The 144,179-nt window shown below is 40.3% G+C and overlaps 1 protein-coding gene, 2 long non-coding RNA genes, 1 other non-coding gene and 3 pseudogenes across 6 annotated transcripts; 3 read left to right on the top strand and 4 right to left on the bottom strand.

Moving 5' to 3' along the window:
- Positions 1-18,628: 18,628 nt before the first annotated feature.
- On the bottom strand, positions 18,629-24,066 carry LOC103557948 (uncharacterized). Its single transcript, XR_546600.2, has 3 exons — positions 23,947-24,066; positions 22,413-22,500; positions 18,629-18,761 (listed from the first exon to the last, which is right to left on the bottom strand). It is a non-coding gene; the product is annotated as an uncharacterized lncRNA (long non-coding RNA).
- Positions 24,067-26,407: 2,341 nt separating this feature from the next.
- Positions 26,408-95,464, bottom strand: TMEM170B (transmembrane protein 170B). Of its 3 annotated transcripts, none has more exons than XM_008530702.2 (3): positions 94,802-95,191; positions 73,731-73,901; positions 26,408-26,764 (listed from the first exon to the last, which is right to left on the bottom strand). In XM_008530702.2, the coding sequence occupies exons 1-3, from the start codon at positions 95,112-95,114 to the stop codon at positions 26,553-26,555; spliced, it is 696 nt and encodes a 231-aa protein (XP_008528924.2). In that variant the 5' UTR covers positions 95,115-95,191; the 3' UTR covers positions 26,408-26,552. The 3 variants fall into 3 exon arrangements, with proteins under 3 accessions (XP_008528924.2, XP_008528926.2, XP_070440169.1); XM_008530704.2 differs by lacking the exon at positions 26,408-26,764 and adding an exon at positions 49,140-56,830 and having other exon boundaries at positions 94,802-95,464; XM_070584068.1 differs by lacking the exon at positions 26,408-26,764 and adding an exon at positions 49,140-56,853 and having other exon boundaries at positions 94,802-95,265.
- Positions 61,165-64,068, top strand: LOC103557951 (S-adenosylmethionine decarboxylase proenzyme-like; annotated as a pseudogene).
- Positions 95,465-100,794: 5,330 nt separating the features above from the next.
- LOC139077251 (uncharacterized) lies at positions 100,795-123,410 on the top strand. Its single transcript, XR_011529602.1, has 4 exons — positions 100,795-100,845; positions 102,848-102,916; positions 122,642-122,737; positions 123,209-123,410. It is a non-coding gene; the product is annotated as an uncharacterized lncRNA (long non-coding RNA).
- Positions 123,411-124,027: 617 nt separating this feature from the next.
- Positions 124,028-125,235, bottom strand: LOC139077419 (52 kDa repressor of the inhibitor of the protein kinase-like; annotated as a pseudogene).
- Positions 125,236-125,378: 143 nt separating this feature from the next.
- Positions 125,379-126,190, bottom strand: LOC139077250 (52 kDa repressor of the inhibitor of the protein kinase pseudogene; annotated as a pseudogene).
- An 8,603-nt stretch (positions 126,191-134,793) lies between these two features.
- On the top strand, positions 134,794-134,957 carry LOC139077562 (U1 spliceosomal RNA). The gene has a single exon (XR_011530184.1). It is a non-coding gene; the product is annotated as a U1 spliceosomal RNA (small nuclear RNA).
- Positions 134,958-144,179: the final 9,222 nt, after the last annotated feature.

The raw sequence follows: 144,179 nt of genomic DNA, 5'->3' as shown, positions 1-144,179 counted from the left end.
AGACAGAGCTGTCAATTGTCTGATGATTTCTCCCAAGCTGGGCTGTTAGCTGATTAACAAAGCTACAACTGTCACTCTGTTCCTACATCCCCTGACTTCCCAGCACAGCTCTGAAATGTCTCTGCACAGAAAAATGCAACTCAGTGAAAATGTCCCTGATCTTTTCACTACATCACGAGTCTAACGAAGGCCGAAGAGTGAGCTATAAAGTAGTTAGCTGCAGAAATGTGGCCTGCTGCCTGGACATTATTTGGCCTTTTCTCTCCCCTTATTCCCTGGATACTGTGTCTCTGTCACTTTTCTGTTCCTTTGGGGTCTTATTCAAACCCGCAGGCTGTACTTGTATGAACGAGTACTAAACGGAGATCTAAGATGTCAGTCTCAGGCACTACTCAAAGGAAACGGCCAATCCTAGCCCTATCTTCTTACAGAGTTACAGTCATATAGGAATATTTTCGGCACACAGTTCAGTTCTCAACTTCCACTCCTGCATATATCTCTTTTCTAAGGAAAAACAATCAAAAACAAACCAAAAAAACCCACACACAACTAGCTGCATCTTCATTTTGCTTGTTGTTTTCTGTGAACAAAAACATAGCTTTTCAGGGCCAGCCTGGTGGCATAGCATTTAAGTTCACACGTTCTGCTTTGGCAGCCTGGGGTTCGCCAGTTTGGATCCTGGGCATGGACCTAAGCACTACTTATCAAGCCATGCTATGTCAGGTGTCCCACGTATAAAATAGAGGAAGGTGGGCACAGATGTTAGCTCAGGGCTGGTCTTCCTCAAAAAAATATATATATATACCTTTTCATTTCTTCCCATTAAGCATATGGTTGTGTGTAGGAGGAAAGGCTGTATTTTGTTTAAGATTTAATATTTTTTTAAAAAAATTTGCTGTCAGAATTTAGAATTCTTTCTACCAACTAAGAGTTCAAAGGAGTTAGAAAAAAATTTACTGCCAATGATTCAGTTTATAAAGGTTTAGAGAAACATTCCATATGGGGAAAAATAAGGCATAGCGAAGAGGAAAAACGAAGCTTCCAGTACCAGGAATAAGAAATGGGCCCCAGAAGAAACCATGTGACAAGAGTATCTCAAAAGAAAAGCATTCCCAGTGAGCAAAAGGAATGCATACATGCGTACACGCACACACACACACACACACACACACCATCCATACACACACGTATATGTGGAAATATAGACACACACATATACACACACAGATCTGGACCCAACGGGCTGGTACAACCATGCTCTTGTTCTTGTTTCCTGGGCTCCTTTTGTGCTTTGTCCGTGATAAACCAGTAATCTCTAAATTCTGCTACAGAAGCAAAGTTCTGTAAAGGTCAAACATGATTCCACAGCTGTTGTTTCTTTTAAACATAGAAATTCCTGACTGTATCTCTTTTGGATTCCTACCAGAGATGACTATTCATTTATTCCACAAATACGTGTTTTGGTGAGTATCTCCTACAGTCTAGGCACTGTGGATACAGCATCATAGCACACTGGCCTTGACTTATGGCACTCCTGTCTGGTGAGTGAGATGGCATAGAAAAAGATAATTACAATAAAAACATTTGGTATGAAGGAGTATGTACACCATATGTGGAAACACAGATAAAGGAATGACTAAGTCTGCTTGGAAAAACATTTGTGCTCAGTCTAGAAGGATGAGGAGGGGCTCACTAAGGAAGCAGGAAGGGCACAATGAGCAAGGGGAAGAGCGTGGGTAACAACAGAGGAGAGAAAGAACGTGGGGTGCTCAGTAGAGAGGAGATCCCATGTGGCTGGAGTTTAGGAACTGAGTCGAATTTTGAAAGTCCTGACTTGGGGACGAAGAATAGAAAGGAAGATTCACAGACACAGGCCAGGAATGACCCAGATCATTGTTGTGTGCTTGATCTCCTAAATTATCCCTATTGGGGTCATCTGTCTCCTTCGAGGCCCAGTGAACACAGCACACTCTGTGACTCTTCTGGAACCGCTGCCAAGCCCCATTTCAGAGGGCTGAAAACACTCCACTCTTCATTTCCCTCGGGCCTCCTGCCTGGGAGTCTGTGGGCCTAACCTTGTAGGACCAGAACTCCTTCCAAGATTCAAGTGTGGAGAACTCAAGTGTCCTTCTCAGAAACAACCTCCAATCTCGCTCATTCTGAGGGTAAAGCTGGCAGTTTGACTCACCTTTGAAATCAGTTTTCAAAATAAAAAATCAATTTCCTTGTTCATCAGAAGCAACTTGGTACGGGGGATGAAAGGTGAACAGACATTTTCACGGTTCTGCATCACACATCAGGATCACCCTCGCCTTGAATGTTAACTGTCGATTCGCGGTTTCCAACAAGGCAAGCCAGCTATGAACAGATGAGAAAATACCCAGACAGATCATCCCACAATTAGAAACGGGATGGCAGCAGGGACAAAGGAACCTTTGTGAGAATGGGCATGAGGGAGGGTTGAGGTTCAACATCCCTCTGAAGGTAACAGGCAAAACAATCAGCCAGGGGGCCGGCGCACTGACGTAGTGGTTGAGTTCATGTGTTCTGCTTCAGTGGCCCGGGGTTCACAGGTTTGGATCCCAGGCACAGAGCAAAACACTCCGCATCAAGCCATGCTGTAGTGGCATCCCACATACAAAATAGAGGAAGATGGGCACAGAAGTTAGCTCATGGCTAATCTTCCTCAACAAAAAGAGGAAGATGGGCAATGGATGTCAGCTCAGGGACCATCTTCCTCACCAAAAAAGAAGACAGAAAGAAATCAGCCAGTTTTAGCAAAGGAAGGTGGATGGTACAAACCATTTGCTCCCCACCTTCATCCATGGGAAGCCACCACCATGTGAAGCAACTGCCAACTATGGATGCACAGTTAAAGCAGACATCAACAAGGATGGCTGCCTTTCCATATTTATTTTTTCTTGTGGGTACTCAATAAATGCTTTTCGAATGAATGAGAGGGTTGGACTACACTAGTGGTTTTGCAAGTGGGAATTCCCGAGGCCAAGGGCTTTCCGAGAGAAGCCCTGGGACCCGCTGTGGGGGAAATGTGTGCTGGAGCCCAGCAGAGCTGCTTTATCTGTGTTCCTGTGACTGTCCTTATCTTCTTTTGTTTTAAGAAAAGTTTCCACAAGTAGGACTAGGTAATTGCTAAAATCCTTCCATCCTAAAATATCCTTTGGATCCTCTGCAGCAGTAAGACATCAGTGAACAGCTTTCCAATGCTCAACGTGCTCTAGCAAGTTGTATTTAACATATTTTTAATTCACTGATAACAAATTAAAACCAGCTTTCTTCCCTTATATTTGGGGAAAAGAGAATTCTAGAAGTGGCCTGGTTTAGGAGGAATGAGGCTGCCGCCATGGGGTTTGCCCAGCTTGCCTTCTAAATATTGTTCCACCCTGGTCTCCAGTTCTTCAAACAGTCGGTGATACCACTGTGGCTTAAAGTGACAAACTCTTGGCTGCTCTCTGACCCTCGAAAGAAACCCCCAAACCTCTCTAGGGAAACTGGACTTCCAACCAGAATGACCTCCTCACCCAGCAAGCCTGGCTTTTTCTTTTTTTAGGGTATCTTTCTAACTTGTTATTTCCATAATCAGCTTTAATCACTCTCCTCCTCCTCACTTTCTTTTCAAACAACACACTATTTTCATTCTTTGTGGGGGCGGCAGACCTCCAAGCTTTTGGCAACTCTCCCTTTGACTGAGGTCCCAGGTAAGAATTTCAGACAGTCAGTTGAGGGCATCTGGGACAGCTGCATAATATGAGGCTTAGATGATGAGAAGGGCGGTGGGGGGGGCGGTGGGGGGGGCGGGGGGAGGGGTGCGTGTAGAGGGGAGAAAAGAACTTTACAGTAGAAAAGGGACTCAAAGAGCCTCAAAGAAACGGGTCTTATTGCAAGCACAGATGAGGAAGCTAACACCTAATGAGGTGAAGCAACTTACCCAAGGCTGCCACTGTGGGATCTTGGAGGACATCAAACTATCAAAGCTTGGGGCAGGGTTAAAACTGAGACTGTCCTTTGTTGGCTTAGGGGGTAACCTGAACTTGTTCCTTTCCAAGTAATATGTGGTAGCAGCACGGTCGGATTTTTCTGGAAACTCCAGTTCATGTCTTACCATTAAAGGCATCTAGCCAGCGCGGCCTTTTTTGTAGATGCGGCCACATCTTCCCGCTGGCCGCTCCTCGGCTCTCTCTGCCAGGATACTCAGGGACTCCAAGGCCCCGGGTCCAGGGCAAAAGGAGATGAGGAGTCTCCTGGCGGAGGGCGGGGGATTCACCAGTACGGCAGCCAGCGCCATATTCTCCTCCCGCGGAAGCCTCTCTCCCACGTGCCTAAGCCTACCACGTTTCACACGTGTGTTTTTGAACATGATCTCTCACTCCCTCATTTGCGATCTAAATTCCTGGGACGTATGAGCGCCGTCCCCTGTGCAGTGCCACGGGGCCCTGATCCCCCACAGCCTCCCCAGTCCGGAACTGCTCTCTGCCTCGGCTGGCAGAAGGAAAGCGACAGGATTCACGACTCAACCTCCAGGAGCTGAAACTGGGGCCCCCACAGGGCCGAGCAGGAAAGATGGAGGAGGCAGGTAAGTGGGAAGAGAGTGTCTAGGGGAGGAGAGGGGAGGGTTTTGTCGTGCAGGCTTAGTAGACACAGTAAGTAGCTTCCTCACTGGGTAAGGAAGAGATGGAAGCAAGGAGGTCCTGTAAGATTTCTCTGCAGAATAGAAAGGTTAGTTGAGGTCTGTAAATTTAGAAAGAAGAATTTAGAAAGCATGACTCCATGACACCAAAGATAGGGGAAGGGAAGGAATAAAGCAGTTTGTCTGCTGGGAGCAAATGGTCTCGACGAGGACACTGGAGGGGATGGAGTCCAGGGAGACCGGGAGCTCAGCACCAAGACCCCCCTACCCTGCCTCACGGCGGGGTGACTGCCCGGTGCAGCCCAGACCCAGAAAGAGGTGTTCTTAACTTTTTCCTCAGCAAAGGCTGCCATCCACTCCTCAGACAACACTGGAGTACATGCAACACAGAAGAAAGAATGACATGGGAAGATGTTCCCAGTATGTTGTTTAAAGTAATAAATACAGTATGTTTCAAAGTAGTAAATACAACATGAGCTCATTTCGTTAAAAGCAGACACGCACACACACACATATGCACACAAAATGCCCATGTTTCCCTAAACCGCCTCCAGCCTCTGGGAAGAAATGGAATCATATTAACCATAGTTACTAACATCTGGTCTTGCACCGCCTTTGCTAATACGGGACTCCCAGCCCTCTGAAGGACTCCAAGTAGTTCTGGCACCCCTGGGGATGTCCTTCCTCTGGCTCATGGCTGAGTCTCGGATGCTAGTTCTACCCTGCTCCAGTGGGTCTAAGGAGTTTAAGAGTGAGGAAAAGAGTGAGAAGCAATCCCAAGCTGGGTGGACCCAGGCCCAGTAGCACCCCCTCAGCCCATCTCCTGCTCCTACAGTGGGTCAGATGCATGCCCAGGCCTGTCCTCCTTGGGGCAAGTTCTCGGTCCACACCTATTCTGTTCCTTGTGCAACAGGAAGCTGCAAACCTCTCTCTCCCAGTTCAGCCAATTCTTCTTAAACTCAGCCTGAGACACAAGAAAAATGTGCACATAGACACCCAGGCCTGGGCACAAACACACACGCACGCAGACATCACAGAGAAACCCGGAAAACAGCAAGGAAGGATGCTTTACGGGGCGTTTATTTTCTTCTCTTTGTTTATCTCTCCTACATTTTTCTTGAGTTCATTTAAATGACCAATTCAATTTGGATATTTAATAACAAAAATAAATATGTTATTTTCAAAGTATCTATGAAAAATGAGTTAAACAGGCCCATCCTCTCCTTCATGTATGCTTCATTCATTCACTCAGCAAATGTTTGTTTTCACCTCACTGCCACGCCCTGTACTGAATGGATACAAAGATGATTGATAGACTTTTGTTCTCAATCTATCACTTATCAACGAAAAAAGAATACAGCAAAGACATCTGTTAAATACATTAAGTGTAAACCCAGTCTTGATATTAAAATATGATTACAAAAGATTTCTTAGCACTGGTTAATGATCAGTGTGCTTCAGACTGAAATATTACCCCACGAAAGAAGTCTCCAGTCCAACCAAAGAGGCCCTCAGGGCACACGGGAATGGAGTCTGTCCTGTGCAAGGCGGGGCTGACGAGGTAGTGAGGCTCAGCTTTCATTTGGTTTATTTCCAAACGCACCAGAACTCCTGTCTCCAAATCAATGCGGTCCTCCACTGTTGACACCACCGAAGGCTGTGCACTCATTCAAACCACATTGTCGTGGCTCGAATGATTTTTGGAGCTCTTCTTTTGAAAGTTTACTTATCACCAGTTTATCAACCACATGGGAAAATCAGTCAATTTTTGAATAGTCTTCCTCAGAATTCATACTTAAAAGAAAGGGGAGAGACAAGGTATTGGGAGGGTCACTGGGGGATCAGGACACACAAGATGCCAAGTGTAATGGTGACAACTGAATGCAGACCGTGAGCTCTCTGAGGACAGCCACAGCGCCTGGCATCCCCTGGCGCCTAACACAGTACCAGGCATACAGTTGGCAATTAACAGATACCAGTTGCAAGAAAAAATAATTACAGGAAGAAGGAAACGAGGCAACATTGTGATCAAGTTGATAATCCCAATATGCCATGCTCACAAGTTGTCTGGACCAACCAGCTAGGACCCTTCGGAGATGGGCTGTCGTTGAAATTCAAAGGAAAAGGGGGTTTCACTGCCCCTTTCTTCTCAAATTTTTATCTTCCTTTCTAATGAAGGCACAGGGTTAGGTTTTAAGTAAAAATATCGTCAGTCTCAATGTTCATTACCATGTGTTTGACACAGGCAAAGAGCTGTCAGAATCATCATAATAGCGAAAGGCAGACAGGTTCAAAGCCAAATGTTTCACACTCGGGCCAAAGCCCTCAAGTTAGGGCAGGCTCTCGTGGTGGCTGGAGGCCTTCCTGACCCTTCCTTTCACCCCTTGCATGGGGTCAGGACTCTAAGAGGGTGTCAGCCAGTGACAGACAGGTCACCCTGTACTGGCCCTGCCCTCCAGGCAAAGCAGACACTGTCAGTGGAGGGGGCCTGTTTTACTCCTGCCTGAACCCGAGGAGCCTGAAATTCTTAGATTTAGCCAAGACCCACGGAATCCCTCCTTGGCACCCCATCTGCCAGGGACTCTGGTATAGACTGCTCCCCAGGCAGGGGGCTACCAGCCAGGGCTGGCAGGGGACAATAGCTCTCTCCAACTTTTTCTCTAAAAGAAAAGGGATTTCAGAAGTTATCCTCCCTGGGGTGGGGTCAAGAGTGTTGGGAATGGATAAGAGGGTGAGTTTTGTTCAGATAATCAAACTCTGCTGCAATATTTCAGTTTTCCGGGAACATGAGAAAGAACTGCTTTCCCCTGCCATTCGCACACACGTTAAGAGAAAACAATGGCCTGCCAGCTTGTCATTCAGTAGCTGGCTGATATTCATGCTCCTGGAAATCCCTGAAATGGGCAAGCAGGTCATATCTGGCCCCATCAAGAAACTCTTACATCAGTTCAGAAATTCCCCGAGTGTCCTCTCCTTCACTGTGCCCTCCCTTGGGCATATTACCATCTTTATTACTAATCAGATCAAATAAAATTATTAACTGTATTACTGACTACATTCTATTAAGGGCTTACAATATGCTGAACCTAGTGCTTAAAGTCAATTATCCCATCTAATCCTCATGAAAATGCTGTGGAATAGAGTTTATTCTAATTTTACAGAAATAAAAATAAGCTATGTAGGCGGCACCCCAAACAGTGCAGCAAATCCATAATATATGGCGTTATGATGTAACTGATGCATATAGGTTATTTTTCAGAGTTCCCTGGGAATCGTTTTTCTCTGTGTTGTGATAGTTGAAAGACAACAATGCCATGTGAGCAGAAAATAAGACTGTGCAGGCGCAGAGTATAGAGTTGTGATCAAATAAACTTCAGGTCAATCTGATGCCTGAAGCCGGTCACAGCCAGCGCTTGGTTGCAAGGTAATTGTGTGGACTGTGTAGGAGCTGAGTGGCCGCCTATAGACATCCTCTGCTTAAACTTTAGCCCCTTCTGACCTCCAGCTTCCCATTTCCCAATGCTGGCTTATCTGTGTCTGGCCTCCCTCAGGCTGACTCTGAGGCATCCTGTGATCTAGGAAGCTGCAAGACCCAAAGAAAGTGATATTTACAGTCCGATTCACTAGGACCTGGTATATGCCTCACATATAATACTCAACAAATACCTGCTGAGTTACTGAGACTCTCATCGGGCAAGTGAGAGCAGCCCCACTCCACTCCCCTGTGTTCCTGAGTTGGGCTTTCTCAAAGAGCCCCAGGGTGCTGTGGATGTCCAATGGCCGCAAAGCTGTCATCTCCAGCTGGGCCCACCAGAAAAGCCAAACATGGTGCACACAGGTGTTGACCTCCACTGGCTTTTCCCTGCCCAGGCCCGATCTTGGGCAGGCAGCACTGAAGGCTGCTTCTGCCAGGTCTGGAGGCTTTAAGGGTGTGAACCTGGGACTCCCAAAGCTGAGAAGCCCCTCAGGACTGATCCTGGACACTCACGGAGCAAGCATGTGTCTTTGCTGCTGCCCCCCCTCCTCTCTGTCCCCAGTCTTCTTGGTGTCCATTGTCTTGTTCCTTTAAATACCCTGCTAAGGCATTAATTGATAACTAAGGTAGAACATTTATATTTGAAAGGCAGGACTCAAATCTGGAAAACTCTCATACCCAAATGGAGACAGCTCTGATGGGGAGATAATAATTGAGGTCAGGAATCCTTGCCTGACTCCCCTGAAAAATCACACATTGGCAATAGTTACTTGGAGCAACTACTCAAAAGGCTGGTGCCGCCCCACACTCTGTGAGGGACTGAAGGACTGTGTGCAAGAAGGTCCTCATTATAACAGCCTCACCAGAGAGATGCCAGAGTGTGTCAGCATCCTTTTGTATAAACCACTGGTTTGAGGAAAAGGAGGAGAGGTGGAGAAAGAGAGGAAGAGAGAGAGAGAAGGAGAGAGAACGTGTGCGTGTGAAAGAGAGAGAGAGAGAGAGACAGAGACAGATGGACACACAGAGAGAGAGAGAAGAGTTTAGCGAATAGTTTCAGGATCTACTATTTACCAGCCACTCTGCTGAGCCATGGTCCTGGGTATAGAGACGATAAAAGATAAATGCCCTCAAAGAGCTCACCGGCTAGCATAGGAGATGAAACATGCAAGCAGATACTATCAACATAATGTACCAGGTCTTACAAAACCAACAGGATCAGGGGAAACGTGGACTAGAAGGATAATCCATCTCTAGCCTGAGGTTTCAAAGAAGTTTCCCCAAAGACACTTTACTCACATTGAAAGATATATATTTGGCCTGGTTTCCGATAATTTAGTGGTAAAGATTTCCTCCACCTGGCTTTCCTCCATCAACACTCTCCATTGAGCAGCTGTCTGTGCATGCTCCTCTAGCTGGAAAGCACCCCATTTCAATCCTGGCTAACTGACTGCCTATCCTGCCTGGCCAACGAGGTTCAGGCCCATTCAGAGCAATGCCATGTGCTGGGGGTGGGGGCTGACGTAAGGCAGAGAAAAGGCAAATGTTTGCTGAATCTCAGGAAATGTTTGTCAACGATGTCATCCCAGAGGCAAGGGCAGATCCAGGTTTTGCGGACTCTGAAGTTTAGACAATTTGGGGAACCCTCTTTAAGAAAAGGAATTTGCAAAGGTTCCTTCTACAAATTGTCAAAAACATATGACTTACAAACACACTGGTAGGAGCCTTCGCAGAAAGAGGGCTCCTGCAAGTGAGGGGCCCTAAAGCTTAAGTTTCATGGACTTTCTGGCAAACCCACCTTCACTCAGAGGCCAAGAAATGGTCTTTCTCCGAAGGAAAGAATTGGAATCCACCCCACCTCCCATAACGTAATCATCCTTGAACCGCAAAGGCAGAATGGCAGGTTGTCACTGACAGAGAGAGGTACACGTGCCCAAACAGGGCTTCCTCTGCCTGTCCCTATGGGTCTCCAGAAAGAGGCGATGTTATTTGTGGGGCACAAAGTTTTTTCGCCGTTTGGCCTCTGAAATTTTCACAGCAAAGCAAATTACGGTACTGGGTGGAAACAAAATAGCTTCATGTTGCTTTTTGTTGTTGTTATTCCAATGAGCCAAGGACAGAAGATATTAATTTTTAAACAACATATCAAAAATATTTGCCCTTAATACTTTTTTCTATCTTTTTTTTTTTGAGATTAAAAAGTTCAGAGGTTCAAACATCTCACATTGATGGCAACAACATATCTATTGCCTCTCTTTCCATCTAACAGACAATGTTGACAAAGATCAGGAAAAAGAGTCCAATGTCAGAGAGACATTGATAACCATTTATCATCCTGGTTATTGCTGTTACTGTGACTATTACTAATGCTAATTAACAATATAATAACCAGTTCTCTCTAAGACTTAACAAGTGAAATGAAAAATGAATGAATTCATCAAGTACCAGTCTAAAGCAGAGTTCAGAAACAAAGAGCCCTGGAAATGCTGGCCCCGCTGAGTTTTCACCCCAGATCCCCACCATGAGGCCCCCCCGATATTCCAGGCCATGAGGCACTTACTCTTATACATTCAGCGATCCTTGGAATAGGGCTAAGGCAGCGTGGCTAAATATTTAGCAAAATCTATCCCTCCCTCCCCAACTTTCCTCATTAGGGAAGCCATCTGCCACGTGACACCATCGTGGATGGTGACATGCAGGCAGAAGCCATTGGAGAGGAGGCGCCTTCTAAAACCACAAGGCAGAGCCGTGCTAAGAGGCTCTTCACTCTGCGGCCACCTCACCTTCTCTTCTTCTCCCTTCCCATCTCTCGACTGTAATGCCTGGAGGTGTAGCTGCCATACTGGCAAACAAGGAAGGGCAAGTGTGGAGAAGGGCCCTCTGTGCCTAGCTTGACACAGTAGAAAGACAGAAGGTCCCGGTCCCTGGGGCACGGGTGGGCCACTCATCAGGCCTGGCCTGGCCCCCTCAGACTACCATTTTGTGAGATGAACAAATCCTTATTTCTTGAAGCCACCGTCAGTCAATATTTTTGATACTTTACACCAAATGCATTCCTAACTGATGCCAGAGAAAAAAATAACCTGTTCCCCTCTGATTCCATCATAAATGTATTAGCAAGGAATGGAACAAGTATAGAAGTTCTATGTTCTCCAAGCTTCAATTTTCCTCTAGGTAAAATAGGTCACTGTCCTTGGCGTCCCTCCTCATTGAGTTACTCTGATGATAAAATAACATGTGAGAACATTTTGAAAACTATAAATTGTACATTATTAACTGTAGCAGGCACCATGCTAGGAGCTTCATCTGAGAGCTCACTTACCCTGAGGTATTAGAGTTAAGATCTATAGACACTAGGAATAAATATCGGACTGGCGGTCATAGTGCTCCCTGTTAACTGCTCCAGAAGAAACACAGGCAGTGGACGAACAGGTACAACCCTGCCTTAGTTTCCAGGGATTTCTGCACCCAAAGGACCAAGCTGGGCAGCTTAAACCAACAGAAATGTATTTCTCTCAGAGTTCTGGAGGCCAGGGATCCAACATCAAAGTGTCTGGCCTGGTCGGTTGCTTCCAGAGCCTCTGAGGGAGAATCTGTTCATGCCTCTCTCTCACTTTGCAAAGTGCCTAGCTAAAATTATTGCATTTCCTAACCTCTCTCACAGCCACTCAGTGGCCGTTCGACATAGTGCTGGTCAATGAGCTGTGAGTGGAAGTCCCCAAGAAGGATGTCCCTTCTGAAAATAAAAAGAGCAACACCTAGCCTAAAGAAAGCCTTTTGCCCTTTGCTCTTTACCTTTCCCTCACTCCTGCTTAGAAGGAAGCAGCCATCATGCAGCCATGAGGCGAAAAGCCCAACGGTTAGGTAGCTGGAGCATGGTAATGTGGAAAGGTAAGTAGAGCCCATGTCCCTGATGCTGCATGTGCCCTATTGGATCATTCTTGCACACCTACCTGTGGACTTCTTATTGCATAACACAAAAAAAGCCTCTCTGTTTCATCTGCTGTAGTCAGGTTTTCCATTACCTGTGTTCCTGATATCGTCCATTATTTTAATAGTAGTATTCCTTTTTATATCTTTTTTTTTCATCTTAAATTTCCTCAATAATCTTCCACAAGGCATAAGGAAATGTCGTGGATACTGTGCTAATGCACAGATCCCCTCTTCAAGACTGGACAATTTACTGCCCAATGCAGTCAGTCCCTTTTGGGAATTACATTTGCTAAAGAGAGACACTCACCAGAGGTCACTCCCTCTCCTGGGGCAGCACACATTCCATAAGCGGCTGATGCGGGGTATAAATGTCTGGCCCCTCTCCTCAGCTCAGGATATCTCTGAAGTGCCATCCCTCCTCTGAGTCCCTCCCATCCTGGGAGTCAGCTGAGACCTGGCGTGACTGCATTCAGGCCCACATCTCCCTCTGCGCCCCGAGACGTTGATCCTGAGAGCGCACCCCTGTCAGACCCCTGCAGGCAGATCTCCATCTCAGCATCCGCCTCCAGGGAAGCCAACCTGGAAAGAGTTGTCCTAATTACAAAATGTGAAAAAGAGGAATATCATCCTGCACTTAAGACAGTCTAAAGTGCTCACATTAAGGCATTTTCAATTTTACAAGAAAATTACTTTTTTTTCCTTTTAAACAATCAAGTTATACAATAGTTTTGTAAAAATAGCATTAACACCAAGCCAGGTTTTATGCGGCATCCCATACTGGCTTGACAACAAGGGCCTGAAGTGACTTCTTAGCCTACCATGGGTTCTTTCAACTTTTTACCACTTGGCTTAAATATTAACAACATATTGTCTGATTTTTATGGACTTTTAAACACTGTTGCAAACTCTCTTGGAAAAGATCTGTTTTGTCAGCAATTCATGCATGAATATTGGAATTTGAAACAAATAAAAAAGATCTAGTAAGTTCATGGGACTTACCCTTCCAGAGGAAAATAGTTCCCACATTTATATCCCCTTTTATAAGCGTTGTGCCCACCTTCTGCAATCATAGGTGTATTCACGACCAGATGCATTCTGTTTAGGGCTGCAGTAATCAGGTGTAATTTAGACGAAATGATTCTGTGCCAATATTTGTCTGAGTCATAGAGCCGTGAATTTGAATTCCTTGCTGCCCAGGTGGGCTGGGAACTCTGGGTAGTCCTAGGAAAAAATTGTAAAGATATTTCAGAATTTTACAAAGAACACTGAGCTCAAGAAAAAAAAATGAAAAAACGTTATAATGAGTTCAGTACAGAGAACTTGAGCATAAAAAAGTGATCAGAGGAGAGTGAGTTTGAGGCAGGGAAATCCCGTGAGCTGAGTCCCAAGAAGTCACTGTTTTCGTTTGGATAATGGCAACACGGAGAAGACATTTTACAAGAAGACTCTTGGTCTCAGAATGGAGTCTGGAAGGGTTCTCAGAGAAAGATTTGTTGTCATGCGAAATAGAACTGGAAACAGCTGTAAAAGTCGGATCTTTGAGTGGATCTTGAGATTTCTCTCATGTTATATTGAATAGCAGAGACTCTTGGCTTAAGAGGACAAAATGGGCAAGTGGTATATCAGTGACAGATGGGAAAAGGGCAGTGCTCCAGGGACTGGTCAGAAATTGAGGAACCCTCACGACCCTACCAGAGGTGGGAAGAGCTCCTCCAAGTGTCCCCTGAGTTGGAGAGGGGGCCAGAGGGTAGGTGTCCTGTCCTACTCGATGTCAGGGCTTCTTCCCTTTCACACACATTATCCCATCACACCAATCACTTCATTTGTGTGAACCAAAAGCCCATTTCTGTCCACAAACATCAAAAGACAAGGGGCATAGATTCCCTATGCAGAGGGACAGGCCTGTCCATGCTACAGATGGGTTCTGTTTTTGGTCAGAGGATCTTTACACCTGGCTCAGACATGCTGGCTTCCCCATGCCCATGAGATGGACTTCCCCAGGATTGGCAGGTGGGATGGGGCTGTTGGTTACACAGAATCTCACAGAATAATCCCTGGCAAGGTGGGCGGTCACAGAAAAACCTCTTATGGGCTGAATCGCATACCCCTAAAATTCATATGTTGAAGTCCTCATTCCCAGGACATCAGAATGTGACTGTACTTGGAGACAGGGCCTTTAAAAGGGGTATTTAAGGTAAAATGAGGTCATGTGGGTGAGCCCTAATTGACTATGACTGGTATCCTTATAAGAAGAGGCATTTAAGACATAGAAACACACACAGGGAGAAGAGGATGTGAGGACACGAGGAGAAGATAGCCGTCTTCAAGCCAAGGAGCAAGGCCTCAGAAGAAACTAACACTGACAACACCCTGATCTTGGACTTCCAACCTCCAGAACTATGAAGAAATAAATCTGTGGTACTTGGTTATGGCAGCCCTGGCAGACTGACACACCTTCCATTGAGACCAAAGCCTTAAGAGACTTCTGAGCGAGCTCTTGGTGAAGGGCGCCTGTCTGCTTCATTTACCCTGTCACCCCAGGGCCAAGCCCAATGCCTGGCCTACAGGATGCTCAATCAGTATTTGTGAAATAAGTGAATGACTCAGGAAAAACCTTTCTGGGATTGAAACTTTCCAGGTGGTCTCACTTGGCTAGAGAATCTTATCTGGGTGGCTGCCAGGAATCTTTCTGTCCCAAGAGGCTACAAATGCATAGCAGTAGTAACCTGTCAATGACAACAAGCCTCTGGGGTAAGGGGAGGGGGGAACAAACTCGTTAGTTTCCTCTCTTCAGCCCTAAGCACAATTGCCTTGAGCAGGCCAATGCTTAATTAGCATTTCTTTTCATGAAAGTAACTATAGCATTGTCCCGCGGGGTGGTACTACAAAATCCATGTTTAGTAACACCAGTGCTATACAAAAAATTTTCCTGTCTACACTCCTTGCTCCAGAACTGATCCCGTTTTATTCCTCCTCACTTCTGTCAGTGGTACCCCGGTTCTCCCACGGCTCAGGCTCAAGCCCTTGGAATCGTGGTTGATTCTCTCTTATGCTTGAATCCCTAAATCTGCCCAGTAACAAAATCCTTTCCATTTTTTCTTCGCTTGCCTCTCCTCTCTCCCCCTCTCCAGGCCCATCCCCATCATAACCCAGCCCCTGCCTCAGGACATGGCAATTTTGGCTGGTCTCCCTCTAACCTTCCACTCCACTGCATGATGTGTTCTGCTGCAGACTCACCTGTGTCGAGCCTCAAAAACTCTTTTTAGGGGCCCTGGATAGATAGCAAAGAAGGTTAGTCTTAGTCATGTCATGCCTGGGAGCAATGGTAAGAAGTTTGCAGAAGGAGCAGGAGTGGGAGGCTAGTAAAGTTGCTGGCAATATCTGCTACACTAATCTACAACCATTGCTGTGGGGTCTTCTGGAACCTACTACTATATAAAATACAAATAACCAGCTTCACCTTAGGTTGTTGGACGCAAGAACTCAGCTTTTACAACATACCAGAGTTCATGTGTAAACTATTAATTACCCAATCTTTCTCGTTTGTTTATTTTTGCAAGGATTGTTATAAGATGCGGCGGGTTTAGGGGGCGGGAGATGACATGTGGAGGCCAGAGGGACATGGGGAGAGAAGACTGCTCCCAGGAACATAAAGTAATCGCCAAGAACTATAATTCCAACCTTCGCCCTACATGGTTCAGTGGCTTGTGGGCTGGAAGAAGGAAAGTGACATCTGTGATTTAGTCCATATGAGATTCTGGACCTCCCCGGCTTCATGCTTCAACAGGCTCAGCGTGGGGCTGAGGCCAGCAAACAGAGCGGGACGTGCAGAGCAGGGGAATGTTGACAGAAGAAACATTCATATGTTCTTCTCTGGATGCTAATTACAAAAAGCCTGCCCCCCTACAGGCTGTTTTATGGTAGATTTTCTGCTTATGTAAATTTTTAAAACAAATTAATTCTTTTGGTTTAGTTGGCCATGGAAGGATGATTTCCTGAACAACACTGCCGCAATAAAAACACCTTGCTCGGCCATGGATTTTCCTGAAACCGTGTCCATGCACGTGTCGTAGGAGATTCTGTAGCTGAGAGTCCCGTAATGGCCAGCGGCTGACCCCAGCTCTGGGCCTACAATCTCCATGCCTGACATGCAAAGGTGGTTTGGAATTAATAAAGGACTTGTAAAAAACAGAAACTGTTTTTCTTGTTAATCGTCACAAGTCTAGGCAGAAGCGAACTGTGCCTGACACGTCTACCCAAACCCCCGATCCTAGATTTATTCCCTTACTCTGCCCCTCCTGACGCCCAGTACAATGAAGCCTTGACTGCCCTGTTCCTGCAGATACCCACTAACTTTGAATCCCAAGAGCTGAAACTTTGGGGAAAAGCACAGAGAAACATGTCCAAGAGGCTCTGGCTTGGAACATCCAAGAAGGACAGAAAGCTCTCACACAGGGTCAATTCTGCTTCCTCATCTGGCAGAATGGAAAATATCCTGGCTGATCTCTAGCATCTCTTCCAGCACACAGATCTATGATTTTAAAATATTGCTCTTTTAAGCATTATTAAGTGATTATGGCTAACAAATATTAACATTTCTTTAATTAATTGATTACCTATCTTAATTGACTATGGCTAACTCTCACACAAAATGTCTGTGTTGGTGACAGCTGGGAAAATGGCTCTTCAGGAAAAAAAAAAAAAAGAAAGCCCTGATTTGTAGCATTTGCAGATTTTCATGGTGTAAATAGCCCTACCATGGCCAATTTCAAGCTAAGAGCCTGACATTAGTGAACCACGGAACAGGGACTTGAGGAGACATGCACACCAGCTGGCTCTCAAGAGTCAGCTTGAGCTGTCTCCAGCACACCATGAGTTGGGTATAACCTAAGAAATGTTAAGGTTGACTGAAATTAGTTTAAATTCTTATATTATGGGTTTTTTAAAAATTTTCTCCTTAGGATACATAAAAATTTGTGACAGGTGTGTCTAGCCCGACACAGACAGACACATAGTTTGAAAGTGAACTTGCACGGGCCTAGAGAATAAGAGGTGAAAATACTGAAGCCAAGTTGGAGTCTAGTCATCTGGCTCTTCTTCCGCAGGTAAGAGGATAATGGAAGTAGTCGGACCATGAAGTTCTCCTTATCACTTCATCACTTAACTTCGTAACTACTGGAGTAGCATATGTTGGCAGCAGCCCCATTTCCATCAAACTCTTATTGAGCTATGTGCCAGGAAACCAGCCCAACCCACAGCCCATGATAGGTATTCGATAAATATTAATCAAATATGAATGTATTCTATAACAGGGTCTTGAATTGCACCCATTAGGGCATTCTACAGTTTCCGTTCTGATCGAAGTCAGGCAGATCCAACAGGCTGTTGGCCACTGGGTGGGGAAGGAAAGTAATGAGTGACACACCAGAAAGCAAGATGAACGCTGTCCTCTCTAATGATGGCTAGACTCATTCTGCGGACGCTCTAGGGTTAGATCAAGTTTACCAACAGCAAAGAATTTCTGGGAAGTGTATAAATGTACTTTCTTCAGGGAAGGTAAGTCTAGTTATTAGAAACCACATTTAAAAACATCATCTCTATTGACAAGTAATGGTCCTGGGGCACCTACCTAGGATGAAAGCTGTACATAGCGCCCATAATAATTGTACAACTCTTTCTTCATCTTTCAAACAAAGACATCCATGCCTGCTTTTCTGGCTGGTTGTGCAGATTAAATGAGATACTGTGTGCAGAGTACCCAGCACCGTGCCTGGAATATAGTAGAAATTCAGTAAATAGTAGATGTTGTAATGATTATTACATTCCTTTAAGCCTCTACATCCATTTTTCATTTCTTCTCACTTCTACATCCATTTTTTGTTTCTTCTGACTTCTTCATACTGACTGTATTCTAGTAAAAACACATCTCTAAGGTCTATCAAAGGTATGGCTCTTCCTCTCTCTCTCTGAGGCGTCTGAGAATTCTTATATGGCTCACATAAGAATAGCTCAAGCTACAGGCAATAAGTAAAATTCTACCGTAGCTGGTAGAACATGTTAAAGGCTCACAATTTCAGTATTTTTGCCTTTTAGGCTGTGGTTGGCCCCCTAAAGATGCCCACATCCTAATCTTAGAATGCATGACTATGTTATTTTACATGGCAAAAGGACTTTGCAGATGTGATTAAGAATCTTTAGTTGGGTAAATTATCTTGAATTATCTGGTGAGCCCAATGCACTCACCAGGGTCCTTGTGAGGGGGAGACAGGAGGGTCAGAATCAGGAGATGTGATGATGGAGGCAGAGGTTGGAATGATGCAGCTATGAGCCAAGGAATGCTGGCAGCCTCTAGAAGCCACATGAGGCAAGGAATGGATTCTCCCCTGGACTCCAGGAGGAACGGCCCTGCTGACATTTTGACTTTAGCCCAGAGAGACAGATTTTTGGACTTCTGACCTCTGGAACTATAAGAGCTCAAACTGTTTGTTTGAAGCCACTAGATTTGTAGTAACTTGTTATGGCAGCAACAGGAAACAATACATAGACCAACAATGAAACATGGATCACGAGTCCCAGAGGGGGCAATCCTTTCCCTCTAAACCCCACATGTGAGAAGAAAGGATACGGGGTCCTTGGCCTATGACTGTGTCACTTCTTCAGATGTCATTTCTTCAGAGTAGAAATGGACTGGTCACCAACAGGGCCCCAAACCTTTGAAGGATATAAAAGGAAAATAACTTCAGTTGGGGAATATAAAAGAAAGGACAGCAAGCAGGTGGAGGTTTAATGTATATAAAAGTTGTAAGTCACCAGGATTTTTAAATATATATATATATGTATATATACATATTTAATTTTAGAAAGGTTCAGAGCGATGACCTTGTAAGTGGATCAAGGACACTAAGTAAAGAGTTTTTCAAATAAATACTAGAGAGGAATTGGAAAATGGTGACTTCAACTGAATTATGACCTAGTCTTCCAAGAAGGAATAAAAGCTCCAGCTTAGAACACATTAAGGATGTTTTAAGGCCATTAAGAAACAATCCCTCCACAACTAGAAGGACCTGCAACTAAGATATACAACTATGTACAGGGGAGTTGGGGGAGATAAAGCAGGAAAAAAAAAAAGAGAAACAATCCCTTCCTTGTGGCAGCCCCAGAGCTCTCTCGTGACCTCACGAGGAGTGTGGCCTGAGTCTAGGCTGGCCCTGCCCACCGTGTGTGAGCCACATTCGTCAACTCCAGAAGGACGTGGTCATTTGAGAGTGTCCGAGGTGTTCTATCGAGCTGGCAGAGAGACCTGAAGAAAGCAGAAAGGAAGGCAGAGGTTGCTGGCCATCCAGCTGACACCCTGGACTCCTATTTGGTTCATGTTGTCCCACTTTACAAAAGGCCCCCTGCTCTCCTCTCTTTAAGCAAAGTGCTTTTCAGCCAGAGCTGCTGATAGACGGAAGAAGGCCTTTCAGCTTGCTCCATCTAATATTTTTTAATCGTGCTAGCTCAGAAAACATGTAGAAAAACAATCATTAAGAATGATTTTCTAATGTGTATGTGTATATATATACATAAATATGTACGCAAACCTACAAGCACAGGATATCTTAGGTGGGATTCAAGTGAAATTGGTTCACAGTGGGTACTTTTGTGGGTGGCTTGGAAAAGCAGCAGGGGGACTGACTTTATTTATTCATAAGTTTTTAAGTGGTGCTATTAAGGGTGCTTTTTCTTTTTTTTTTGCACAGTTTCAGGGTTTTTTTTTTTCCCAAATACATCTCTTTTTTGACAGAAAAGAAGTCTTTCCTTTTGGCTGAAAAAGTGGTAACACCACACAGCAGAAAACAGATCGAGTTCTGACTGATTGCGCCCATTGAAGTCTCCTGAATTAAGTCCTTTCTTCTTACAACCATATTATCCTGGACCAGTGAATGGCTAATCTGTCTCATAGAAATGCAGAATGGCACGCCTCTATTTCAGGTGTTCTAGCACGGGACTTCTCAATCTGAAATGTGCAAATGAATCACCCCAGGATCTTGTTAAAATGCAGCTTCTGATTCAGTACGTCCAGAATGGGGCTGAAATTCTGCATTTCTAACCAGCTCCCAGGCGATGCGGATGCTGTTGGTCCATGGACCAGCTGTGAGTTGCCAGGGCCCAAATCATTGTCAGACAAGGTATCAAGTCACACGTTCTGATTTAGGCATCAGAACACAGAGGCCGGCAACTGTGTGGACCTCAAACCAGCAAATCAGAAGCTTCCCAAAGCTAGGACCAAGGTCTGCCGACGATCAGACAGCTGACTCCAAAACTGGATCAGATAACTGATGCTCAAGTTCCCAGGGCCCCCAAGGCTGAAGGCAGTTCTTTGAGGCCCACTGATCTCAGTGCTGGAACATTTAAACAGTGCTGCCACAAGCACAAACTGTCTAGGTTTAAACATCAGCTCTCACTTCTTTACTGCCTTTTACCATAAACGGAAAGGCTTCCCCTGGGAGATCCCTGGGGACTTTACACTGCAGCGTGGCCACTGCCATTAGCACTGATATTACAGTAAGGGCCGTGATGCCAACGAGCTGGAATGTTTGTTCCGAACACCAGGATGTCCAATTCTTTGTGATTACCCTTCAACGAGAACCTCGGATATTTTGAAACTGACACACTTATTTAAAAAATTAAATACTAGATATCAGCCAAAATCTGAGGGAATTTCCCACCCTGAATTGCGCATGCCAAAAGTAACCAAACCACTGGTTGTGTTTCCCTTTTTTATTGCTGGCATGCAAACAATGCAAGCATCGTAGCTTATGCTGGAGATACGGTATCACCCCTAACCAAGACAAAAGATCAAAACAGGCATTGTTCTAGAACTCTCTGTTCTATGGCCAGAGAGTTCTTGAAGGATTTCTGCTTGCAGGTCCTTGGAGTACAAATTGGATTCCTTTCAGTCCTCAGTGCACTTGTTCCTGTAACCAACACAATTGATAAGGTCTTGGCCACCCAGTGTTGTCTGTGACATTTCTTCTCTGCAATTCCAGCCATAAAAAGGCATTACCGGGGGCCGGCCCTGTGGCCAAATGGTTAAGTTCACGCGCTGGCCGAGGTTTCATGGGTTCGGATCCTGGGCGTGGACATAGCCACGCTGAGACAGTGTCCCACGTAGCACAACCAGAAGGACCTACAACTAGAATATACAACTATGTACTGGGGGGATCTGGGGAGAAGATGAAGAAAAAAAAAAAAGAAGATTGGCAACAGATGTTAGGTGCCAATCTTTAAAAAAAAAAGTATTGCCCATGCTGAGGTTTCCCTTCTTGATGAGATGACAGGGGGCAAATCTCTGCCTCCATAGATCTCTGGGCTTCTTGCCAGTCTCTTTAGGGCCATTTAGAGATTCAGAATCACAGAAGCAGATTTTTAACGAATTTTGGAAATCAACAAGCACGATCTCTTCAATTTTCTGATGAAAAACTCATGGCCAAGAGGAGTGACGTGCCCATGGTCATCCAGTCAGTTCAGGCAAAGCCAGAACTAGAACTCTGTCTTCTGAGCCCAAACCCATACTAGGTCCACTGCCCTCAGATCATGGCTGACGCTGGGGGGTCTCCCATCCCACACAGGAAAAGCGACATTCCAAAATCTCCTTCAAAGTCAAATCCACCCACAGGGCGCGGACACCATCTTGAGAGTCACTTGCTGAGAATCTGAATATCTGAACACTATCTAAGTATCTAATTATTAGATTAATAGCCAAAAGAACTTCACAGAGTTCAAGAGCTGACTTTACTTCTAACATTGAGTATGTAAATGAATGACTCAGGAGTTCCTGGGTGATATTTCCTAATACATAAAATGATGTTAACAATAGATGATCTCCTGCTTCCCAAGGTTATTAGGAAGGTCTTTGGGAGGAGGTGTTATTCTACCAGTCCCTGCACAGATGGGTTTGGTGTCCACACACGTGGGTTTGATTCTTGCTGACTGGCAGCAGGGTTTGGGCATTCCTTTAACCACTCTGGCCATCAATTTTCACGTCTTTAAAAATGAGGCAAAGACTTCTATGTCGTAACTTTGCGGAGGAATAAAATTAGATAGACGTTAAATTGAGCGTATAACACAGGGCTGGGCACATAGTTTGCTTTCAAAGATGCGCCCCTGCATTCTTCCCTCATCATTTTCTTTGTGCTTCCCTAACTAGACTTCACCTTCCCCACGGGTTTGGTTTCTTGAATGAAAGGCTGACACACAGGAGACACTCAATAAATGCTTCCGGTTTATTTCAAGAGCAGAAGAGAACATGATGCTGGCCTGTGAGCTTTTACTGCCTGCAGAAAAACAAGAAGATGGGCTAACATGTCAAGCACCTACCATGTGCTAAGCACTTCGCGTGTGTTCTCTCATTCAATCTTGATGGCATCTCTATACCACACACGGGATCACGAAGCTCATCTCACACCTGGGGATGCAGAAGCACCAACAGATTAACTTAGCCCAGGTCACAAGTCTACTAAGGGGCAGAGCTGCCCTTCAGAACTCTTCCCACCTTGAGCCACGTTTACAGACTTGCCACCTTTTTGTGCTCTCAGGCTCTGATCCCACATCACTTCTTCCAGAGTCCACTCTAGCAAGGAACTGTGTTTCTAGTTTCCTTATGGAATTTTTTTCTCACCATGTGTATTCATTTGCTAGGGTTGCCATAACAAAGTACCACAGATTGAGTGACTGAAACAACAGAAATTTATTTCTTCACGGTTCTGGAGGCTGGAAGTCCCAGATCAAGATGTCAGCAGGTTTGGTTTCTCCTGAGGCGTCTCTTCTTGGCTTGTAGATGGCTGTCTTCTCCCTGTGTCCTCATAGGGTCATCCTTCAGTCTAAGTTGTCCGTGTGCTAATCTCCTCTTCTTATAAGGGCACCAGTTATATTGGGTTAGAGCCCACCGTGATGACCTCATTTTAATTTAATTCCCTTTTTAAAGACGCTGTCTCCAAATAGTCACATTCTGAGATACTATGGGTTAGGACTTCAATATAGTAATTCCGGGTGGACATAATTCAGCCTATAACACCATAAGTAGCATCACAAATGTGTGTCTCCTCCTAAACAATTTCTAAAATCCACAGGTGTAGAAATAGTAGATAGGGGCCGGCCTGGTGGCACAGCAGTTAAGTTCACACATTCCGCTTTGGTGGCCTGGGGTTCACCAGTTCAGACCCCAGGTGTGGATCTATGCACTGCTTGTCAAGCCATGCTGTGGCCAGCATCCCACACATAAAGTGGAGGAAGATGGGCACGGATGTTAGCTCAGGGCCAGTTTTCCTCAGCAAAAAGAGGGGGATTGGCAGCAGACGTTAGCTCAGGGCCAATCTTCCTCAAAAAAAAAAAAAAAGAAATGATAGACAAAGCTTGGGGGAAGGGTTGAGGGCATAGTCTCTGCCTAGAAAGATGCACAGATTTCTCTTGGAGCACCTTTCCGTGACCCCTTCTGCCCCCTTGAATGATTTTACTATTTGGCCATTCCATGCACCATTTATATTCTTCAACAGGCCCTTTCTACTCTTTGTTCCTGCTCCGAATCACCACACACCTGCTCCATAGGTTGTGTTCTGCCCAAAGATGCTTGGATTAGGGATGAATTAAGTGCTGAATCCAGCTCTGAGTCCACTTGCCAAGTCACGGGGCACAGGACTGCATCTGCCTAAGAATGGGCTGTCTTTATCTTGACACAAAGAAGCATATCTTTCTAATTGGTTTTCCCAAATGGGTGTTTTTTCTAATTTGCCCAAAGTCACCATCTAGGCTGACATGGCGCTGCCTCTGCCTTCTCCCCACCCACCTCTTTCTCAGCCCTCTGAAATTCGGCTTTCTCCCCAGACTGCTGTCTCACAGCCCCCATTTCACTCACCCAGTCCGGTGGCTTGCTCTCAGTCTCCATCCTGCTCACCAAGCCATGCTGTGGCAGCATCTCACATAGAAAAACTAGAAGGACTTACAACTAGGATATACAGCTATGTACTGGGACTTGGGGGAAGAAAAAAATAAAACTGGTATTGCACAATGTAAATATGAATGGTAAAGTTTATGCTAAGAATGAAACATTTTCATTTTCTTTACTTAGAATGACGTCAAATAGCAAATAAAAAAATACCACAAGTTGAGAGAAGTCTCACTGGACAGAGCAAAAATTCATCACTGTTTTACGTGTTATTTAGGATCTCATAGGATCACATAGGATCTCACTAGTCATTTTAACAGGTATCTTCAATCTGTACAGAATCTTTTGTTGCTTGACTAGTGAGGGAGATGCTCCTGGTAGCCTGCCCATGCCTGCAATGCTGTTCCTAGGGCTATTTTTCTGGCCGTGGCAGCCACGAGCAGAACAAGCCAGAAATGATAGAGAATTAATAGCCTAATGATAGCCTTCCACCAATGATAGATGGGGAGTCGGGAAACAAATACTCCAGCCTAGTTGGTCTTCATTTGGGGTCACTCTGGGATAACACTCTCCCAGGGGTCTCCAGCAGGATGGAGCTCCACTTCCTATAGTGGTAACTAGTTTGACAGCATATTAATTGGCTTCCTTCCCGTCCTCACCTATCTCTCTCTCTCTTCTCCCTATTGGTGTTTTCAGGGATCATCTTCCAAATAAACCACTTCCACTCAAATTTTTATCTCAGGGTATTCTTCTAGGGGAATCCAAAGACAATCACTAAAATGAAATCCTAACTAAATGTGATGTGAACACTAGTAGGTCTGAACTATACAAATCTGTTCTCAGGATTGAGCCTAACAACCATGCTAGGTGTGTCTGCACACATGGCTATTTTCACCGGCTACATATTTTGTGGGGCCCCAGGCAAAATGAAAATTGTTTAAAAGCAGGTGGAAAAGTGTGGTTAAACATACTATATTATAAAGCTTTTTCCTTTCTTCTGCAGTCTCTCTACTTGTCGTGGTACTTTTTTATTTGCTATTTGACATCATTCGAAGTAAATAAAAATGAAAATGTTTCATTATCAGCATAAATTTTACCATTCATATCTACATTGTACAATGCCAGTTTTATTTTTTTCCTTCCCAAAGCCCCAGTATATTGTTGTATATCCTAGTTGTAAGTCCTTCTTGTTCTTCTGCATGAGACGCCATTGCAGCATGGCTCATGAGCCGTGCGTAGGTCCGCACCCAGGATTCGAAGCTGTGAAGCCCAGGCTGCCAAAGTGGAGCATGGGAACTTAACCACCACACCACTGGGCCGGCCCCTGTGCAACGCCAGTTTTAAATGCAAATATGAGAGCATGTAACTCATACGCAGAATCACCAAAATGCCATAGTTCATATTTTGCAGCCCACGCATGTGTACATATTTTGTTCTTACCAAAACAGTAGGAGTGCTGCACAACACTAACTCGACCGTTTTTATTTCACTTCTTGATATAAACACATTTCACCAACAGTCCCTACCTTTGGCTTACTGAAGAGTGAAGAAGGACTGAAAAGAAAAAGAACTATCATTTGCCATGTCTTTCTGTTTCTTTCTGTGTTTCCATTTTCAGCATAAGTATTTGGCTAATACAGGGAAGTAACAAGAATGAGAAAGGCCGTGATAGGGTTCCTTGGTCACCTGTGTTTCCTAGAAAACCACTGCCTTCTTTCTGCATTGGAAGCAAGATCTGGTTCAAATGGAAAGTGTGTCCTCTTGGGACGGGCAGTTTCCTTCCTCTTTCCCGCCCCCACTTGCTCAGTCACAGACATGCTTACCTTGTGTTTGCCTTGACTCTTCCCTGGACTCCCACACTTCATGGGTCCTGTGGAACTCTGTGCTCCTGGGGCATCACAAATGCTACATATGAATGGGCAGCAAGGACCAATGGACACCCGTATTGCATGTAAATACTCAGCTCACATGTGTGCTCCACTGTCCCGTTGGACTTCCCTCACAAAACACAAGTTCAAGGATAGCATCATTAAGGATTTTAACATGGTGACAGCCAACTGTTAAACCAGGTGTGGGTGCCTTCTGAGAGGGGGGCCTGTAACTGCACAGACCACCTGCCCACGACAATGGCCCTCATCACCAGGCCCAAGAGAGGGGAACGCGGCACGCTGAACACCCCGAGGTGGGAATCACGATTCTGTATCATAACCATGCTTCACTCGACGGGATGACCAGGGACAAGGCACTGAACTTGTGGTCATCAGAGTCCTTATAAAATGAGGGTCTTACATATGATATTTACAAAGGTCTTATTTCTAAAATTGAACAGGGCTCCTTAAAGTTCTTTCTCATGTTCAGGCAGGTGTTTTTTAAGACCTAGAATGAATTTGAAGAACACACCAGCCCCTTTCTTTGGGGTTCCTCTGCTCTCTGGTGCTACTTAGAAAAGTGAAAAAAATCTGACAGCTTTAGAACATATTTGGCAAAAGCAAAATCCTTTCTAGATGTTAAGATAAATTTCACTGTTATTTTTCTCTGAAATGCCTAGGGTTTGCAGGCTGTCCACTGAACAGTTTTTAAGCCCGAGTGCACCCACGAACACACACACACACAGACACACGCATGCCCTTGGCTTCGCCTCGGGCCCACATCCGCTTGGCGTTGTCCCTGACACTGCTGTGCCCCTGGACATGCAGCTTGTTGTGTTCTCTGGTTTCCAGCTGGCTCCCTGCACCTGCCTTCACCTCTTGTCGGTTGCCGGACTGTCTGCTGGTTTTCCGTAGCAGGCCTGTGGAGGAACACAAACATTTTGCCTTTTCTGAAAAAGACTTCCAGCGTGTGTGTGTCTAACTTCCTAGAAACCAGGGCTGTTTTCTCTTGCCAGGCGCCACAGCGGGCCTTCCTGTGCAAGAGGTCATTTCAATAAGGACTCCGGGCTTAGTAAGCGCAGAAAAGAAGGTCGTTCTCAGACAGGATGTTGGGAAGACGCCCTGAGTGAGCCTTGCTGGGCAAGAGACGCCAACGGGACCAAGAATGCCGGCCCGGCCCCCAGGAAGTTATTCATGAGCCTGCGCTGTGTGATAAACGGGCAACCAAAGCCTTTTTTAAACAACAAAAATCACAATGCTCCAAATTCCAGAAAGTCCTCAAACAATGGCTGGACATTCCTTATTCCCCCTTTGCTTATTTGTGCACCACGTACTTTCAAAGAAACCAGAAACTGTAGTTCTGACTTGGGTTTCAGAGCAGGAATAAAGTGTGTGAGGACTTGCGCCCGCACTAGCCGTGCCCCCCGGGGCCGTCCCCTCTGGAGGGGACGTGAGTCTCCTCTGGCTGTGCCAGCCCATTGTCCGGAATCCCTTCTGCTCCCGGGAGCCACGCTGGGCTGAAGGCCAGCATGAGTAGTTTTAATCCTGATCAGCGGGACAGGGTCAGGAGGCGAGAGATGCCTCTGGGGTCATGCTACCAAGAGATGTAAACTGGTCAGGTTAGAAGGTTCTTCCTGAATAAACAAAAAGACTATCTGAGGAACTAGAAATTTCCTATGTGTCTACCTGACTTGAAAGAAATATCAAAGCCCCTTGAGGGTACATGTTTTTTATTAAATTATAATATATATTATTATGTATATGTATACATACGTATACATAGATAATGTATATGTAATTATAAATAATGTTCTGAATATTCTAAATATAAACATCTGGAGAATATAAAATTTAATTCTGCAGATAGGGATATGTGTATCACCTTCCCAATACTTGTTTATTGGCGAGACCAATTTTTCATAAGAAGGAATCGAAATTCTCGTTTGTCATTTTTCTCGCTCGTTAGGTAAAGTTGTGCTTCAAAATTTTATTACGATCTTCCCTTTCCAACTCCGCCTGCACGCCGGAACCCCTTTCCCTGCTCTGTTTTTTCTATAGCACTTACAACTTCTAATGTGCTGCACAGTTTATTTATTATTGTTTACCATCTGTCTCCTACACTCCCTTTCCTCCCTTATAATGTGAGCTTCCAAGGCAACAATTTTTGTTGTTGCTTCCTCATGCATCTCAAGAACACAGAACAGTGACTGGCACATACTAGATGCTCAAAATTAATTTATGAATGAATGAAGGCATCTGCCTTGATTTCAAAATTCAAAAGCATCAGATACATATACAGCACCGATGAACACTGCTGGTGAGTGTGGATCTAAATGGAAGGCTGTGCTGGCATTGGGGTGCGGGTACTTTCTGGAGGATAGATGGCTCTAACTTACAAGCACATAATTAAGATTTAACAAAGGAGGTGTTGGGAGTGTAGGAAAAACAGGATAGATTTTAATAGGACAAACGGATGAACTCAGATCACCTGGAACACAACAGAATTGAGCCCATGAGGAAGCCTGTGGGGTCTCTACTCTCAGGGATCTCTAAAGCCAGTTATCTGGAGGGACTAGTTTCCGTATTGCCTGCTTATAGGACTCAGGCTACATAGAAAGACTCTTTATGATCTTCCTATGTTCTCTTTTTCTGAGATTCTGCGAATTTCTCAGTCCATTTCCCGGGGACAGTAATTCACACCGTGTCAAACCTCCTGACAATGCTGGCAACACAGCTGGTGAGAAAGGGACTTCAGACTTAGATCAAGGAGAGATGGAGGAGGGTGCGGCTGAGGTCAGAAACCAAGCCGGACAGCCTGGGGAAAGAGCTGCAGGGAGGGCTGGCACTGCGCTGCTCACTTGCTCTGTTTTCTACCAGACACTTTAATTCTGCAGAGCTCTTCAGCAAGGCTTTTTCTGGCAATGCTCAGATTATTCCTAAAATCAACACAACGTATTTTGTAAAACTCCCTCCGTAGACTGTGATGGAGGGATGGAGGCCTTGGGGGAGTCACAGGACTCAAGAACTGGAGGCAGGTTGTGAGATCGAGTCCATGAGGAGAAAGACGGGATGGCTTTTGGGCTGAGATCTTAAATTCCATCCAGTTTACTAAATCCCTATCCTGCTTGTTCACCTGCCCAGCCCCTAAGCAGATGCACACTCTGCTATCTTCTGTCCATTTTGTAGGTTGTCTGTTTTAATTAGACCAGTGAGATCCTAAAACTATCTTTGGTTTTTCTAGATAAGATGTACCTCCATTGAGGTTATGGATATGGATTGTTTGGTGTCACAAAGACACAAAAGAAGGCTCCTTTTGACATTGTTGGGTGGGGTGGAACATGCTATATATTTCCCATCTTTAAGACAGTAATCTTGTTAAGAATGAGGACCACTGTTAATTGAATCATAAATCACCATCCCCACCAACAGCAACAAAAGTCAACACAAATCTATTTATAGGCAAAGATAGCTTGGAATTAAATTTGGAGTTGAATTTGAGAAGGAGGGTTGTCTGACTTTCGAAGGCCAATTTAGAATGAGGCAGCCCCACTTCCTGTTGGGTGGGGGACACTTTCCACCTTGAAAATGAACATTAGGTGGAGGCAGGGAGATGCCAGGTGTTTAAAATTTCAATCTTTTTGCCCAGGGCGAGCACCGATCCTGGCATTCACCCCTGGCACACTGATGATGAGGTACTGGGCTGGAATCTCTGGCTGAGGGCTTTTGCTTGGAAAGTTAGCAGGCAAGCCCAAAGACGCTCATAATAGGCATGATAGCTTAATTATTACTTTAATCAGAAGGTTGAGGTTTCTTAAAGGGCAGCTTCTTTTCCTCAATTTTTTTTTCATCCAACTTGCTGCACTCACAGCTGACTGCTCATGGCACAGTTCAGGAGGCTGTTTCTGTTATGAGAGGGCAAGTAGCCAACTGGATCTTAAACCAGCTTGTGGCCTGTAAACAAGATGTACTCTAATTAAAGGAGGGTAAATGGAAGCACCAGCGAAGGGGAGGAAGCTGAACATGGCTATGGAGTTGGTTGACTCGAATGTTAACTACTCATTGAAATGGAGTCTAAAACGAGAAACGACCTTTCTTCAGCATGCTTTTCATTGGCTGCTTGATCTACAAAGGAATAGAGATTTTGCCCAAGATAAGGGATAGTGACAGCCTTGCCTTGGTTCACTGAGTAAGCTTGCCAAAAAACTGAAGGGGGTAGCGGAGAGCATCTGCTTTTTAAAAAGAGTCTCAAATGCAAAACTAATGTACCATATCTTGTTTTAGAAACATACACTCCACAGCAGCTCCACTGCCATCTTTCTGTTTGTATAGTTAGTGTGGCTCATTTCAAAGCTCTACCCCACTCTCCCAGCTGCCCCAGCTGCACTGCATTAAACTGGGGCAGCTTCTAAATCAGCCGTTTGCCCAAGGCCAGGGTGCCTTGCTCAGAGCAAAAACGTAAAGGCAGTGGCCCCTCTCCTCCCTGTCCAATGGCCTTACTCAATGTGAATTTTCAGGTTTCGCCTGCACCCAACTCTACCCAGGGCTTGATTTCCTGGGAGCTTCAGGATTTCTTTACAGATTGTGAGCCTAGAGGACTCAACTGTTCCCCCATCCTGATAGCTCTGTATTCTATTTTCAGCCTCTGCACATGATAACCCTTTTGTTCTTTTTGGAGCCCTCATGCTGACACGGCGTCCTCCTCCTCTATAATCTGTCTGTCTTTCTGTATATTTATCTCTGCAGGAATGCAACTCCAAAGAAACAGAAGTCAGCTACAGGTTGATTGCCTGCAGCCTAGTTGGCTGTTTATGTCTACACAGAGCATTCACCCCAGAAAGGAACATGTACAGCTCCAGGCATCCCAGAAAACAAACCATCCCAACATCAGGTAAGCCAGTCAGGCACACAGGGAGCTCACAACAGATCTGTTTTTTCCTTTGTATGAGAACAAATGGTGCCCATGAGTGCCCAGACTTGAGTCGGGAAAAAGGAGGGTATTAGGAGAAACAAAACAAGTGGTGTTGCAATCTGACTTTTTTCCTTTCCCAGGGCTCCTGTACCCCGCCCTCAGGGCAGCCAGGCCAAGAATAGGAGTTGATTCTTGACTGGAAAGTTCCAAATGAGACCCCTGAAGGTTCTGCTCCAGAGTTCCTTGGAGGGGAGAGGGGGTTGTGTGTATCTTCCCCACTGATCCAGAAGTCCCATTTGTGGTTTCTGATGAGTCCGTTGTGGTGTTACCCATTCCAAGTTCCTAAAATAAAGGTGATTAACAGATTATTCAAAAAGGAAGCTTCTGGAAGCTGATAAAAATTGACTGCTTTAGGTTCAGAGGCAGATTGGAGTTTTATGCTATTCTTCCACAGAGCCTTTTAAATAGACGTGATGAAATTTGAAAAGGCAAGGCAAGGTCTAAGGGGTGTAATAGTGTAAGAGGCTGGAGCTCTCTTGCTTTGAACTGTTCTCTAACCACAACGATGGTCAAACGAAGTCCCAAAGCACAGATCCTGAGCCGCCCATCCTCTCCCTTCTCACTCTGTTTTCCATTTCCCAGCTAACTTCAGTCATCCTGGTGTTGTTGCTTTTCCCAGAGGTTAAATTTCTTAGTGCAAATAAAAGTTTCCTCTCTCGTGGCTACCCTGTGAGAGAGTACCCATCTCAACCATGTAGCCAGTCCCCTATTACCCGGGTGACATCCCAAAGCTGAGCCATCAACTATCTTGTACAGACAGCCTGCCCAAATTTACATAGTCTGCCCAATCCCAGATGGAGTGTCCTACGCATTCCCTTCTACCACAATAGCTTACAGGTTATTTGTCTGGGTACTGCCTCCATTTAAGGTGGCAAATTCTTGATTATTCTGTTACTTTTCTCTGTCACTTCACGCTCTGCAATCTTGATTAGCTGATATGTACTCTGGCCAAGCTCTCAGGGTAAAATCCTGGAGTGTCCCTTATCTGTATGTCTCTTAGACAGTCCAGATTCAGGGGCCCAGTCAGCCTCTTCCCGAAAGACACTGGAAAAGACATCATTAGCTGTCTAGCTGTTGCTGCTGGAGCTTAGACAGGGCACCCCGGAGTAGTGCAACACTGCACGTGTGTTTAAATGAGTCAATGCCTCCTGTAGCAACAGCCCTGAGGCAGTTGAACTTGGAAACATATATCTTATGCCTGTACATACAACAGAGTGTGACCATCACCAAAGGGAGTGAAAAACCAACAGTTCCAGTGATGAAGAGAGATATACACAAACACATATGGTAAAGGGCAGTGTTTATTAATAATAATGTGTAATTACAGACCCAAATAAAGGGCACAAAGTGGGAGCACAAAGAAGGAAGAAGTGACTTCCATTTGAGGGGGCAGTCGGAAAAGGATGGGGATCAAGGCTTCTTTCACCTGGGCCTTGATGGCAGGGTCTTGAAGGGGCTTTTACTGAGTGAGTCAAATGAAAACTCCTTCAGGGTAGCTGTTTCCCCTGGCTCCTGGCTGCTGCCCCAGAACTCTGCTCTCTTATACAATTGTGAGTTTGAGGTGTTCTGGAGAAAGGACTCCCAGGCAGGATTGATATTCTAGAGATAAATAACAAGCAAGGCACAGGCAATAACCAATGGGAATGGACATACTGGAAACAAGCAGGCTGGCGCAGGTCCACTACCATCATCCCCACTTCCAGGCGTGCAGCTGGTGGGGATGAGAGAAAGATGTCAAAGTCAGGGGGCAGGGAAAGGTTTGGGGGCGGGGGGGCCACGGTAATGATACAACCACACGAGTGCCTGGTTGTTTTCTCTCTCTTTTTTTAAAGGGAACCTCTGAATTTGATCTAATGGGTATGTCTTGTTTTTATCATTAAGTAAAAACGATACAAAAAGTATCTACTAATTTTAAAAGAATATAAAGTTTTCAAAAGGAAACTGGGGAACTACCTCACACTCATTAGGATGGCTACTATTAAAAAAGAAAAAGAAATAAAATAACAAGTGTTGGCAAGGATGTGGAAAAATTGAAACCCTTGTGCACTGTTTTTGGGAATGTAAAATGGTATAGTTACTGTGGAAAACAATATGGCGGTTCCTCAAAGAATTAAAAATAGAATTACCATATGATCTAGCAATTCCACTACTGGATATACACCCAAAAGAATTGAAAACAGGGACTGGAATAGATATTTATACACCCATGTTTAAAGCAGCATTACTCACAATAGCCGAAAGGTGGAAAGAACCCAAGTGTCCATCAACAGATGAATGGATAAACAAAATGTGGTCTACACATACAATGGAATATTATTCAGACTTAAAAAGGAAGGAAATTCTGACACATGCTACAACTTGAGTGAACCTTGAGGATATTATGCTAAGTCATATAAGCCAGTTGCAAAAGGACAAATACTGAGAGATTCCACTTAAATGAAGTACCTAGAATAGACAGATTTATAGAGACGGAAGTAGAATGGTGGTTTCCAGGGGCTGGGGAGGGAGGAATGGGGAGTTAGTGCTTAATGGGTATGCGGTTCCAGTTGTGGAAGATGAAAAGAACTTGCTTATGGATGATTCCGATGGTTGCACAACAATGTGAATGTGCTTAATGCCACTGAACTGTACATTTTAAAATAGTTGAGATAGTAAGTTTTATGTTATATGCATTTTGATACAATGTTTTTTTAAAAAGACCACGGAAGAGAAGAGTATCCCAGGAGTGGGGACTGTTGGTGCAAATCCTGGAGGTGGAAAAGCAGCTTGCATGCCTGATCCCATTGCAGCAGCCGCGTGGCATTGCCTGCACTACACATTGGAAATGAATCGTGAGAGAAAAAGTTAAATATTTGGTTGAGTCAAATGGTAGAAGTGCATGACATCAGAGTTGGATATATTATTTTATAGTGCTTTGACAGTTTTTGAGGAAGAGAGTGATATGATTCAAAATGAGTTTCAGGAAAATATCTATAAGCAGAAGTATGTGGGTTCGTTGAATGAAGAAGAGACTGGAGGTCTCAGCTAAGAAAGAAGGGCGAGAAGAACAGGGACTTCTTAACGGGGCTGGCAGAAGGAAAAGGATGGGACAGATGTTGCAAAGGTGGAACCGATGTGAGGGGTGAGCAAACAAGAGGGGTCAGATATGACATTATGGAAACTTGAGGAAAAGGTGCCGATACGACTTTTCCTGAAATGGCAGCATGGAAGGAGTGGGAAGAGATAATAAGTTTAGTTTGAAGCCTGTCCACTTTGAAGTGTCTGTCACTAGGGGACACCTAGTAAGGTGGAGATCTGGTTACAAGAATCAATGAGAGCTGAGGAGGTGGCGGAAATGCCCCCGGCCCCATTGCCTCAGTCCTTCAGATCTGCCCAGAACACACTCCCCTTCCTTCAGTTCTCCAACTCCTCCTCCTCCTTCTCCTCCAATGACCTCCCAAATGCCACTGCCATAGGGAAAGCCTTTCCTCATCTTCCCATCCCCATTCTGATTTAGATCTCCCTGCTAGGTGCTCCCATGATACCTGTGCCTCTCACATCACAGCACTTACCACAATTTGTTGTAATTGCTATTTTCTTTTTATCATACAGTAGCTGGCCCACAGAAGATGCTCAAAAAATACCCGATGAATAGATGAGAGGAAGGAAGGTGGGGAAGAAGGAAGAAATAGGAAGGGAGGGAGGGAGAGAAGGAATATCTGAAGTTCAGAAAAGAGATAAGACCTAAAATTCATATGTCACTCACAGACAAAGTCAGAAGAAAAAGAAAAGACAAAAGAGCAGACATAGGGAAAACAGAATATAGGCCAGGACAGAAACTGTACATTTGGAAAGTAGGGAGAGGGGGAGGGGAGAAGAAGGAAGAAGAGGACATAGTAAAGAAAAAAGAATGATTTCAATGGTGGAGACAAATCTATAGACAGAAGTGCCACTGACGTGGGGAAACAGGAAGTTTCGAGAAGAGGATCTTACAGTGGAGCAGGGAGGATGAGGATAGTGATGGAGAATGTTTTAGACTTCGCGTCTAGGAAGCCTGTGACGGTAGAAGTCGGAGTGAGAGAATGAGGATGACACCTCTGGACAAGTGTGAGCTGTAAGTGCAGACTCCACTTCTAGGAAGTGTGGCACTGGGAGGGAAGAGGAAGATGTGACGGCAGCTCAAGGGAAGAATGGGGCATCCATATTGTTTTTGACTCAAGGATACTGAAGAGATGTGAGACTACTCAATAACCTATGGAGAGAAAGTCTCAAGACAAGAAGCAGAAGACACAGGGGATGGAACAAGGTCAATGGAGTACGCAGGAGGACTCAAAGTCAAAGTCAGAGACAAAGGGCATTAGCCTTCAAGAGGAAGAGGAATACACGGTTCCTTAAAAGAGGAGGGAGGAAGGAAGAAAGGCCAGGTAAAGATAGTGGGCAGGTGAAAGGAGTTGAGAGGTCCACTTAGATGAGAGTGGGTCATTTGCTGAGTGAGGGGGTCAGGTAGCAGGGGCAGTAAAGGTGGGACTGGGTCTTGGCAGGAGTGAAAAGCTTTGGAAATCCTTCTCTGGATAAATAGGGGGAAAAAAAGGAATGAATATCAATATACACAGGAAGTCTGAACCCCATCGAGCCCTTAAAATAACAGCATGCGGGCCCTGGAGGCTCACTCCTTCTAACAGCCCAACCTTGAGCGTCCAGGGGAGAGTGAGTTCAACAAGACTTCCTTAGAAAGGAAAAGACTTAGTATCCATTCCAAGTGGCGAAGTCGAGCTAATTGAGTAGCCCACACAGCTAGATTGCTGCCTGCAGGGTGGCCTGCCGACTCTCCTGTCTCTGCTTTGTGACCTGTCTAGCTTTCAACCCTGCAGCCTCATTCCCTTATTCAGCTGTGAGTCTCTTGGGAGTCACGAGCCCCGTCATGGCTGGAGCCAGCCTACCCGCAAGGGAGAGCGGGGGATTCCCCACATGATGGGTACAATTGGGGGTGCGCTGGAAATTCATTATTCCTTTGGAATGCTGCTATTTCACTATGGAGACGTGCCCTTGAAATCAGCATGAGAAGAGGAGCACGGCAAAGAGGGAGGCCATTCACCGTGGTCACCTGTGGATTGGCTTAGCCCTATGCTTCTTCCTAAAAATTAGCTGATATCAGCCATCCCAGGAAATGAGAGTGGTAGAAGGTCACCGGGACAGGCCATTTGGGAAAACAAGGAAGAGGGGGAACTGGACAGGCTGCTTCGGGAAGGACTTCCAGACAACAAGACCCCTCGGTACTTGAGATTTTAGAGGTGGAGGGAGAAATGGAGATGGGAGGCCTACAGAAAGAGGAACATAAGACAAAAACAAAATACCAAAACAAAATTCTGTAGGCTCCATAATTTTACTTGGAGTTAACTTGATTTAGAGGGCAGTGGAGTATTTTGAGAAAGAACCTATTATGGGAGAATTTTGCAGAACACAGACTAGGATTAGCTCAGAGTTTATTCTGTCAAAGCCATCCACCCAGGCACAATAGAATAAAGTCAGCAAGTGCTGGCGTGAAGCCAGAAAGGATGAAAATCCAATGCAGTCTGGATTGGGCGTCCTCACCAGTGGCTTATCCTGCGCTGGTCTCCCCTCAGGCAGGCAAGCAGCAGGTTTCTACTGAGCTCCTCTCTCTCCAGAGAATTCAGGTTATTGAGCATGTTATATGTGTTCTCTCATTTAATCTTCCCAACCACTCATGTAGCGAGCAGCAGAGTCGAGCTTAGATTCAGGCCAACACGATTCTGGAGTCTGTGCCCTTCACCAGAAGCTTCTCCACCTCCCAGGTGCTGCTTTTTCCTGTATGCAGTAAGGAAAATGAGCGGCTGGCCCGGTGGCGCAGCGGTTAAGTTCACACGTTCAGCTTTGGAGGCCCGGGGTTCCCCAGTTCGGATCCCAGGTGCGGACACAGCACCGCTTGGCACGCCATGCTGTGGTAGGTGTCCCACATATAAAGTAGAGGAAGATGGGCACGGATGTTAGCTCAGCGCCAGCCTTCCTCAACAAAAAGAGGAGGATTGGCGGCAGATGTCAGCTCAGGGCTAATCTTCCTCAAAAAAAGGAAAATGAAAGGGAAGTTGGGGAGGAAGGGAGGAACAGGGCTGCATGGGAACACTTTGAGAATGGAGAAATGGTTCTGCAGACACATTCCAACAGGCAAGGGATGTAGTTACACCGGATGCAAGAGTGAAGTCCGGTACCATCCAGTTCAGAGAGGTGAGCTGCTGGCACCCAGGCCCCGAAATGCATACCACAAGTTTGGATCTTTTGACTTCTGGCATATCCTTCCTCCTGCCTCCCTTCCAAGCATTAGTAACATAACATTCTTCTGATAATTTTTCCTTTTAAAGGAGATACTACTCTTACTAAAAGGTCAACCAGCTAAAAATATTTTGCTTGGATTTTCCATGCACTTTTCTGCATGATTTCTTCACTTCAAGTCTTGCCTGGGAGAAACGGCTGAAACATTTCCACCCACAGGGAGCTGTTTTCCAGGCGCCGGTGCCACGGCTCTCTTCTCTCTCTTCCTCCCCTGCTTCCCCACCTTGGGTCTTATCAGCAACTTTCAAAAGAACCCCAAGAAAGATTTTACTTTTTAAAAAAGAAACATTTCTTTAACATTTAAAGCCAAAAGACCAAAGTTTCTTTTTAGTAAATCCCTTTACAATAGGAAAGGCAAAGGCACAGTTGCCTGCAAGTTACTGAAATGAGAGTTTTCCTTGGGGTAGGGCCTCCAGGTGCCTTGGCCCCCCTGCTTGCTGTGGGTAGGCACAGCATCTGTGTGTCATGTAAAGTGAGTCGAGGGGTACCTGGAATTCCTACTAGCAGAATCATGTGTTTGGCCCAAAACCTGGAAGACCCCTGTTCAAAGTTCTCTTCCTGGAATGCTCTTTCTTCTATTTGTCTATCCAGTGAAATTCTACTCATTCCTTAACATACGGCTCAAAGTTTACCTGCTCAGGTTGTTTGTTCTGTCTTCTAGATTCTCATTGCAACTGACTCCTGCCACTGCTATGGTACTTAGCTTGTCATGTATTTGTTTGCATGTGTGTCTTTCCAGAGCACACTCCCTCTCCCTGTTAGATCCTTAAGCACTTCCAGGCCAGGACCAGTCTTATTTCTGTACAACTAAAGCCTGGGACCTAATGGGTACTGTTAAGGAAAACATTATTCTGACCCTTGTTAAGGTGTTAAGGAAGACTTTGTTCAAGACTATGGCAACAGGGAAGAGAGACTGGGCTCAACTCTGAATCCAACAAGGACAGGTGGGCATTTACAGCCAAGAAGCAGGGTGAGGGGGCTCAGTGGATGGAGTATTACTAAGGGGAGACATCAAGAATAGGAGGATTCTTGTTAAACTGACCTGGCAGGATTCTTTGATAAGAGTGGGCTGGGCAGGCCCCAAAGATAGGAAGGGGGCAAATTTCGAGGCCTAATCAAAAAGAGGGCTCAGAGGAGCCTGACTCTAGTTTGGTCAAGTAGAGAGTCTTTGCCAGTATCAAAGAGTTTATAGAATGAAAGGATCTAATTGTAAGAAGTAACTCAGGCTTGTCACATAACCCTATTCACGTTATTCCCTCTGTAAACAATTACTGGCCACTTGACAAATATTCTCTCTTTGACCAAACTCTAGTCAGGCTCCTCTGAACTCTCTCCTCAACCAGGCCTTGAATTTTGGCGTTCCGTGTTCTTCTCTGCACTGTCCAACTTTAGCACGATCTGGCTAAGTCAGCTTAGCCAGAATCTCCTATCCTCCATATCTGATCACCCTCAATATCTGACCCTCCACCACTCCCCCGGCTCCTCCCCTGGGTGGTGCCTGATCACCCTGACCTGCCTTCAGCAAGAATCCTGTTAGGCTGGTTTAGGCATAATCCCCCTCACCCCTGCTGTTTCCTCTTAGTAGTTTTCCATCCACTGACCCCTATCCTACTCCTTGGCTATAAATTCCAGCTTTTCCTTGTTGTTTTCGAGCTGAGCCCAGTCTCTCTCCCCTACTGCAAAACCCAATTGCAGTAGTCCCTATATACACCGTGATAGTTCCCCCTTGAATAAAGTCAGCCTTACTATTCTTTAACTGGTGTCAGGAATAATTTTTTCATGAACACATTCTTTCACCAAACGTGGCTGGAGAGCAGGCTGTGTGCCAGGGCATCAATGGGGGCCTAGGGGGATGGACCTGGATGGGGGTGCTCTGGCCAGGCAGCCTGAGGCCATGGGCCCCAGGAGGGAAGGTCACTGAGGGGAGGTAAGTGGCCCTAAAGACCATCTCACCTGTGTCACAATTGTGCCTGCAGCTAACCCTTGCCGTCAAGATGTCAAATTCTTCTCATATCTAATTAAACTTTCAACCTGTTACTATCACCTAGTCAGAGGGCTTTTTTTGTTTTTTGCCATGTAAAAAATTTCAATTCAAATATGAAAAGCAGCCTGCCTTTTTTGTTTCAAGGTTTCTGATGTTTTAAGAATATCTTGCAACCCCAAAGCAGTCCCCATTGAAATTTCTTTTAAGATTACAAACTTGAGAGACCAGGAGGGAATGGTGGAATGTGGAGGTGCCCCCGGAGGGTAAAAGTCAAAGATGAGCTCTGTTTGTTTTTAACCTACTTCCCTCCGGATCCTCTCCTCCCATAAGGAGTTTCCTGTTAGCACAATACTCTCCTCAGAGTTGTCAGAACCGGGTGAAGATGATCTAATCTATCCCTGACAAGTCAAGGGTTTACAAGAAAAAAGGCCACCAAGACTGAGATAGAGGTAACGGTATTTGCTGAAGGTCCCAATGCTTTGGAGGAACAGGATCCTGACAAGAATCTCCAGGGCTTATTCTCCAGCCCCCACAGAGCAGAGCTCCGACTCAGCAGGATCTCTTAACTTGTGGAGGACTTTTACATCAGGTCATCATTTGAATCCCAAGGATCTGAAGACTGATTTACACAGGATTTTTTGTGTGGAGATAACCTGGCGGTTGTCTTTGGCACTTTGCGAATAAGCTATGTAGCTTGCACTTTGTAGCGCCTGGAGGAGCCCTGGCTTGTGCTCTCTCCATGGTGATCAGATGGTGCAGTGAGCAACAGAAACCAAGCTGCAGTTCACCATGGGAAACTCAGGGATGGCTCTCAAGGCTCCTGCATTGATCGGCATGCCTGGTAGGGAGGCAGCCCCCCCCACCCCCATACAGACTGCAAATTGCAAATCCACCCTACATTAGAATCGCCTGACTCATTCTGCTTTTTAATGACAATATCAGCTGAAGCTGTCTCAATCTAAAGGTTAAAGTCAAAACACGTTATATTATATATATGTATATATGCGCATATATTTGTATATATTATACACATATAATACATATATTATATACCTGCATTATATGTACTATATATACACATACATAATAAATGGCCATAGTATATACGTGTATCATAAATATATATACGCATATTTTTTAGTGTTTCATTGAAATAATTTCAAAGTTAAAGAAAAGTTGCTAGAATATTACAAAGAACTCTCATATATTCCTTGCCCCCAAAATCAAATTTTAACACTGGTCCACATATGCTTTATCATCCTTTCTCTCTCTCTCCTTCTCTCTTCGTATATATATATTTTCGCCCTATTATTGGAGAGTAGGTCACATGCATTAATTCCCTTTTACCCCTGAATACATCAGTGTTTGCCTGAGAACAGATACCCTCTGATAACCACAGTATAGTTATCAAATTCAGGAAATTTATCGCTGATGTGATACTATTATCTAATCTACAGTTGACAAAATATGACCCATAATTTATCCCAAAAGTCTTGGTGCAGCTTTAAGCTATTTAATGTTTTTAATAAAACAAAGAAAGTCTTTTACTCACTGCAGAGATAATTCATGAGAACCTTCCCACCAATTTATACTAAGAACAAATTATTTGCTCCATAAATTATTTATTGACCCAGTTATTTTTAGTTTACTTAATGCCTTGCAAAGGGCCTCTAACTACCTATCTGTAAATCCAGGAAGACATTATGGCGACTCCTGCTGGGATCAGGTTGATTTGAAAGATCTGGTATTTCAATATAAATGCAATTTATCAATAGAGAAGTTGCAGAGGTAAAATACAGCCTTTAAAATTTCAGCAGGATTTGGGCTTCCCAGGCATACAAGAATTAAAATGTGGATGAAAAGTGTTCTTTATGAAAATTACCCGTCCCCATAAGACCAGGCAATGCACAATCAACAGTCAGACCAGGAGCCAACGGCAAGTCACTAAACCAGGCACAGAGCCATCCTGGCTCCAAAGCTCTTCCTTCTTAAAGGGAAGGGGAAAGGGCTGTTCTCCGCTGCGAGTGTGTGTTTGTGTGTGTGTGTGTGTGGTAATATCATACAATGTAATGTAACGTAGATATTGCATCAGTACCAACTACTTACCCTCGGGCAAGCGCAATCTTACTCCCTTTCTTCCCCGTCATTGGAAGAGATGACGGATCAGGTCAAGGCTTTCCCTCTCCCACCATGTGTGATGCTCTTCAGGCTATTTCCTCTCCTCGCTTCTCCTCTCCTTTGACACTTTGCCCCAACAATCTCTTTCTCAATGATTCTCATTTTCTCTCCCTCTCCATTGGCTCTTTCCCTTAAGACTGGAAACCTACTCAATTCTTTCCCCCGGAACCAAGTCCAGGTACAGCCTCACCTGGAGTAGGCTGCAATGGGTGGGGGGTTGTGCCTGAGGGGAGGTGGAATGTGCAGGAGCAGGGTCAGAGACAAGAGACCAAATGGATACATGATGAAGGAGCTGCCACATGAGGAGAAAGTGAGATGAGCACTTCAGTCCAGAAAGAGTCTGGGTTGAGGGGAGGAGATTAAAATTAAATTTATAAAATCTTGGGGGCTGGCCCGCTGGCACAGTGGTTAGGTTCATGCACTCTGCTCCGGTGGCCAGGGTTCGCCAGTTCGGATCCAAGTTCAGCGCGGACACATGCACTGTTTATTGGGCCATGCTGTGGCAGGCGTCTCACATATAAGATAGAGGAAGATGGGCACAGATGTTGGCTCAGGGCCAATCTTCCTCAGCAAAAAGAGGAGGATTGGCAGCAGGTGTTAGCTCAGGGCTAATCTTCCTAAAAAAAATAAATTAAATTTATAAAATCTCAACATATAGAGATAAGGATAGAAACAATAAATCAAAGACATAAATAGATTTTTGGTTAGTAATAACTATCTGCTAAGTATCATAGTTTAAAATAAACTCTCACATATAAGAGTTCACTTTTACTTATTTGCAACACCTCGGACCCCAAATAGTGTCCAGATAAGAGACATTACAGAGCATTCCCATCAGGCATTCCCTCCCCCAATTAACTAACTTTAAAAAGAAGAAAGGGAGAAGGTATAAAGGGAATTTTAGTTTTCCAGATCCAGGCAAAAACTTCCATTTTGGGGTCAAGTGGTTTCACCTCCCTCTGACCATCTTCTCTGCCAGAGGTAATTGGGCAGATTGGGTTTCAAGAAGTCATACGTCCAGAGCCAGCCCAGGTGGCTGCTTCTGTCTGTTGACAGCTGACACTAACGCTAATGAAGAAAACAAAGAGACAAGGGGCTCAATAGCAACCAAAATAACACAGCAACTCAAGTTAAGAAGGAAAAATACATTAGCTGCGTGATGCTCTCTGTGGTGGGTATTTAGGGCTATGTGGGCTCAGGGCCCCTGCGATGGGCAGGCGGATGACCAGACAGTGTGCCTATCGATGTTGATGGAAAATGGAGCTGTTTATACCGCAGATCAGAACGATCCCCACGTGCACGGCTTTGTTAAGTATGTCTGCAGTCATGTTTTATTCCAACAGCACAGTTACGAGTGTTTTACTGCTTAAGACACACAACAACCTGGTGAGGTAGCTTTTGGAAATCATTTCATACACGAGGAAACTGAGGTTCTGAGATTAAGCAACTTTCTCAAGATCATAAGACGAGCAGCAGTAACAAGTGGCAAAGGTGGGATTAGAATAAGGATTCTGACTCAAAAGCTCTTGTTCTTTCCCACAAATACCTAGGAAGCAGATACTAAATGATGTGAAAGCAGGCAGCAGCACCCCACCACTCGCCTGCCCTCTAATTTCAGATGGAGGTATACTTTTCTTCCTCAAAAAGTTCCAATGGTTTCCTCTGCCTATAGGGTAACATTCGAGTTCATATGCCCAGTTTAGGGCTCTTACATCTGTGTCTGTTGACCTTTTAGTCCTCCCTTCCACCACGTCCTACCTCAGCCTCACCTTCTGTAACTCACTCTCATATCCTTTTCCTCTTCAATATAGGCCACCACTGCTGCCTATAGCAACATCCTTCAAGGCCTGTCCTATTGCCAGGTCGTCTGAGAAGCTGCCCCCACCTTCCCAGGTCCCAGGGCCCTCTCCCTTCACTGAAATGCTGTGACATTTAAGCTGCAACTCTTATTTGGCACTTGCCGGATACAACCTTGAAGGTTATATGAGTGTCCCATTGAATATGACTCAATTGAGCCTGGGCCATGGATAGCAAATGCCAGCCAAGGAGCCTGACCCTGGGAAGCCCCAGAAGGACATGCAAGTTAGGAAGCACCTGGCACAGATCTGCCAAACCTGGCATCATAAGGCCAGGAAGGTACCAGAGGCCAGGGGCCGGGCAGAGGATGTGGAATCCGAAGGTCAGCATACTTTGGAAGCCAGAGAGGAGTAACACTGGGCAGTGGGGATTAAAAATTTTAAACTTAGACGTTAAAAGCCTGCTTCAGATTTAGTGTGATTGAACCAGAGATATTTGGGACAGGGACACCAGGTAGAATTTAAAAAATATGCTTGGAAATGCTTTCCAGAAGACCACAGAATCAGCTAGAGAGATTTCTCTTATTGCTATAGACAATTTTCAGAGAATTCATGGCAATGAAACAAAGCCAAACAGGGTTCTTAACTCAAACCTTCTCAAAGGTTTGCTTGTGTGAATTTACTATACTTGTGTGAATTGTGAATCTCTAAGACAGGAATATGGAAGGTGAGTTTTATCCAACTCATTTGTCCAGGAAATTCTTTTTCTCAAGAGCCTCTCCCAGTTGGCGCTCTTTAGACCAGACTTAATAACTGCTATTCACATTTAGTGTGATCCATGTTTTGTGGTGGCTTAAAAAGTGGTAAGACTGGGAAATTTTAGAGAGATTGGGTCTTATTTTACCAAACTTATCACTGTATTAAAAGCCAGAGTTATTGGTAGCTTTGGACAAAAGAATGAGTCCAGACTGGATTAGTAACAACCAAGATAACCACAGAATTCTTTGAGGTGTACATCACAAACCTGGACCCCTACCAAATGATTTGATACATTTCTCAAGTTGACATCTGATATTTTCCAATATTAAAGATACGGAATGGATATTTAAGAAAAAAAACACACAATTTTTAATTATTTTTGGCTTGATTGTCCTTTTAGCTTATGGAAAAAGCCCTGCTTTAGTGACAGGACCTATTTGAAGGGCTTACTTTGTTAACTTTGGGACTGTTCCTTTTGAAAAAATCTTATCTACTTGATCCATCTTAATTCTCTATCTATTCTTCATGTAGAGAAACCCTTTGATGCTCAACCACCTCTGCCCCCTTCCGGAGACAGTAAGTGAAGACAAAGTTCATATACATTTGAGAAAGAAATGCTTTAAAATACAAAGCGCTATTTGTGAAGTACAAATTTCAATGTCAGGCAAAATTCTTTTCGGGTTATCTGCCAATTTATTATCTCTGCCTTTTATCTCTTCCGTTGTGGAGGGGCTGACATAATGCTGAGCTGGTCATTATGGGCACTGTTGTAATCTAAATTTTGGTTCAAGCTTTTAATAGTTTACCCAATACAGTTTCAAATACCACAAACAGATTCCTGATGTCCTGGGTGGATGTGTTGTTCTTGATCCTGATTCTGAGGTTAATCAGCACGCTGCTCATTTTTTCCATCATAGCTAACAAACCTGCTGCTGACATACTGCAGGCCCTTGTCTACAGATATCCCTAAAACACCGCTTCCCATTTCTAGGATACCAACATCGCACTTTTTTTCTTTCATCCATTTTGGGGTCGAAATGTCCAGGAACACTTAAATGTTTTGCTTTGACTTGGCAACTTCTCCTGTCCAGGTAATTGGTGGCAGGCACTGAACCAGTGAGGTGAAACAAGAGTCTCTGAAAATCATGATGTTTTATTTATGAAAGAAATAATCTGCTAAATTAAGCTAAATCTTGGAAAATCTTAACATGGTGGCACTTGTAGTGATCCGAGCATTCTATCGACATTGGCATGTAATTATGACTGAAGATGTCCACTTCAAGTAAGATATTCCTGATAGAAGAAAACAGGTTAAGGCCCAATAAGATCTCATGTGAACACATTTGGGCTTTCTGCATCCTTTCTTAAAAAGTCTTAAGCCGAAGCATTGTGACAGGAGAAGGACCTAGTCACGAGTCCTAGGAAGTGACCAGTTTCCAAGGGGACCTTTTCAGACCTCTGAAGGTTACTCAAGTCCAGGCAACCAAGTTGCTGTGGTCATTTCTGGTCTGCTCTTATTATTAGCATTTGTCCAAACAGCTGCCCAGGTCTCATAAAAGGCCTGTGTTTAACCAGGTAAATGGCTTTAAGAAAAATAAAATACATTTTACCTTTCTTTCAAATAAGAACAAATTGTGAGGATAAAATGAGATTATAGATGTGAAAATAAAAGTTGAATACCAACATTATTACAAGGATTACCCCATCAATAATATAAGTTTTATATATTTCCTGCAGATACTTAAAAAAAACTCCAGAAATTATTACTTGGATTTGAAATTTTCATCCCTTCTCATTCACCTTTCAAAAAGTCTACAAGTTAAACAAGCTTCAAATAAAAAATCTAAAGATGGACCAAAGCTTAGAACAATAATGGATATGGCAAATGTCAAGTTCATGATGCCAAACTGGTCTGGGTCTGGGAAAATCCAAGAATAACAGACCTATACTGATGTTGTCCCATTGAAGGTTCCAATCTGCATTTAAGAGAAAACAAAAGGAGCTAATCTATTTCCATGTTTATTGCAGAAGAAATTGGCATAGAGATTGTCTAATATGAATTCTCACGTACAAGGAGTCAGAACCAGGGAGAAGACCCAGGTCTGACACCTTCCCACTCAGTCAACATGAACAAGGCTTTCAAAAGTCCTAAGTCTCTCAAACTTGTTGTTCCCTCAACCCTACAAAGTCTCCCACCCATCTCTGCACCTTCTTCTATCTTCCACATCAAAGATAATGCAAGTGTCTGCTTGTATCATCTTGGAGTCACCCACTGACACCAATTCCCACAAAAAACAAGCAAAACTGACAGGAGAGGCATCATTTTATGAAAATCTGTTGGGTCTTTTCTCTGGTCTCTTCAGTTCAGTCCTGATATCTTTGAGACCCTGAGCAGATGGGCATGTCTGTCTCCATGGCTGCTACAAACCACGCTGTGTAAAGAGACTGGTGCTTTTACGTGCATGAGGAAGATTGTCCCTGGGCTAACATCTGTGCCAATCTTCCTCTGCTTTGTATGTGGGATGCGGCCACAGCATGACTGACGAGTGGAGCAAGTCCACACCCAGGATCCTAACCCGTGAATTCTGGGCCCCCATAGCAGAGCGTGCAGAACATTAACCTCACTGCCATGGGCTGGCCCCTGAGACTTGTGCTTTTAAGGTTAGAAACTCTGGAGCTGAGAAGACCAACACTTCTCTGAGGGTGAATTTAGACTGTCTCTGCAGAACAATAAACAAAGCCCCGCAGCTCACTTGCAACAGGATCTGAGGTGTTTGATGACTATGTGCACAGCTGACAGGCGAGTCACCACTGTCTTTAGGGGGATTTAATTGATGTTGGAGGTTTTGGCTTCCTCATCTTGTACATCTTTGCTTTAGAGAATGCAAGGAATTTGCTAGCTGAGCAAGTTTATCCATTCTGTTTTCTAACCAGAATCCTTTCCACTGAGATATGTTTCTGAAAAATTCCCTGGGGAGATTCTGCTGCCAAAGTAGCACACGGTTCAATGGGACAATTTAAACCTGAAATAAATCGTAAAAGTGCGCTCGTGTGTGCTGCATGGAAAGAGAATTTGCCTCTGACTTTGAAATAAAGGTATCTGAACTTACTACCAAAACTTATGCCAAAGTCTACAACTACTTCACCCTTCTCCGTGTACACAGAACCTGAGAGAAGGAAGCCAGTGGGACAGGGTATTTGCGGAGCGCTCACTACATGCAACGTGAGACGTTATCCCCATTTACTGATGAGAAAACTGAAGATCACAGAAGGAAAATAAGTTGGCCAAGTTCAAATATGAAACGGCAGAGCAGGAATTTAAAACAAAGTGTCATGATAGAACAAGGCTGGCTGGGTTATGTGGGCATGTTCCCTTTTATCCCAAGTTGACCAATTATGCAACTAAATGTCACTAAAGTAGAGACTGTTAAATTAGATAAAATCCATCATGCATTGAGTTGGAATGACAAATTTAATAAAAATATGTAAATCAAGTTCCAGACGAATGACCAAAATCACACAATTAATGTGATTCTCTGATTTGCCAATAACCCTGAACACTGTATCCTAACATTCTTTGGAAAGTTACATTTGTTAATGACAACATAGAAACTTGATTTTCCTCACATTTAATTTCCTTACGTGTATTTTTATCAGAAAAACATTAGCGTTAGATGTATCTTATGGAAACGAGTCCTAAAGTTCAGGCTGAGTCAGTCAGGGTTCACTGGGCAGAGCAGCCAAGACGCCGAAAGCAGGGGAAATAAAACAGAACCACGGCGCCATCTAGTGACAAGACTGCCTTTGCAAGAAAACCACCTGGGGCAATTCCATTTTGCAAATCAGTCCCCAGAACGCTCTGAACCTGAAGAATATTGACAAAATTGGCCAAAAGAAAAATGTCTCTTGAGAATGAATAATAGAAAATGAAGGGCAGATAAACAGGAACAGTGGAACAGGATAGATTCTTCTGTTAAGACTCCATTAGAAGCTGGAGGTGAACCCAGATTCTACTCCTCAATGACCTGCCATAGGTTCTGTTTACTTTTCTCTCCCTACCCTAAAACTTTAGGTACTATTTTATGAATTAACAAGGATTCAGCTTTAAAACATAGACGACATAAGTACCTATTCAGTAAGTCTGAGATATTCTACCTCCACAAGTCTAAGTAGGACTCATTCTCCATCATAAAGGTCAGTGTAAGACCTGAGCATCTTTCTTCTACATTACTCTGGTCTTGTTCTACGTAGGTGGCAATAAATCTGAAATTCAATGCTTTCTTTCAATGCTCAGTAAATGTCAAAATATCCATACAGCATACCTATTACAAAGACATTTTAAAAATATTACTTTAAGAGCCAAAGATAATAGAATCAAAATAGAAAATTTCTCTTTAATCTCAAGATTTATATTTTGTATGTCAGTGTATGTGAAATGTCAGTGTATGTGAAATGTCAGTGTATGTGAAAAATGTTTACTTACATTTTCCTTGTACAATTTTTTAAGTTAAGCTAGTTTTCATTCCAGCAGAGTTGTAAATATTACAGTAACTGGCTCTGTCAGCGCCAATCTCTTCTCAGGGAGGAGAACATGGAGCCTGCTGGGTACCTAGTACCACCCCTTAGAAATCCCTAACGAAAATTCAAAATATGCCTAAATTTGACAATACAAATCCTGAGTTGATAATTTTTCAAATCCCCATAATGCCATCTGGTCCTTGTCGATAATGAGATTTTATCTCATTACAGGTAAGAGCTCCCAGAATACTCTGTGGAAACCAACATAGCACAGCAGGGAAAAAACACAGGTAATAGAGTAAGAAAACCCCAGCTCAGCATTATTAGCTGTGTGACTTTGAGGAATTTCTCACCTTCTCTGAAGCTCAAATGCTTCACCTGTAAAGTAAAGGATTCCTTTTAGGAATCCTTAGTAATCCACTTACCTTGAAGGATTACCGTAAATGTTAAAGAATACAGATGAAGTGTCTAGCAGATCATAAGCACACAATAAATGGTAGTCACTTATTAATACAAGTCACAGTATGCTTTTTAAAGCAATAACTCTTAGAAGTAGATGCTTACGTGGCTTGGAACTGGTCCTAGGTAAAACCATAAACTAGGCCAAGCTTGTCTTTTAGGCTTCTTGCTTACCTTTTCAGCACTACCTCCAAAACCCACATGTAAAACTGTCCCAGAAAAACTGACAAAAGGGTGAAAGACAATATTTGAGCCTACAGCAAATGAGTTGAAAAGATACATCATCAAGAGTCAAACACCCCATAAAGCTTTTAAAGACAGGTTTATTTATATATAAGTGCATGAAATTGAATACAGAAACTTTATTAAAATACTGTATATTACAAATCTTTAATCCAATAAATTCTGTGTAATGTTTGAGTGCTGGGTTCACTTTTAACAGGTGTTTTGTGTGTATCAGTGAAGAGTTCACCCTGTATATTACAAAGAAGAGAGACACATAGGGACCTCAGAAACAGTCCTGTGATTAGACAGCGGATGATGTTCACTGTGCATCTTTTCTGGAAAGCAATGAATTGGAACCTAGATCTTATCTTTGCGGACCAACTTTCTATAACCAAAAGTAACTTGCGTATGTTTATTGCCGCCCTTTGAAGAAAATGAGTGGTGAAAAATAATTTAAAATAAAGATCAACATCTCTAAGGCTAACCTGATGCTTACCACAATTAAAATAATTAAAATTCACTGCAAAAATTGTGTTCTCCAGGAAATTATGCTATATACACAATGAGATTTGTACATGAATTGGGAAATTAAAAAACTGCTTATATAAAATTAAAAATCAATAGTATATACAATATTTACAGCTTGTTAGGTATTATACATAAACATAGTTTTTTAAATAACCCTTCCAAATTAAATTGTATTATGTAAACATGCAGCACACATACCCATACAGTGTAGTTTAAAGTCTTAACAGAGGGAGGATGTGTTCACATGACGCAGGGTGCTTCATCACAGACGCCTCGGCTGCGCGTTACCCCTCCATGTTTGTTCTTCCTGTCTTTAAGCTTCACAGTACGTTAAATATTTCTATAGTAAAAATAAATCCCTGATGGTAAACATATTCCTAAAGGTTACATAAAGTGTCTGCCCTTGGACTACAATATAAAACTAACACTGTTCACACTAGAATCTCTAGTTTACAACAAAACTAAATTTTAAAATCTCACATTTAATTATCTCAACTACGTTTTTCCCCATTTCAAACTTACTTGGAAAAAGAAAAAATAGAGACAAATGCCACATTATAAAAATGCAATGGAAGTAGTTGTCATCTGTCATAGTCAATGGTGAAATAACTGATATTTATATTTATTAAACCATAAGGAGTTAATTCAATTACACTGACCCTAACTCTGAATCCCCAGTAACAGGTGAACTGATCCTGTATCTCCCTAAATTCACTTTGCAAAAGGATCTTAACTTCCAAGGCACTAAGGCATCATTTAGCTTTCGAAAACGGTACTGTGGTTCACTAAATGATTCATCAGTGGTCTGAGAGTTAACACAGCTTGAAAGTGAGTTTTAATACCTATTAGGTAAACTATATTTTTGCTATTTAAATAGAGGCATTTTAGTTGGTTAACTTTAAAAGAAAGTTGATCCCCTCATCCTAGAATGACTAGAGTCAGGGGTTAATACTTTATGTTAGAATCATATGAATTTTACCAAGTTATATGACCTAAACGAAAAATACTGTGGAATTTTACACTGATCATCTAAATGGGTAGGGCTCATGTAAGTATGTGTGTTTGTGTGTGCACACGTGCATGTGTGTTGGGGAGAGGGCCAGAGTTTAAAAAAATTCCTCCATTGTAAATGCATCCAGTATCACAAATACTAAAAAAGTGTTAACAATTATTACCTCACCCAGCACTGAAAGTAAATCATTTCTACTACTCAAACAAGTGCCGCTATCTTGCTTCTGTGGAGAAAACTTTAAAATGTTCCTTCCCAAAGATAATTAGTGATGATGTAAAAATAATTTAAAAACAAAGGAAACATTTCATCATCAGTAGTACTATAGATTTAATGTTCATTTATACAGGGCTCTAAAAAAGTGATGATTTTTAGAAATTAGCAATATAAAATATATTTAGGAGAAAAAGTGTTGCAGTTATGGAGATTATGCATTATAGTTCCTATATATTTATGTTACACTGCTTTCCAATTTCAGTGACATACCTAAATACATCCCCCAAAAGGGGGCAGTCACGTTACCCCTGAGGGGAGATCTACATTATACGGGTGCAGTACACAATGTAAAAAAATATGTAAGCGGTTCATGCTCTCTTGACTTGCCTATAGTATTTACTTTTCAGTAAGATTATAGCTGCATAACCATAAGGTGTTGAGAACATTCTCTTCTAAACCAGCACTTCTGATTCTATCAACAAACTGTACATATGTTTCAACTATAACATATGACATCTGTATGGAAGGGAGAAGGAGATTTTTTAAGAAACTGCTAAATAGTTCTCAAAATCAAGAAAGGGCTATTACAGAAATTCAACAAATGTGCAATGAATGTGAAAGTGAGTCCCTAACTCACGGGAGGAGATGGTTACGGTTCATAGCTCAGTTCACTCAGAAATTTGGGTGTTTCCACTAATTTAATAAAGTCGTAACTGGTACATCTCCACATTTACAGAAAGTACTGTATATATTAAGCATCACTTCCCCCAAACAAATTCACAAATACATTTTTAGATAACTCCTTCAGTAGCCTCCTCAGAAACATCGTATGGCCCACACTGAAGAGATTCTCCAGTTAGCAGAGCAAACCTACCACCACACACACACCAATGTAATACGGTTCCAAATGCTCTGTGTAAGTTAAGTCTCACACATACAGAAACACAGCATTTTGTAAACACGCAGTCCACAGCCTCACACAGCGTGGTCCACAGTCCTCACAGAAGGGGGAGGCGGTGCTCACACAATGTGGGAACTTCATCACATACGCCTCACCCCTCCGACATTTCCTCCTGCCTTTACACTTCCCTCTGCTACAAAATGCTACCACATCTTTGAAAAACTTTATCATCTTTAACTAAATAATGTCCTTTTTATCCTGGAGAGTGTCCTTTCAAGACTTTATAAAAAGGACTGGAACTGAAGGGAAATTCTGAGACCATTCAACTACTAGTCAACTTTAACTACTAAAATTCTCATCCCTGATTATGAGAAAAAAACAGCAATTTGCCCAGGCACCCACGAAGTGTTGCCAAACTTCTCTGCACTGGAATTTCTTCAGTAACTTTCCACACTCTTCACATCTTACAAACAAGTAATAAGTCTTTGAAGAGATTCTGATCAAGACTTGATGAGAGAAAAATCTGTAACGGCTCCAAGAGTGTAGTAGTTTAAGACTACTTCAGAAAGTACTCTTAGCATCTTGTTGCTTCCTGAATTATAAAATGGACATAAATTAAAAATAACAGTATTACCTTTTAAGTTAACAAGCAAACAAACTACAACGAGGGCTTATGCATCTTTGGCCGATGGAAGGAAGGACTTGGTAGATAGTGAAGCCCAGTGCTGTTTTCCTACAGAATTGGCACTACACCACGAAACTCAATTCCCAGGGTGGAGGAAGAAGGTGGACCTACGGGGGAGACACTTGCCCATCCCTAAAACAAGGATGGTAAGTCACGTGTAGCAGAGACTCAATGAATGTTGGCTGACTCTACTAGAAGGAAGCAGGACAAGGTAAAGGGGTGAATACTGGCCGCCTTTACCCCTTTCCCATTTTAGTACTGGTAAATGCACTCCTAATTTAATCCTGCTTGCCCAGGCCATTTCCACACCACCAACTCCCAAAAGTGCTCTTAGATAAATATCTGCTGATTTTAAAAATAAAGATGTGGAGGTAAAGAAAGCAAGATTATACGAAAAATTTTTTAGTTTCCTTCTTAAAATATATGTAGGGGAAATGTGGAAATGGAAGAAAACAGACGAGTTTTGCAAAACAATATATTCAACTGGTAATGCAAAATGTGATTAAAAAATTCTAATGACTATCTATTGATCATTTACTGTCAAGTGTGCACTGCTTTGCCATTCATAAACAAGAAGTCGACAAGTGACAAGGCCTGGATTCAAATCTATGTCACTGGCTTAGATTCTAGTATTCTCTTCAGTATGTCACAGCAATGATATCTCAGTTACTGAAATTCCATTTGATGGATAAACTGGGAAAATCAGAATTTGAGGGAAAAAAACAGGACTTAAACTCTCAACTAGAATCAGGAAGCAAAATGTCGTCCCAAACTTTTAAGGATTTAGATCATTTTGCTAGCTCCTGGTGGACAAGGGAGGAATCCCCTCGTGGTCATCCTTGTACTTTCTATAGAAAACACTCGGCACAGCACTCTATACACAGTGGATCCACCAAAAACGTTTACAAAACTAAGCTGGTTGGCATTTAAGTGTCAGCCTGGGCACGTGAACATGGCAGCCCCACTCTCCTCATCTTCGTTAGAGGTTCTCTAAAGACTCTGTCCAACAACACTGTTTGATTTAAAATTATTCCTGTTCCTTACATCACAAACACATGATCTAGAGGGCAGCTTATTTCTTTATTTCTCACTTAAAGCACAAACAAAACCCTTACACTTTTTTGGGCAGTGGAAATGTATGCTGCAAATACTAAGAAAGTACACTGGGTAACCCACTCTAACACTGTTGAGTAAACAGTAAGATCTACAAGGAGGATAATCAAGCTGCAAACACGGACACAGCCACCATTTAGGCCTTCCCGTACTCTAGGCAACAGACAGACGCATGCCCTGGGGCTGACTGCTTGCACCTCCTTCATTTAAAGACTGCACGCATATCTGTAGCTTACACGATGCCCCCCCGACTAACGGTGATCATTAACGGTGACATTTCTAACCAGTATGTTAAATAATCATTAGTCAGGGGATATAGCAGTCTCTTCTTTGGGGAATGGATGTTACTGTCAGCAATACTTTATTAAACATTATTTTAAATAAAGGAGTGTAAACTGCAGAAGATTTCCCCCTCGCTTCCTGCATTTATCACGAAGAAAATCTGCTGCTAACTCACATACAAATTTTAAGAAGATGTAACCCAAATATATCAATAAGGGCTTTTGTCATATCACAAACAGCACTATTAAAACAAAAAAATTTCCCCAAATTCAAAAATCTCAAACATCCTCAAACCTAATTAAAAGGTCATTCAACTCAACAAATATACCAAATTATCCACTAGAATATGAAAGTGTTCATTGAACAAAAGCTTTCCAGTTAGACTGTATTCATATATAGCAGCTTTATATATATGTATATAATGATATATATGTGTGTGTAGATATATATCATTAAACCTTTCTTGTATCTATAGGAAAACCATTAACTTTTTAAAAATCTCAGCATAGAAATAGCTATTAAGACAATTTCATCAATTCACACTATTCAACTGCATTTCAAAACATCCTAAGAGTGACAGCTGCACAAAATCCCAATGGAAATAACTAAAAACAACAAAGAAACCAAAAATTTCCCCAAAAGTTAAAAATACACACACACATATACACACACACAATTCGTAACATAAAGCAACTTGATAATGAGATAATTGCAGGAGACTCTACAAACTAACTATTAACCATCCAATTATACTTCCATTCTAGAGTAGAAACAGGAGTTTAAGTCTCTTTGGCGCATGCGTTCACACATTTAATGTGTCTAAGCTATTTTCTGGTTAATTGTGGATTCTGAACCATGTGCTCCATATTACCTTACCATGACAACTTTCTTAAATCATAAAATAACCATATGTTAAAACAAATATTCACTTTGTGGGTCTGAAACAATTTCAACATGTTATTGAATTCCTCTCAAAGAATATGAACACTTTAAATTATTGACAGAAAAGCCACAGTAAAGGAAGAGCACAATTCAAGTCTAACATAAAAAGAGAGATCAACCTGACCTGGAAAACTGATGCCTAAATTTAATTTGAGAAAATACCAGGAATACAAAGAACACATGGAAAATAATTTCAGGCTTGTACATAATAAAAAGAATCAATTTGAAGAATTACTTCAGAGATCTCTAAGAATGCAGAGTTGCTTATTGGGTTTTTTAAAACAAATTTCCAAGCCACAGCATTAGCAAACCCCCCAAAACTGGCTTCCCCACTGGGAAAAGGATCGCCCTAGCTCCTCACTGTGAAGTTGTTGATATATTCTGCTTTTTGGTGGAGAAAAAGTGGCGTGGGTAGCAAAGGACTTAAATTTAAATGGAACCTAATAAAATCTGCTTTTTACCATGTCAGGTTATAAAACAGCGAGGCTAGACTGTGCAGATTATTTTTGGAATTGTCCTTAACTTCCTATTCTCTACAGGGGCTCTTCCGTTGAGTTAGCCCACTTATAATTGTACCTGGTATTAGAAAAATCTCAGAGGACAAATTCCACCAGTTCTGTTTCCCTCACTTCCTATACTGTTAAAAACAATTATATATCACCAAAACCTCTCCAAATGTTTTATACTAAGTAATTTTTCACTTCTAACAAATGTCATCACAGATTCTAGTAAACTTAAATGAGAACATAAATCAAGGACTGGGCAACTGAAATGAATCACCCAAATATATGTTCAGTACTGTCTTGATATGCTGAGGTGAATTCCAAATTTTAAAATTATTTATTAAATTCCTCCATTTTTACTCAGCGAAATTATATTACCACATATCCAAAGTGAGACAGTTTATTACTCTTCCTATATAACTTACTTGTCACTTATCTACAAATGAGGCTTTTTCTTTCCACAGCCTAATTTAGGCCACTCTTTAAATATAGTTAATACTCCAGAATGAAAGACTGTTTACATTTTGTCAAAAATCAAGACATATGTAACAAGTAATATAATCCCACTGAGATACAAGTTATAAAGATGTTTTCTCCATGAAATACATGGTCAAAACTTTCTTTAGAAGGGTCAAGGAATGCAACATGCATTTCAGACTTCTTTTCTTAAAAAATTTACAACAAAATTTTCAAATTACATTTTTATGACACAAACTACAATCGATGTGCGTGACTCAAAGTTTTTGAATTCTTATCAACAGAACATTGATGTATAAGGGAAACTATTAAGAGTGTTATTTAAGTGAGTGAAAAGGATGCACCCTATAGATCTACTTTGAGTCCTTAAAAAGACTTTAGTTTTCCATTAAGTATTATTTTCCATATAAATTAAATGAGAATAATGCCTAAACATACGAAAGCCCTAAATCCCAGAAACATTCAACATCAAAAATCAAATAATTTATCTCATATTAAATGTCTTCAGCACTCAGACAGGATTTAGCATCACGAAACAAACATCTCACTAGGTTACCTGAATTCCTGTCAAACGTTCACAGCACTCATCTACGTCTACACTGGCAAATTGTCACATGACCAATGTTAAAAAAAGAAAAGTTTGGCACATATATCATTTCCTCAAAACATCCCTGCAACTTAATACAACACTGTTGAGAACGAAGATTCAACACCAACGTTAACCTGATCGGCAGCGAGCAAGGTGCTGTTCCCGCAGCTTCCCACCGTGCGGCGCGCCTGGCCGGACGAGGCACGTAAGGTGCAGGGCGGTAGTGCGAGCTCTCGACACCAGAGGGCGGTCTCCCCACACGGCGCAAGGCCTCATGTTCTGACCTGCTCCTTCCACGTTCCTGCACAACCTCAATCCCACGTGTTAACGATGCCATTTTCAGAGATTCTGTACATCCGTTTCCTTCTGTGAAGTAAGCCGTTCCCACAGAAACCTCAGAGTGTGGCGAGGATCCTTGAGAAGGAGATGATTAACGTCAGTACAGTCTGTCCGACGCCCCAGACCAGCGCTTCCAGGGGGGCCATGTTCTTCCCCGCCACTCGGTAAATCCCCGCCACCGCCGCGCCTGCGGGAGAAACACACCAGGGCCTTCATTCCGTGACACCGCGTGACTGCGACTTGAGAGCTCATTTTATCAAAACAGAGGAAGTCATCCACCATTCTCATTTTATAAATTTTCCATAAAAGAGTTACCATTTGATTGGTAAAAGTTACACTTACCCACACCACACTTACCCACTTAACTGAAAAACAGACTTGTCTATTCAACCGCAAAATACATATTTATAGTACATGCTGCTTTCCTAACACCGAATAGGTTCACAAAAAATGAGTAATTCATTATTGTAAACTCTCACCTGGGCAATGAATTGGCCAGACCTCATCAGCATTTTTATAAATTTACAACACAATATACTGATAATTATAAATGGTAACACAGAAAACTACTCAATTTAATGTAATTTCTAAATTATTCAAGACAATTTTAATATTAAAGGAATCTTTCTTTCAGTAAAATGAGTTAATTCTTGTGTCATATAAAATAGAATATTTAACGAATTAATTTCACAATCTACCATATAAAATAGTTTATTAAGCTTTTTAATAGAGCATACAGCTGTAAAGTTATTTGGAGACTAGTATCTCGACATCTAATAAAAGCGAAAGATAACCTTGCCATCTGTTTTAAGAAAAATTTCTTAGATAATGCACACTTCCAAGAATGACCGACTCTCAGAGTTACAAGGAGCCTCAGAGACCGCCTGATTCAACTTCATCTTATTAACAGAGTATACATGACGATGTGGTATCTAAGGGACTGATTTTAAAAGAATGTTCAGAAATCATAAAGGAGGACATATTTAAGTTATAATAGGTCATCTCACAGACTGAGATGGCCTTAAAACTATTTCTCTAGAAAAAACTGTCCACATGTCCTAGAATGTTCAAACAAAAAGAACAGAAATAAATTACTCGAACATAATGAACTGACAGTTATTTGAGATAGAAATCTATTCATAAAAATTAGCTAAGAATTAACTCACTTATTTAAGTAGTCCACTTAAAAATCTCCCAAATAAAAATTATTGTATTCCTCTGTAAGAGATACACATGGGAAAAGTAAATTATTCACTAAGCTAAGGGCCTTCATATACATATTTTTTAAGAAGGAAATTAAAATGTATAGTATATTTATAGCATACTATGTATCTTGGTAGGAATTTTACAAATGTCTTATTTAAATATCATACCGTAACCCCTGAGTATTATTACCTAATTTAAAAATGAAAAAGCAGAGGTTCAGAGAGATTCAATCACCAGCCCAAGGAAATACAGTAAGCACAAGAGCTGGAATTTCATTCCAGATTAGTCTAGCTATAAGTCACAAAATCATTCTACCATTTCATATCTATTCTAAGGGAAAAACAGGACAAGGAATACCAGAAAACAATAAAGTAACTGGTAACCATCTCAATATTAAATAAAACCCCTAGTGGCACCAACATTTCCTCAATCTAGTAATAAACTTCACTAGTATAATCAGTCATATTCTCAAGTTTCAGAATTGGATGACATTCTTAAAAAACTTTAAAGATCTTATGCCTTCTTTGTTATCAGAATTATGTTAAAATAAATATGAGGAAATACTGTTTTTATTTGGATTTACCCTAAATTTCCATGACTATCTTCAATTTTAAAAACCACAATTTGGCCTCCATGTCTCCAGGCCTAAGTTTTCAAAAATGATCCCGGAAGTGAAAATCTAAGCAATTATTAGCTCAGGCTGCTGGGAAATGGCAAGTAAATCTGTCAATTCAAACCTCTCATGCTCATATAAGATTAAGAGGGTGGGTTCTGGTGCCAGACTCATGGAGTAAAAGCCAAGCTCTACTACTGAGCAGCTGTGTTACACTGAGCAATTACTTAACCCCTCGTGCCTTATTTCCTCGACTATAAAGGAGTAGGTGTGAAGATTAAGAGCTAATACTTGGAAAGTGCTTAGAATACTGTCCGGTCCTAGCATGTACTCCAGATTTTGGTTAGTAGTGGTCATAGAAGTAAAGGATAAAGGCATTTCCAATCAGTGATTCGCCATTCAATGAGTGGTGTTGGAACAACTGCCAACCATTTGGAAGAAACAAATTTAGGTCCCTACATCACACCACTCCCCAAAATAAACCTCAGATGGATTAAAGAACTAAATGTTAAAAACAAAACTATATAAACATAAACTTTAAAATACAAAAAAAAATGTGTTTATGAACTTAGGAAAAGAGGTTTGCTTAAGATCACTGAAAAAAAAGAGCAAAAGCCATACAGGCTTACTACAGGGACAGACCAGAAAAATATCTGACGTATTAGAACAAACTGATGATTGGTATCCAGAACAGGGGCAAACACACGTACATGCACAAAAACACGTACAATAACCAATGTGGTCTTCTGTGTAACAGCAAAAGATCAAAAGCAGAAGCAAAACACCCAAAGCCCATCAGTCAGTAACGGCCAAACCATACCAAGTCCATAACATGGAACCCACACAATTTCAAAAGAAAAACACAGAGCTATAGGAACTGACATGGAAAGAATGTAAGACATATCATTTATGCAACAAAGAAAAGAAAGAAAACATAAAAGAACATACACTCTCTACTAGTTCATACATTCATATGGCTGTGTGTAAGGATGTAAGCGTGTATATATGAAAGTATGAATGAACGTAAGGCAGAAACAAAACTCTGGGGATACATACCAAACTAAAAAATAGGGATGACATTTAAGAAGAGCACTAGTTTGGAAATGCTAGTCAAGAGACTTTGCCTTATCCACGTTTGCTTTTATTGAAGTGTAACTGATGTACGATATCCTATTAGTTTCAGGCATACATCATAGTGGTTCTGTATTTACATACACTACAAAATGATTAACACAGTAAGTCTAGTTACCATCTGTCACCACACAAAGTCATTACAGTATTATTGCCCATATTCCCTAGGCTGTACATTACATTCCATGACTTATTTATTTTATAACTAGAAGTCTGTATCTCTAATCCCCTCACCTATTTCACCTGTGCCCACAACGCCTCCCCATCTCTGGTAACCACCAGCTTGTTGTCCGTATCTATGATGCTGTTTCTGTTTTGTTAGTTTGTTTTTTAGATTCCACATATAAGTGAAGTCTTATGGCATTTGTCTTTCTCTGTCTGACTTATTTCACTTAGCATAACACCTCCTAGTTCCCTTCATGTTGTTACAAATGGCAAAATTTCATTCTTTTCTGTGGCTCAGAAAAATTCCATTGTACACATATACCACATCTTCTTTATCTATTTATCTATCAACGGACACTTACGTTGCTTCCATGTCTTTCCCATTGTAAATAATTCGGCAATGAGCATAGGGGTGCACATATCTTGTCGAATTAGCATTTTCACTTTCTTCGAATAAATATCCAGAAGTGGAACTGCTGGATCACATAGTTTTATTGTTAATTTTCTGAGGAATCCCCTTACTGTTTTCCACAGCAGCTGTACCAATGTACATCCCAACCAATAGTGCACGAGCTTCCTTTTCCTCCACGTCCTTGCCAACACTTGCTATTTTTTGTCTTTTTGCTAATAGCTATTCTGACAGGTGTAAGGTGATATCTCATAGTGGTCTTGATTTACATTTCCCTGATGATTAGTGATGTTGAGCACCTTTTCATGGCCTGGTGGCCATCTCTATGTCTTCTTTGGAAAAATGTCTATTCAGATCTTCTGTCCATTTTTTAATTGGGTTGTTTGGCTTTTTGATATTAAGTTGTGTAAGTTCTCTGTATATTTTGGATATTAAGCCCTTATCGAATGTATGATTTACAAATATCTTCTCCCATTCTGTAGGATGACTTTTTGTTTTGTTGATGGTTTCCTTCACTGTGCAAAAGCTTTTTGGTTTGATATAATCCCACTTGTTTATTTTTGCTTTTGTAGCCTCTGCTTGAGGAAACTGGTCCCAAAAAATATTGCTGAGAGTGATATCAAAGAGCTGACAGGCTTCCACAGGAGGGCCGGTGACGCTACCTGTCGCTCACTCTACTCTAACCGGGAAACAGCGGAGGACAAGAGCCTGAACTATACCTGCCTCTATTTCCCACAGACTCACATCCAACTTTTGCTTACAACAACAAAAAAAAGCTGGGAAAATTTTACTAATCCTTTTCAAAAAAAAATTTAATATAAAATTATAGCAAAAAAAAAAAAAAGGAACCGGAACATTAGCAACACAGCTGGAACAATCTGCAGCAACAGGAGTGATTTAATTTAGTTGACTTTCTGTGGTTGTTGGCTGTTCGCTAGTCTCCTGGTGGTGCACAATTTCCAGAAGGCACAGAGAAGCTGCCAGAGGTTTGGTTCTCCAGGCAGCTACCCACGCAAACCAAGGATCTGGGGGGTCTCCGCACCATCCCAAGATCCGAGTGGGACACACTTTTGAAGGATGTACAACGTTCAATTGCAAGTGTGACAAAAGCTGACAAGCAGGAAGCTTATGTGCTCAGTGAGTAGTGTGTTTGTCTCCAAGAGATGTTTCCTTCTGAAGACACGCAGTACCACCTCTGCTGAAAGCACTGGTTCCTCTGTTGAAACTTGCTAGGGATTACAGCAGGTTTGACTCCATTCCAAGCTTCTATTACTCTCCTAAGAATTTCATGAAGCCTTCTCGCCAACCAGAACTTCTCACCAAGCCTTCTGCCCACACTAGAATTTCCAGGAAGAAGGGGAGATTCTTAATGCAATTTTCCCAAATGGAGCAGCACACTGTATGGGACGTAGGAATTCTGACTGTTGGTACTTGTATTCTTTGGATTTCCCGGAGTTGGGTAGTCACTCAGCCAGATCAAACCCCAGAAATTCTGATGAGCAAGCTTGACCCAGCAGTTATGGACCATTCTACATGAAAAATGGTGTTACTACAAAGGATGTCACTCGTGAGAGTGGAATCTGTGACCCGATACCAGATTCTGTCATTGATGCCACACTGTGGCATGATGTCCAATCCTTGTGGGTATTCGATGAATGGAATGAAATCGGATGGAACTTACTGTACTATTCATGTCACTCCAGAACCAGAATTTTCTTTTGTTAGCTTTGAAACAAACTGAAGTCAGACCTCCTACAATGACCTGATCAGGAAATTTGTGGAAGTCTTCAAGCCAGGAAAATTTGTGACCACCCTGTTTGTAAATCAGAGTTTTAAATGTCGCAGAGTACTTTCTTCACCCCAGAAGATTGAAGGTTTAAAATGTCTTGACTGCCAAAGTGCTATGTTCAATGATTATAATTTTGTTTTTACCAGTTTTGCCAAGAAGCAGCAACAACAGCAGAGTCGATGAAGAAAAAATACAAAAAGAGAACATACAGAGAAGAAGGTGGTGGCTGCTTTTGAGATATTGATACCAGGGGCCATGCTTTCCATAACCATCACCTTGTAGTTGCAGAAAGCACTAGCTGTAATGATAATCATTTTGAATTGCATGCATCATTATATCAAGGAGCTAGATATCTTGCATGAATGCTCTCTTCTGTGTTTAAGTATCTTATCCCACTCTTGCTGTGAAATTGAAGTGCATGTAGAAAAAACCTTTTATTACATGAAACTTTACAACCCTTGTGAAAGCAATTCAGTTTGGTTTATGCACAGTGTAATATTTCTCCAGATATCATCCAAAATCCCCGACAAGGCTTCCATCCTCATCAGCTGTTGGCCTCAGCCTAACCATCCAGGACTGTCCTATTGGATTCCTGCCAGGATTTTAGATCTAGTCACCTCCACTTTCTAGAACGTATTCTTCACTAATGTTATTGAAACCAATTTCTATTTCAAACAGATGTTTTTTTGCAACAGCAATTAAAGTTTTTCTTCCACGAGTCAAGCCCTCTTAAGAAAATGATTGCAGTTATCCATTTTGTGTATGACTATTTTAACATTATTGCTTCCTACACTTGTATTCCTTTAATTGATTTCATTCCTCATCATGGTGTCTCCCCTCCCAGCCCCTGCCCCCAATAAAGCAATACACTGTTAAAAAAAAAAAAAGCTGACTGCCTACGTTTTATTCTAAGAGTTTTATGGTTTCAGGTCTTACATTTTTTAATCCATTTTGAATTTATTTTTCCTTATGGCATAAGACAGTGGTCCAGTTTCATTCTTGTGCATGTAACTGTCCAATTTTCCCAACACCATTTATTGAAGAGACTGTCTTTTCTCCATTGTGTATTCTTGCCTCTTTCGTCATAGACTAATTGACCATATATGCATGGGTTTATTTCTGGGCTCTCTATTCTACTGAATTGATCTATGTGTCTATTTTCATGCCAGCACCATACTGTTTTGATTACTACAGCTTTGTAATATAGTAATATATTTCCATATGTATATATGGAATATAGTTTACAAAGGGAGAAATCAGGGAGCATGATGCCTCCAGCTTTGCTCTTCTTTTTCAGGATTGCTTTGGCTATTCGGGGCCTTTTGTGGTTCCATTCTAATTTTACACGCCAGCCCTGGTGGTCTAGTGGTTAAGATTTGGCTCTCTCACCACTGTGGCCTGGGTTCCTTTCCCAGTCAGGGAACCACCTGTCTGTTGGTTGTGACACTGTGGCGGCTACGTGTTGCTGTGATGCTGAAAGCTATGCCACCAGTATTTCAAATTCCAGCAGGGTCGCCCATGGTGGACAGGTTTCAGCAGAGCTTCCAGACTAAGACAGACTAGGAAGAAAGACCTGGCCACCCACTTCAGAACAAGTTGGCCATGAAAACCTTATGAATAGCAGTGGAGCCTTGTCTGATACGGTGCTGGAGGGTGAGAGGATGGTGCAAAAAGACCGGGCAGGGTTCCGCTCTGCTGTCCACATGGTGCTAGGAGTTGGAACTGATTTGATGCACTAACAAGAAACAAATTTTAGGACTCTTTGTTCTAGTTCTGTGAGAAATGCCATTGGTACTTTGAGGAGATTGCACTGAATATATATAATGTTTTAAGTTTTACGTGGAGAATACATAGTCAATATATTACTTGTGTTAACTAAAATTAACTTAAAAAATCTAACAGTTTCCACACAAACTTGCCTAAACTTACCTACAATTCCAAGAAACTTTCATTTTTAAAGGCCAGAATATCAATCCATCCTATTTTTCAAACAAAAATATTTGTATGCAGTGACAAAGTTAACTAAACTCTTAACTTAAAAAAGCAGGGAATAGGGGCCAGCCCAGTGGCGTAGTGGTTAAGTTTGCATGCTCCACTTCGGCAGCCCAGAGTTTGCAGGCCCAGATCCCAGGCATGGACCTAGCACTGCTCATCAAGCCATGCTGTGGCGACATCCCACATAAAATAGAGGAAGATTTGCACAGATGTTAGCTCAGGGCCACTCTTTCTTACACACACACACACACACAAAGCAGGGAATAAATATACTTTAAGCCAGGTAGCAAATATTTATGGAAAAAGAAAAACTGCGTACATGTTAAATGTCAAACGTCTTCTATGTGACTAAAAGACATGGTGCTTACATTTATTATTTTTGTTCCTTTGAACTTTCCGAGTTGGGGCTTAAATACTTTTGGTTCAAGGTGGAAAACCCAGGAAATAAGTGTTTGGGACATCTCCCATATGGGTTTAGAATTTAACTGGAGGTCAGGGGCCATGGAAAAGCACCCTAGGAGACAGAGCGAGAAGGGAATAAGAGAAGAGTTCTGAGGAACAGAAGACTGAGCACTGAAAACATTTCTACTTCACTGTCACCTTCTTTCCCAAATGAGCTGACTCCTTTCTTTACGTTTAGCTGCTCCGGTGAGCATACAATGGATTTCACTTTGGAAGACCCGATGTTTGAGGAAAAATAAACCATCAAAACTACTAAATAACCCACTTTTCTTTATAATCTTTCACGGAACAGAGGACAAGACCTTCAAGTGTAGCCTATAATGATGAGGGGAGAAAAACTAATAAACAGAAAAAACAAAACACAGTAAAACTCCAGAGTTTCCAGGATCAAGGGAGACATTTAATAGTGTTATACAGGAAATAAAACGAACTGCCATTTACGTCCCGGGAGATAGTCTGTTAGGACTCAAGTTGTAACTTACAAGTTCCCTTCAAAAGAAGTAGATTTATAAAAGTTCCCACCGCACTGTATCATTTCACAACCCAGAAGCACTAGTCAGAAAGACTGTTCCAATGGAACTCTTAATCTAAAACATCTGAAAGAAAAACATTCTGTGTGCCTACTAAATGATTCTGAAACACTACTAAATATTAAAAGAGTATTTATAAAAATATATGTAGATTATAACAATAACAAATTCCCAAGTACTCAACTGAAGGAAAGAACATTATTATTTCCTTTGAAGTTCATGGCCCCTCTTCAATCACGTCCCATTCCCTCCCTGAATCTGGTTTTTATCATTCCTTTGCTTTTCTTCAGCTTTCCTACCTGCTTTTATTCCTAAAAATATATCTTATTTAGCTTTTAAATAAATAAACTTTATATAGATACTGCACGTATTCTAGAATTTTGGGCTCAATATTCTATGTCTGAAAGATATTCATGTTGTTGTATGTAGCTACAATTCATGCATTTTCCCTGTTGTATAGAATTCCAAGTATGAATATACCACAACTTATTTTTCCCCTCTACTGCCAATGACATTTCTTTGCTTCCAATCCTTAACAATGACAAACACCGCTTCTGTGAACAGTGTTGTATGTGAGGGCTGGCACACACGTGCAGCCAAGTTTCTCTACAATACATGGGTAAGAATAAAATTGCTCAGCCCTATGTATGGGCATTTTCAACTTTACTAGTAATGCCAAATTGTTTTCCAATTTATTGTCCACTTACTCCATATCCTCAGAAGCAATCGATATCTTTTGTTTTTTAAAATTTTTGGCTGTCTGGCAAGTAAGAGATGTTATCTCTGTGATTAATTTGCATTTCCCTGATAATTAACATGTTTGAACTTTTCTTCATATATTAATGGCCATAAAGGCTTCTACTTCTATGAAATGCTTATCAAGTCTTTTGTCCATTTTTATATTGGATTGTCTTTTTCTTATTTGATACATAGGGTTTCTTTTTAATATAATTTGGATACAGGCATACCTTGGAGATATTGTGAGTGTGGGTCCAGATCAATGCAATAAAGCAAATCACGTGAATTTTTTAGTTTCCCAGGACATATAAAAGTTATGTTTACACTATACTATAGTTTATAGTCTACTAAGTGTACAATAGCATTATGTCCAAAAAAACAATGTACATACATTAAAGCAAAAACATTGTATTGTTAAAAAATGCTAACCATCATCTGAGCCTTCTGAGAGTCATAATCTTTTTGATGGTTGAGGGTCTTGCTTCAGTGTTGATGGCTGCTGACTGATCAGGGTGGTGGTTGCTGAAGGCTGGGGTGGCTGTGGCAGTTTCTTAAAATAAGACTATAATGAAGTTCACCTCATTGATTGACTTTCTTTCACAAATGGTTTCTCTGTAGTATGCAATGCTATTTGATAGTGTTTTACCCACACTAGAACTTCTTTCAAAATTGGAGTTAGTCCTCTCAAACTCTGCCACCACGTTATCAACAAAGTTTATGCAATGTTCTAAATCCTTTGCTGTCATTTCAACATCTTCACAGCATCTTCACCAGGAGTAGGTACCATCTCAAGAAAACACTGTGTTTGCTTTTCCATAAGAAGCAACTCCTCATCCATTAAAGTTTTATCATGAGATGGCAGCACTTCAGTCACATCTTCAGGCTCCACCTCTAATTCCAGTTCTTTTCTTATTTCCACCACATCTGCCATAACTTCCTCCACTGAGGTCTTGAAGCCATCAAAGCCTTCATCCATGAAGGTTGGAAGGAACTTCTTCCAAACTCTTGTTAATATTGATATTTTGACCTCTTCCCATGAATCACGAATGTTCCTAATGGCATCTAGAATGGTGAATCCGTTCCAGAGGATGTTCAATTGACTTTGCCCAGATCCATCAGAGGAATCACTACCTATGGCAGCTATGGCCTTAGGAAATGTATTTCTTAAATAGTAAGACTTGCAAGTCAAAATGACTCCTTGATCCACAGGCTATGGAAGGGAAGCTGTGTTACCTGGCATGAAAACAACATTAATCTCGTCGTACATTTCCATCAGAGCTCTTGGGTGATCAGGTGCATTGTCTCTAAGCAGTAATATTTTGAGTGGAATCTTTTTTTCTGAGTGATAGGTCTCAACAGTGGGTTTAAAATACTCAGTAAACCATGTTGCAAAGAGATGTGCTGTTATCAGGCTTTGTTGTTCCATTTATAGAGCTCTGGGAGAGTAGATTTGACATAATTCTTAAGGGCTCTGGGATTTTCAGAATGGCCAAATGAGCACTGGCTTCAACCTAAAGTCACCAGCTGCATTATTCCCTGATAAGAGAGTCAGCCTGACCTTTGAAGCTCTGAAGCCAGGCACTGACTTCTCCTCTCTAGCTATAAGTGTCCCAGATGGCATCTTCCAATATAAGGCTGTTGTCTGCATTGAAAATCTCTGGTTTCGTGGAGCAACCTTCATTAATGATCTTAGCTACATCTTCTGGATAACTTGCTGCAGCTTCTTCATGAGCACTTGCTGCTTCACCTTGCACTTTTATGTTATGGAGATGGCTTCTCTCCTTAAACCTCATGAACCGACCTCTGCTAGTTTCAGACTTTTCTTGTGCAGCTTCCTCACCCTCTCAGCCTTCACAGAATTGAAGAGATTCAACACCTTGCTGGATTAGGTTTTGGCTTAAGACAATGTTGTGGCTGATCTGATCTTCTATCCAGACCACTAAAGCTTTCTCCATATCAGCAATAAGGCTGTTTCACTTTCTTATCATTCATTTGTTCACTGAAGTAGCACTTTTAATTTCCTTGAAGAACTTTTCCTTTGCATTTACAACTTGGCTAACTGTGTGGCGCAAGGGGCCTACCTGTCTGCCTGTCTCGGCTTTCGACGTGCCTTCCTCACTAAACTTAATAATTTCTAGCTTTTGAATTAAAGTGAGAGACATGTGACTCTCCCTTTCATTAGAACACTCAGAAGCCATTTTAGGGTTATTAATTGGCCTGATTTCAATATTGCTGTGTCTCAGAGAACAGGGAGGCCCGAGGAGAGGGAGGGAGACAGGGGAACAGTTGCTCGGGGGAGCAGTCGGAACACACACATTTACTGATTAAGTTCACTATCTTACACGGGCATGGTTTGTGGTGCCCCAAACAATCACAGTAGTAGCATAAAAGATCATTGATCACAGATCGCCATAACAAACATAATAATAATGAAAACATTTGAAATATTGTGAGAATTACCAGAATGTGACATAGAGACAAAAAGTGAGCAAATGCCGTTGGAAAAATGGTGCCAAAGGATGTGCTCAATGCAGGGCTGCCAGAAACTTTCAATTTGTAAAAAATACATCTTCTAAGCACAATCAAGTGAAGTGCAATAAAACAAGGTATACCTGTATTAATCTTTTTATGTTTATATGTGTTAACAATTATCTTCCCACAATTTGTGCTTTAGTTTTCACTCTCTTTAAGGTGTCTTCTACTGAAAAATAGCCAGTTTAAAGAGTACAAACATTATGGTGTTTATTTTCTTGGTGAAATATGAGGCTAAGATATGCAAGAATGAAAAGGACAGAAGTGGAAGAGGGTGCTCGAAATTAATGATACAGGTTTGAAACTGCCACTATGAACAATGGCAGAGAGAATCAATTGGAAATAAGGAAAGATCTCAAAAATACTGAGAGGCTAGAGAAGACTGGCATAATGAAGATGAAGTGGAAAAGCAGTATGCGGAGCTGATCTGAAGGTGAGTGAAAGATAGAAACCTACGAGGACAAGGGGGACTAGGCGAGGAATCTCCAGCAGACAGATGTCGGTACACAGCAACATAATGTGCCTGCGAGGGGGGAACCGATGAAAAGAGACTGACTAGCCCTCCATATTTCCTGAGAAAGTGCAAAGGTAAAGGTTAAGGCAGATTTAGTTTGACAGTGTACTGACTATTAGTTTGTGCAGCTAGGTCAGGGATTGGCAAACTACAATCCACAAGTCAAATGTGGCACCACCGGTTTTGGTACAGCGTGGGAGGTAAGAATGGCTTTTATATTTTTAAATGGTTGAAAAAAAATCAAAAGGATAATATTTCATAAGACATGAAAATTATATGAAATTCAAATTATAGTGTCCATCAACAATGTTTTATTGGCACACAGCCATACTCCTTTCTGATGCTGAACTAACTTTACATTCCAAGGATAACATTCATAAAGTAAACGAGCCTATACCGTTCCATTCTTGTGTAGTCTCTACCTTGTTTAGCAACAAGATTATTTTGGCCTCAGTACATAAGCTGTGCACAGCATTCACTCTTTCCATTTTCTGCAATAATTTGGATAAAATAGGAACTAACTGTTCCTTGAAAATTTGGCAGAACTCATCTGTAGACTCCATTTGGGCCTGAAGTTCTTTTGGGAGAAGAGGGTCTTTAACATTTCAATTGTTTAAAATTACTTACTGTCTTATTCATATTTTCTATTTCTTCTTATGCCAATTTTTGACATTTTATATTTAGGAATATATAGCTATTCACAAAACTATGTTATTTTAATAATTCTTTATTCTATATCATAGATATTTCTCCTATTTTGTTCTATATTTTATTTGTCTGCCTTAACTCATTTTTTTAATTAGTTTGCTAGCAATCTATTATTCTTATTATCTTCCCAAAGAGACAGTTTTTTGCTTTGTTAATCTCTCATAAACTCAATTTCAAAACTTAACATCATTTCCCTACACCAATAAAACTAAACAATGTGATAAAGAAGATACCATGCATGACAACCACAAAATAATAAGAGTTTAAGAATTAACCAAAAATATATAACCCTCCTCTCAAGAAAACATTTTTAAACTCTAACAAGACATAGAAGGTGATCTGGATAAATGGAGATAGGTTCTCCATGTTCCTGGGTGGGATAATTTGACATATCAATTCATCCCAAATTAACCTCTACATTTAATTAAATCCCCTTAAAAATCATAGTTATACTTTTTGAGGAACTCAGTAGACATCTTCTAAAATTTCTATGAAAGAATAAAGGTCCATCAATAGCTACATTAACTTTGAGTAAAAAAGGAACAAGAGGGACCTAGCCTACCAGCTATTAAGAAATACCACAAAACCAGAGGGATAAAAGAGGTGGCCTTACCACAAGAACACGTAAAAAGACGAACGCATCAGAACAGAGTTTAGAGACAGATCTGTGTGCCCTGAGAACAGACTACACAAAATAGGTGGCACTACAAACCAGGGAGGAAACGAGCGATGTTTTAGTGGATGGTGTGGGAAAAATTGGCTTGCTATATGAGAGGAAGAAAAAATGTACCTAGAATCCTACCTAACACCAAATACAAAGATAAACTCTAGACGAGGGGGCAGATTATGACCTGAAGGCCAGGTAACTGTTTTGGTAAATAAAGTCTTATTGGAAAAGGCCATGCTTATTCATTTACATATGCCTATGGCTGCTTTTATTCCAAATGGCAGAGCTGAACAGCTGTGAATAAAGACCAGCTGCCCTGAAAAGTTCAAAGTATGTATTATCTGGCCCTTTAAGAAAATGTTTGCTGACTCCTGCTCTAGATGAATTAAAGACCTTCATATAAAAGGCAAAACTATAAAATTAACAGAAGAAAATATATCAGATTATCTTTTGACCCTGGTGTGGGGGAGAACTTCTTAAATAAAACTCTAAATTATAAACTATAAGGCAAAAAACTCTTTAAGCTGATTACATAGAAATTAAGGGTTTCTGCTCAATAAATAATATCAATGATCAAGGTAACTGATAATAGACTGAGAGAAGTTATTTGCAAAGTCCAAAACCAAAAGGAGACCAATATCTCTAATATATATCAAGAAACACCTATAATTTAATAAGGAAACAAGAACCTCAAAAGAAAATTGTGCACAGAATTTAAAGAAGCAATGTGCAGGGGAAAAAATCTAAATACATAATAAGCATAGGAAGAGTTGTTCAAACTCATTAGTAATCAGAGAAATGCAAATTAAACTAACATAGAGATGTCACTTTATACCTTCAGACTTGCTAAAATTAGACAGCTATATAATGCCATTCCTTGACATTATACAGAAACTTAGTTTCTCTCAATTCTGCTATTAACCATCAATACTACTAACTAAATAAAAAATCACTGCATTCTGGAAATAAAAGCTAAGAAGTAGCAAAATATAATGGATATGCATCTATATTCAGTCAGTATCTTATTCAATACACATATTCAGCAATTGTTCACTGAACTGAATACGCAGCTATGAATGCGCTGGCACTCACAAATTGCATTAAGAAAGTAAATACAGGGAAATATTCACATTGGCTAATTTTTTTAATTCAAGTGTTTGCAGGTCAGAAAATTAACCAAAAGAAAATATAATGTTTTATTGCTAACCTGGATACAAATTTTTACTTGAAATTATGTCAGACTTATATTCCTAAGGATTTTAAAATATAATATTGCAGTTTCTAAAATCCTTGGCTTATTTACTCTTGACTGAATTGAAAGTATACACTACCTACTTTCAGTTATGTAAATGGAAGGAGAATGATATTTCTCCTGCTCTCTTTAAAGTTTAACAATAATTATGCCAATAAACACACAGACACAACCCTACTCACAACTTCTGAACGAGCTGTTCCCTCTTCCTTCCTCCTCTCGTCACGGTTCCACAATTACACCAGCACCCAGCATCGAAAGTCCTGGCATCCTAGCACGTCTCTTTGTATGCCACCACAGTAAAGAATAACTAATGTGGATATTTTCCTCTGCCAGAGTCCTGACATCAGCCCCTCTTTCCAGCCCACGGCCACTACTCTAGTTCAGAGCCCAGCCTCAAACTCAGACCAGTCAACGCCTCTTAATTCCTCTTCCTCCCCGTTTTCTCCCTCTTCCCTCTCCCCTTTCTTCCTTCCTTTCCTCTGCTCTTCCTCACTACACCCATCCACTCACCCGGTATTTCTTGAGTATCTATCATGTTCCAGGTCCTGTTTTATTGTTGGGGATACAGCAGTGATGAAGACAGACAGGTCTCTGCTCTTTCAGAATTGTTTCTTGGTTCTTCGAATATATTCTATATTCAGCTATTAAAACAAATTTTCCCTCTGAACTGCTTTTGCCCCTTGCCAACTTCATTCAAAAATATCTACTTGTAGGGGCTGAGCCCGTGGCCCAGTGGTTAAGTTTGCACGCTCCGCTGCAGGCGGCCCCGTGTTTCGTTGGTTCGAATCCTGGGCCCGGACATGGCACTGCTCATCAAACCACGCTGAGGCAGCGTCCCACATGCCACAACTAGAAGGACCCACCATGAAGAATACACAACTATGTACCGGGGGACTTTGGGGAGAAAAAAGAAAAAGTAAATAAATAAAATCTTCAAAAAATAAATAAATAAAGTTAAAAAAAAAAATCTACTTGTTTTCCATGGCATGCAGAATAAAAGTCCAAACTTCCCAGCTGACCTTCCAAGATCCTCTTGCATCTGGCTCCATTCTATCTTTCCAGCTGAATCTCCCACTACTTCATGACGCATATCCTGTGGCTCAGCTGAACCTGAGTACTGGTTCTAAACCCTATCAATGGCAAAACAGATGAGGTACCATAGGATAAAGTTACAGGCTGACTGCAGCAACAACAAAAACCTAGCACAAGATAACACAGAAAAAACAAACAGTGAATCAAGAAAGGGTGCAAAATGGACTACTCACTGCTTCCCCAAACTATCTTTTGATTCTCTCATCAGTGCCGTAGGACACACCCAGAGACACGGGAGCAGGGCTTTCCTCTCAAGGCAAGGTATATCAGTCACTCTGGGAAAAGGCGACAGTGGGACACAAAAGGAGGGGGGGCTTTGAACTGCAGAAGAAAAGGACTTCCTCTGGGGCTAAGAACCAGCTAGAAAGGAAGAAGTCCTTCTTGAAGAGTCTCAAAATAGATCCAGTGGGAACCGTGAGCTGCCCCAGACCTATGGAAGTAGGCCAGAAGCAAACAGCAATATAAGCCTCATTCATTGGCAGCGACAGAATCAACAGCAGCATAGAGACGCAGCCAGTTTCCGGCAGAAGCAGACTAAGCAAGCAGCTGTGGCACCCTCCAGTCTCAACAGGATGCGTCTAAGCTCTGGCTCCACCAGCACAGCAGAATCCAGAACTCACTCTTTGAACCCAAGGCTGGAGGTGAGGCTCAAGCACAGTGTCAAGAGGAGAAGGCCAGAGGGAACAAACCCAAAGACTTGTATGAAATGCTCACGAGGCAGCACAGTAGAAAACTTGCAAATAGCTACAGGACACTCTAAAGTGGCTAATTTCTAGTAGCCACTTTATTTCTACTTCTATTAATAATAATTTACCTTCTTTCATAATAATTTGTGTATAAGACGGAAGTGTAATTTTATTTTGTAGTCACAGGCAGATGACATAGAGGACCTGAGGGCTATAATTTCATTTTTTAATGACAATTATCGCTGTCATATTTGTGTGCCTATCTCTCTCCCTTTCTAGATAGTGAGCTCCTTTAAAAAGCAGAAACTACATCCACTATAAGATAAATTTTCCCATGAATTTCCTTGCCCCTTGCCAATTTTTACAAGTTTTTTCCATTTCCCACAAAACCTTGAGTGATGAGCCTTCAGAGAGAAGCACAGAAACTGTTAATGAATAAATGAACTCACCTTCACCTTCTAGGTGAAGTGTGATTAGTGCAGAAAAACACTCTACAGGAAAGGTTACACTAAGGTTACATGTGCAATAAGAACAATGTTACCAAATCAGAAGTGCATATAAAATGATGTCCTTAAACAAAACAAAATCAACTTACTAGTAATCATCGCTCCAGTTACAGAAGCCAGAAATCCGATGCTGACTGCGACGACAGAGATCACTCTGCCCTGCCGGTGCCTCTGCAGCATGACAAACATCAGCACTCCAGCAGCACCATGGACAAACAGCGAGGAGAAGAGAGCCCACAGAAAGATCCAGTACCACATCTCTGAAAGGAAAAGCAAAGCATTAATAATTTCGCTGAAAAACACCTCAGAAAGTGCAGTTTAACAAACAGCGAGCATCTAGGGTTTGGGGGAGGCTAAGCGAGATAGATATAAAAATACTGGTGTAGTACCCGACACACAGTAGTACTAAAGAAATTTTAATCATTATCATCATCACTAATACTTGATGGAGAAAATAATTCCATGGCTTCAGAAGGTTAAGGCTATACTCTAATTTCTAATTTTCTAAATGTTCCCATCATAGAGCTATAATCCACCAAATAGTCTAATAAACCCCTAATATATTGCAAATCTCTTGGAATAAATTATATAAGTTAACTAACAGCTATTTGATATATAACTTCCTATTTTCTACACTAAATGACAGTTAAGACATTTTTAAAAACTACCCCTTAATTCAAATCACTCCAGAAATCAGTCAATGATTTTATCTTTTATGATTTTAAGAATTTCAGGCTGGGGCCAGGCCCACGGCCAAGTGGTTAAGTTCATACACTCTGCTTTAGCAGCCTGGGGTTCACCGGTTCAGACCCTGGGTGCAGACCTACACACCACTCATCAAGCCATGCTGTGGCAGCACCCCACATAGAAGAACTGGAATGACGTACAACTAAGATATACAGTTATGCACTGGGGCTTTGGGGAGAAAAAAAAAAGAGGAGGATTGGCAAAAGATGTTAGCTCAGGGGCCAATCTTCAAAACAAAAAGAACTTCAGTGAATTCCCCTCTTGGCTCTCAACTTCATACACTAAAGAATCAGTTACAATTTTTTTTTTTAGTTCTTTGCCTCAGGTCATCTTTATAGTCCTCACCCAGAACTTTTCAAGCTCCATCATTCTTCCTTCAACGTATCCTCAATCACTGTTCATTAAAGTTTAGTTTACAGACAGTTGACAAGAACACCTTTCCTTTCTATCTTTCCAGCATTCATTCCCCATCTGCCTGGCTACCTGCTGCCTCCCAGTCAACCCATACAGCTCTGGGAGATACTGCCAGTCCTTGCACTGACTCCATCTCCCCGACCATGCTTGTGGTGAGGCCCATCAGGACAGGTAATTGATCCAAGCTGGGCCAGTCGTTCCCTCCCCTGGGAATTCTGGATTGGAATCAAGCGAGCACCTCAGTCTTTGGGTAGCTGAAGCTGAAAGGCTCAGGATTTGTGAACAGCCATTTCATCATCCTGGGATGAAAGCCATGATAGAGGATGAAAGAAAACAGATCCATCAAAGGCAAGAGACAATCGAGTTCCTTATTCCAGTGATTCCTAAGGCCCTGACACATTACTACCCTTAGATTCAATGTAACACCCCAGTTTCTTCGTAAATAAAATCCCTCTTTTTATTTAAACTAGTTCAAGTAAGGTTTCTACTACTTATAGCTGAAGGAATTAACTCCAAAACATTTAGATGTCACCTTCAGGATCATCCTTGGTATGCAAAACTTCTATAAAAGAAAATATCTCACCTGCTATTTGTGCTAATATTCACTTTCCATCGAGTGTAAAGGAAAGATCAATAAAATAGTCATGAAATAAACAGAACAAAAACGGATGAATTAAAACAGTTACAAAACATCATTAAAGTACAGATATATACTGATGATGGGAATGTAAAATAGAGCAGCTGCTATGGAAAACAGTGTGGCAGCTCCTCAAAAAATTACAAAAAGAATTACCATACGACCCAGCTATTCCACTGCTGGGTATATATCCACAAGAATTAAAAGCAGGATCACAAAGAGATATTTGCACACCCATGTTCATAGCAGTATTCCCAGCAGCCAAGAGGTGGAAGCAACTCAAGTGTCCATCAACTGATGAATGAATAAACAAAATATGGTATATACATACAGTGGAATATTATCCAGCTTTAAAAAGGAAGGAAACCTTGTCACGTTATCACATGGGTGAACCTTGAGGCCATTATACTAAGTGAAATAAGCCAGTCGCAAAAGGACAAATATTGCATGATTCCACTTATAGGAGGTACCCAGAGCAATCAAATTCATAGAAACAGAAATGGTGGTTGCCAGGGGCCTGGGGGAGAGGGAAATGGGTAGTCGTTGTTTAATGGGGACAGAGTTTCAATTTTGCAAGAGGAAAAAGATGTGGAGATCAGTTGCAAAACAATGTGAATATACTTAAGACTAGTGAACTGTACAAGTAAAAAATTGGTTAAGGTGGTAAATCTTACGTTATGACATTTAAAAAAAATAAATGTAATGTTTTAAAAGGATAGATATAAATTTAAAATATAATTAATGTCTAGGTATTTAAAAGCCAAAACAAAAAAACTCTCTTAAGAAAGGAAGGAAGGTGTGGTTATAAAAGGATAACACTAAGACCTTTGTGGCAACGGAACTATTCTATATTTTGATTGTGGTGCTGGATACATATACAAGTGATAAAATTGTATAGAACTAAATACACACACATGAATGAATACAAGTATACAATCCCAGTAAAATCTGAATAAGCTTGGCGCATTGTACCAATGTCAATATCCTGGTTTTGAGATTATACTGTGGCTTTTTAAGATGTTCCCATTGGGTAAACTGGGCAAAGGGCACACGGGATCTCTGCATTACTTCTTACAACCACATGTGAATCTACAATTATCTTAAAATAAAAAGTTTCATTTAAAAAAAAGGAAGTGAGGAAACGCAGAAAACAGATTTTTTTAAAAAACCAGTTTCACTCTGCCAAATTCTTAAGAATTGACACTTAGAATGGAATCAGATAATCTGAAATCATGTCAAGGAAGACACATCTGATATATTTTCCAATGTGTGTTCAAGTCCCATGCATGCTTCTCACCAGCATAAGAGACAGATGCTGGCGATGTAGGAAAGAGAGACAAAGCTCGCCTTTCAGAGGTTTTTCTCTTCCTGCTTTCAGGGAAACAGTGCTTTCCTGCTGTCACTCCCAAACAAAGGGCTTCAATTTATAACAAACGAATGAAAGAAAAAAAGGCCTAATTTGCTCAGAAGATATTTATATTTTGAAAGATAGACTTTTCCAAAGTGAACCTAACAGTGAGAGTATAATGGAGTAGTAACATACGGGGGGGCATGCTCATGAAGGGAGCTCTGGGGTGGGGAAAAGCCCTGCCACAAACACATCCTCCTGATAAGAGAAGTCCATGATATGCCTTGTGTCCAAGCCCACTTCTGACAGCTTATCAGATCTACCCCGAAAAGTACTCTTCCTTCTTGCTCATGTAATGCAAGAAGCGTGAAAAATTTCTTGACTACATTTAACATTATGAATGAAGGGTTATTTGACATTATGTAACATTGTTTGCCTACTGTCTGCATAGGTATTGACCTCGACAATAAATTTATCTAATAAACTGGAAAACTAAATTTTAAGTTTAATGTTTTATAAAAATCCAAGATATGAAAGAATTATGCAACTAAAATAGAATCTCAAACGGTCTTCTAATGACCAGTCCAGAATTATCCCTCAAGCAGACTGAGCACAAAGAAACCACCTAAACTCAAATTTACTTTTATGTTTCTTTTTCTTTTCTTAAATCATCCTGCTTATCATGGGAAAAACTGAACTCTGCTGAGAACATCTACAATTAATTTAGGTTTCATGTTATTACTATCATTTTGAATTACCTGATGGATCAACACAACCCTGTTGGTGAACAGGACCGCTGAAGATCTTGACTTACTCTGGACAAACAAGTCTGTCTGAGGTCCTACTGACTATTGGCAAACACAGGAAACCTACCGGCTCGGTCCAGGTGAAGAGAATGGCAGCATCCTAATAGAAGAGCAAGAACAGATGCCCAAGAGCCCTAGAGAAAAAACAGGTACCAAGAGGACAGAAGGGAACATCATCACCTTTTCTTAAACTCTCTAGGCCGTACAACTAACATGACCACCCAGAGGCCCACAGTTTTTTCCTTTTACCCATGGAAAGAAATCCAAGCTAATCCAAGCTTAGCAATTAAGAAACAATGAATGGAGGAAGTCAGAGGCAGACTTGGCTAGTGCAAAATACCAAACACAATTTTAAAAATACAATGCACAGAACAGAAACTTTGAAACATGCCCTCCATGCAATCCCAGTCCTTCACGGGGAGGAGAGACCCTTTCTTCTGGGCACATCTCCTAAAGCCCGTTCATTCTCTTTCCCTCTTCAAGGCTGCCTGTAATCTTCATCTTATCCGGGTTTTGCCTGGATTTTTGCAGTGTTTTGTTTACCTTTTAGTGGGATAAGAGGCAGGAGAGCTGTGATTTGTTCCAGCCTCCAAACAATACTAGAAATAGCCCCACTCTCAGTCGGTCTCTCTCATCAGCCCTGGTTGCCAAGCCACTCAAAAATCATCTTCTGTGCTTTTGCTTTTAACCCTTGCACAAAACTATTTATGAAGGTTGAATTTTTCTAGATGTCTAGAAGATATTAACTGAGCAAAAACAAGTCAAAGAATGGCACATATTGTTTTATCCTATTTGTTTAAAAAAATTATATGTTTATATATGTACAGAAAATGCATAAACAAACAGAAGACTTAACAATGGCTATCTTTTAAAGATATGATAGGAGGTGTGTGATATTATTTTATATATTCTTTACTGTTTGTTTTTTAACAACTAGCCTAAAATATTTTTTAAAAATGTTTACTGCAAATATACTGTCTTTAAAAAGTAGTTTTTTATTCTGTAATTCATCAAAGCCAATGGTTCTCAACCCAGGCTGCTCACAAGAATTATCCATAAAGCAACTAAAACAACCTCTGCAGGTGGGACCCAAACAACTGTATTTTCATCAATTCTACCAAATAATCATAACACGCAATAGAGACAAAAATCACTACTGCAGGCTAAAGTTACATGAGGGGTATTTATTAAAAAATCCAAAAGTCATAAAAACAAGGAAACCTACCTCATTAGACAAGCACTAAATATGTTTTTTGATCCTCTATAGAGTATCTAATCCTTTTAATAAAATCATTCGCAAATAGATACTGAACCCTCACTATGTATTCAACGTCCTCCAAGCCTCAAGCTGAAAATATCAGACCAGTAAGACTATGTTTTGGGGCTGTTCATAATTGTCTGCCTTCTTTATTGAATGGTTCACATTATATGTTTAAATAATCTATGTTCAAATTAGGTTATCTCAATATCTTAAACTTCTTTTCACTCCAGCAAATCTAAGGTGGGGAACTTGCTCTGCTTAGTTTCCAACATCAGTGACTTCTCAGTTTGGGTCTATGTCCCCCATAGGGGGTTTACTAGCCTCTCAGGGAGATGGTATATCCATAATTTGAAAAAGTCCCCTAGATCAAGGGTTGGCAAAGTATAGCTTAGGAGCCATATCTAACCCACCACCTGTTTCTGTAGTCTGTGAGCTAAAACTGGTTTTTACATTTTGAATTGGTTAAAAAAAATCAAAAGAACAGTATTTCATGATGCGTAAAAACTACACAAAATTCAAATTTTAGTGTCCATAAGTCTGACTGGAACATAGATGTGCCCATTCATATTGTCTACAGCTACTTCCACACTACAATGGCATAGTTGAGTAGTTGTGACCGGGACCATATGACCTGCAAAGCCAGAAATATTGACTGCAGTTACTATATGCTGACTATGTTGAGTACTGGGCCTTTACGGAAAAAGCTGCTGACTCCTGGTCTAGATGATTTTGACATACGTCCCAGGGGTTGGGTTGTCCCACACCCCACTGAAAACTAAAGTCACGGTACTTTCACATATTTATCAAGAGCTGTCTTTTGGGGTGTTTCAGTAGTGATATTGCAATGGCATATATTCTAATACCTCAGGTTCTTCAGAGCACAGTATGCAGCTGATGCTGTGGGGAAGGAATGTCAAGAAAGATCCTAAGAGAATTTATTGCAACACCTGAATTTGATGGAACCAAAGGATAAACATATTAGAGATGGAATGAGGGTGAGGAATGGAGAGCGGGGCACTCTAAGCCAATGGTTCTCAGCCGTGGCTATATGTTAGCGTTACTTGGCAGAGCCTAAAAGAAATACCACGCCCAGAAATTCTGATTTCACTGGGCATCAGTTTTTAAAGTTACCCAGGTGATCCTCATGCACAGCTAAAAATAAGAAACAACTGGTCTAAGACACAATGCTCAAATCACAGAATTACGTACAGTGAAGAACATGACATTGCAAAAACTCTGGTTTAGCTAAAGCCAACAAATATGGAGAGATGAGGATGTAGATTACAGAAGTGTGCTGGAGCCAGAGTAGCACAGGGGTCGGGGGGGGTGGCGTGTGGTCTGCTATAGACCCTAAAGAAGTGGACTTTATAGTGAAGACTGAAGGTTATGGGGAGCCAATGAAAGACTTTAAGTAAGGAAGTGATACAATCAGAAACAATCAGGAAAGTAGGAGTGGAAAGAGATGAGAGACTATCAGAATATTTCAAAAGTCCAATGAGAAATCAAGGCTTGGACTTAGGCGCTGGCCTTAGGATTGAAAAAAAAATCTGAGAAATATTTAGGACTTGCTGATGGCCTGGATAAGGGGACGGAGACGTGACGTGTGGCCTCCCAGATTTCCGCTATGGACAACGGAAGAGAGGACAACGCCACCAGGCTTAGAAGCATGGGGAAATATGTTTAGTACATCTGTAATACCATTTAAATGTTGGTGAGAAGCAAGGAGTAAAGAAACTAAAAGCAGGAAAATGTCAAGCAGAAAAATGTGAAGATTACCTACATTTAGACCAAGATAGGCCATGCTTTAAAAAGCAGTAAATCTCAAATTTGTAGTGTCTCCAATCTTTTTCCTAAATGCATGACTTATTTTGTCAATTTTTAAATCTATGAATACTAAAACAGTGCTGCTATTAGATTTAAATTTTAACCAGAATTTAGGATCTAGAAACCTGTAAAGAATGTCACTCTCACTTTAACACGAGAAAAAGATAAATTACAAAATCATAACTTTTCTTTAGCCCATCAGTCAGATGAAGTTGCAAGACAACAAAGTAACCTGAATTCCAAAGAGGGACAAGCCCCTGCAAGGAGAGACGGGGCATACAAACTGTGCCACCTGTGGCAAAGCCCAGGAACAAGAAGTGGGCACTAGACAAATAGGTAAGGACAAATCAGCTAGACTTTTAACAGACTGTTAAAGGCCAAGGATGGGTTAACATATCAGCCTGAAGTAACGGATGCAAGGAAAGTGCACACTCACTCACAAGCTCTTTTCCACAGGTCTCTACTGGGTGCTCCCTAGAAAGATGGGTCCTAGGCGGGAGACTGGAGAGCCACCACTGGTGATGTGTGTAGGGCTCTAGGAGGTGATCAGCGGCTGTTAGGGGAAACAAAGACAACCTTGCCTGCTTCATGGAACCCTTCTGCTATTCAAAGCAAAAGCCTTAAGCCAATGGGGGAGGGCAGCAAATCCTGTCACCCTCAGGGACACGCAAAGACCCACTGCAGCTCCAGCTTAGGGAAGAGTAGAAGAAAACACCCTCTACCCTGATGGAGGGGCAGAAAACCACCCAGGACCCAGGATCCTGTTCTAAGCAGAGTCAATTACCGCTGAGGGAAGAACAGGCAACTCCTGCCCAAGACCAATCTGAGGGAAGAACAGGCAACTCCTGCCCAAGACCAATCACAGATACCAGGGGGAGCGTGGCCACCATGGATCAGAAGGGCAAGAAAGCTGACAGCCCCCAACCTGAGACCCCAGCACACAGAGCTCGCCTGAGACTATAACTGGACCAGGACAGCAGAGAAATCCCCCCGCGCCCACCATGAGCCTAACAGCAAGAAAAATAACTACAATTAACATGTTAAAGCCTCTCTCGGAAAAGGTGGACAACTTACATTAACAGATGAGGAATTTAGCAGCGAGATGGAAACTCCAAGAAAGAGTCAAATGGAAATTTTTTTTAAAAAACCACTAACAAAAAAAGCATGATATCAGAGACGAAGAATTCCTTTAATGAAATTCACCACTAGACCTGATGCAGTTAAGCAAAGAATTGGTAAACTTAAAGATGGGCCAATAGAGATTATTATTCGAACCGAAGTATAAGAGAAAAAGGAGGTGAAAAAAAGGAGAATGTAGGCAGGAGGAAAAAGAGAAACCATCCAAGAGCAATATTTTGAAGAGAAAGTGGCTGAAAAACTTCTAAAAATAATTAAAGATGTCAAACCACACACCAAGGCTCTCAGAGCATCTCAAACAAGATGAAGACCTCCCAAAAGGAGAAAAAAACAATAAAACCAAAATAAACCACACACACACACATACCTAGATACATCATAGTGAAATGACTGAAAATCAAAGATAAAGAGAAAATACTGATGGGGAAAAAAGACATATCACATACAGAGGAACAAAGATAAAAAAGTACAGCAAACTTCTCATCAGAAACTATCAAACCAGAAGACGACATTTTTAAAAGTGTGAAAGGGAAAACAACTGTAAAGCTAGAAATCTATATTCAGGAGAAGTATCTTTTAAAACTAAACATGAAATGAAAACTTTTTTCAGAAAGAAAAAAGCTAGGAGAATTAAGTGCCAGCAGACCTGTGCTACAAGACATATTAAAGGAAGCTCTTGAGACAGAAGGAATGTGATACTAGATGGAAACAACTCTCCAAAAAGAAATGAGCAACAAGGGAGGTTAAAATAAAGGTAAACATGAAAGACATTTTTTCTTATTTTTAATCACTCTAACATTTTAACCAGGTTTAAAGATAAGTTGCTGTATTTGTCCACTTGAAGCCTCATTTAACACAAGAGAAATTAAAGCTATTGTAGATATTTAAGAGTTGTCTGCTTCTGCTTCTTAAAAGGGCAAAAACACTAGTTTTTACATTTAACTGTGACACTTTCAAGAGCTGCTTTAATATCTTGCTTCTCTTAATGTTTATGGCAATACTGTTTATTACCCACTTAAAATAAATTACCCTTTTACTAGCTAATTACATAATTTCAAATTGAAAATTACAGTACTCATTATTGAATAGTAAAAGAAAATTCTTAGAAAACAGGTTTCTAATTTCAAACAATCAGAATATCATTTGTTTTAAAGAAATCATGTTAAGGCTATTTAAAATAATTCAAAAATTGCTCTACATTTAAGCCATAACACCATCTTCCTAAAAGATGCCATTCCATTTGTTCTTCCTCATAATTGATTAGTTATTCAGTTATGAAAGTATAGGATTAAATGTCAAAATCTGAATCTATTGTGAAATTATAACAGAACATTATACAATAGTTTCAACTGTTACTACTTGTATGCCCTCAAGCATCTTCTATTATATATCATACCAAAAAAAGTCAGTTAGTAACAACACGTTTGTCTGAATCAGTCACTGACCTAAAAAATCTTCCCAGTGAGTGATGAGATGTTTTATAATCTCATGATATAATATTTCCAAGGAATATTTACACTACATACTAAAAAATGAAACTTTTACATCAATGAGCATAACTTATAATGAAACTCCCAACATAACAAATTCCTAAATTAAATCTAAGAGACCAATGACAAGACAGACCAGCGAATAAAAATAAAACCAGGAGAACTTATCACGCCACGAACAAGCGCAGTCAGCACAGTCACACCTTCGGTATCACTGAAAATAATCCTCAGGAAGCAGTTATGCCGTGCTGGGACAGCAATAAAAACAGATAATTTCAGAACTGGAAGAGTTCTTCAGATACTGAATCCAGAGTTTGCTAAACCAAGTTTTAAGAAAACCCAATTCAAAGAGCCATTACCTGGTGCTTGGAGAACAAATATTTTCTAGGTCCTAAACCTCACCCTACAAATTAGCATATCAAATATCCTGAAGCAGCCCCACTGAAAAAGGAAAGTTCCTTAATTTTAAAGCGTAAAGAAATAAGTTTATATGCAAATAGGTAAATGTTTTTCTTAACTCATATTAAAATCTCTAAATTTTTTTCTTAACTTGCTAAAATTTCTAGATCAGCTTTCCCTTAACATCAATATGAAAATTGTTGGCATTCTACTGTATTTCAGATAAGGAAACTGAGGCCTGTGAAATATGTGGTCTGTCAAAAGTACAAAAGCTAGGGGCTGGCCCCGTGGCCGAGTGGTTAGGTTCGCGCACTCCGCTGCAGGCGGCCCAGTGTTTCGTTGGTTCAGATCCTGGGCGCGGACATGGCACTGCTCATCAAACCACGCTGAGGCAGCGTCCCACATGCCACAACTAGAAGAACCCACAACGAAGAATATACAACTATGTACTGGGGGGCTTTGGGGAGAAAAAGGAAATAATAAAATCTTTAAAAAAAAAAAAGTACAAAAGCTAATTAGTAGTATTCAAGGATAAAACTCATAAATTCAAGGATCCTATTGCTTCTTTAGACTTGTTATTTGCATAGAGAAATCTAGCAGAACCCAAATTATCCTGGAGAAAAAAATGCCAATAACTGCTCGTTATATAAGTATATACTTACAACATTGTTAATGTTTAATTTTTCCCTATACTTCAGATTTAATATAACTATCTAGATTTTTCAAAATGCTATCATTAATAGGAATTATTCTCTATCGCTAAGAGGTCACATAAATAAAAAATATTTTTAAAAGATAAATTCTAATATGATCCCCTAATGTTAAAAGAACTGGGTTATAGCATCTTCTTGGAAATAAACGAGTCATTTATATTGAAATTTGAATAAATCTTTAGCTACACTAAAAATTCCATATTAACTTGCATTATATATCATAACATAGCTACAAATTAATCACATAAACCTCAATTTTTTAAAATCAGAAGTTCCCAATCTTTGAGCTCTCAATAACAAAATCATCTGATGAGCTGGTTAAAAATGTACCTTCCTAGGCTCTGTTTTCAAAGAGCCTAATTCCACGGACATGGACTGGAGCCCTGGATCTGTATCCTTAACCAGCCCCAGGTGATTCTGACATGTAGCAAGGTTTAGAAACTATGTCAGTTTAAAAGAAGTCATGGTGAAGGGTGGGAGGGGCTAGAACTTCATAACGAAAATCCACTTTCACATTACTGATGAAAACATCTCAGATAGACAGATATTCAAGAGCAGAGTAACACTTGTAAACTTAATCGAGTCCTGGTAGTGTTCCTGGACCATCCCATAAGCACCTCACCTCTCCTCTCTATCACCCCCTAAACAGGTTCTTTCTCCACTCTCTACCTCTTCTGCTGTCTTCCAAATCCCATTACCTGGTTCTCCCTGAACTCAACAAGCCACAAAAGTACACTTAATCTGAAGGTTAGTTAGCATTCTGAGACCATGAGCTCCTTATGGACAACGGCTAACAGCTTCATCTTTGTGTATCAGTGTTTACCACAGAGATTGGCACGTGACTCATGATCAAGAAATATCCAACAAGATCTGAAAATGCTGGACACCACTTTTTAGTTTAATTCTATGTAACAAGATGGCTTTTGCTTTTTCTAGTCACCTGTTTCTCTTACAGATACTTCATCCCACATCCACTATGTTGCCTCCAGTCTTCCCTTTAAGGGCCTCATTCCCTTCTCCCCATACCTACCTTTTAGGCTGTGGGAGCCAGCCTCTCGGAGGCCCCCAATGATCCCCGCTTGGTATTCATACCCTAGTACAGTCCCCTCCAACAACGTACCAGAGTTGGTCTGTGTGACCAATAGAGTATAGCAGAAGTGATGGCATATCATGTCCAAGATTAGATTATAAAAGACTCTGTGGGGGCTGGCCCCGTGGCCAAGTGGTTAAGTTCGCGCGCTCCGCTGCAGGTGGCCCAGTGTTTCGTTGGTTTGAATCCTGGGTGCGGACATGGCACTGCTCATCAAACCACGCTGAGGCGGCATCCCACATGCCACAACTAGAAGGACCCACAACGAAGAATACACAACTATGTACCGTGGGGCTTTGGGGAGAAAAAGGAAAAAATTTTTAAAAATTAAAAAAAAAAAGACTCTGTGGCTTCTGGTTTAGTTTCTCTCTCTCTGACCACTCGCTATGGGGAAAGCCACACTGTGAGCAGCCCCAGGGAGAGGCCCACACGAGGGGACTCACACCTCCTACCAAGTGTCACACAAATGTACTTGGAAGCCAGCCCACCCTCCAGCACCAGTCAAGTCTGCAGAAACTGCAGTCCTGGCTGACAGCCCAACTGTCGACACTGCAAGACCCTGAGCTAGAACCAGCAAAACCATTCTCAGAGTCCTGACCATCTGAGACTGTGTGAGAAAACGTGTCTTAAGCTGCTAAATTTGGGGGTAATTTGTTACTCAGTAAGCTCATACTCACTAGAACATAGCTTCTTGAAAGCAGTTGTCATGCGTCATCTCTGTATGTTGGACAGCACCACGTCCACTGTAGTTACTCAAATGTTTGCTGAACTGGACCGACTGATCATTTTTCAAGTCCTGCTTTACATGCTCTGTAAGCAGGGGCAAGATATTGTCTATGCCTGTTTCTTCACTTCTAAAAATGGAGTTGTTAATGGTCCCTACCTCATGGAATTCTCATGAGCTCAAATAAATAATACATGTAATGTTCTTAGAACATGTTAAACATTGTTAACTACTAAAAGTAAAATTTCTAAAAAATGAAATGTATCACTCTCTTTCCTTAGTAGTGAAATCCTGGATATGAATGTTTTTAGTGTAAAAATTATTTACAGGCATACCTCATCTTGTTGCATTTCGCAGACAGTGCATTTTTTACAAATCAAAGGTTTGTGGCAACCCTGCATTAAGCAAGTCTATCAGCACCATTTTTCCAGCAGCATTTGCTCACTTCATGTCTCTGTGTCACATTTTGGTAATTCTCACAATATTTCAAACGTTTTCCTTACTATTATATCTGTAATGGTGATCTGTAATCACTGATCTTTGATGTTACTATTCTAACTGTTTGGGGCACCACAGACCATGCCGATATAAGACCGGCAGACAATCATAAATAAATGTGTGTTCTGACTGTTCCACAACCAGCCATTCCCTCGTCTCCCTCCCTCTCCTCCGGACTCCCTATTCCCTGAGACACAACAATATTGAAATTAGGCCAATTAATAACCCAACAATGGCCTCAACGTGTTCAAATGAAAGGAAGAGTTGCATGTTTCACTTTAAATTAAAAGCTAGAAATAATAAGGCTTACGAGAAAGACATGTTGAAAGCCAAGACAGGCTGAGGGCTAGGCCTCTTGTGCCAAGCAGTTAGTCAAGCTGTGAATGCAAAGGAAAAGTTCTTGAATGAAATTAAAAGTCCTACTCCAGTGAACACAAGAATAAGAAATCAAAACAGCCTTATCAGTGATAGGGAGAAAGCTTTAGTGGTCTGGATAGAAGAGCAAACCAGCCACAACATTCCCTTAAGCCAAAGCCGAATCCAGAGCAAGGCCCTAACCCTCATCAATTCTACGAAGGCTGAGAGAGGTGAGGAAGCTGCAGAAGAAAAGTCGGAAGTTAGCAGAGGTCGGTTCATGAGGTTTAAGGAGAGAAGCCGTCTCCATAACATAAAAGTGCAAGGTGAAGCAGCAAGTGCTCACGGAGAAGCTGCAGCAAGTTATCCAGAAGATCTAGCTAAGATCATTAATGAGGGCGTCTACACTACTTACATTAGAAGAAGATGCCATCTAGGACACTCATAGCTACAGAAGAGAACTCAATGCCTGGTTTCAAAGCTTCAAAGGTCAGGCTGACTCTCTTATTAAGGGCTAATACAGCTGGTCACTTTAAGCTGAAGCCATTGCTCACTTACCATTCTGAAAATCCTAGGGCCCTTAAGAATTATGCTAAATCTACTCTGCCTGTGCTCTATAAATGGAACAACAAAGCCCGATAGCAGCACATCATCTGTATACAACATGGTTTACTGAGTATTTTAAACCCACTGTTGAGACCTATGGCTCAGAAAAAGATTCCTTTCAAAATCTTACTGCTCACTGACAATTCACCTGGTCACCCAAGAGCTCTGATGGAGACATATGACAAAATTAATGTTGTTTTCATGCCTGCTAACGCAGCATCCATTCTGCAAGCCATGGATTAAGGAGTCACTTTGACTTTCAAGTCTTACTATTTAAGAAATACATTTCCTAAGGCCATAGCTGTCATAGATAGTGATTCCTCTGATGGATCTGGGCAAAGTCAACTGAACATCCTCTGGAACGGATTCACCATTCTAGATGCCATTAAGAACATTCGTGATTCATGGGAAGAGGTCAAAATAGCAACGTTAACAGGAGTTTGGAAGAAGTTAATTCAAACCCTCACGGATGACTTTGAGGGGTTCAAGATTTCAGGGGAGGAAGTACAAGAGATGTGGTGGAGACAGCAAGAGAACTAGAATTAGAGGTGGAGCCTGGAGATGTGGCTGATCTGCCGCCATCTCACGATCAAACTTTAATGGATGAGGTGGTGCTTCTTACGGATGAACAAAGAAAATGCTTTCTTGAGACGGAAACTGCTCCTGAGGAAGATGCTATGAAGATTGTTGAAATGACAACTAAGGACTTAGGACATTACATAAACTTCGTTGAGAAAGCAGCAGCAGGGTGTGAGAGGACTGACTCCAATTTTGAAAGAAGTTCTACTGTGGGTAAAATGCTACTGAATAGCATTGTATGCTACAGAGAAACCACCTGTGAAAGAAAGAGTCAATTGAGGCGGCAAACTTCATTGTAGTCTTATTTTAAGAAACTGCCACAGCCGCCTCAACCTTCAGCAACCACCACCCTGATCGGTCAGCAGCCATCAACACTGAAGCAAGACCCTCCATCAGCAAAAAGATTATGACTCGCAGAAGCTCAGATGACGGTCAGCGTTTTTTAACAATAAAATATTTTTGCTTTCATGTATGTACGTTGTTTTTTTAGACATAATGCTATTGCATATTTAAAAGACTACAGTATAGTGTAACCATAAACTTTATATGCACTGAGAAACCAAAAATCCGTATGATTTGCTTTATGGCTATATTCACTTTATTATGGTGGTCTGGAACCAAACTTGCAATATTTCCGAGGTACGTCTATACAAGCCACGTCAGGATTATGAAGTAAACTTAGAAACCTGATTTACGTTCAAATACTCACATAGCATAACAAATGAAGGGCAATAATACCTATGTTAATAAGCTAACGTTAAGTGACCTAGCCATCTACATCTCTCAAAACTATTTTTCCAAATCCTCCTACAATAAGCATTAACATACTCCTAGATTATATTCCAAGATTTATATTATTAAGAACACAAGCAACTGAATCCACGTAAAAGTTTGGTTCTTCGCATTTCCATGAATTTTGGTGAAAAATCTCTTTTTCCTTCAAAGCTTAATCTACTTAGCTAAGGTCACTGGAATTTGATAGGCTAATGAGAGCTCTTTCAAATGTGTTGCTACTGCCACTGCTCATTCTGTGATTAATTTTTATTGCTAAAATACTTAGTCATTCAAAATACATAATTAGCCTATCATACCTGATTTAATCATATACATTTAATAAAACAATAAGTTACTATGGTCACTTCAGTTATCGGAAGTGAGATGCATGCACAATGCTTTGCACAACACCTGACATGCACTGAGTGTTCAGTAGGTACAGCCATTATCAGACTTACTCATTTGATACCGCGGCAAATTCATCCTGCTACAGTCTCCAGGCTCTCTTCTTATATCTGACCATTCTTAATTCCAATTTCCTTCCCTGGTTCCAATTCCTCCTCCCCTCCTGTTCTATTTAGACTTCATTTCTACCAGAAAAATACACCTAGTTATTCTGACTCCTCTTCATGGATTATCTCACTTTTATGGTCCTTCCTTTCAATCACTAAACAAAGCAGAAATAAATTTATATTCTGACACTTAACTATTAAAGAGTCAAAATCACAGCTTACACAGTCCCAAGACATCCAAACATTTAGGTTTAAGAAATGTCATCTGGACCCTGGACTTGGTATTGCCAGAAGATACGGACATATAATTCAAAGATAATGAGATGGGAATTAAGAAACTAAAAACCTGAAGATGACAATTCTTTTAAAAAAATTACAGTAGCTTCATTCTCAGTAAGACATAGATAAGTCTTCCAAAAAGCAAACTCCTACATAGTAGAAATCACACCAGCACTTATTAATTGGCTCTTTACCACAAAAGAGTAAGCGATTTTTAACATATATTTCACAAAGAGTAAATTCTGGGGTCCAGCACAAATACTGAAAAGTAGCACATTGTCTTTAGCGCTACATTTACAAATACAAACATCCGTAAGTGGATACTTGAAACAACCTTATCTACACAAAGCCCCCTCCCATAATAGAGTATTTAGGAAGAGGAACTAAACCTATGGGAATCTAGAATACAGGGTAACACGGAGAGAAGCGTGCCCGTTTGGGAGCACTTCCGAAGGAAAGGTGCTGGCTCCATCAGTATGAAGTGTGAACAACTCCAAATAGATACAGCAGATACCAACTTTTTCCCCCTTTCTCTTTTTCTACTGACAATCAGTATTAACACTAAAGTGGCTTGGTAATTGTAAAGTCTGAAAAGGAACTATAACAGTGTGTATGTCTACTGTAAAAACAAGTAAGTACATACATATACATACACAGATAGATGTCCGACCTCCATTCCAGTGTGAATTCCCAGCCTCCGAAAGTTTACGCCAGTAGAAAGAGGGAGTAGCTGACCTCACCTCTGCTGCTAACACTGAGACAGGAGACCAGCCTGAAGCCAGCCTTCGCCTTTCCTCCCAGGGACCAATCATCCCTCTCCCAACACCAGCCCGGCTCTGTGTTGATCCAGGAGTTTAAGGGTCCTGCCTTTTTCTAAGCAAAAAATTCTTCTCTAAACCCTTAGCAACCAAATTCGGGTCAGAACACAAAGTTGGGAGCCGAAATAGCTGGAGAAAATACAAATAAAGCAAGAGAATATATCTCATTGTACCTGTTTTTAAAGTCGTTACCCAGAAAACTGAATGAGTATATCATACAGACTATAATTTTAGGGTGGGGGGGGTGGGGGTATTTAGCACATATTTAGAGAAAGAAAAACTATTTAAGAAAGAAGGGAAGTCATTTCTCTCTCTCCTTTAGTAAGCTAAAGAAGCAGGAAACGTACACACAGTTAAACAATCTAGGAATCCGGTGCATCACACACTTCGGGAAGTGACAGATAGAGAAGAGAACTTTGGCAATGGTTATCAAGTGACAAGATGGGGTCTTCAGGTATTAATCTGCTCAATATGGAATCCCCATCCTAGTGTCTTCCAGAAGCAGAAAAAATAGCAGACTGAAATTGGTCGGATTTCTAAAACTAGCTATACAATAAATATGGATCATTAACTTTTACATAGGCAATGGCAACTTAAAATTTTAGAAAGCATTATTACTCAATAATATCTTGCATTTTCCATTCTCTTTTATTTGCTGGACAAAAATTAGTTCCATTCACACATTCTTGGGCTCACTGGGACAAATGCTTACCAGTCTTAAGTACATTAAGATTTATCATCTATCAGACCTGCCAGAGTTAAGAAGCCATGTGGAATAAACGGTAAAGTCACAGAACTAAGAGTTAGGGATGGTTAAAGTTCTGCCTATATCACAAACAACTGTTTGATCCCTGCCATGTAACTTCAATGATGTGATATTTCAGTATTTCCAAAATCAAGTAGTTGAGCTATCTACTTCACCTATAGGATAAGATACAAAGAGAAGACTAAATCACATCTGTTAGTCTACATGAAGAAAAAAGTAGAGATGAGACTACATTCTCTTTTTATTTGGTTTTTAATTAACTAGAATTCCTATTCATCAGATTTCTGCAAATCCTTCACACAGTCATTTCTTAAGTCCAATTCAGTCTGGTTCTACACCATGCTCCTTTCTATTACCTGTTTCACTTCCAGGTTTAGTATGATGACAAAAACGCCTTCTGACTTAATAATATGTGTTATCATAATTTGAAAAAAAAGGTAAGAATTTTTCACTTACTACTATCAGATTTAAGCAAGTTACTCTTTGCTTCAATGTATGTATCTGTAAAATAAGGATAAAGAATAATCTCTCTCAAGATTGTTGAAAAGATTAAATAAAATGCACAAAAGCATAGTAACTAGCACAAAAAGTGCATTCAATAAACAGTTGTGTTTTAAAGGTAAGATAATTATCTATTAAATTTTAAATAAGTTACTTAAATACTTCATTCCCTCGTTAACAGCACACTCAAACAGATGTAGCTGAAAAATAATGCAACTAGAATGTTTAAAGCATCCAATTGTTAAGTATTATTTTAAAAATTCAACTCAATAAATGTGTCAAGCATTTACTATGTGCCAGGTACTATGATGCTAGGGTTCCAGAATTCCGTGATTAAGAAGTGAACCCACCCTCAAAAAGCTCACAGTCTAGAAAAATAAATAAAAATTATAAGGTAACTAAAAATTAGAATAATAAAGCATTACAAGGAGCAGAAGTAGCAGGATGAAGCAAGTAATTCACTCCATCTGAAGGAGAAAAGAGGAAGTAGCTAAAAGGGCATGGAAAAGGGGAAAAAGTAGTTCTGCCAGCAAAGACGGGTGTAGACCCTAGCTCAGCCATTTACCAGCTATCTGACTTGGGGGCAACTTAACTGACCTCTCTGAGCTTCTCTGTAAATCCACTTTGAGAGTTACTCTGAAGATTGGAAAGAATATACGTAAAGTGCCTGACACAGAGCAGGAATTCAATAAACGGGAGTTGTCTTATTTTAGGAGTTGCGTTTGTTTTTAATAGATCAAGTTCTGAATGTCACCGTAGGTAGCATCTCTTGACTAATGATTAAGCTACACATGGCGTCATTAGGGTCACCAGCATGGAGAAGTCCACAAAGAAAACCACATCAGAATGTCACCATTTACAGAGTTCACTTTTTAGAAGTGATGTGATTCCTAACACGTGGTACTTTCACCTGCTGGTGAAGTATATTTCCAATCTGTTTCCTTCTCCATTTTCACCCTGACAAACAGAATTTTGCATACTCAGATTCTACATCTTTCCTAGAAGAGCTTCCCACGGTCCTCAATCCTAGAGTGGGACGCTCAGCATATCCTTGATGAAATGGTAAAGCCTGATGAGCAACTGACAACTATTAAAATTATATTAGGAGATAATTAGAGCAAACCCTGGGTTGAAACTACGATTATTAATCTAATAGCTGACTTGTGGAACTGGACACTACTATACTGATTAGAATCTTAAAGTAAATATTTTCAAATATTGTTAAATCTGGCCAAGAGGTTAAGTTACATTTACATTCACTCTATGGCTACCAAAGCTAATTTTCTCTACCCACTCATGAGCTAGGCCAGTGATTAACATATACAAATATATATTCTTAAATCCTTATTGTTCATTTCAGTCCAATAAGCATAAATGATACAACATTTGAAATATTAACAGTGGATAAATACAAGCAAAGCCATAAATAAGATAAGGCAGTCTATCTCTAAATTCAATGGAATCATGAAATGGTCTTTATGTCAATGTAGTTTTGCGGAACTAAAAACATGTTCCTGACCCGAAACAATCATGTAAAGCCAGTTTGCTCCAACTTAAATAACTACATAATAAAAGTGAGGACACCATGAGTGAATACAGAATCTACGTTTATTCTATAGTTTCCACATTCAAGGAAACCGCTGCCTTTAAAGTCATCCTTGTGGCATATAATTCCAAAATTTTTTTCCCTATGACTATCTGAATTGCATATCATGCCAGATTTTATAATATATTTATATTATATATACACACACATATATGTATGTAGTCTCCCAAGACAGGTTATATTTGTAAAACACCTTTCATACTCTTAACCAGTTTGACATAATGCATTCTGAAATATTAATGTTCTATCAAAATTAGCTGCCTTACACATTTTCAAGAATTAAATCCTGAGAACGCTTTTAAGTTTTTTCTCCGAGGAGCAGGCACTGAGTCGTCACCAAATTGCAAATAGTCTGTTTCTTATCAACACTAATCTTTACAGGTATTTTTTAAATTCAGAACTCAGAATAATATAAGCATTTTCACATTAACATAAACCTTCGCAAAGTTTCTTCACAGAGCAAACCTACAAACTCGCTAAAAATACGTGAATATTACTGCTCACTTTTACCACTAGAAGTTGACGTTATTATGATATAGTTAACTCCAATTCTCTCCTGATAGCCTTGACGAATGAAGGGAAACACACAAAATTATCAAATGTCACAGAAAAGGCGAGAGGGGGAGAGACAGACAAAAGGAAAGAAGAGAGGGAGGAGACAGACGGTTAAAGCTCAAAAGCCTAGAACGCTAGACCTTGGCCCAGCCCCTGACCCACTATAATCTACTTAAATCAGTCATCTATATCACCACAAAAACTAACAGTTGGAGCAAACTGATCATTGTGAGTAGGGGATTTAGTCCTACATCCGGTTTGAGATTTGCCAGAAAGAAAAAGAGTTAAACAGAAAAAGATCTAAACAGCAAGACGCGGACTGTGTGTGTGTGTGTGTGCGTGTGCGTGCAAGGGAGGGGATGAAGAAAAGCTAACAGGGCTCAAGTCTGCTCACTAACGCTATTTCGCGCACCCTACACAGCCAGGGCCGTGGGGAGCCCTCCCCGTGCGGGGCAGGAGGCGGGGGTCGGGGATTCTCCCCCAGCGATTCGGGAGCCTCAGAGGGCCGGGTCGGGGGACACGGACGGAGGGAGTCGGCGCCCCCGGGACAGGCGCGGAGTGGAACCAATTAACACCTTCCTCGCCAGGACCTGGGACCTCGAGCTCCCAAGCGGGGCGCGCACGGGGGTGGGGCGGCGAGGAGCGCTTCCTCTCCTCGGGAGGGAGAAAGGAGGCGAGGGGCGGCACCGCATCCCGGTCCCCACCCCGGGCGCATCAATTACCCGTGAGGTTCCTCAGCACCGTCCCGTGGGCCCAGAGGCTCAGGACCTGCTGCACCGACAGGTTGATCATGGAGTGGTCGCCCCCCTCCGCCTTCATCTTCCCCGGGGGGCGCCCGCCGCCCTCTCCTCGGGCGCCGGGCGGCGGCTGCGAGGCTCCGGGGGCGGCGGCGGGTGCGCGGCTTCTCCAGGCCGCCGCCGCCGCCGGGGAAGGCTGCGGGGCGCCGGGCTGGGCGCTGCTGCTGCCGCCGATGGGCCTCCGGGGGGGGCCGCTCAGCGCGTCTCCCAGGCAGCCCCCTCCCCGCCGGGGAGACATTGAGGACGGCGGACGGGGGAGGGGAGGGGGCCAGGCGCTCTGTCCGCGCGGCCCCCGAGCGAGGACTCGGGGCGGAGGAGGCCGCTGCTGCTCCCTCTCAGGGGCAGCACGGCGCCGCGGGGGCCGGGCACGCGAGGAGGCCGAGGTCACGCCAGGAGGCCCCGGGTGATGGGCAGCCGGCAGGTGCAGCCCCCGACGGGGCCCAGCGCATCACCACGAGCGGACGAGAAGACCCGGGACCCGGAGGAGACTGCGGCGGCGGCCGCGGCGGCACCTGCCGCCAGGCTGCCCACCCTCCGGCCGCCGACACTCGAGGAACCGCCCCCTCCACCCGCGGCCGCCGGCGGGCCGCTCGTGCGCGCGCGCGCGGGTCCCCACCTCCCCCGCCCGCCCCGGAGCCGCTGCGCATGCTCACTCTCTCCCTTCCCGCGACCCGCCGCCCTCCGACAGCCGGCCGGCCCCAAAGCCCTCCTCCTCCCCCTCCCCGCGCGCGAGCTCGCGGGGCTGACAGCGCCGAGCGTCGGCCCGCAGTGGGGCGGAGGGAAGCGCGGCCTGCGTCACTAGCGCCACCGCCGGCCTCGCCGCTGATTGGATGCTCCAAGGGAACCACCTCCACGCCCTCTCCGCCCCCAGACCCCGGGCGCGCGCCCCGAGAGGGCTGGAGCCTTAGGCCAGGGACGGCGCTGCAACGGGAGCTGAGGTCCCTGAAGGGAGCAAGGCGGGTGTTAAACCCCAAGACATGGATTCTGTGACAGTTCAGATCTTTGGCTTGGAATGAAATACTTTTGATTTTGTTTGCAGGTACACCCTTTTTTAAAGGCGTGAATATCTCAAAATTTTAGATTAATTTGCGGGTTTTTTTTTTTTTCTGTGTGAGTCAGATGACCTGAATAGGTCACTACTTGCAGAATATATTTGAAAGCCACTAAAACAGAAATAGGCCCGCTTTATCATACAACGGTCCTTCTTCCCACCGTGAGAGCCTGGGCCTGCGGTGTTTCCATCTTCTGAAGTCCCTCATAGACATAGGGCTGGGCAAGTTCCTACTCCTCGAAGCATCCCCGGGGCTAGCTCATTTTCTTTGCAGTGTTCTTTTTCCCTAAGTTGTAAAAGTCTGCCTTATTTTTTCCCCCTAGGACTTAAACTAGTTCTCTCTTCCCATGGTTTGCTGCCTTTCTTCATGTCCCCGTTAGCCGGAGGAGCTGTCTAAAATCCAACTGCAACAAACTAAACTCCTCCTTGAAGTTGGAAAGCTTTTAACTTGAAAAATAAAAATTGTTTTGGCCATAATAAAATATGCAATAGCCAGCACCGCTCAACACACTCCATCCTTTTTCAGTATCACCCTGCCATCTGAAAAGAAAATCTACAAAGGAAAGTGAAGAAGTTCATGCTGTAGCTAAATCATCAAGTATATTTGGCAAAGCATAGAAAGATTGAAGCAGCTGTGAAACGGTGCTCTTGGTGACTACTTTAAAGATAATTATATATGTACGTATATATGTATATGGATGTAGTCTCTGTGTTGTTCGTTTGATGTCCCAACACAGAAAAGGGAAATTTTTGTATCATTAATAGGAATTGAGCCAAAACTCATAGAGTTTACGTTCCTCCTAGAATTTAGAATTAATTAATCTTAATTAATGTTATAGAATATCGGACTTAAAAGAAGCTTTAACATTTTAAAAATTCATTTAATTTTACAAATTCGTTCTCAATGCCGTTGAATTGATTCTGACTCCTGGTGACTCTGTACAGCAGAGCCCAGTCTTTTTGCACCATCCTCTCACTTTCTGGCATTCTATCACACAATGCTCCACTGCTATTCATAGGGTTTTCAAGGCCAATTTTTTCAGAAGTAGGTGGCTAGGTCCTCCGTCCTAGTCTGTGCTAGTCTGGAATCTCCACTGAAACCTGTCCACCATTGGTGACCCTGCTGGTGTTTGAAAAACCGGTGACATAGCTCTCAGCATCACAGCAACAGCAGCTGCCACAGTATGACAGCTGACAGGTAATGTGGTTCCCTGACTGGAAAAGAAAACCTGGGCTGCACCAGTAAGAATGCTGAATCCTAACCACTAGACCACCAGGGCTGGCTATATACAGATAGGGAAACTGATTCTGCAGAATTAAGTAACTTAACAGAGGTGACACCACTTCAGTGCCCAGTTTCTGAATTTCTAGTCTTATTAATTCTTTCTAGCAACTACACTATCTTTCTTAACTGGCGATTAACTCCATAACTTTAAGCTTCTGGATGGGAGGTGCAGGTACCTAATGAAGGCATTAAGAGATTTGATATTATATGATTAGTGGTATTAGAGAATGTGACTACATTCAATGAAGGATTCATAGCAAACTCTCTGAGCAGCAGCTCATTAAACACTCACATGTGGAACTTTTGGTTAGTTTACGTGGAAGCAATTGAGGTTCTTACTATTGCACACTATTATTTAAAACATAGTAGCATACATTTAAAATATTCAGAACCTGGGACAGTGCCTAGCACATGGTGTTCAATAAATATCTGTTGAATAAATAATTGAATGAACTTCTTAGAAAAGTCAGCATTTTTCTTGTTTCACATAAAGTTTTTTAAACAGAACCTAAGTGTTAATTTCAGGAAATGAGAAAGTAAGACACAGCAATAAAGCCCCAATTCAATAATGCACTTTGATAACTTGACAATTTTTCCCCTGCTTTGTAGTTCAATTCAATTTAATAAACATTTATTTGGCATCTATTATCTGTAATGTTCTATGCTAGGCATTCTTTATAGGATTTAAAGATTAGCATGGTCTGTACTCTCTAGGCTAATTCATTGCATTTAACTTGTTTTTGGCTTGATAAAGCTAATGATACCCACTGTGTTGGAAGCCTATATCCTTAAGGAAATTGAACATTTTCCCAATAGCCAGGGTTATGAAACCCAAAACTGAGTTAATGCAAATGGAAGCTGTGTAATTTCTTTCCTTGCAGATCTGATATTGAGTTAACACACCAAGCAAGGAATGGTTTAGTTACATTCCTACCAGAAATCAGGGTACGCTCCCAAATGAATACTCGAGGTCTCTTTCAACCCTGTACCCTTCAATGTGAAGTAAACAGCAATTTGCAAACAGCTCCTGGTATTTCTTACACACAAGTGAGGGAACACCCATAAGTCTTAGGCATCCTATTAATTGTCCAGAGAGGGCTCAGAAGAAAGCTTTTAAAATCAACTAGAATGTAAAATGATGTTGATCCTTTGAGAAAGACATCAACTATCCAGGACATCTTTTTTCTCCACTTTATCTCCCTTTCTTGCTATACAGTACTATTTCATAGAGTCACATTATGTATGCAACCTAATTTCATCTTGTTACACATTTCAGCAGTTCCAAACCCTGAGTAGTGTGGTGTTAAATAGATTCGTTATCTGAAAAATGTGGTTTGAATACGGGCTCCAACACTTACTAGCCTTCAAATGGGAATAATAATGGTACCTCTCTCTTCAGATTTTTGATGTTCTTTAAGTAATAGCAATAATAAACACGGAGCTCCTTCCTCATGCCAGGCCTTGTGCCAAGTACTACATACTAACTCATTTAATTTTCACAAGGGTGGGTTGAAATTTCACATCACTGTTAGAGTAATTTTTTTCAAAATCCATACACAAAACCACACGTCTCTCCGAATCTTGTCTGTACACACACACAGAGAGAGAGAGAGAGAGAGAAATGGGAGCTCTGTGGTTTTTTGAAGAAGAAAATAAAATTCAGTTGGAAGAAATGACAGAAATAAGAGGAAGAAAAAGCCATGTATATTATTCTAAAATAGCGGCTGTACTGAAATTTACATGGTGAAATGTTTCTCAGAACTCCTATTAGAGTCAAGAGATAGGCCCATCACAGTAAATCAGAGAAACAAGGTAGAGTATTTTCCTTCTCTGAAAGCTGTAGTTCTCAAAAACGATGTTGCAAATGACATTGTGGAAATTCACATCCTAAATGTATTTACTCTACCTACCCAAATTAGAATCATTCCAAATTGCTCACCCAGGGAATTTAAAAAGCTGGAATTTCTGGGACCAAGAAATACAGAGTTATGTCCTGTTTTGTCACTCCAGTAAGCTATAGCACAGCTAGGGTGCCAGGCTACCATTATTGGAATGCTGAGGGAACCAGCCCTGCCCAGAAAAGGGAGGAGAGCTGCTCCATCTCAGCAGTGGGGTATGACCTTCACCCACAGTCACGGAGGATCAGGGGCATGTCTGAGATGGAAGGACGGACAGATAACTGCCAGTGCCTCCAGCTCCATCTTCCACCTTGTTTTTGCACCCCCTATCAAACCACCTCCCTTCCAGTTTCTGCCAGCTACCACCCCTGCAGCTAGCTCCTTGTTTATTATGCCAAGTCTTAGAAACAGAGATTACATAATGACATTTGAACTCTAAGAATTTATACTTTGAAGTCTGAATGTGAGTGTAAGAAGAAAAAGTTTCTGCTAAAATCACACACACAAAAAATCCTGCATTGGCAACATATGAGACTCAGTTTTCCCCCTAAAAACTGGTATCTAAAAATTACCCTGCATCCAGCTTGCTCGTATTATGGATAGAAGGCCAAATATAAGACACTTAAGGGTAGTGTGTTGATTTAAATGTAGCCTGTAGATTCATGATACATAATCTGCACTAGATTCTGTTCTTAAATTATTTAACTGTTGAGCTAAACATAAGAAAACATTCTACGCCAAGAACAAAATGGTGAAAATGGTATTTCACTGTATTTTAATTAGCATTTTTCTGATTTCAAGTGAGGTTATGCATCTTTTGATGTGCGTAGAAACATTTAGATCACTTTTTCTAGGGACTGTTGCCCATTTTTCTTTTGGGTAACTTATCTTTTAAAAATTATAGGTAGGATCTTTTATATATTTAACAGATTAACCATTTGTGATATGTGCTGCATCTATCTTTTCCAATTTATCAATTGCCTTTTAATTTTAACAAAATTTTCTTGTCATGCAGAAATTTCTGATATTTACGTTGTCAGTCTTTTCTGTTACAGTAGCTGTCTTTCACCATGCTTTAAAAGTCTTCCCCGCTCTCACACTTGATTTTCAAAGTCTCACATCTTTTCTAAACATTTTATGAGTGTTTTCGTTTACATCTTTCGTCTACTTGGAAGTTTTTTAGTGTGAGGAGTTTGGTAGAGATCTAGTTTTTCCCAGTTGTCCCCAAACATTTATTGAATAATCCATCATATTCCCACTGACCTAAAATACCATCTATATATATCGTGTACAAAATTCCTATGTATACTCGGGTTTATTTCTGGACTTCCGTTTCTGTTCCGTTTATCTGTCTATTCATGTGTCAGCACACTATTTTTACTTCCTTTAACTGTATAATGTGCTTCAGTATCTGCTAAGATAGTTCCTCTTTTTTATTTTTCACTTTCAAATTTTTTCCTGATTAATCTTGAATGTATATTATTCCAGAGAAACTTTAAAATCAGCTTCCTAACTCTGAAAATATCACTGGTTATATTTTCCTTGACACTATGTTAAATTTATAAATATATTTAAGGAAAATTGAGAAAATATAATCTCTTATTTTATTAAGAATTTTGGTGGCCGGCCCGGTGGCGCAGCGGTTAAGTTCACACGTTCCGCTTCTCGGGGGCCCGGGGTTGGCCGGTTGGGATCCCGGGTATGGACATGGCACCGCTTGGCACACCATGCTGTGGTAGGGGTCCTACATATAAAGTAGAGGAAGATGGGCATGATGTTAGCTCAGGGCCAGGCTTCCTCAGCAAAGAGAGGAGGACTGGCAGTAGTTAGATCAGGGCTAATCTTCCTTGGGGAAAAAAAAAAAAGAAGAAGAATTTTGATGTTAAAAGTTTGTTGAATATGTCTTTTTAGCATCTATGGATATGACCGTGTGATTCTTCCTTTGGTTCTATATACATGGTGAATTATATTAATTTACTTCCTAATATGTTTTCTTTACACTCCTGGAATTAATGCCACTAGGTCATGATCTCTCATTCTTTTAATTCGCTACTTAATTCTGCATCTTAATCTTTTGTTAGAATTGTGCCATCAATATTATAAGTGAGATTGAGCTGTAGTTTTCTCTTTAGAGTCATGTTTAATTTAGTTTTTTTCTAATTAATACTGTATTGGCTTTATACAAATAATTAGACTTTATTTGGATTTATCTTTTCCTTAAATGTTTGGAGGAATTCGACTGTGAACCTGCCATCAATGCTTTGGGAAGCAGCTCTTTGTCAACTTTTTCTATTTAGTATTTTTTTTCCTGTAGCAATTGGTCCATTTATATTTTTTCTCTTCCTGGTTCCTTTTTATAATTTTTTCATTTTGAGTATTTTTATCTATCTGATACAATTTAAAAAAATAATTTGTAGTGTTAAACAATGCCTCATAATTCTTTTAACTTCACTAACACATTGCTTATCTTGTGAATGTATACTTCCTCTCATTCTATCTTACTTATTTTTGCTAATCATTTTGTATTTTTCTCAGTCAACTAGGTCTTAGATATATTTATCAGTTCTTCATGTTTCTGTATAGTAATTCACTTTTTTTTTTTTTTTGCTTTTATCATTATCAGTTTCTTCTGCTTTCCTTTGGATTGTTTTGTTATTTTCTGTAGATATTACATTAGCTGCTTGATTCATTTATTTTTATTCTTTCTTATTTCTTAAAAATATAAGTATCCAAGTTTGCATTTGCACTGAGCACTGCTTTAGTTGTATCTTATAGCTTTTCATACATAGCGTTCTGTTAACGTTTTCTATTGTTATCTTCTAGAAATTCTGCCATTGTAGTTCTGATTTCTACTTTGAAGTTATCTAAAAGAGAAATTCTTTTTTAATTTTCAGCTTTTAAGGGGAGGAGGTTTTACATCTGCTAGCAGTTCATAGTGTAATCACAGAACGTAAATTATAGAACGTTATCTATACTGTTTCTAGTTTGGGGGATTTATTAACGTTTTCTGTGTGGCCCAGCATAAGGATAATTTTGGTGAGTGAGTAAACGAAAAAGAATGTATGTTCTATGTTTTTAGGAAATAGTGTGGAATATAGGAATAAGATCTGCCATATTTATTATGTTACTAAAGGTCTTCTAAATCTTACTTATTTTTGTCCACTGAATCTGCCATAGACTGTCCCTTAGGTTTCACTAGCCCATTCTGTATGACAAAGAAACTCAAAATTTCATTGGCTTAAACAACAAATCTTATTTCTTGCTCATGTTTCATGAGAACTGCAGATCGGTTGCTGTTCACCTGATATCTGCTTGGTTGGGTCCAGTCTGGCTCTGTAGGTCTTCTCATTTCAGAAGCATGGCTGAAGGAGTAGCCACTCTCTGGGTTCTTGCTGTGCTCTTCGGATAGGGCAGGAACCACGGCCACAGTGGGGTAGCTGCATGCAAAATTTAAGAGGACTCCAAAAAACTCAGTGATCAAGATAAATAATATTCTCATGAAATATTTTTAAAAATCAAAAGCAGTACAAAAATCCAGGATGAACAAAATATCAAAACATTTAGATAAAATTTTGGAATCTGACCCTACACTTTCATGACCCTGCCTCACCCAACTCATCCTGATCCCAGTCTTGGCAGGAACAAGAGAGGCAGAGCCAAACCATGCAGGTCCATTTAAAGTTTATGCTGAGATATGGTGCACGTCACATACACTCACATTCCTTTGGCCAAAACAGGTTGCATGATCAAGCCCGAAGGGAATAGGATAAAGAAGTATATTCTGCCTACTGGAAAGGATGGCAAAGGTGAGTGGATACAGGCAACAAATAATTTGAACAAATAATGCAGTCTAACACAGGGTGAGTGAGCTCAGATTCCTATAAATAATGTATTTCTGCCTATTGCTCCATTTCTTTAATATAGTTTGGGCTTTATAAATTTTGATTCTATATTTTTTGGTGAACAAATATTCAAATATGTTAGATTTTGATTATGATTTTACTTTTTTAATTAAAAGTGTCTTAATTTGTATTAGAGAATGCTTTTAAATTTTAATTTAATCTCGTCCAATGCTAAGATCGTAACTTTAGAAGAAACGTTAACTTTCCTTTTGTTTGCATTTGCCAAGTATATCTTTATCCATTCTTTTTCAACCTTTCTGAATCACTTTGTTTTAGGGGTTTGCTTGTTGAGTTTGACTTTGTGATAAAATGAGATTCCTATTTTAATAGAAGAATTTAAACCATTTCTATTGATATAATAGGTCTGTGGTATTAGTTGTATCATAGTTACATTATTCTTTTTCTATTTCCATTGCTTCTTTTAAAAAAGTATTTAATTGGTATGGTTTGTGTTCCTTTTGCTTAGCTTATGTGTTCCTCGTACCAAAGGGTTGGTTCTGTTTTGATTTTTTATGGTAATCTCTATCACCATATCTGATACACAGCTCATCGTCGATCTAGAGTGTATCTATTGACCCACTCTAAGCAATCCTAAAATTATACACCTCTACATCCCCACAGCTGTTCTTCCTCTTCTTCTGCATCAGATTATAGTAGATTGTATATTTTTTCTACCCTTTGTATCTACTGCTAAACTACCTGGTCTAATCTTAGTTTGACTGCTTTACCATATGTGAATATTTAACATTGGGCAATTTGTTTAGCCTCTCTAATCTTCAGTTTCCTCATCTTTAAAACACGAAATATATATATTTCATATATATTATTCATTTATATATTATATATTTCATTATAATGGTTTCTTGAGCTAATGTGAAGATCAGATAACTACTTAGAATGGAGTCTGGAGATATAAATACTCCATAAATGCTAGCTTTTATTATTGTTTCATTTAAATATTTAATAGATTTCTTTAAACTATATGGGAATGTCAGCCTTCTAGAGAATATTTCCCCTAAAGAAAGAGCAAAATGGACTTGTGGGGGATTCTCTTGATAGACAAGCATCTATCTCTATTTTACCACTATTTTTTTAATGTAATATATTCATGTAGCTGAGATCTCTCATTCTGAGAAGTGTGTTCAGTGAAAAGTCCCCCTCCACCCGGTTCCTCAGCCACTTAGTGTCCTCAGGCAACCCTCCTTGTTAGCTTTTCTGTGCGTTCTTCCTGAATTTTAGCCACTTTAAGTAGCTTTTTAACCCCAGCTGTGAAAGATGAGGAGATCAGCATTAAGCTTCTTCCCCTTCCCCCTTTCCCTCCCAACTGCTGTTAGTTACACAATATTGTTTCATCATTGACATTAAGAATACATACAGAAACCACAGTGTGTTCCTTGATGTCTTTTGTTGTTGTCTTTGCTTTACACTTGAATGAAAGTTTGAGCAAGTATGAAATTGATAAGTGAGGATCCAGTTCAGGGTAAGATGGACTAAACATCCTTCACTTGGTGTCTCCTACAGAGCGTAGAGGCTAAACTTAGACAGAAGGCAGGAAGGACTTTGAAAAGTAAAGAGTAGCAGGTGGATGGAGAAGATGACGAGAGTTTGCAATGTCACACAACAGATCATGAGTTCCCCATGTTTTTTTCTCTGGTGTCCCCTGGCCTAGATTTGGGACAGCACAGAACCTGGACATGGACATAAGTGCCAACAGGGATTACTCCAAAAGAAGTCTTCTTGTTTTGGCTTGAAGAGCAGGAAAAGGGTTCCCAATCCAAAAAGAGTGGTGAAAATCCCTCGCTTTTTTTTTCTTTTCTTTATGCTCTCGGTCCCAGCCCCTAAGAAATCCTGTAGCTATGGCAGAAGCAACAGCAGTCCATAGAGGACTGCAGGAGGCTAAAACTCTGAGGGAGAGTCTTCTCTGGTTGACAGAGTTGTGGTCCCAAGAGGATGGGACAAATCTTGTTGCTTTTTTTCTTTCTCTTTGTCCGTCTGCCATGCGGCAGGTGCAGTCGCAGGAAGTGTGATACAAAGCAGGATAAATATAGCTCCATGTGTTGGCCAAAGGTCTGGAAAAGGGAGATTGAGGGAATCAGAAATTATTGAGGAGATCATAAAGAAGGAGGAGCCCCTGAAAGCAATCCCATAAAGTTGTTATAGCCTATGTTTATGGTCTATATTTCTGTTCCCCCCAAAATTCATATGTTGAAATCCTAATGCCCAATGTGATGGTATTTGGAGATGGGGCATTTGGGAAGTAATTAGGTCATTAAGGTGGAGTCCTCATGAATTGGGTTAGTGCCCTCATAAGATGAGACAAGAGAGATGCTCTCTCACTCTTGGCCATGAGAGGATACAGAAAGAAGGTGGTCATCTGCAAACCAGGAAGAGGCCCCCTCACCAGACAGTGAATCTGCTGGCACCTTGACTTCCCAGCCTCCAGAACAGTGAGAAATAAATATTTGTTTCTTATATCACCCAGTCTATGGTATTTGTTATAGCAGCTCAAGCTAAGATAGACCAACATCCAGGTACCAGAGTGGCTGCTGGGTGATGTCTACAAATGAAAGCTCCAAATGTCACTTCAAAGGCTTTGAAATCACAACCCACAGGAGGCTTGTCTGAACTTGTGACCTGAACTCAAGCATGTTCATTGCTTGCTTTAAAAAAAAGTTAATTAATTTTCTCTATAAAATTTAAGTAAGATGTGGAGTCTTACAACATTCAAAATGGCCAGGAAACAATACAAAACTACTGGACATATGAAAAGCCATGAAAATGTCAGTTCTCATGGGAAAATATAATCAACAGGTGTCAACTCCAAGATGACACAGATGTTGGAATTATCTGACCAAGAATTTAAAGTAGCTCTTATGAAAATGCAGTAAACAATCTCAACAAAGAAATGGAAGGTCCAAAAAAGAGCTAAGTGAAAAATTTAGAACTGGAAAGTATAACATTCATCTATTGTAACAAATGTGCTACTTTTGTGTGTGATGTTGACAGCAGGGAAGGCTATGGTGTCTGAGGACAGGGAGTATATGGTAACTCTACATTTTCACTCAATTTTACCATGAACCTAAAACTGATCTAAACAAAAAAGCCTATTAAAAATACATATTAAAAAAATACAGCAACCAAATTAAAACCTCACTACTGAGTTCAATAGCAGAAAGTTATAGTAGATTTATTCATAAGCATCCAAAACTAGAAACAACACAAATATCCTTCAGTGGGTGAGTGGATGAACAAATCATACCATACAATACATACAAACCATTACAGTCAATAATTAAAAGTAGTTAAAAACTGGAAGTGACGTCAGCATCTTGGTGGAGCTCTTCCCTTAGATTCTGCCTCCTAAGATCAAAGAGACTTGAAGGTAAGACCTGAAACTCCTAGAAGAAAATATAGGCAGTACACTCTTTGACATAGGTCTTAGAAGGATCTTTTTGAATACCATGTCTACTTCGGCAAGGGAAACAAAAGAAAAAATTAACAAGTGAGACTTTATCAGATTAAAGAGCTTCTGTAGGGCTAAGGAAACCAGGAGCAAAATGAAAAGACAGCCCATCAACTGGGAGAAAATATTTGCAATTCATATATCTGACAAAGAATTAATCTCCAAAATATATAAAGAACTCACAGAACTCAACAACAAAAAAACAAACAGGGGCTGGCTCCGTGGCTGAGTGGTTAAGTTCACGTGCTCTGCTGCGGCGGCCCAGGGTTCGGTTCCTGGGCGTGGACCACGTTGAGGTGGTGTCCCACATCCCACAACTAGAAGGACCTGCAACTAAGATATACAACTGTGTATGGGGGGGTTGGGGAGATAAAGCAGAAAAAAAAAATTGACAACAGTTGTTAGCCCTGGTGCCAATCTTTAAAAAAAAAAACAACCCGATCAAAAAATGGGCAGAGGATATGAACAGACATTTTTCTAAAGAAGATATACAGATGGCCAACAGGCACATGAAGAGAGATTCAACATCACTAATCATCAGAGAAATTCAAATCCAAACTTCACTAAGGGGCCTGGTGGCATAGTAGTTAAATTTGCACACTCTACTTCAGTGGCCTGGGCTTTGCCAGGTCAGATCCTGGATGTGGACCTACATCCCACTCATTAAGCCACGTTCTAGTGGCATCCCACATAGAAGAACTAGAAGGACTTACAACTAGGATATACAGCTATGTACAGGGACCTTGGGAAGGGAAAAAAAAAGATGAAGATTGGCAACAGATGTTAGCTCAAGGCCAAGCTTCCTCACAAAAAAGAAAAATTAAAGCATACCTTTAAAAAAATAAACTGCTAGGGGCTGGCCCCATGGCCGAGTGTTTAAGTTTAAGTCCCCTGCTTCAGTGGCCCAGGGTTTCACCAGTTCGGATCCTGGGCACTGATCTAGCACCACTCATCAAGCCATGCTGAGGTGGCATCCCACATGCCACAACTAGAAGGACCCATAACTAAAATATACAACTATGTACTGGAGGGCTTTGGGGAGCAGAAGGAAAAAAATTTTTTTTAATTTAAAAATAAATAAATAAACTACTCTAAGATTCACCTTACACCCATTAGAATAGCTATAAGCACCAAGACAAAAAGTAACAAATGTTGGAGGGGATGTGGAGAAAAGGGAACCCTCATACTCTGCTGGTGAGAATGCAAACTGGTGCAGCCACTATGAAAAACAGTATGCAGATTTCTCAAAAAATTTAAAAAAATACCATATGACCCAGCTATGCCACTACTGGGTATTTATCCAAAGAACTTGAAATCAACAATACAAAGAGACTTACGCACCCCTATGTTCATTGCAGTGTTATTCACAATAGCCAAGACGTAGATGCAACTCAAGTGCCCATCAACTGATGATTGGATAAAGAAGGTGTGGTGTATATATATTCAATGGAATGCTACTCAGCCGTAAAAAAAGGACAAAATCGTCCATTTGCAACAATGTGGGTGGACCTGGAGGGTGTTATGTTAAGTGAAATAAGCCAGACAGAGAAAGACAAACACCATACGATTTCACTCGTATGTGGAAGATAAACTAACTCAGGGACAGAGACAACAGTTCAGAGGTTACCAGAGAGGAAGGAGGTTAGGAGGGTGGGCATAAACGGTGAAGGGGCACATTTATATGGTGGCTGACAAATAATAACATACAACTGAAATTTCACAATGTTATAATCTATTATGACCTCAATAAAATAAATAAATAAATAAATAGTAGTCAAAAACTATTGGTAACTCAACAACTTGGATGAAACTTAAAGGCGTTATGCTGAGTGAACAAAGCTAGTCTCAAAAGGTTACATATTGTCTGGTTCCCCATTGCTATGACATTTTTCCAAAGACATAACTATAGTGACTGAAACTTGTCTGTTCTCAGGGGTTATGGTGAAGAGAGGGTGTGACTGGAATGAGAAAGCACAAGGGAGTTTTTGGGGGCAGAGAATTGTTCTGTATTTTCATTGTGGTGGTGCTCACGTGAATCTGTACGTTAAGATCTCTAAAACTGTGCATCAGAAGAGTTTCAGGTATTTCTCTATTGTTCTGGAATTGTGTGGCTAAAAGTAGCCTGTCCTTCTTGTCTTTACAGGTACTTGATATTTTGCTTGGGCGCCCAAAGAACTATTTTCTTCCCTTGGAAATCCAGTCATTTTACCAAGGTGCATCTCAGAGTTGACCATTTTGAATCAGTATTTTCTGAAAACGTGTTATAGTTTTACGTCTTCTTTTATTCCTATGAAGTATGTTTTTCAAATTACCTTTTCGGAATTTTTTTCCCATTCCATGTGTTTTGACTCTTCTTCTGAAACACTCAGTAAGTACATACTGGATTTCATTTGTCTATCTTCCTTATCTGTCATTTCTTTTTGATCCTTTTAGACTGTTCATTTCAGCTTCAGTTTGCTCACTGATTAATTAACTGTCCTTCGTGCTCTTCACTATGTTTGCAAAAGAGCCCATTGTCCTTTATGCCGCCTCCACTGGACCTTCACTTTAGATTTCTCTTCTTCTGTTCCAAGTTCTGCCAGCTCATGTGCCCTCTTCTTCCATTGTCTTGACATATAGTCTCTAAGCTCTTGTATTTCGCTCTATGTTTCATCCATATTTTTTTAGAGTTCCGGTTGATATTACCATGGCCTGGAAGACCCTATATCATCGGGTCACCCTCTTGCTCTCGACCTCTTCACCTTCCTCTCAATCTACAGCATTCCAGCAATCCTGCCCTTCTTGCTCTTCCTTACACTCTCCAAACATGCTCCCTCTCAGCATCCATGCAGTCACTCACCTCTCTGCCTGGAACACCCCACCCCCAGAGGTCCACATGGCTTGCCTCCTCACTTCACTCCCTTAAAGAAATCTACCTGATGCCAACCCAGAATATAAATCTTCCATTTATATCTTGTCAGTCAAAACGGTGTCACACAGTCACTCCTAGATGCAAACAGAACTGGGAAATGTAGTTTAAAAAAAACATAGGCATATTTGGGGATCCAAATAAAATAAGTGTTCTTTCAGTAAGGACGAAGGGTGAATCGTGATGGGATAGGCAGACAGCAGCATCTGCCACATTCCCCCACAGGAGCAGCCACTCTGCCTGATTTGTTCACTGCTTTATCCTCAGTACCTGTACTCAGGTCTGGCACATAGTATATTCTGATAAATATTTGTAGTATTAATTAATAACATCATCTCTCTAGTGGGAACAAAATTTCCAGCGTGGTTTTTTCATCAGCTTCTTGTATGTCTACTCCTTTTCTTCTTTCTTCTTGTAGTGTCTTTGCGGATGTCCTGCGAAAGTTCTTCTTCCCAACATTTTACTATGAAAAACTTCAAACATAGAGAAAAATTGAAAGAATTGCACAGACCAGTTCTTTTATGAGAATTACTTATATTTGAATTAGGTGAGTTCTTTCCAGACCAGCCATGTACAAGAGATCTGTGGGGAAGGCAGAAGGGCCGTGTTTTGGGTCAGCAGGAAATCTTCCTGGTTTACAAGGAAGTGGCTCAGGTCACAGCCTTTTGTGTTTGAAAGCAGTTTTGATCGTTACTTCTCCCAGGCAAAAGCGAGCAGCAGTAGCGGATTCATATTCTCTTTCTTCTCCCCTGCCTCACCAGCACCCAGCTTCCTGAAAAGGAGGCCTGGCTCTGCTGTGTCTCCTTATTCCCTGGATCACCCCATTCACAATGTACCGGTCAACTTTAAAATAAAATAGCCAGGTATTTTACCAGCAAAATGAGTTGATTTGGGAATAGCAAAGGTTTTGCAGTTTGGGACATGCAAACTATGGTGAACCACAGGCAAGTCCAGAGAACAAAGGAAGGAACCTTGCTTTGTTATTATTTTATTTATTTATTTTTTGAGGAAGATTAGCCCTAACCTAACATCTGCCACCAATCTTCCTCTTTTCTTTTTGCTGAGGAAGACTGGCCCTGAGCTAACATCCATGCCCATCTTCCTCTACTTAATATGTGGGACACCTGCCACAGCATGGCTTGGCAAGTGGTATGCAAGTCCGCACCCGGGATCCCAACTGGAGAACCCCTGGCCACTGAAGCAGAACATGCAAACTTAACCACTGTGCCACCAGGCTGGCCCCAGAAGCTTGCTTTCACAGGGGAAAAGGGGGAGTTGGAAGGGGTTGTTCTAAATGGAAGTTCATTGGAGGAGAGTAAGAGCTCAGGGTAGCAACGGCTCCTCATTGGCTGAACTGCGACATTTTCCACTGGCTGGGCTTGTTGCTGGGTGAGAAGAAAGACTTCCTTCCTCCCTCCTACTGGGGTAGGAAAGAAGTAGGCAACTTCCTGTAGGAAATGCAAGGTATGTCTCTTCCTGTTTAGGGTAATTGACAATGAGTGGTAGGGTATGAGAGCTACCTTTACAGGCCTTCCTAACTCCAATTTTAGTTGAAATTTCCTTTATGAATTTTCACATTCCAAACAAGAGATGGTTGGACTTGCCCTTCAATGTGCCACAATTTTGCAGAACTGAGCCCTGCTGCTGCATCTGAGATCTGCATCCTCAGACATCCTTTGCTAGAGTCTTCCTGTGACCCTGCTGGAAAGCGGCTTGGCTGCTGTGACTCATATTATGGTGCAAAGCTATAGGGGTCTCATTTCATCAAAGATGAAGTTTGCATTTCTATTTATCATCCTCCTTGCTTTGGGGTAAATTTTAATAATGAAGGACGGAGTCATTGTTACTTGACCATCTTAAAATAGAAGTAACCCGCAAGTTAATTTTTAAATCAAGCACGACTACCCTCTCCCTAGTCCCACACATTGAAAAACTGCATTTTGAAAACCGTTTGCTGGTTCTTTTTGTTGATAAGCATGTGAGCCTGCGTTTGGTTTTTTTGCCTAACTCTTTACTGTCCATCTTTTTATTATTAATTGAGCTGATACCTTCAGACCATATGGCAGAGGTTTGGTCAAAAAAGCTAAATTTTTTGCACACTAAAGTAACAGAAATGGGGATTTTTCAGATGGTGGTCAGTAAAGTGGAGCTGGGACTGTGGGGCTTGTGTAAGAGTAAAGAAAACAGGAGCAAGGTTTGAAAATAGAGGGACATCTAGCAAGATGGTCACACTCAGGGCCCAAGGAGAGACATGGCCAGTGAGAAAGTCCCTGTGATGGGAAGGCTGATGATTTCCTAAAATCCTTGCTGGGAGTTACCTGCTCTTCCTGTGCCATATGCCCCTTCTGTTTACTTTGGGAAAAGTGTGAAAAGGAAGTTTGGGCATGAAGGAAGAGGCTAATGTACAGCAGAAGCAACGTAGTTTCAGGAAGGAACTTTGAGAGGAAACTGAGAATTCAGGAGAAACATGAGTTTAGTGAGAAATGACTGTTAACATAGTCCCAGTCTACTCCCCAACCTGGAACATTTACAGAAATGTTGGTGAAAAAAGGGGCTTCATGGGTTCCCAATTGTACGTAGCATTTTAGTTAAAAATGAAAGAGAAGATATATTAGTCACGGTGTGCAGAGAAACAAAACCAATAGGTTGTTGTGTATATATATGTATATATATACATATATATACACACACATATATATAAAGAAATTTATTGTAAGGAATGGGCTTACATAATTATGGAGGCTGACAAATCTCAAGGTCTGTAGGGTGAGTCAGCAAGCTGGAATCCAGGAGAGCTGATGGTGTGGTTCCAGTCATAGTTTGAAAACCTGAGAATCAAGAAAGCTAATGGTGTAGTTCTAGTCTGAAGGCCAACAGGCTTGAGACACAAGAAGAACTGGTGTTTTAGTTCAAAGGCAGTCAGCCAGGAAGAATTCTCCCTGACTCGGGGGAGCTTTTGTGTTCTATTCAGGCCTTCAACTGATTGGATGAGGCCCACTCACATTAGGGAAGGCAAACTGCTTTACTCAGTCTACTCATCAAATATTAATCTCATCCAGAAACATCCTGAACAATGTTTAACCACGTAGCTAGGCACCTTATGGCTTAGTCAAGTTGACACATAAAGTTAGCCATCAAAGAAGGGTAACCCAAGAAATTCAGGAGACTTGACGACATCTGGGTTTTACAATATATTCAACAGAAGGCACATCCCTCATATTATTGAAAGAAGCTATGAGATGAAACGTGGGGTTGTTATGAACAGCTTACAAGCTACCATTTATTTAACACTTTCTATCTTCATCTACTGGACTATCACCCTCCCAAAATTCTCTTAAGTTTCTGCTGTTATTATACTTTTCAAATGAGGAAAACGTGGCTGTAAGCAACCTTTAACCTACCAAGCTCACCTAGCCTAATGCCATCTGACTCCAGATCCCCAAAACCTAACTGCTGTTCCCCCAAACTGCCCTCTTGTTTTAGTAAGACCTCTGAGGCTTGACATTTACAAAGCCTGTATACGAAGACCTGTCATTGAATGACTTTTAGGGCAGAGCATTAGCTGTTTACTAAAATCTCTTCTTCCCTTCCTCCTGAGCACAAAGCCAGACACATTTCCAAGCCTCCCTTGTAGGGGGGTGGCAGGGGAATGTGCTCAGGTGTGATGTGGGCCACTTCCGGGCCTGATCATAAAAACCTCCCATGACAGTTCCTTCATTCTCTTTCACTTTTGTGACTCTTTGGGATGGTGATACCCAAGTATCCTTGAAACCCACGTGTTGAAGATGTCAAAGCTGCCATCAGCCCAGGTTCTTGAAAGGGTGCATGGAACCAAGCGCCCGGCAACCCTGCTCATCTGGAAGCCACTTTGAACTTTCTCCGTATTGAGCTTTTGTGTCTTGGGACTTTTGTTTCAGCAGCTTAGCTTACCTAATTAATGTTCCCACACTGCTCTGATAGGAGTGCACTCTTTTGTATTTGATGTTTCCAGTGATTCTAGTTCCTGGGAGTCTACTCATGAATTCAGCTTAATAATCAAATCTAGGTGATCCAAATTTTCTATCAGACCCAAACAATTTGAGTGGCTCTTTTTTACCCAAAAAATCCTGCTACCCAAGTAAAAATCTTGCAGCTAGTGAAGCCCATTTCCTGGAGAATCCATCCAGATCACCTTCCTTCACCCATTCTGATTGTCTAATTTTTTATGTCACATATGGAGTGAATTTTACTTACCACTCCACTCCATCCTAAAGTTCTGTCCAATTAAGTCACATAACCTAAGCTATCATAGATTGAATTCAACTGGAATTTTTTTGTTGTTGTTTTTGATGAGGAAGATTGGCCCTGAGCTAACATCTGTTCCAGTCTTCCTCTGCTTGGTATGTGGGATGCTACCACAGCATGGCTTGATGAGCAGTCTGTAGGTCTGTGCCTGGGATCCAAGCCCATGAACTTTGGGCTGCCAAAGCAGAGCATACAAACTTAACCACTACGCCACCGGGCCGGCCCTCAACTGGAAATATTTTGTTGCATTAAACAATAAAACTCTGAAAACAAATTTTCCCATTAGTCGTTTTTATGCCATCTTAGATAATATAACTTTTTCAAGCTCATACAGTAAGTATCTATGGTGACTAGGAATATAACAAGAACATCTGGTCCATTGTAAAAGTACAAGATTAAACCCAAGTTTATAATTTTCATCATTTTTCTTTCATTATACTAATCATATGTGTCAAACAATTGAAGACACTGTTCCTGCCCTTGAAGACCTCAGCACTGGTTTAAAAGAGAATAAAACACAAATTATAAACAATAAGAAAACAGGTAACGACATGTGACTGAGTATACACTAATGTTATATATTATATATCATATGTAATATATGTATATTATGTATTATTATACATCAATATATAATAATAGTATACGTTATAATGTGTAGTCTATGTAATATGTATGGTAATATGAATAATAATATACATATATGTATTATACATTATATATTTTATATACATTACATAATATATGCATGTACTCAGTCAATATATTACATATATATATACAATGTAAGTGTGTACTCAGTTACATATGTGTGTATATATATATTCCATAAATGTGAGGGAATTATAAGAATAGGATAGGATGAGTCAGAGTCCTCCTCATAGCTAGGGCCACGTGATCCAATTCCAAGTTTGAGAAAAGGTTACATCAACTAGGACACTCAGCTCCCTCTCTTAGTTTCTCCATCTTTCCTGTTGACCAAAAGAATGGAAGAGTCTTGTAAAATCAAATCAAAGATATTGGTTGAGCAAGGCACCGAGTTGGGCAATGGTTGAATAGGTGTCGTCTCTCAAAATTAGGCCAAGGGTTCTGTGTAACCAACAAGTTGTACAACAAAATGCTTCTTCCTCTCTGCTGCCGGGGAGCGTTTCTTGCTCCTCAGAGTCTGGCATCCGAGGGAGCCTCCTCTTTTATTTATTTGTCCTAGATTTCCAAGCACAAATAAAGTACAGTTTAGTATTTTACTGTGAAATATGATGTGCAAAGTTCAGTACAAGAATGAATGCAGAATTTAATTTACTCCAGGGTGGAGATTAGGCAGTGAAAAATTCGTACTCCATGGGTACTAAGATCTCATTTAAAAAGATCTCGTTTTAAACAAAGTGACTTTTTGTTAATGGTCCTCTTTTTTCTGTCTGGAAACTCTGGGAAAGTTACTTAAAGTGAGGACAAATTAAATAAGACCCTTTTGGCCTTTGCTTGTCTTTCTTCTTCCTTTCTGAAAGTCTGAACATGATGTGAATAGATTATTTAGCAATTTTAAATCATTGTTTATTCTTTTCTATTCTTTGTAAGACTTTGAAAAACAAAGTCATTTTTTTTCTCTTGCATTCTGTGGTCTAAGATATGAAGGGGAAAAAATAAATCCATGTAGTTAAATTGGTCACTTACTTTGAAATTACTGAGTGGACTTCAACTGGAAATATACTCTAAAATTCATCATCACTTCAGTAAGAGTAGCCAGTTAGGGCTAACTGTTTAAGTATCTGGGAAAAGATTGATATATAATATATACTTTTAAAAAGTTACGTTAAAAAGTTTGCCTGGTTTGAAGTTATTAAGCATTTAGGCCAACAAGGTTGATTTTCTACTTGGAATCAGAAAGTTTTCTTCCACATTTGGGTATTTAAGACTAACTTTTATAAATATTTGGCACAGTTTTTAAAAATGCCCACAGTGGTGTTATTGTTTATAATTTGAGTGTGGATTTAGTGTTTGGAAATAGTCAGAAGTTGTTTGGTGCTAAGTCAGCTTAGTGACCAGCCTGGGCAAATATTTCTTTAGATCAAAAATGAGGTGTATCATAAGTGGTGAAACCCGTGTCTGGATAGTTCATAACCTGGCTTGGAAGAAAATTAAAAAATATTTGAAGTGATGTCAATGCCATTAGAAAAAGAATCTAACCTTCCAGGGTGTCTTCTCTGAAGGATAATATCAATTTGGGATTGTAAGTGATAGTAAATCATTAAAGTGTGTACTCTGTAAGACATTAATGAAAGAAATTAGGGAAAACACAAATATGCTCCAAGCTTATGGATTAGAAGAATTAATATTGTTAAAGTATCCATACTAACTGAAGCAATCTACAGAGTCAATGTAATCCCTATCAAAATTCTAATAGCATTTTTCACAGAAATAAAAAATCCTAAAATTTGTGTGGAACCACAAAAGACCCTGAATAGTCAAAGCAATTTAGAAAAAGAAGAATAAAGCTGAAGGCATCATACTCCATGATTTCAAACTATACTACAAAGCTATGGTAATCAAAACAATATTGCATTGGCATAAAAACAGACACATAGATCAATGGAACAGAATAGAGAAACCAGAAATAAACTCACGCATATATGGTCAATTAATTTATGACAAAGGAGCCAAGAGCATACAATGGAGAAAGGGCAGTCTCTTCAATAATTGTGTTGGGAAAACTGACAGCCACATGCAAAAGAGTAAAACTGGACCACTGTCTCACACCACACATAAAAATCAACTCAAAATGGGTTAAGGACTTAAACGTAAGACCTGAAACCATAAAATTCCTAGAAGAAAACATAGGCAGTAATCTCCTTGAGATCAGTCTTGGGGATGATTTTTTGGATTTGACACCAAAAGCAAAGGCAACAAAAGCAAAAATAAGCAAGTGGGGCTACATCAAACTAAAAAGCTTCTGCACAGCAAAGGAAACCATCAACAGAATGAAAAGGCAACCCTGCATCTGGGAGAAAATACTTGCAAATCATATATCTGATAAGGGTTTAATATCCAAAATACAGATAAACAACTCATACAACTCAATGGCAAAAAACAAACAATTTGGTTAAAAAATTGGCACAGCATCTGAATAGACAATTTTCCCAAAAAGATATACAGACAGCCAACAGGTACATGAAAAGTTGCTCAACATCACTAATCATCAGGGAAATGCAAACCCAAAACCACAATGAGATATCACCTCACACCTGTTAGAATGGCTATTATCAAAAAGACAAGAAATAATAAGTGTTGGCTAAGATGTGGAGAAAAGGGAAGCCTTGTGCACTGTTGGTGGAAATGTAAGTTGGTGCAGCTACTATGGGAAAGAGTACGAAGGTTCCTCAAAAAATTTAAAATAGAGCTATCATATGATCCAGCAATTTCACTTCTGGCTATTTATCCAAAGAAAACAAAAACACTAACTTGAAAAGTTATGTGCAACCCCATGTTTGCAGCATTATTTACAATAGCCAAGACGTGGAAATAACCTAAGTGTTCATCAATGGATGAATGGATAAAGAAAATGTGATCTATATACATGTATAGGAATATTATTCAGCCATGAAAAGAGAAGGAGATCCTGACATTTGCAACAACATGTATGGACCTTGAGGGGATTATGCTAAGTAAAATAAGTCAGACAGAGAAAGAAAGATACCATATGATCTCACTTATATGTGGAATTTAAAAAACAAACAAACTCAGACACAGAGAACAGATTGGTTGTTCCCAGAGATGGGGCATGGAGAGTGAGTGAAACAGATGAAGGGGGTCAAAAGGTACAAACTTCCAATAGTAAAATAAATAAGTCATTGGGATCTAATGTACAGAATGGTGATAATAGTTAAAAATACTGTATTGCATATTTGAAGGTTGCTAAGAGAATAAATCTTAAAAGTTCTCATCACAAGAAAAAATAATTTTGTAACTATATATATTGACAGATGTTAACTATACTTATTGTGGTGATCATTTTGCAATATATACAAATATAAAATCACTACATTGTATGCCTGAAGCTAATATACTAATGTTATATGTGATTTATACCTCAATAAAAAGAAAGTATGTAGTCTATTACTTTATAGTCATATCTCTTAAAATCTTTCATTTGCACTGGGTTTTGCCTTTGATGAAGATGTATATTATCGCCAAATTCTTCAGTCTACCCCTCTTACTATAGATCTTATTTTCTGTGTTTAAATATGCACAAATAACTCCTATTTAGAAAGAAACAATAACAACATTTACTTCATTATCTCCATGGTTTATCCAAGATGACTTTTTCTTTCCTCCACACCAAATTGCTAAAATAATAACATAATATATGGCAACACGTAACTGAGCTCTTCCTATGGGGCAGACACCGTGCTAAGTAATTTTCATGTCTTATTGCTAACTCTCCCTATTAGGAAAGTGTTAGTATCCTCACCTTAAGGATGAGGTAACCAAGTATATTAGATTGCTAGGGCTGCCATAACAAAGTACCACAATCTGGGTGGCTTAAAACAACCAAGATGTATTTTCTCACAGTCATGGAGGCTAGAAGTCCAAAATCAAGACGTCAGCAGGGCCATATTCTCTACGAAAGCTCTAGGGGAGAATCTGTTCTGTGCCTTTCTCTTAGCTTCCAGTGTTGCCAGTTGTCTTTGGCATTTCTTGGTTTGCAGCTGCATAACTCCAGTCTCTGCCTCCATCTTCACATGGTCATCTTCCTTGTGTGTGTCTTTCTCCCTGTCCTTTCCTCTTCTTATAAGGATATCAGTCATATGAGTAAGGCCTACCCTACTGCAGTTTAACCTCATCTTTACTAGTTACATCTGCAGAGACACTGTTTCCAAATAAGGTCGCATTCTGAGGTTCTGGGAAGGACATGAGTTTGGGGGGACACTATTCAACCCACTGCATGGAGACTTAGGTGAACTTCTGCATCTTAAGTTGTCCAGTTTGGGTAGAGCCAGGAATCAGGTAGAGCAGACATCAGAGACTGTCCTCCTAATTGCTTTGTTATTCTGCCCATGTCCACTGGCCCATTGGCTCACCACTCCTCTCCTTTGTCATGTGATCTGGCTTCCAGTCCCAGATCACTATTGAAAGTCTTCTCCTAAAGGTCTTCACCTTCTTGATTACTCAGCTTCTTCTCACACTGGGGACGACATCTTCCTCCTTAACCACCCTGTTCCCTTAATTCTCCCACAACACTGTCTGGGTCTCACATCCCAGGCCACATATTCCCTCTACTTTGGCTCATTTTACTTGTCCTATACCCTAAATATGGGTGCTTCCCAGCTCACATTGCTCTGTTCTTCCCTTCACAATCCTTCTTTCAGAAATCTCCTTTATTCTCTTGGCTTCAGCTGTAAGGTCTATGTCATTGACTACTAAATCTATGTTAACCTATTTCTCCATGCTGTCCTCTTCCCTAACATTCAGCGTCAGACCGCCTGACTCATTTTAGACAAGAAGTTCTATCATCATTTCTAACTCAGCTTACACAAGATTAAATATACTTCTTCCTTGAAATCTCTTATTCCTCCTCCCTATTTGCAAAGACACTTTCCAGTCCATGCCCTCATTGCCTCATGGCAGGATTACTACAGCAATGCCCTAATTAGCTTGTCAGGTTCCAGTCTCCACCCTTCCCATGCATCTTTCTAAACTTTGCCTAACTAATCTCCCCAAACCCAATTTTCACTTTCTTGTTCTTTTGCTCAATGATTCCCTGTGTCCTTCACATTTAAAATCCTCTGACTTCTCTTCATCCACCATGCTCGCTCAGTATTATTTCTCATGGCTTCCATAAGATTAATTGCTTCTCTGCAAAACTGAGTGTATTCTCATCTCCATACTTTGGCTTATGTTATCTACTTAGCCATTTATCTTTTCAAATCCTATCTCTTCCTCCAGGCCCCAAATCACATCATACCTCTTTAAGGAGTTCTCTGATATTTTCAGCTTTCAGTTCATTTCAGTGTCATTCCCAAAAAGGGAATGACAGAAAAGTTGTCAGAAATGCAAGATATACTCTCTCTCTCTGTACTCTGCTCTTAGCTTCTGTGTTTACCTTTTTTCCATCTGTTTCTCCTCCATCTCAGAACTTCTAAAAATCAGCATACGCATCACTCTACACTCTCTTGTTTTATTGCCGTTGCTGGATATCTCCTCCCAACTACTTTACAAGGCCAAGGAGGGCAAAGGCCTTTCTCATCTCTCTTTTTGTTTTGCTCTAACACCTGTATCCCCTAGCACAAAGGTGAATATTTATTGCATAATTTGTGCTTGATTCACCTAATTTAATAGAGTTTCACAATCATTTGAGAATAGTGCAGAGAAACCAAGTTTCCAAAACCTAATATGTTCTACAAACCGGTTTCTAAAAAAGCTAAAAATATTTAAATGAGTTGTAAAGATAATTTTATAAATCATGTGAGGAAAAATTAACTATCAGGACATTTTAGAGTTGTGCTAATTCTCTACTATCTTTGGTTTTCTAGACATATCCTCAGAGCTACACTAACCAATAAAAATTACATTTGTAATACGGGAAAATTTTTATTTAGCAATGTGAATGAATGTCATTCTTTTTGCCATAGTCACTAAAAATATGTCACATAGATTTATACTTTACTCAAGGCAAATTTCTGAAAGCAGAACTCACTGACATTCAGAAGCCAAAAAAACTGAAATGCTTCGTTCTCACAGTATTAAAATTATTGTCTACATTGGAAATAATAGTAAGCCAAATAAAACTTGATTTCCTTTCTAAGAACAACACAAAGTCATTATAATTAAAAACGAACCTGAAGGCGTCACTGAATATTAAATTCTATGCATTCTCTGATAACGTACTCTCTCAAGTCTGGAAAACATACCTAGAAGTTTGACATTGACGCTTCAAAAGAGCAGAAATGATCTGGGTAACTCTACATTCAGCACCTTAGTGAGTGAGCAGGGAGCACAATAAGTTAACAGCTAACATGGACCCTTAGATTGAGGGGATAGATCAGAGAAGGGCCCTCTTCATGGGCAAAGCCAAAGAACATACTGGTCATGAATAGGGTTGGCTGTTCATCAGAAAAAACCTCCCACGAGCCATATTCATTTTTGTATTATTTGGGCCTCTTTAACAGAAACTCGATTCGACAAAAAAAAAAAAAAAAAAAAAAAATTGGGGCAGCTGGGAAGTACAGTGATTGAGGCATTTCACAGAACCAAAGGCAGGAATGCAACGGAAGGAAGTGAAACCACCAACTAACATCTGACAGAACCCAGGAAGTGCTCTTGGTCCATATCTGCTTCTCCTTTTTGCATTTCCTCCTGGCTTCATTCTCTGAAGACTGCCTTTCTCTGGTCTTCAGTCCACAAAGAGGGCTGTAATTATAGGCCACATGAAGAGGCAAGCTTCACACTGGACCTGATTTTGAAATTCCTGGGTGAGAGCATTATTGGCCCATTTAGTTCAGGTTGCCAGGACTTTAACATGCAATTGTGGCCTTGGAACAGATTATCTCTGTAAATTTGGCTGCCTGGAGACTGTTTCTGTGGGTTTTCTTGTCATAGGATACTTAAATATAATTTTGAAATGCTCAGTTTTTTTACCTTCCCGAAATATCATCAGGGGCAAGAGAATAACTAAACATACAAAATAAATCTGAAGTAACAGTGTAAATTTAAAATAAAATTTGTTCCATGATTACTTTCCTGAGTCATTCTTGTTCAACTGTAAAGTTACATTTTGGATAAGGAGTGAATGGGCAATTTCCGTGGAAGAGTCATGAGTTTGGCAGATACTTCAGAAATAGATGCCTATTGGAAGTGCAATGTGGATATAACTTGCAGTTAAAATTTATGTCTTCAGGAAATGAAATTACAACTTCATGAAAATATGCTGAAATGAAAGCTAATATTTTCATATTACATGTAAACAAAAATAATAAAATCTCAAAGAGTCTTGGGAAAAAAATTACATGCAAAATAATATTAGGTTAAAAAATGCATTATATAAATTTATGACATCATATATATAGAAAATTAGAAAGAGCCCCCCCAAAATGTCAATTTTGGTGATTCCTTGGTTGTGTGATTATGGATAATTTTTGTTTATTTTATTCTTTAACATTGGAGCTGCCATTTATGAAAAACTGTTGCTTTTATAATTTAAAAAGCTTATTTTTATGAAAAGAAAAAGAATGCTCCTGCAGTAGGAATATTATCATAATAGTGGAAACAGTGCTTTGCTTGGCTGATACTATATTACTAATTTGTAGATGGAAAAGGACAACACATCAGATTAGTGTATTGGACAAGAGCAATGCTGAAGAACACCCAGGTTCCTTTGGATAAACATTTCCCAGTTGACTATCCAAGTATTCCAGTACCGTTTGTTGAAAAGATTTTCCTTGCCCCAGTGTATTGCTTTGGTGCCTTTTTTGAAAATTAATTGGTTGCATGAGTATGAGTCTATTTCTAGGCTCTTTATTCTGTTCCATTGATATTTGTCAGTCCTCATGCCAGTATCACCCATCTTAATTAATGTAGCTTTAGTAAATTTTAAATTCAGGTAGCGTAAATCCTCCTACTTTCAAATTCACTTGAGTCTTCTAATCCATGAACACAGTATATATGTCCTTGTATTTGGTTTTCCTTAATTTCTCTCAGCAATGTTTTGTAAATTTTAGTGGAGAGATCTTGCATGTTTTTGTTTAATTTATTTCTAAGTATTTCGTTTTCTAATTGCTATTATAAATGAAATTTTAAAATTTTGTTAGCAGAAAACCAATGAAAAATAAAAGAATAGTTGATTTTACAATATTGATTATGTATCTTGCAACATTTTAGAATTTGCTCATCAGTTCCAGTAGTTACTTATAGGTTCCCTAGAATTTTCTTAAAAAACACACATTATGTTCTTTGTTTCTTTTTTTCCCTATTCCATGGCTAGGTACTCCATTACAACATTAAGAGGGGAAATCTTTGCCATGTGTGCAGTCTTGGAGGGAAAACGCTTAGTCTCTCACCATTGAGCATCATATTAACTGTAAGATTTTCATCAATATCCTTTATCAAGTGGAGGAAGTTCCCTTCTATTTCTAGCTTACTTAGAGTTTTTTTTAATATCATGAATGAGTTTTTAAATTTGTCAAGTGCTTTTTATGCATCTATTGAGAATGATTTATGGTTTTGTTCCTTTACTCTGTCAATATGATAAGTAATATTGATTGACTTTTGAACGTGAAATCAACCTTGTATTCTTGAGATAAACTCTATTTTGTCATGGAGCATCAATCTTTCAATATATTGCTGGATTTGATTTCCCAATATTTTATTAAGGAGTTTTGCATCTATGGTTATAAAGGATTTTTCTTTTGGCAATTTTCTTTAAAAAGATAAAATTCACATTTTATTTAGATTAAAATTCACTGTACAAAATTTGCTTTTCTCACCAAAAATAACAGCAATAATTTCTGTATTGTTCCTATATAAACAACAAAATTTCTATTTTTCCCAGGAATTCTTATAAATCAAGACGAGGTAGTGGGCGTGGTCCTGAGAAGAAAACAATCAAATAGATGGTCAGTATCCTTGGCATCTGATTCTGTGTTGATCATGAAACAAAAATGTTCAATATGCACTTGCTACAAAGCTTACGACTCAGTTAAGGTATAAATTCAACAAATGAATATAAATAACAACCAGATGTGGAACAACAATGGATTGCTCTCTATTCAAACTTCAATTTTCTCTTTACACTCACTTAATCGAGGGAAAATCTACACTGAAATCTCTACTTGGTGAGCTCACAGTTTCTTCTACGTGTTGGTAATTTCCTCAACTGCCTATTAGAGATTTTTAACAGCTTACTAAAACACCTGCCAGTCACTGGTCAGTCCTGAGTTTTACTGTAATGTTTTACAAAATATAGTCCTCCCCACACTTCCCCAACAGTTACTTCTTCAAAGAACTGGAAACTAATACCTGATAATTAGATTCATAGTAATAATAATGTTAAATTCAAAATGACTTAACTAAAATACCCCCAGAGTATGACAAACAGAGATCACACGGAAATGAAATGTCTTTTCAATACTGTCTTCTGAAAAGAGAGGTCTTCAAAGAATGAAAGTTCAAACAGTGGCCATTTAACAGGTGGTTTATCAATGTTTAATGAAATCAATGAAAGGCTCATAAGCAAATATTCAGCGATTAAGTGGCGTATACACACCTTACAGCTTTTCCTCCAAATATCAAGTACAGGGATAAAACCTATGTTCAAACTTCTCTTAGGCATTTTCAGTGTTTTTAAAAAGTATTTAAGGGAAGCCCTGTCTTAAATGTATAGTTTGATATATGTGTCTACCATGAAATTAAGATCATATTTTGTATCAAGATTTATGTTAAGTGAAGTTAAATTATTTGACCTTTGGTCTGTTGAAGTATTTCTTAGTTTTGCTTTAAGATGTTTTCATCTAATTTCATAGCTCTCCTCAGACGTCACGAAGGAAGAATATATAGGACCTTCAGTAACGCACAGACATTAAGAAAAAACTTGGAGACTATGGGGGCTTTGTACCTGGTGATAGAAGCTCCATTTCTTTTCCTCTGTGTTTCAGCTTGACCCTCCAACAAAGAAGGCTGGCAGAGAGTGTGTTGGATTGGATAGGTCAGTTTGGTACAGGTTGGCATGGTGTAGAGTGTGAGCTGTTCTATGACTGAGGCTACAAGAGATAAATATTTAAGAACTGTGAGGTGCTGTTCTAAGAAAATATCCTTAAGGTCCTAAGTCACATGCTTCATTTTTGGAACACTATTTGTTTGTAGTAATCCTCAAAGGTTAGTTGAGTTCTACATTATCTTGCTGAGCCCGAGGAATTTCTCAGGAAATCTTATTTAAATATCAGGGTTGGTGCCAAATCCATGGCTCTCTCAAATCAAAATTTATGATAAACATAAATATTTTCCATCTCTTCACATAATGCAACTCTGCAGTCAAGCTGCCTGCTACAAAGAAGACATCAGAGGCGTGGCCTTGGAGATTTTTTCCAAAGGCTCTTTTTAAAAATAGGACATTTTGTAAACAACAATGATAATAATGAAAGCAAAGTCAGTTGGACTAAAGAGAACAAAAATTCAACCAGCTATAAAGTGATTCCCTCTAACATTTGTATCATTATTTATGCCACTTAAACCTAAGTACTTGCAGGAGTTCCACAAAAATTTTAAAAATGTCATACTTGCCGATACATTCAGAATAGCAAATTTCCTTCAGTTCATTTGCCTTTTTTCCTTCATAGAACTGAAAGAGGACAGACATTATATTGTTGAGTTCTAAAGCAGTTGTGATTGACAGAAAAAAGAACAAACATCTTTAATTATCTTTAATTGCTCCCAGAGCAACAGATACTCCCACAATAGACACTGCTTTTGACAACAACATTCTAAGGCAGAGGAAAAAGAGAGAGCATAGATATCTTGGGGTTATTTCCCTAAAATTCTAGTTACTGTGACTTGCGTTTGAGGAGAAAGCCCACTAGACATAATCTAAGCCAGCTCACACCAGTGCTCATGGTCATTGCCCGCTTCTCAGTTACTGTAGTGAGAAATTTCACAGCCAAAATTTCTGCATCAGCTTCAAGAGGTCAAAAGTCCATATTCCTCGCTCTGGTTTTGAGGTTCATCAATCCTGGTGATCGCTCTTCCCCTGCTATGTCCACCCTATTATCGGTGACAGTGGAAAAGAGGAGAGCCTCTCATATCCCTGTTCCTTCCCCCATGGAGCTCTCGCAGATCTCCAGCACCTGTTTCTGCTGTGTTTTCAAACGGATTGATGTGTTGACTGCTATTGTCTCAAAGCACTTTCTTAGAACTGCCTCACCAGAATACACTCTGCACTCCAGCACTACTGGAACATTATCAGGGGAAAAGAGATCTTTTGAGATTTTGTCAGCCTCATGTTAATCCAGATGTGTGCTTTATAAGAATTAAACCTCAAATAAAGATTTTAGGTGAACTTCATTTTCATTCTCTTCAAAGTTTAAGGAGAAAACGTCTTCGTCTTGTTCTTTACCCTTCTTCCTCTGCATTGGAATTCTGAGTATTGCTGTTGTTTCTTTATTTATGTGTTTCTTCCTGTTCAGAAGTCTCATCATTTTTTTTCTGTGTGTGTGTTCTGAATTCATTATCACTCAGCTATTTTTTCCGTTTTCAGTGTCTACCACGTGGATTGTTCAGATGACTGGTAAAGTCAACTATTGCTGGCACAGCATAATCTCACAGAAGTCTCTTATGTACTAGATCTACAAATCATAGAGTTCTGAAGGTGTTTGGCAATAACGCTTACTTAGTTGATCAGGCATTTTATCTTCTGAGTCAGCTGTCCTACATTTCTTCACCCACTTCTGCCTTCTGTCCAGATCTTGCAGGAACCTGAAGAAAGTCAGATTGGATTGCATCATTTCTATGTTAAGTCAGGGGCTGTGCAGAAGTTTGGCATTGTATCCCACCAGCCAGCCTGCCTGCTCCCCTCTTCCCTCCTCCAAATTCGGGGCAGCCTGCCTCCTGTTGGTAGTGGGGAAAGGAAACCAACCAGGTGGCTAATTTGACATGACTAGTGTTTTAATTTTCTTTCTTTGAAATATCTTTGTAGATTTAGTATCAGGGTCATGCTGGCCTCATAAAACACATTGCAAAGTGTTTCCTCCTCTGCTGTTTTGGAAAGCACTTGTGTAATATTGCTATCTTTTCTTACCTAAATGTTTAAGGGAGTTCACCAGTGAAACCATCTGCCCCTGATGTTGTATTTGAGTGAAGATTTCAATAAGAAATTCAGTTTCTTTAATAGATGTAGGGCTAGTTAAATTTATTATTTTGTCTTGTGTCTGTTTTGGTAAATTGCATTGTTCAGGAAATGTGTCCATTCATCTAGGTTTTTGAATTTATTAACATAAAGTTCATAATATCTATAGCATCTATAGTATATTCATACATTTTTCCCTGGTATTGGGAATTTCTCTCATTTTTTTCTTGATCAGGCAATCTAGGGCTTATCAACTTCGTTATCCTTTCAAAATAATTTTTTGTTTCTAAAGATTTGCACCTGAGCTGACAACTGTTCCCAGTCTTCTTTTCTTTTAAATTCTTCTCCCCAAAGCACCTCCGTACATACTTGTATATTCTAGTTGTGAGTGCCTCTGGTTGTGCTATGTGGGACACCTTCTCGGCCCGGCCTGATGAGCAGTGCCATGTCCATGCCCAGGACCAGAACTGGTGAAACCCTGGGCTGCCAAAGTGGAGTGCACAAATGTAACCGTTCTGCCACTGGCCAGCCCCTCGAAAGAATTTTTTTATGTGCTAATTTTCTCTATCATTTATCTGTTTTCTATTTCATTGATTTATTCGCTTTATTATTTCCTTCCTTCTACTCACTTTGGATTTGCTTTGCTCTTCTCTCTCTAGGTCTCGCTGTAGAACCTTTATCCTTTCCTTATCTAGACATTTAAAAGGTATAAATTTCCCTCTAAGCACTGCTTTAGCTGTATCCCACAAAGTTTGATTTGCTACATTTTCATTGTAATTCAGTTTGAAATCTTTTCTAATGTATCTTGTGATTTTTTTCCTTTAACTCATGCACTATTGACAAGTGTGTTGTTTAATTTCCAAATATTTGGGTTTTATTCCTCCTTTATACCTTATGTTATCAGTTTCTATTGTGGTCAGAAAACATATTCTGTATTATTGCAATCCTTTTAAATGTATTAAGACTTGTTTTACGGCCCAAAATGTGGTTTATCTTGGGTGACATGCCATGTACACTTGAAAAGAATATTTATCCTGCACTTGTTGGGTGTAGTGCTCTATAAATGTCAGTTAGGTAAAGAACTTTGATAGCGTTATACAGATTTTTTGTCCATTTCTTCTATCAATTGCTGAGAGAAAACTAACTATCATTGTGGATTTGTCTCTTTCTCCCTTTATTTACATTATTTGTTCATCTAGTGTATTTTGAACCTTTTATTAGACACATATGTGTATGATTGTTATGTCTTTTTCCAAATCTGTCCTTTTATTGTTCTGTTATGTCTCTATCTCTAGTAATACTCTGTCTTGACATCTATTATATCTCATGTTAATATAGCTGCTCCAACCTTCTTAATTTACTGTTTGCATGATTTATCTTCTATTATCATTTACTTTCAACCTATCTGTGTTTTTATATTTAAAATTCATCTCTTGTGGAGAGACTATGTTGGGTCTTGCTCTTTTATCTATTCTGAGAATTTCTGACTTGTAGCAGGAGTGTTTAGTTCATTTACATTTAATCCAATTATTGCTATGTTTGAGATAGTGAGACCTGTCACTTTACTAGCTGTTTTCCATTCGTGCCATCCATTTTTTGCATTTGTTTTTGGATTCTATGTTTCTACTTTCTTAACTTCTTTTGATTTAATTGGGAATTCCCTTTTAATGGGTTTTGGTTTTTTAGTCATATCATTTTGTAGTGTTTCAAATGGTTGCTCTAGGGATCACAATATACATCCTTAATTTTTCACAGTCTACTTAGATTTAATATTGGACCACTTCATATAAAGTGTAATAACCTTTCAAAAAATAGAAATTTTTAAACTCCTTCTTTACTTTTTAGTTGTCATAGATATTTTATCTAAAAATATTATAAATCCCACCGTAAAATACTATAATTTTTCCTTTAAACAGTCATGCATATTTCTAAAAAATTAGGAGGAAAACAATAATCTTTTATATGAGCCACACATTTATCATTTTTGGTACTTCATTCTCTTTTGAAGATTCAAATGTCTCTTGCCATCAATTCTTCTTACCTGAAGAACTTCTTTCACATTTTTTGTACTACAAGTTTACTGCTAAAAATTCTCTTAGCTTTTATCTGTCTGAAAATGTCTTTATTTTGCTTTCATTCTTGAAGGTTATTTTCACTACATTGAGTTGACTTTTTTCTTGTTTCAGCATTTTAGAGATGTCATTTTATGATCTTCTTGTGTCCATTGTTTCTGACAATAAATCATTGTTAATTTGTATCATTCCCCTGCATATAATTGCATATTAAATGGCCTAGTTGGAGTTTACCCCATGCATATGTAGTTCAGAGGTCAGTTAGAGATTTTGGCCAAGTTTATATACAGAATCTCTCTCTCCCCACCCTGCCTATGGCTTTCACCTTTCCAGGATTTTCCTGCTTACTTTCCAGCTGCATGATCTCTAAAAACTCTGTCCTATGACTCTCCAAGGCAGTAAGACTATGGATTTCTGTTGGAATTTTAGCTACCCAGCAAGCTGCAGTAGAGTCTAGCTTCAAACCCTGTATCAAAACAGCAAAATTATCTTGTGTCATTTAACTCTTTCAAATGTAGATTTACTTCCAGTTTCTTTCAGTTCCTCTGGGGTGCCTTCAGATTATTGTATTTTATATTTTAGATAAAGTTTATAGTTGCTATCTGAGAGTGAGTTGACCTGACAGAAGCTCCTTCTCCATTACCGGAAACCTATTGGCATCAACTTTTTATTCACTGAGAAATCAGAGTTTATTAATTAGTTTCCCCACTACCTCCATGGAGCAGTTACCTGGGGTTTGTAATAAATAGATTTTTCCCCTACTCTACCGTGGTAAAATATGTTATTTATTCATTGATTTATTTATTTGTTTATTCCCCACATGTTTACTGGGGATCTGCTATGTTCTAGGTATTGCACATATAAAAGTGAATATGATAGTCTCTGCCCTCACAGAGCTCAGAGTCTAGTTCCACACTGTCCATTACAGTATTTTCTAGAACACATATAGAACATTTCCATCACCCAAAAATTTCTAATGGACTGTGTTGGTGTAGCGGAAGAGAAAAACATAAAAATTTATCACTAAAATACGGTATGATAAAGTGTAAGAAAGGAATTATATACGTGGGATGGCAGCTGAACAGAGGTGATACTGCTTAGTTGATATTACATAGATCCAAAGGGGAGATGATTTTTAAGCTGAATTTTAAATGATTAGAAAGTTTGGTCAGTTGTCCTAGGCAATATAAATAGCACATCAATAAGGTATAAAGACTTGAAACAGATAAGGGAACTACAAGAAAACTCCTGACTCTCATATACCTATTTCAGGTGTCTGGATGAATGGTGGTGCCATTTGCTGATATAGGGACCAGAGATGGAAGACATTTAACATGAAAGTAATGTTTGGTTAAGGCCATCTGGAAGCTGAGATGCCTATCAGACACTCAGGAAGTTGGATGCACAGTTCTTGAGTTTAGGGAAGGGACGTTTGAGGTGGAAACACAGACCTGATGACATAATACAATTTAGGTGGCTGTTAAATTTGTTAGTATGTTTGAGATGCCCTAGAGGGTGTAGAGGAAGAAGTGAAAGGAACTAGCACATCTTGATTATATAACATACATCAGACATTTGATTACGCACTTTACACGTTTGGGAAGAAGTACAATTACAATCATACTTTAGTATTAGAAAGACCTGGATTTGAATCCATACTCTACCAGTTTACTAAGTGTGTGACCTTGAGCAAATTATTTAATTTCTCCAAACTCCAGATTCTCATCTTTCAAAAATTATAATGATAAACTTCAGGCGGTTTTGTGAGATTTAAATAAATAAATGGGAGTGTCTAGCAAATGGTAAGCTCCCAATAAATGTAATCTATTATTATTATCATTATCATCTTATTTAGCCTTTATAATAATCATATGAAGTAGCTTTATTTAAGAATTACTAAGTTTTTAAGTAGACAAGTGGATGATCCATAGCCAGAATCCAGGTGTTCTGATTTCTTTCCAGGGTTCCTTTAACAAAACTATTCTGTAGTAGTTTCTCACAGGAATTAGAAACATTTTGTTAATTACATCCAAAAGAGTACATATATTTTCTTTGCTTTTTTTTTTTAAGAAAAAGAAGAGCAACTCCAGACATGACTCCAAAGCAACTGCATAATCAAATTTCTATTCATGTAGCCTCTTCCTTTACCAAGATAGTTAGTACTGAAGTAATAGCTGTCTGTCAACAGAGATGATTATGCTCTGCTTTTAGACAACTGAAAATAATAAATCTCAGGTGTCAGAATATCAACCAGGAACTACAAAAATGTCCTTCTCCATTAAGTTTTGGACAAGTAACCTATATTTACCTTTACATATCTTGCTAAAGCTGAAGGCTTTACTATATAAATATAGTGATAGTAATTCATGCCACCCACCAATTTCAAAGGCTACATGAAAGATTAAGAGTTTCATGTCTTTGTAAAGAGTGATAAGAACATAATGATTTATTAGCGTTCCAACTGCTGCCTTCCTTTTCCTTTCATGTCTTGACAATTCTTATCATAACTTTCCTAGCTGATGGTTTAGTAGAAGCAGTTAGCAGATCTTAGCTTTAAAATTACACAGATAACTTATTTAAAGCTGCAGATTTGTTCCAATGGCATTTTACTTATTTAACAAACATTTACTTTCTTATATACCAGATATTGTTTGAAACTGGAGACCCAAAAATGAAGAGGTATAGTCTCTTTCTTTAGCGAGTTCACAGTCTGGTGAACATAGTCCACAGAGAAATAATTGCAGTAAGTTTTGTAATAGAGCAATGTTCAGGTTGCACATGGAGGCTAGCCAAGGCAATCTTCAAAGAAGGGGTAAATTTCACTATGATATTAGGAGTATGTAAATTTTTAAAGATCATTAAATTGAGCATTTACAATTTATGCATTTCAACGTAGGTAAATTTTACCTAAAAAACTATAAAGAAATATTGAGTTCTGGTTAGTAGGATTGTTTTTCAAAAGGATATGGGTTGACAATTCTGAGAAGTCCTTCTGTGTACTCTAGGCTTAATAAAATATATATATATATATTATTATATATGATACATATATCATAATTAAAGAATGAGAGTCAGGTTTCTGGCTGTTGACATGGAAGTTCCATATGGAAATGGATAAAATGGCAATCTACCTTGTGATGTTTGCAGTAGAAAAATATCAGTATGAAATGATGGTTTTTAGTAGATAGATATTAAAATAACTATTGACATATGTGTCTATATATGCATGTGTGTATATATCTCTCTATATAATTATACATATACTTATTACATATAAATATATACATACATGGATGTCTATGTAAACACATATACATACACACACATACACATACTTTCTAGCTCTGTCGACTGAGAGGGCCTAGCAATAATACACTAGTAGCAATAAGCACATGTAGCACCAAGATCTTGGTTTCTAAATATCATTCCACATTAAAAGAAACAGGGACTTCTGGGAAGATGATTGATTACAGGGCTGCAGCAGGCAAAATCAAGGCTAAGCCTGGAGCATCTTGTTATCCTGGAAAGTAAGAAAGTACTCAAACAATGAGGGGACATGTAAAAAGGACACAGAAACTGGCTTTAAAGGGCTCCTGCTGGCCAAAATATGTAATTTGAGCATCAAAAAATATAATGACGGGGCTGGCCCCGTGGCCGAGCGGTTAAGTTCGCGCGCTCCGCTGCAGGCGGCCCAGTGTTTCGTTGGTTCGAATCCTGGGCGCAGACATGACACTGCTCATCAAACCACGCTGAGGCAGCATCCCACATGCCACAACTAGATGGACACACAACAAAGAATATACAACTATGTACCGGGGGGCTTTGGGGAGAAAAAGGAAAAAATAAAATCTTTAAAAAAAAAAAATATATAATGACAGTAATGAATTACAACCCACTGAATAAAACAATATCCATGAATCAATGCTGATATAAATACTTTAATTGATTAATTGATTGAGAGAAATGAGAACTCTCCTCCTTAAAGTAGTATGCCAATAAATAAAGGTAGAATGAATGATGGATTTAGAAAATCATCAATGGATGCTAAAAGTGTAAGTGAAAAAAATTGATGAAGAACAGTTTTTTGTACACCCTTCAAATAATTCTCCCACAAATAGTTTATTAATTACAAAGAGGAAAGAGAGTAACTTTACAATGCAGAAATCTGGTAAACACAACTTAGCTAGGTGATTATGCTAACATCACCAATATTGGGACAAACTATCATCGTGTGCCTTCTAACATGACACACTGAGAATGACACAACACTATTTGTGTGATATCTGCCAAAATCTCATAACCTGAACCCAGTCATGAGACAAACCTATATTGAAAGAAATTCTACATAAAAACTGGCCTTTGTTCTTCAAATATGTCAGGGTCAAGAAAGCCTGAATACCTCTTCTAGATTAAATGAAACTAAAATGATATGACAACTAAGTGCATGATTAGATCCTGGACCAAGAAATAAATAGCTAAAAGAATATTATCGAGAAAATTGAAAAAATGTGGATATAGACCATCGTTGAAATATGTTCTTAATTTTAAGTTTCCTAATTTTGATAAATATGCTATTGTTTATAAAGAAAAGTCCTCACAAAAATAATCAGTATTCAGGGTAAAACTTTAACCAATTCTCAAATAAATCGTATGAAACATAAATATGGATATAGATAGATATAAACATATAACGAGAGAGGGAGACAGAGAGACAGAGAGAGAAAACAAAGCAAATGAGTCAAATATAATGATTGCTGAATCTGGGTGAAAGTTTTATGGGAGTTTTACTATTTGTGCAACTTTTATCTAAATTTTAAATTATAGCAAAATAAAAAATTACATAGTTTCATTTATCCTTAAGATGTAGAAAACTGAAAAGAAAACATCACTTCTATCATAATAACAAGAAAATGACAGAAAAACTGTAAAATTATAACTCTTTTTGAACCCATCAGAGAATTAAGATTGTAGGACAGCTTAGAAGTCTGAAATTTAAAGAAAGGCAGGCCCTTCTAAGGATGCAAGCACTGTCCCACCTGGGTCAAAGCTTGAGCAGAAGAGAAGTCAGATGGCATATAAGGAAAAGAAAGACAAAAGAACGGGGCAGACAAAATATTTGAAGAGCTAACAAAAATAATTAAAGACTTCAAAATGCATATCCAAGAAGTCAAGGAATCCCAGGATGCATAAATGTGGAAAAAAGAATCCACCTAGACAAATAATATTCAATCTGCTGGCTACAACAATAAGGAGAAAATCTTGAAGGTAGTCCAAATAAAATTACAGAAGATTTCTTATTAAAATGTATACAATGCAGAAGACAATGGAGTTACATCCTTAAAGTACTGAAAGGAAAAAAACCTATCAACCCACAATTCTATAGCTTTCAAAAATTAAGTCAAATATTGTTTTGAACAAACAAAAGCTGAGTGATCTATTACCAGCAGACCTGTGTTAAAAAGAAAAGTTAAACAAGTACTTTATCAGAAAGACTATAATACTAGAAACTTAGTTGTACACAAAGAAATAAAGATTACAGAAATTCTAAGAAGTAAGGTGTGATGGTTAATTTCAAGTGTTAACTTGACTGAGCCAAAGTGTGCCAGATTAAACATTATTTATATACATATATATGGAGAAAGAGAGAGAGAGAAGTGTTACACAATTTGATGGTAGACTATGAATAATTAACGATATATATTATCAAACTGAGGGCAACCATTAAAAGTTATAAAAGAGATCCAAAAATTAAGTGGGGGCCAGCCCTGTGGCGTAATGGTTAAGTTTGGCATACTTTGCTTCAGCAGCCCAGGTTCACAGGTTCAGATGCTGGGCGTGGACCTACACCACTCGTCAGCCGTGATGTGGCAGTGACTCACATATAAAGTGGAGGAAGATTGGCACAGATGTTAGCTCAGGGCTAATCTTCCTCAAGCAAAAAAATGAGGAAGATTGCCAAAAGATATTAGCTAAGGGCAAATCTTCCTCATCAAAATAAAAAAAAAAAAGGTAATAATGGAGGCAAAATGGAATCATAAAAATACTCTATTAACGCAAAAACAGAAAGAAAAAGAAGTGAAAAAGGAAAAAGGATGAGACAGAATGAATATAAAACAAATAGTAAAATGATAGATTTAAATTCAATCATATCAGTAATTACATTAATGGTCTAAATATTCCAGTTAAAATGCAGAGATTGTCAGACTGATTTTTTTCAAAGCAAGACTGATATTTACCTGGCAGGAGACATACCATGATCAAGAAGGGGATTTTCCCGGCGTGAGACTTGTGCATTGCACTCTGGATGTGCTGATCACTGCAGTATGGCTGCATGCAGGAATCTTGACTGCATGATTTGTGCTGGAGGGGATCTGTGTTCCTGCTCTCCCCTGAGATAAAAAATTAAGTAAATAATTAAATCAACAAAGCAAGACCTGACCACAGGCTGTCTACAAAATGAACCAACAATAAATATAAAGGCAAAAATATGGTAAAAACAAAAGAATGGAAAAGATAAATACAAGCAATAATTGAAAAAACCCCAGGGTGCTATAGCAATGTCAGACGAGGGGACTTAAGAACAAAGCATATTACCAAGATAAAGGGCGGACATTTCATAATGCTAAAGAGGTAAATTCATAAGACGATATAAGGAGATACAAAAAGCATAAATGTGTTTGCAACTAACAACAGAACTTCAAAATACACAAAGCAAAAACTGCTACAACAGAAAGAAGCAGACGTATTAGCAATTATAGTTAAAAACTTCTTCACTCCTCTCCCAGCAATCAATAAACAAGCAGACAGAAAATCAATAAAGGTACAGAAGACGTAAACCATAACGAGCTTGACCTAATCAACATTTACAGAATATTCAAGCCAACGACAGTAGGGTACATAGTACTTTCAACTGCTCGTGGAGCACTCACTAGGAAAAAACATTTACTCATTCATAAAATAAACCTCAACAAATTTAAATAGAATTAAATCATACAAAGTATCTTCTCTGATCACAACAGAATTCAACTAGAAACTAATAACAGAAAAATATCTGGAAAATCCCCAAGTAATTGGAAATTAAATAACATACTTTTAAATAACAAGTAGATCAAAGAAAGAGTCAAAATATAAATTGGAAAATATTTTAAATTAAATTAGAATGAAAAACAAGATAACATTTGTGAGATGCAGCTAAAAATGGGCTTAGGAGGACATTTATAGCACTAGACAACTACACTAGAAAAGAAGAAAGATTTCATTTCAATGACTTCAATTTCCACCTTAAATTATACTCATAATAAGCAGAATAAAGGAAATAATAAACGTGAGAGAGGAAATAAATAAATAGAAAACAGGAAAACAATAGAGAAAATCAATGAAAGAAAAAATGGTGTTTTGAGAAGATCAATAAAAAAAGATAAACCTTTAGCCAGACTGATTAAAATAAAAAGAGAGAAGACACAAATTTCCAATACCAGAAATAAATGAGAGAAAACAGTGAAGACCCCACAGACATTTTTAAAAAGATAAGTAGGGGATACTATAAACAACTTTATGAAAATACATTGGATAACTTAGATGACATAGACAAATTTCCTAAAAGATTCAAACTACCAAGCTTCCTTCAAGAAGAAATAAGTAACCTAAAGGTTATATTAGCATGTGTAAATAAACAAACAAAAAAGAAATTTGTAACCTAATACTATGTCTGTCAAATAAACTGAATTCATAGTACAATTTTTCCCACAAAGAAAATTCCAGGTCCAAATGGATCACTGGCAAATTCTACCCAATTCAGGAAGAAATGGCACAAATTCTGTACAAACTCTTCCAGAAAATTGAAGAGAAGGAAATACTTCTCACCCCTTTATTAGGCTAGCTTTACCCTGATACCAAAATCAGATAAATGTATTGCAAGAAGAAAAAACCCCAAAACTACAGACCAGTATCCCTCACGAATATAGCTCCAAAATTCTAAAAAATACACATTTAAAAATCAATTTCTTCAATATGTGAAAAGGATAATACATGATGGCCAAGTGGGGTTTGTCTTGGGAACAAGGTTGATTCAACATTAGAAAATCAATCAATGTAATTCAATATATAAACAGACTAAAGCGGAAAATATATATATGATCTCAATAGATACAGAACAAACACTTGACAAAATTTAACATCAGTGCACGATTTAAAAAAAGATAAAATGCTCACCAATCTATGAATAGGAAAAAACTTCCACAGTTAGTTATAGTGCATTTACAACAAACCGAAAGCTACCATGCTTAACAGTGAAATATCGAAAAGTTTCTTCCTAAGATTGGAAAAACACAAGATATTTGCTCTCACTACTCCTAATTAGCATCACATTAGAGGTCCTAGTCACAGTAATAAAGAAGAAATAAATGATATAGAGATTAGAAAGAAAGGAAGAAAACTGCCTCTATTTGTAAATGTCATGTTGTCTATGTAGAAAATCACAGAGGATCTATTTTAAAAACCATATAAAAAAATTTAGTTCAGCAAGGTCACAAGATACAAGGTCAATATACAGAAATCAGTTGCATTTTTATACACTAGCAAAGAACAATTGAAAAATGGAATTATGAAAACAGTGTCTGTACAATAGCATTAAAAATGACATATTTAGCTATAAATCTAGTAAAGTATGTGCAAAATCTCTGTGCTGAGAACTAAAAAACACTGATGTAATAAATAAACAGACACCGGCAGCTGTGGATTCAGTCAGGCCTGGTTAAAGTCCTGTCTCTTCCACTTTCTCGTTTTGTGATTTCAGCAGCTTCCTTAGCACCATTGCACTCCGCTTGCTCGTCTGTAAAATAAGGCTGATAATAACTACAGAATGAGACCATGTAACACCGTGTGCCTAGTACAGTGTCTGGCATATAGTAAGTGCACAATAAACGTTAGCACATTTTATTAAAATGACAATACTAGGAAGTCAGTATTTTATGGATTTTGCCAAATACTGTTTCCAGGAGGGTTGTTTTCTTACAATAAGTCATGCATATCATGCTTTTTTCATCATGACAATGTGACACTTGGGCCTACTGCTAACAGCTCATCTGCAACCACTTTTTTTTAATTGAGGTATAATTGACATATAACAGTGCATTAGTTTCAGGTGTACAACATAATGATTTGGTATCTTGTATATATTGCAAAATGATCAGCATGATAAATCTAGTTAACATCCATCACCATACGTAGTTAACAAAATTTTTTTCTTTTGACAAGATCTTTTAAAATTTACTCTCTTAGCGACTTTCAAATATGCAATACAGTATTATTGACTACAGTCACCATGCTGCACATGACATCCCCATCGCTTGTTTATTTTATAACTGAAAGTTTATGCCTTTTGACCCTCTTTGCCTATGTTGCCCATCCTCCACCCCCTGCCTCTGGCAACCATCAATCTGTTCTCTGTATGTATGAGCTCTTTGTTTTTCTTTTTCTTTTTCTTTTGTTAGATTACACATATAAGTGAAATTATACAGTATTTGTTTCTCTCTCTGACTTATTTTACTTAGTGTAATGTCCTCAAGACCCATCCATGTTGTTGCAAATGATTTTCTTCTTTTTTATGGCTAAATAATATTCTATTGTATATATGTACCACATCTTCTTTATCCATTCATCCATTGGTGGACACTTAGGTTGTTTCTACGTCTTGGTTTTTGTAAATAATGCTGCAATGAACATAGGGGTGCATAGGTTTCAAGTTAGTGTTTTCACTGTCTGTGGATAAATACCCAAAAGTAGAATTCCTAGGTCATAAGGTAGTTCTATTTTAAGTCTTTTGAGGAATCTCCATACTGTTTTCCATAGTGGCTGCACCAATTTACATTCCCACCAACAGTGCACAAGAGATTCATTTTCTCCACACCCTTGTCAACACTTGTTATTTCTTGTCTTTTTGACAATAGCCATTCTAACAGGTGTGAGCAGATGTCTCATTGTGGTTTTGATTTGCATTTCCCTGATTATTAGTGATGCTGAGCAAGTTTTCATGTACCTGTTGGGCATCGGTATGTCTTCTTGGGAAAAATATCTATTCACATTCTCTGCCCATATTTTTAATTAGACTGGTTTTTTTGCTATTGAGTTGTATGAGTTCTTTCTATATTTTGGATATTAACCTCTTATCAGATATATGATTTCCAGGTATTTTCTCCCACTTGCTAGGCTGCCTTTTCATTCTGTTGGTGGTTTCCTTTGCTGTGCAGAAGCTTTTTAGTTTGATGCAGCCCCACTTGCTTATTTTAACTTTGGTTACCTTTGCTTTTGGTGTCAAATCCATAAAACCATCTCCAAGACCAATGTCAAGCAGCTTACTGCCTATGTTTTCTTCTAGAAGTTTTATGAGGTCTAATGTTCAAGTCTTTAACCCATTTTGAGTTGATTTTTGCATTTGGTGTGAGATGGTTCAGTTTTATTCTTTGGCATGTGGCTGTCCAGTTGTCCCAACATCATTTATGGGAGAGACTGTCCTTTTCTCATTGTATATTCTTGGCTCCTGTGTTGTAAATTAATTGACCATATGTGTGTGGGTTTATTTCTGGGTTTTCCATTCTGATCCATTGATCTATGTGTCTGTTTTTATGCCAATACCATGTTGTTCCGATTACCATAGTTTTGTAACAGAGTTTGAAATCGGGGAGTGTGATGCCTCCAGCTTTGTTCTTCTTTCTCAAGATTGCTTTGGCTATTGCAAGTTCTCTCTTGTAGGGAGATCTGAGTAGCAGCTCTCCATGACTACCATACCCACCTTTTGAAAAGAATTCACACTCTGCTTTCTACCAAGAAGCTGACGTGTGTGTTTGCATGTGCCAAAGAATTATTTAACTCAATGAGGAAACCAGCATGATGACAATGATAGTTCAAAAAAGGAGATGAAGACTATTATATCTAGTTAGTGGACAAGAAGAATCTAAAATTAGATTGCAGGTTAGGTTGAAATTGATCCATGCTCTATAAAACAATAAAACCATAATCTGTAGGATTTGTATTTTCTACTGGATAGGAATAAATTGCAACATATAGATCTTCTGCAAGTTAACATTAACTTTACAGAGTCTGGCCTTAACAGTTAAAGTTACCTTCCCCTAAAACAGTGGTTCTCAATTGGAGGCAAAGTTGCACCCCATCCCTGCCCCCCCCCCCCGAGATATTTGACAACATCTGGAGACATTTTCCGTTAACACAACTGAAGGGAGGTAGGGATGCTAGTGGCATCTGGTGGGTAGAGGCCAGGGATGCTCCTAAGCAGCCTGAATACACAGGACAACGCCCCACAACAAATAATTACCTGGCCCAAAATGTCAATAGTGCTGAGACTGGAAACCATGTACAGATAACACCTCAGATGCCTTATTAGACAACATTCTAGTATAATGTTGAAAGGACATATGAAGCAAATTTTTAATGTCTCTTGACCTCATGCCCTTAACTGTAAAATTGGAATAATGGTAATAGCAACCTTATACAGCGTTGGGGAGAATTAAACAAAACCGATGCGGCTGATTGTGTGTTTACAAAGATAGCCACACATCCCAGGCGGGGGTTGTGTTCCCTCCCCTTGAACCCGGGTGGACCTCTGTAACTGACTCTCCCAGTAGAACACAGTGGAAGCGACAGTGCGTGACTTATGAGGCTCGGTCCTAAAAGCCATACAGCTTCCTCCTAGCTGTCTTTTGTGGGACACCACCTTGGAAGCCCTGAGCCAACATGCAAGAAGCCTGGCTCTGCTGGGGGATACCCCAAAAGGCCTGCAGAGAAACAGGGAGAGGTCCCTGATGTTCCCACCCCAGCTCTTCCAGTATTAGCAGCTCAGCCGCCGGTCCTGTGGGCTAAATGGCGCGTTGAGCTGCGATCACAGACAGCTTTGAGCTGTCTGATCACAACGTCATGAGAAACCTCCACTCCGAACCACCCAACTGAGCTGCTCCTGCATTCCTGGCTCACAGAAACCGGGGGAGATAATAAACCATTATTGTTTTATGCCACTCTGGGGACGATTTATTCCACAGCAATAGACAACTAAATACTTACGTAGTCCTTAGCACAATGCCTGGCTTGTGGTAAGGACATTAATTGGTCACTTTTTTGTGTAGTTTCAGTACTTTGTAGTGTTAGTATTTTTAATGCATATTTAATTGGTAATTGGCATTTTATTCGTAGTTTACTCTTCCTATGCGCGAGAGGGCGCTCTCTCCGTTGACAGAGGGCCCTCTTACATGCAGGTGCGGTTTTCTAACCAAGGCACCAGGGGGAGCCAGCCCCTAATTTTTCACTGTCCCTTTTAGAAGGTGAATTTAACAAAACGGAAAAAGGCTTCAGAAGCAATACCCTAGTATACATGAGAAGGATGTGTTAAGAGAATGCTCCGTAAACACATTCTAAAACCCAAGAGCTTATTTTGATGAATAACGCTGCCCCCGACTGGATGTACAGACAGAAGACAAAAAAAAATCCCTCCCACCCCCTTTTTTCCCATTTTAAATGTGGCAGAGCGGGTTATATTTTCTTTAATCCCTGAAAAGGAGAATGGATCTGCAAGCCTATGATTTTTAAACAATGGTGTACCTAGTCTTTGCCTTATCTAGAAACATGGCGAAAGCAGTCTTGACTTTGGATAATTCTGAATACAGTGCCCCAAATAACATTTGGGCCACCACTTTAACTCACGAATTTTAAAATTTCCCTTTTCTTCTAGTTCTTTATTTTGTATACAGAGGATTTGAAAGTCTAGTGACTGTAAAAATGGGCCATGATTATGATTACAGGAAATTTGGTGACCAAATCCTTTAAAATGAATTACCTGAACCAAACACATTGTAAGTGTCCCTTTTTTCCAACAAATTCAAGGTGGACTTTACCCATAATCATTCATAGTAACCTGAGAAAGTTGACAGTGGGTCAGTCTCTGCGTAACTCGTGAAGGCTGGCCCCTACCCTGAGACGGCTCGTGTACAGCTGGGCTTTGAATGGAGCAGTGCTCTTGAGAATAAAGGTTTTGCAGTCAGCTTACCTGATTAGAGCGTTACACTCTGAGGTCAGGACTCTGCAGCCCAGTGGAGTATAAATCAAAGGAGGACCTGGATGGGGAAGAACTGAACTCTGAGGAGCTGATTCTTGAGAGTATCCTGTGACTTTGACTCAACCCCAACTCTAGCTGACCTACCATCTTGCTGACCCACCACAAGGAGAACTGAGGGACAAGGTAAAAATTTGATCAACTCAAATCTCATCTCATGCTGGAGATTAAAACCAAACCAAACACAAACGTACTGCAAAGTCCGTAGAAAGATGTTCCTACCTAATATGTGTCTGCAAATGATACGATTGATTTTCCAATATAATTTATGGCAATGTTTCATCATTTTGTGGTAACAGGATATATATGTAACATACTTTTCTGTAACACACTAGCAATAGCAAATGCTGTCCTCTTTGGCTTAACCACAAATTGTGGACTGTGACAGCCTCAGAGCGTCTCCAATTCCTCCCAGCTAGTTTTGGAAATTCCCAGGGACTTTCCTGCACATGCTCCTAAGAAGCCCTCTTGGTCCCCCAAAACCGCCTGGTGGATCTGAAGCTTCAGCGGTGACACGCCCACTGCACTCTTCAGAGGCTGCTTGGCTGGGTCCTCAGGTCACTGATACTGACGGCAGGGATTCAGGTCACCCTTCCCACTTCCCACCGGTGGCTGCTACTCCATTCCACACCTTCAGTAACCTGTCAGTACAGTGACTGGCCTATGCTCACATAGGGGAAACAGCCTGTGTCCGTCCCTAAGCTGTTATCCTCCTTTCCTACGCCACCTTCTAGAGCTCATCTTCAAGGGCTCTTCTCAAGTCTGTGACGGGCTAGTCAGGCCCCCAGTGGTATGAGCAGCCACTCACACCTCCCAGCCTCTCCAAGAATGATGAAAGACCCATTCTGTGGCCCGAATCTGTACACCTCCACCTGGGATGACTTCCTTCTCATGAGCCATTCCCTCCTTAGGCAAATAAAATCCCACCATGAGTCCACCTTGTTGATATTCCTGGACACATCGGACTTTACAATGGCTCAGAGTGGTTTGGCACCTTGGCTTCACAGGTGAAGGACTCTAAATAATTACACTTTTTGGCAGTAGTTTAATCTGAAATGGATTAAAGCAGGGTTTACAATCTTTAAGCAGGGTAGAACTCTTTCGAATGGGCATGTTTCCAAGGGTTGGAGTCACTCGATGGAGTTTTTCAGTATCATGGCCCTCTGGGGTGGAGGCAGCTAACTGAGACTGCGAAGGGACTGGCAAAGCAGAAGCCCAGCCACAAGGCCTGTAAATCAGGTCTCTGCCCTTTTCTATACAAAGTAGCATATTTCACAACTCTCCCCTCCACCAGCAGATTAGAATGTCCTCTAGTGCAGGCCATCTCATCTCTCACTGCACACCTTGACTTTCACTCCACTCCCTGAACTATGCCCTTTTCCTGGAATTTTGCAAAAAGGGGTCTTGCAAAAGCATTCCATCAGACGTGGAATTTTTTGATACAACAGAGGGTGCTAATGAACTGGATCGAACATTGACCACCTGGAGGTAGTTTCCCCAAGAGCACCGCAATCATCTTTTCCTTGCCTGACCCCCTTTCTCACATTCTTTCCTTTTTCCCTTTAAAACCCTAACCAAACTTTGCTTCACTGTGGTTTGGTAAAGCTGGCATGGGTCTCTCACTTTTCGTACGACCTGCCCAAATAGCCCTTTCCAATTCCAATGGTGTGAGAAGATCAGCTCTGGGGGAGGAGGAAACATTTGGTATTTCCCCACTGCTGCTTGAGAGTTCAAATGCTGACAGCAGCAGGAGGAGGGAAAGCTAAACAAGGTGGTGTTTGCTAGAAGAATCTGTCGTCTGTGCCTGTAATTATGAGGAGGTACTGGGGGAGGTTTGCTAGACCATATGTGAATGCTGACCAAGTACTAAAGTGATCTTATCATAAACACAAAAATTGAAGTGATTTTATTTACAACCAGGGAAGCTGTCTGTTTCGCGTGCTGTCCCAGCAGGGACCATCTTCATCTCCTTATGGACCAGTATGGCGATAAAGGGATAGAACAGAGTGAAGCATCCTCCCTGCTCCAGCACCCCTGAACCTCTCTGCCTCCTAGTAACAGGTGCATTTTAATAGTCACCATCCAGAGAGAAGGTTCCTTTCTTGGGGGCCTAATCAAGAGATCCAGCAGTTGAAATCCCAGGCAGGAACTCTGTGAGGTGGGGTGGCAGGGGTATTCGGAAATGGTGTGGTCCTAGAGTCTCAAATTATTCTCAACAGCCCACTTTCACATTTTCTCTGCTTCATGCTGCCTCATTCCCTGCTTTACTTTACAGTTTTTTTGGGGAAAGTCTATGAGGCCTCAATCCCATATCCAGACAGTCTTTCCCCACACTGCCTTTCCCTCCCCAAACCAAGGGCCCAAGGATGCCCACACCAGCAGGCTCAGCCCACACTAGTTCCCAGACCAAACCTGGATTGTTTAAGCAACCGTAAACCTCAAACCTATAGGTCCAATGTGTAGCTCAGGATTTGGTGAGTGAGGGATGACCCTGATT

Source organism: Equus przewalskii, chromosome 19 (assembly GCF_037783145.1).
Source record: "Equus przewalskii isolate Varuska chromosome 19, EquPr2, whole genome shotgun sequence".
In the NCBI taxonomy this organism is placed as follows: domain Eukaryota; kingdom Metazoa; phylum Chordata; class Mammalia; order Perissodactyla; family Equidae; genus Equus; species Equus przewalskii.
The sequence above is the reverse complement of the archived record's forward strand: the minus strand, read 5'-3'. Positions and strand labels throughout refer to the sequence as shown.

Coding starts and splice junctions, on each gene's coding strand:
- TMEM170B (XM_008530702.2), bottom strand. CDS start 95,114: ATGTCTCCCCGGCGGGGAGGGGGCTGCCTGGGAGACGCGCTGAGCGGC. Junction 73,902..94,801: donor GGTGCTGAGGAACCTCACGG/GTAATTGATGCG, acceptor TTTTCCTTTCAG/AGATGTGGTACTGGATCTTT. Junction 26,765..73,730: donor AACTGGAGCGATGATTACTA/GTAAGTTGATTT, acceptor GTTCCTCCACAG/GCCTGCTACGGAAAACCAGC.